Raw genomic sequence first — 113,150 nt, forward strand, 5'->3', positions numbered from 1 at the left:
TTCTTCCCTGCCCTTACATTATTTCTGCAAATAGATTTCCTCTGCTCTCCGTGGACGGGGAGGCTCTGCACCCTGTGACTGGGAATTCTGTGACTGCGCGACAGGGCATGGGGTGTAGCTTGGTCTCCGGGCAATCACTGTGCCTGGCATCAGAGTTCTCTGACTGCCTGAGATGCATCATTGCAGAAGGTTCCCTGCTCACACTGAGAACCACACAGATCCTCTGGTTCATACACCTACATGGGTGGGGTAGTGCCCACTGTGGGCTAATCCCAGGCATTGATCACCTTGGAAAAGAGGTGAGGTGATCCCCCAACAGGGATGACACCCTCCCCCCCGATGACAATACAGGAGATCTGCCATGCCCAACTTGGGTGTCATCCTGGAGTCTCACCCCACCGTTGAGCACTGACCAGAGCTCCCTGGTCCCACCCAGCACACAATTCTGGATATTCACCAAAAGAGCAGACACTCCATTGAACCACAGAGGCACAGCCCCAAAGACAAAACTCATCAGAGAAAACCAACAGGTGTTTCCACAAGTGCCTAAAAATACATACACAAATATGAGAAACAAGAGTGAGTAAGACAACGTGACTCCCAAAAAGGAATACAAAGCTTCAATATTAGAATGTGAAGATGAGGGGCTGGTGCTGTGGCTTAGAGGGTTAAGCCTGTGGTGCCAGCATCCCATATGGGTGCTGGTTTGAGTCCCAGGTGCTCTAATCTGGCTCTCTGCTAATGGCCTGGGGAAGCCATGGAACATTGCACAAGTACTTGGGCCCCTGCACCTGTGCAAGAGACCTGGCAGAAGCTCCTGGCCCCTGGCCCCTGGCTTTGGATTGAGCTCAGCTCTGGCCATTGTGTCCATTTGGGGAGTGAACCAATGGATAGAAGACCTTTCTCTATGTCTCTCCCTCTCCTCTTTAACTGTGCCTCTCAAATAAATAAAATCTTAACAAGTGAAGATGGACTAAAGCCTGAAAAGGAATTCAAAAGAATGACCATAATATTACTCAGAAACACAGAGAAACAAATTCATGAGATAAGAAATCCATACACAATATGGATAAAAACTTTGCCAAGAAATTGAGATAGTGAAGAGAAATCAAGCTAGAATATTAGAAATGAAGAACTCACTATGTCAACTACAAAATACAATGGAAAGCCTCAACAAAAAGCTTGGTGAGGCAGAAGAGAATATCTGAGCTAGAAGACAAATCCTTGGAAATAGGAAAAAAATTAGAAAAACTGAAAATAGTGTTCAAGATTTATGGGATACTATTATACAATCAAACATATGTGTTTTAGGAGTTCCTAAAAGCATGGAAAGAGATAAGGCCTATTCAGCAAAGTAACAGCAGAAAAATTCTCTAATTTGGAGAAAGAAAGGGACATCCAAGAACAGGAAGCACATTGAACTCCTCATAGACACAATTAGAAAGATCTTCATCATGACACATTATAGTCAAACTCTAAATAATAAAACAAAGTGTAAAATGGGCATGAGAGAAATGCCAGATTACCTTCAGAGGATCCCAAATTAGGCTAATAGCTGATTTTTCATCAGAAACCCTACAGGCTATGAGAGAATGGAAAGATAGGGTGCAAGTCCTAAAAGAAAGAAACTCAACCCAGAATACTGTATGCAGCAAAGCTCTCATTTATAAATGAAGGTGAAATAAAGACCCACCAAACAAATTCAAAGAATTTATCACCATTTACCCAGCCTTACAAATGATTCTTTTTTTTTTAAGATTTATTTTATTTATTTGAAGAATTACAGAGAGAGGTAGAGACAGAGAGAGAGGGCTTCCCATCCACTGATTCACTCTCCAGATGGCTGCAACGGCTGGAGCTGCACCGATCCACAGCCAGGAGCCGGGAGCCTCCCCCAGGTCTCCCATGTGGGTGCAGGGGCCCAAGGACTTGGGCCACCTTCTAATGCTATCCCAGGTCATAGCAGAGAGCTGGATTGGAAGAGGAGCAGCTGGGACTAGAACCGGCACCCATATGGGATGCCGGTGCTTCAGGCCAGGGCTTTAACCTGCTGCACCACAGCGCTGGCCTTTTTTTTTTTTTTTTTTAACAACTTGAAGCCAAGTTTTACTGTTAATTCTCATAGTACAACTCATTAACGACAGAGGTCCAACATGGAGAGTAAGGGAACAGTGACTCCTGTTGTTGATTTAACAATTAACACTCTTATTTTTGATGTTAGTGACCACCCAAGGGCCTTGACATGAGCTGCCAAGGTTATGGAAGCCTTTTGAGTCCACAAACTACATCAGTAACGAATGATTCTTAAGGATGTGCTATACACAGAAACCAAGAATGATGGTCTTCATTATGAAAGAATGTGAAGGCAGAAAATCTTCTAGCAAAAGCACAAAGGAAATCCAAAGCAAACAACAGGGATACGTATGGGGAAATGGCAGGATCAAATCGTTACTTATCAGTAATAACCTTGAATGTAAATGGCCTAAATTTTCCACTTAAAAGATACACACTAGCTGAACGGATTAAAAAATAAGACCCTACAAGAAACTTCACCAACAAAGATACAGGCATACTGACAGTAAAAGGATGTAAAAAGACATTCAAAATGAGCAGGTGTGGCCCTCCTAATCTCAGACAAAACAGATTTTAACATAAAAGCTGTTAAAAGAGACAAAGGCATTATATATTGATTAAGGGATCAACGCAACAGGAAGATGTATCATAAATGTGTATGTACCCAAATGCCAGGGTACCTAAGACAAATGTTAATGAGTCTAAAGGGAGATACAGATTCAATACAATAGTAATGGGGGACTTCAATACGCCACTTTAATCAACAGAAAGATCAACTAGACAGAAAATCAACAGAGTTAAGCCATATTATGGACCAAAGGCACTTAACTATCTAGAGAGCATGGGGAGGAATATACACTCTTCATCAGTGCATGGAACTTTCTCTAGGCTATACTATATACCATATACTGTATACTATACACTATATACTATATACCATATACCATACACTATATACCATATACTATATACTAGGCTATACCATATACCATATACTATATACCATGCACTATATACCACATACTCTATACCATATACTACATACCACATATCATATACTATATACTATATACCATATACCATATACTATATACTATATACTAGGCTATAAAGCAAGTCTCAGTAAATTAAAAATAAATCATACCATGTATGGTTTCTGTCCACAATGAAGTGAAGCTGGAAATTAACAACTTAAGAATCCCTAGAAAATATGCAAACACAGAGACTGAACAACACACTCCTGAATGAACAGTGGGTCATAGAAGAAATCAAAAGAGAGATCAAATTTCTGGAGACAAAGATGATAATACAGCTTATTAAAACTTATGGGATATAGCAAAAGCAGTGTTTTGGAGGGAAGTTTATAGCAATTGTTGCCTACATCAAGAAACTAGAAAGGCACCAAATAAGTGAGCTATCAGTACATAAGGGAAAACCATTTAAAACAAGGAAACAATTTAGAAAGAACAGAAATTGGTGAATGAAGATTAGGGAAGAGAGTTTCAACAAAGCCATCACGAATTTTTTGAGAAGACTGTTAAAACAGAGAAACTTCGAGTAAAAGCAATCAAGCAAAAAACATGCAAATTACGAGTACTATTTTTCACTATAATGTAGACAATAAAAGCTAAGAGGATATTTATGAATACTTTTAGGCCAGTATAAAATTTTAAATGAAATAGGACATTCTGTAAAGAATAACTTGCCCATAAGTAGGAGACAGCACTAGTCCTGTGAGATGAAGTTGTCCATTTACAAACCTCACAAACTAGCAACAGGCCCAGCTGACCACACTGGTGAGTGCCACCACAAGTTTAAACAGGAGACAGTTGCAATGTTACCACATTGTGCCAGTTAATCAGAAAGTGTACATTCCAACTTGTTCCATGAGGTTAACATAACTTTCATACCAAAACTGTAAATGACAATACAAAAAAGGGAAAGTTACACATCGTTCTCACGCTGAAATGAGCCTCGTAATATTTAAAAGGATAATCATCTGAGCTGAACTTGCACCAGGAGTGCCAGGTTTTCACAGCACTGGGCGGTGGTCAGTGTAACTCACCATAGTAGCAAACACAAGGAAGAACAATCATTTCAATATAGAGGCTTCAGAAAGCCCATGGAAAACACGTCTTAAGAAAACTGCATGATTTCAAAATTGTTTCCCATCAAAATACTGTTAATTCAATTTTTCTACAAACTTGGAAGTACCCTTGTACATGCAGAGTATCTTTGATAACATTTAGTAATCATTCATGAAAAGGATAAACTTACTAAGCCAGAAAAGGGACTTCCTTCATCCAAACAAGGATACCTAAAAGAAAAAAACCTGTCATACTTAATGGAAACAATATAACAACGGCCACTCTCACCATGCTAAATGAGCCGTCATCCGCTGCCTCCTCCCGTGCATTAGCAGGAAACTGAATGGGAAGCGGAGGTGCTGGGACTCCGACCAGGCGCTCCCCTATGAGACATGGGTGTCTCAAGCGACAGCTTAAGCTGCCGTGCCACAGCGCCCACTCCACTAAGACACACTTTAAAATATTCTCAAGAACAATGCTTTATAAATTATGTATCTTAAAATTGATGGCATATTAGGTGTATTAAAATACAACTGTTAGAAGCCGGCGCCGTGGCTCAATAGGCTAATCCTCCACCTTGCGGCGCCGGCACACGGGGTTCTAGTCCCGGTTGGGGCGCTGGATTCTGTCCCGGTTGCCCCTCTTCCAGGCCAGCTCTCTGCTATGGCCAGGGAGTGCAGTGGAGGATGGCCCAGGTGCTTGGGCCCTGCACCCCATGGGAGACCAGGAAAAAGCACCTGGCTCCTGGCTCCTGCCAGGATCAGCGCGGTGCGCCGGCTGCAGCGGCGGCCATTGGAGGGTGAACCAACGGCAAAGGAAGACCTTTCTCTCTGTCTCTCTCTCTCACTGTCCACTCTGCCTGTCAAAAAAAAAAAAAAAAAAAAAAAAAAACAACTGTTAGGATTTTATAAGATTATGTAGTCAATATACAAGAAGCTTCTGTAAGTAAGTATGCTAGTAGAAAGCAGATGAATTTTAAATAAGAATTATTGTTACAGATAACTACATTAAGGTTATGAAGGAAAATGTTCCTTAGAGATACATACTGAAAGTATGAGTCAAATGTATCAAAACTTGAAAACATTTCAGTAAAGAAATGAAGCAAATATAACAAAATATTAATACAGGTGATATATATATATAAATATGAGGGTGATGATGCTTGATTTTTTTTTTTTGACAGGCAGAGTGGACAGTGAGAGAGAGAGACAGAGAGAAAGGTCTTCCTTTACCGTTGGTTCACCCTCCAGTGGCCGCTGCGGCTGGTGCACCGCGCTGATCCGAAGCCAGGAGCCAGGTGCTTCTCCTGGTCTCCCATGGGGTGCAGGGCCCAAGCACCTGGGCCATCCTCCACTGCACTCCCTGGCCACAGCAGAGAGCTGGCCTGGAAGAGGGGCAACCGGGACAGAATCCGGCACCCCGACCAGGACTAGAAGCCGGGGTGCCGGCGCCGCAAGGCGGAGGATTAGCCCAGTGAGCCGCGGCGCCGGCCGCTTGATGATTTTTATAGCAAGTCAGAGACTTAAAATATTAATGAAAACCTTAAATGGAGAAATAGACAATGTTCTTGGATTGAAGACTCAGTATTGGAAAGCTGTATCCGCTATTCCATGCAGTCCCCCATCGGAAATCCCAGGGGGCTTTTTCTTCAGTGGAACTTAACATGTTGGTTCTAAAATTTATGTGGAAATGCAAAATCAAGAATTGTCAAGGTCGTCTTTAAAAAGAATAGTGGGAGGGCTTGTTTTATGAGATGTCCAAGTTAAATAAGATAGTGTTGTACTGGCACAGAAGGTGGCCAAGGACACAGAGAATTCTGTAATAACTGCATGAGGAGCCCAGGATACCTCTTTCCCAAGAAAGTTACTGAACTACTCAAAATCAGCAAAGGCAGTCACTAAGCATCCTAGCGACAAGCTTCCGAAAAGCACAGTGTATCAGAATCAGCCCACAAAGGTAGAAAGAGCCACGGGACCACAAAGACAAATCCACATCACAGAGTAATCAGCGTAATTGGTGACTTGTAGACAGAAATGTATCTTAGGGGGCTGGCGTTTTGGTGCAATGGGTTAAGCTGTTGCCTAAGATGCTGGTATCCCATATGAGCACCAGTTTGAGTCCCGGCTGCTCCACTTCCAATCCAGCTCCCTGCTAAAGTGCCTGGGAAAGCAAGGGAAGATGACCCAAGTACTTGGGCTCCTGCCACCCACATAGGAGACCCAGGTGGAGTTCCAGGTTGCTAACTTCAGCCTGGCCCAGATCTCACTATTGCAGCCATTTGGGAAGTGAAATAGCAGATAGAAGTGCATATCTCTCTGTCTCAAATAAATCAGTCTTTTAAACAATGTGTCTTGGGTGGCAGCAAGATGTGAAGATCCCCATACCACAAGGCAGGAGGAAAGGGGTTTTCCGTGCTAAGCTAGACACAGGGTGGTCTGTGGCCAACTGGAACATCCCTGGACTTTATCCAGAAACATTTGCATTGATGTAGGAGACATCACAGGCCTCAGAGAAGAGCAGCAGCCTATCTTAAAGACTTTGTTCATCCCAAAAGATTTGGGATGAGCTCTCGGGTGACCTAGAGCCTAGATAGCTGAAGTTATGCAAGCAGGAGCTCTTACAAGTTAGTCCAAAGCCTTAGGCCAAGTGAGAAGCATTTATTCAGAATCTCAGGAGCCTTGGCGAGAATAGGGGGCGGCCCGGAGGCACTGGAGCCAGAGCTGGAGCCGCAGTCCTGCTCCCTGCACAGGCTCTGCCTGTCCCAGTCGGATGTGCAGGAACTGAACCTCGGACCCTCTCCTTCCCTCACACACCCACACAGTTTTTTACCCTATAACTTAAAAAAAATAAATTACTTTGTATTGGTGAAATCACTTAAGAAAATCAATCCTGCATGTGGCCACAAAGCAAACCTTAATAAAAATTTCAAAACTAGGTGTTTGCCTAGGTCATACTCTCAGATCAAAGTCTTGTAAAATTGAAAACAAATTTAAAATAACGAAGAACAAAGTCCCTGAACTATTTGGAAATTATACAGTACCCTAAATATAACTCTTGGCTGGAAGCAAAGTACATTACAATCCAGCAATCAATGACAAGGAGACCATGTCACACCAAAATGGGTAGGGGCAGTTAAAACCATAATCTGAGGAAATGTGTATCTTTATCAAGTTTGTAAAATGAACAAAAAGTAGAAAAGGAACACAAACTGAAGTTAATCAAAAATGTTTTCAAACAAAAACATTCAAAATACAAAGTATAAATAAATCCCAATGTTATTTAAAATGTCAATAAACTTAAATAACCCCTCAGGAAAGCTAACTGAAGGGTAACTGTTTGTTGTGTAGTATGTGGTACTTACATAACTCCCTTGGGAAGGCACTGGATCCCTACCTCACCCCGTTTATAAACTATATTCCATAAGCTTTGAAGAGTGACTGTTGGCCCAGGGAATGCCTATAACCAACCACTCCTCCTACATAATTATGTCATAGTCCTACTACCCACTGCTTCTGTTATCTACAAACCAAACTCCTAAATGTCATTTAAGATCTCTTGCAATTATCTTTTCTATCAGCTAACATTCTTCCCATATTCATAAATTAACTTGTTTACTATTCACATTCATCCTCTGTTCCACAGAAAACAATGTAAGAGAATAAGCCACAGAGGGTGAGAAACTATTTGCAAAAGACACATCCAATAAGGGACTATTACCCAAAATATACAAACAGCTCTTAACAATAACATGCAAAACCCAATTTAAAAATGGGCCAAAGAGCTGACCAGGTGCTTCATCAGAGCAGGCCTAGAGATGGCAAAGCATTTCCAGCATCGGGTCATTACGGGTTAGAGGATTACAACGATATCACTACGTACCTATCAGAACGGCCAAAGTCCAGAAACACGGACGCCACCAAAGGCCGGGGAGGAGACGGAGCACCGGCGGGACTCACCTTCACTGTTGATGGACATGCAAAATGGCACAGCCGCCCTGGAAGCCAGGGCGGTTTCTGACAAAAGGAACACACTCCCGTCCTGTGACCCAACAGTCGAGCTCCCTGGTTTGTACGCGAATGCACTGAGCACCCCCCCACAGAAGCCTGCACTCTCCTGTTTGTAGCAGCTCTACGCGTAGCTGCCAAGACGTGGAAGCAACCAGGATGTCCCTTAGTAACTTCAGACACTGGGACATTCACTGAAGAGAAACTCGCTGTCAGTCCGTGAAGACCGGAAGGAGCCTGGACTGCTCCTACCGGGTGGGGCGATGCCAACGTGACGGCGTCCTGGCAGGGGCAGAGGCAGGGAGACAGGAAGCAGAAGAGCAGGTGGCCGGGGTTGGGGACAGCGAGGCACAGGGGACGTTGCTGCCAACGACACGGTGGCTGGATTCAGTCGTTATACAGCTCTCCACCCCTGCAGGACGGGCAGCGCCAGGAGAGCTGGTGGCATCATCGTGGGCTGATTGTAACTGCCCTTCCTCCCGTGCTGGGGACACGGACGCTGGAGGGGGCGGGTGTGTGGGAGCAGAGGGCCGACAAGAACTCCCTGCTTTCTGCAGTGTCCCGAAATTGTAATTAATGTAACATTAATAATCTTTTCTCAAATCTTCCTTAACTGCCTGTCCACAACTGCTCTCTCCTCTGTACCCTCGCTGAGATACAGGCAGGTGGCCGGGCATGAGGTCGAGTTTTAACCCCACTGCCTTAGAAAGCAAAATTCTGCCGCCACCTGGTTCCTCGTGGCCCGGTGCCGGGTGCCTGGATGAGGTGAACCAGGGACGTCCTCCCCACGGGCCACGTTCACTGCTGTGAGATTACCGGTACAGTTTGCTTCCTGAGCACCTCAGAGAACAGGCTGTGTGCTCGCTGGCTCGGAGCAGACCTAGATGAGCCAAGAGTACACACTCCCATCCCTGCCTCTGCGCAGCGCTCAGCCCACTCCACCAGGCCCCGCTAGGTGGCTGTGAGATCCTACAAGCCGCGCTGTCTCCCAGATCCTGTGGCACAACGCTGTGATCCAGGTTACGGCTGTGGGCCCTGCTAGAACATTCCAGTCGTCAGTTCTTCCCTCTAGTGTGACTTTTCTACTTTTTCAACTTGGTGATTTAAAAAATGAACCCCAAACAGAAACTCAGGCAGCGGAAGAACTAGCAATGGCATGTGACCCAGAAAACAAGGCTACACAAAGCAGGGATTTCAAGTCTCTTTATAGCTGAAGTCAGTCTGATTTTAACAAAAGATAAAAACATTTCACAGGTATCACATACAACTTCAGTACAAGTGATCCAACAGTATTAACGGAGTTTCCATTAATCACCGGTCTTTGCAGTTTTCCTCCCCAGCGAATGCTAACCTACTCATCAGCTGGTCAGCACCGTTCCGTGCTAGTCCTCATGGGAGCCTCTTCACGGATGCGTGTGTGCTGAGCGCTGAGCATCTAAACGGAAATTCTGCCCTTGATGCCACGATTTGCTATTTGCTCCCTAGAACGAAGGAGAAACTGAGACACCCAGCCTGTTTCCAGCACCGCCGGCTACTTTCGAGGAGCTTACCTGTCCCCTCCTTTCCAGCCGGGCTGTTCCACGCTCGCCTCCTTTTTGGTGGGGGAAAAAGCAGCTATAGGAAAACAGGCATTTGAATGAAGAAATCTTGAATTCCATTCCTGATCAGCAGAGGTGTGCATCTTGGCAAATCATTTCACTTCTCCGAGAAGCCCATTTTTGCTTTCTCATCCTCTGTTAAAGATGACAATGTCCATCACCCCCCAAAATCACAGAAAGTGCACAGAAGGCGCCCTGGTCCCCCGATGCCCTCTCTCATGACTGGCCAGCTACCAGTGTCATCTGGGCATCTCTCAGAGCCACTTGTTTTTATCAGTTTTCAGATGAAATGAGATACATGCAGTTTCGTTTTTGCTTTGAGTGCTGAATTTCAGTAATCTGCAATATAAGTTGACAATGATAGCCCATGCTAAATCCCAGAGGTCCGATTGCTAATGAAGGCAGTTTAGTCCAGGCAGCAGGATCGTTGCCATCCTGTTAGCATTAGGAGAGGAATCCCCCAGATTCATGTTAGCACGGAGAACAGCCATTGGGATCAGCTGAGCTGCAGGCCTCCTGGGATTTGGTAGGTGGCACCATAAGATTTTGCCCAGGAAATGCCACGTTAGTAAAAACATGTATGCTCCAGGGGCTGGCACTGTGGCTCACTTGGTTAATCCTCCACCTGCAGCGCTGGCATCCCATATGGGCACCGGGTTCTAGTCCCGGTTGCTCCTCTTCCAGGCCAGCTCTCTGCTGTGGCCCGGGAAGGCAGTGGAGGATGGCCCAAGTGCTTGGGCCCTGCACCCCATGGGAGACCAGGAGAAGCACCTGGCTCCTGCCTTCGGATCGGCGCAGCGCACCGGCTGTAGCGCCCATTTCGGGGGTGATCCAACAGAAGGAAGACCTTTCTCTCTGTGTCTCTCAATGTCTAACTCTGGCAAATTAAAAAAAAATGTATGCTCCAAATAGATTCTAGGCCTTATGCCACTATCATTATTTCTTTTTAAATTTATATGAAAGGCAGACACACACAGAAGGAGACAGACAGAGATCTCTCCTGCTGGCTCATGGCCCGAACACCCACAATGACCAGAACTGGGCCAAGCTGAAGCCAGGAGCTAGGAACTCTGGGTCTCCCGTGTGGGTGGCAAGAACCCAAGTACTTGAGCCGTCGCCTGCCGCCTCCCAGCTTGCACGTTAGTTGGAATCTGAAAAGGAGCTGGGGCTCAGACCCAGGCACTCCACGCTGCAGGCGTCTGTCCCAGGCTGGTGCCTGCTGCTGCACCGAACACGCCCCACCCTGGTTTTTATGTGAAACAGGATGGGGGTATCTTTTTCAATGGCTGAACAGGTGAGAAGTGGTTTTGGAAATGTGAAGAAAACGTCTAAGAATAAAAACCTAATGAACGCATAGCTGAACAAACCCAAAAATACTGCCCTGAGGATTTCTGCGTAGAGGGTCAGGTGCTCCTTCCCGAAGCTCGAGCCAGGCGGATGGGGCTAACCGTTCTCCATCCCACAGCAGTGAGCATCCGTGTTATGTGGCAGTGTGAGTTTACCCAGGCTACACTTTTACAGGGTACAGAACGTTAGGGGAATGAATCCTGGAGGTTTCATTTAAGGAGGACAAGATAGGGGGTAAGAGTCACAGAAGCAGTGCCCCGCAGCTTGGACAGTTACAGTGTGTGGGCCACCCAGGTCTAAGATGCAGGACAGGAACCCCCAGCCGGCTGAAGCTCAAGGCATGTCCTCTGGAACCAGACAGTGTGGGACACCGGCTCCTGTGGGACACACACACACACGCTCGCGTGGATGCATGGTCCTGTCACTTGGATGCCTTGTCTGCCACTTCTAACTCTGGGCTTTTTGCAAGCTGGCTTCCGCGGGCCAGACATCGCTGTCCGTGGTCCCAAGCAACCTTTCGCGTAATCCGCACTTTACGCATCAACCTTCAGGGAGGCCATCGCAAAGCTGTTCCAAATCCAGAACACACTAACGGGACACAAACCAAAGCCCCACCTCAGACGCTCACAGAGAGAGAGAACGGGCGAGAGAATGCCGTGGGCCTCGCCAGCCTGACTTCCTGCCATAGAATCCGCGCGCTGAACCTAACGGCAGGTCCCATCCCCCCGAGGGCAAACATTTTATGTACACACTTGGAGTCGATCGTATTTCGGTGGCTGAATAATCATCTTATTGGAGGAGACACACAACTTTTGTCAGCTACACGAGAGTGACACACACACACACGTGTTGTTTTCAGCGTGTCTCTAAACAGCCCTCTTCTGACCTGGGGAAGTGCTGCCTACAGGGGCCAAGGGAGCCCGTCCCACACGGGCCGCCTGCGGAGCTCCCGGGTCAGGTCTCTGCCAGCGGGTCAAACGCCTGCAGCGTCGTCCTCTTGTCTCTGTCACTGATGGCCACCCAGTGACTGGAGGCGTTCTGGTCCTGGTGTGGCAGCAGCTCCGGGCTGGGGTCAGCTCTTTCGGGGCTCCTGGCCTCTGAGTTCCAGGGGCCGGAGCTCTTGGAAATCCAGGCATTATTCAGCAGCTTAGGATGGTGCAGAAGGTTCCAGAAGGGGTCCTGATACTCACCCAGAAGGGAGGCTGCCTCCGGCTTCGTGACTTCGGAACCGTCCGTTTCGGGGCTTGTGGCAGAGGAAAGGCCAAGGAAATGCACTTGGGGAAAGAGAGCGTCGGCCTCAGGCTGGCGACCCGGCGGACGGTCACGGTCATGGTCATGGCCGCTGGCGTCACTGGTGAGGCCCTGGAGGAGCTGGCTGCTGCTCTGCAGGACCTGCAGGTGGAAGGCCGCCGGCGCGGACTTCTTCCTCCTTGGGGGCACCTTGGGCACGAGAGACGGGACCTCGGGCGGTGACAGCAAGGTGGCACCTGCCACAGGACCGCCTGTGCCCGGTGCCGGCTTTCCACCGCTGGGCGGCCTCTCTGCGGCTCTGCCAGGCTGAAATGTCCTTGGTCTGGGAACAGGGGGGACTCGAGGGGCAGTCCCCGGAGGAGGGGCTTCCAGGCTTGTCTCCGGGGGCCCGACTGTGAAGCGGACTGCTTCTTGATCAAGCTGTTCTTCGGGCGACAGGGGCTGAGAAAAGCAAGACACGACATGTGACTGGGAAGCCGCCACGTGCAAGTCGAGGATCGGAGAACGCATAGCTGTCAGCGGGGGGGAGGGACGAGCCTGAGGTGACATTCCAGCAAATTCGAGATTTGAGAATGTCTGGACGCTGGCAGTGTGGCCAGAGCGGGGAACACACAGGAGAAAACACACAAGGGCACGTCAAACCAGCACACGCAAGGGAGAGGCCAGGGAGGATTTTAAAAGCAGAGCCATAGTGCAACATTCCAGAGTTTTCTTAGCGAACGGGGCTGTGCTCTTCTGTGACTCAAAGCGAACCTCTGGGCGAAGGTGCTCCTCCGAGGCCGCGGCTTGGCTGGTGGTTCACACAGCACGCGCCCCTTCAGGTGAAGCCACTCCCATGATAGTGCTAAGCTCCCTGAAGGGCTGGCTAGGGGCCTACGCTGTGGCGTAGCGGGTAAAGCTGCCACCTGCAGTGCCAGCATCCCATAGGGGCCCTGGTTCAAGTCCCGGCTAATGAAGCTACCCCTCAAGAGTTCATGGGAAATGAATTAAAAGGTAAGCTTATTCTGGTACAGAAACCCAGAAGTGCACATTTTCCATGCACTTTTAGAAAACCCCATATAAATCTCAATACAAGGAGAAGAATGGACTTGACCTGCCCAGGGACTTGCCCTGCTCGGGAAGGAGACGAGTGTGCGGTGCAGTACTCCCATACGGAGGGGCTGTCTGGGTTAAGCACCGGCATCTCAGAATTTCCCCTGTTGGGGCCAGTGCTGTGGCACAGTAGGCTAAGCCTCCACCTGCAGTGCCAGCTTCCCATATGGGGTCCTGGCTGCTCCTCTTCCTATCCAGCTCCCTGCTTATGCCCTGGGAAAGCAGTGGAGGATGGCCCAAGTGCGTGGGCCCCTGCACCATTGTGGGGGATCCAGAGGAAGCTCCTGGCTCCAGATCGGCCCAGCTCTGGCCACTGTGGCCATCTGGGGAGCAACCCAGCAGATGGAAGACCTTTCTCTCTGTCTCTTCCTCTCAGATAGACAGCAACTCTACCTCTCATATAAATAAATAAAATCTTTAAAAAACAGCAAACAATCCCTTCTCACGGTGAAGACACCACGGCCCACATTGGAATTCCTGGGTTGGAAACCCGGCCTCAGCTTCTGACTCCAGCTTCCCGCTAATGCGGACCCTGGGAGGCAGCAGGGATTGGGTCCCTGCCACACCCCTCCCGCCCCTCCCCGCCCCCCGCCGCCCCGGACGGACCTGGACTGAGTTCCAGCTCCCGGCTTTGGCTCAGCTCGGCCCTGGCTGTTGTGGGCGTTTGGGGAATGAATTAATAAATGGGAGATTTTGATCTCCCCTGCACCCCTCACTACCTCTCAAATTAAAGCAAAATAAATAAGAAAGAAGAAAGAAAGCCCTCCTCCACCAGGCTTTTGCTGTAGCACCTACACATCGGGTTGGGAAATGAATGCATTTCTGCTCCCGGCTTTTAAAAGCAAAGGCACAGCGAGTGCCTGGGAAAGGAGGGGCCAGGGCCACGTCGTGAGAAGGCACGGCAGACACACGTGGCAGCAAACCAAAGCCGGCAGCAGAGCAACCCCGAAAGTTGACAGCGAGCTTAGCGGAGCGCGGAGCAGCAGGGCAGCGTGCCACTGTCCACAGCGGGGACCGCGGCGGTCACTCTGCCATGATAGGCAAGGATTACCCGGCGTCCGGGGACCAGGACGCCAAGATCAAGCGGAAGATCCAGACGTGTCTACAGGCGCCAGTCTTTGGGCGGCCACTGTCCTTACAAACTCATGTCTTTGAAGCAGCAAGCAAGGCTGAGAAGCTTGGGAGCGAGAGCAAAACACAATCTGCAAGAGAAGTGGCGAGGACAGCCGTGGGGGTCGGGCGGCGGGGGCCGGGTGGCATGAGGACAGCACTGGGGGCCGGGCTGCAGGGGCCAGGCGGCGTGAGGACAGCCATGGGGGCCGGGCGGCGTGAGGACAGCCATGGGGTTCGGGCGGCAGGGGCCGGGTGGTGTGAGGACAGCCGTGGGGGTCGGGCAGCGTGAGGACAGCCGTGGGGGCCGGGCGGCGGGGGCCAGGCGGCGTGAGGACAGCCATGGGGGCCGGGCGGCGTGAGGACAGCCATGGGGGCCGGGTGGTGTGAGGACAGCCGTGGGGGCCGGGCTGCGTGAGGACAGCCATGGGGGCCAGGCGGCGGGGGCCAGGCGGTGTGAGGACAGCCGTGGGGGCCAGGCGGCGTGAGGACAGCCACGGGGGCCGGGCGGCGGGGGCCGGGTGGTGTGAGGACAGCCGTGGGGGCCGGGCTGCGTGAGGACAGCCGTGGGGGCCAGGCGGCAGGGGCTGGGCAGTGTGAGGACAGCCGTGGGGGCCGGGCGGCAGGGGCTGGGCAGTGTGAGGACAGCCGTGGGGGCTGGGCGGCGGGGGCTGGGCGGTGTGAGGACAGCCGTGGGGGCCGGGCGGCGGGGGCCAGGTGGTGTGAGGACATCCGTGGGGGCCAGGCGGTGTGAGGACAGCCGTGGGGGCCGGGTGGTGTGAGGACAGCCGTGGGGCCGGGTGGTGTGAGGACAGCCATGGGGGCCGGGTGGTGTGAGGACAGCCGTGGGGGTCGGGCAGCGTGAGGACAGCCATGGGGGCCGGGCGGTGTGAGGACAGCCCTGGGGGCCGGGCGGCAGGGGCCAGGCAGTGTGAGGACAACCGTGCGGGCTGGGCGGGGCCTCTTAGGGCACTTGGAGCGTTCAGGAAGCAGAAGCCTCCAGTGCTGCCCTGTCCCTGAGGATCTGCAGGAAACAGCCGTGCTCTGTCGGCCAGCACCGGGCTGCAGAGGGGGGGCGAGGGAGCCAGCAGCCGTACCGGCTCCTCCCCAGAGGTGACGCTGGGGCTGGAATCGCGAGTGGGGCTGGGGAGACCATGTCCGGCCCAGCTCTCTGGCCGCGTGACGTCATTCTGATCTAAGCCGACATCAGAGCAACCCTGGGGCGTGGGTTCCCTACCTTTCCCGTCCTCCGCAAGGTCGGCTTCTTGATGGCAGGAACTCTTGGCGGGGACCGACGGGGCAGCAGCGGGGGCGCCTGGGAGGTGTCCGGCTTGGCTGGCGCAGGTGTGGGCTCTGGTCTGGAGGATCCCTGGTCCCTCACGGCCACGGCAGTCAGGGCTGCCTCTGGGGCACCTGAAACACAAAATCAGCTGGCTGAGGGGTGAAGCACAAGGCAACCGACAGCCTGATTCAATCTTCTTGTTTTAAAAAGGATTTAGCTGTTTATTTCACAGGCAGAGAGAGAGCTTCCACCCACTGGTTTGTTCCCCAAATGGACACTACAGCCAGGTCTGGGCCAGGCGGAAGCCAGGAGCCAGGAACTCCACCCCACTCTCCCACGTGAGTCCAAGTATTTGGTCTGTCACCTGCTGCCTTCTCAGGAGCGTTAGCAAGGGAGTGGATTGGAAGCGGAGTAGCCGGGACTTGAACTGGTGCTGACATGGGATTCCAGCGTTGCAAGCTTCGGCTTAACCCACCGTGCCACTGCACCTGGCCCCGATTTAATCTTTACGCAGTGTACATTCTAAGGATAATTTACCAATTCAAAACATTTCCAGGGCCGGCACTGTGGTGTAACAGTTAAAACTGCTGCCTGCAGTGCTGGCATCCCATATGGGCATCGGTTCAAGTCCTGGCTGCTCCACTCCTGATCCAGCTCTTTGCTGTGGCCTAGGAAAGCAGTAGAAGATGGCCCAAGTCCTTGGGCCCCTGCATCTGCTTGGGAGACTTGGAAGAAGCTCCTGGCTTCGATAGGCACAGCTCTGGCCATTGCAGCCATTTGGGGAGTGAACCAGTGGATAGAAGACCTCTCTCTCTCTCTGCCTCTCTGTAAATCTGCCTTTCAAATAAATAAATAAATCTTTTTTAAAAAAACATTTCCTTTATTCTTAAAAAAAAAATCTTGAAGATTGCCAGGACCAACGAGCGAGGTTCAGCCCCAGCTCCTCACCCCAGGGTGCTGACCAGGGTGCTGTCGGGGCTCCCTCAGGACAAGCACTGTGTTAGTGCATCATCCTTATTCTGTTATCATCATCATCACAGCAGAACGATATTCCATAGCAGGAATGGTCCACATTTGTTATACCCATCATCATCTTCCTGCTTGTGGGCCTAACGAGGCTTTGATCCTGTCCCCGAGAAACACCACGTGGACAAGCACTCCTCAAACCTGGTGTGTGGTGCCAGGGCCTCTGTGACTTCCCATCCAGACCAAGTTGAGGCCCTGGCCACCACCCCGGGGTGAGGAGTCGGGGCGGAGCCTAGCTTGTTGGGTCATTGTTTCAAAAATTTTTTTTTTTTTAATAAAAAAAGAAAACATTTGTGATGGTATTCTCTTCTATGTTTCTCAACTTCTTAACCCACGCTCCCTTAAATGTCATTTGAGAAGTTAAATATGCTGAATAAGAGCAAATTAAGAGCAAAATAAAAGCAACTGTACGTGTGTTTTCAAAGGACATCGCTTGCCCTCTCTGAAAGAGATTCTAGAGCGAAGCCCAAAGGCCCACACACGCGAGTTCCCGTGCCTTCTGAATGCATGGGGAGAAAGTTACATGTGACCTTCGTGGGCTCAGTGAAGTAGCAGCAACGAGAAATTAACAGGGCGCAGTAGACAGAGTCCCTGCTGGACAGGGAGTAGTTTCTGTCCACTTGCTGGCATACCTCAGCCACTAGGCCCGTAACTGTTGTACCCAAGATACTGTGCCTAAGACGCACACCATCACTGTTCTCTTACAGAACTGGCGGGCTGAGCTGGCACCTGCAGCACTGTTTTAAAAACGCTTTGCCGTTGTCATTTTTTTTTTAACAGGCAGAGTGGACAGTGAGAGAGAGAGAGAGAGAGAGAGAGAGAGAGAGAAAGGTCTTCCTTTTGCTGTTGGTTCTCCCTCCAATGGCCACCGCGGCTGTCACGCTGCGGCCGGCGCATCGCGCTGATCCGATGGCAGGAGCCAGGTGCTTATCCTGGTCTCTCATGGGGTGCAAGGTCCAAGCACTTGGGCCATCCTCCACTGCCCTCCTGGGCCACAGCAGAGAGCTGGCCTGGAAGAGGGGCAACCGGGACAGAATCCGGCGCCCCGACTGGGACTAGAACCCGGTGTGCCGGCGCTGCAAGGTGGAGGATTAGCCTAGTGAGCCGCAGCGCCGGCTCTGTTGGCTCTGTCGTTGTCATTCTTATCGTAGTCTCCTCCTTACACGCTGCTCAGTAACCCTGGGACTGTTTTCACAGGCATCCTGAATTGTGAATTTATAATCTCGCGTGGACAACAGATCTCAGTGATAGAACAATCAAGAGCGGTGCTAATGGGTGCTTGCAGGTGACGCTGCCCCCAGAAACAGAGCACGTGGCATCGCCCCTCCTAGGCCACTTTCAGACCAAAGGAGCAGGGGCGAGGGTGGCACACCTACCTCCTCTGGCTTCCAGGAGACAGCGGATCGCCGCTTCTGCCTCCTGGGCGTTGGTGGTCTTGATCTGCTTGACGTTGTAGGGCTTACTGATCCCCGTCCGCGCGCTGGGCTGGAGGACCGAACCAGGACAGGAAGCGCATTAAGGTGGGCAGAAGCGCCTCCCGCCACCCCTCTCGCCCACTGCTGTGCCTGGGGCAAGACTCACAGAGCTCAAGTCGCACCTGCTCCCTGCAGCCCCTGCCCCAGGGCTACCGACTCTAGGGCCACTGCCCTCCCCTCCCAAGTCGGTAATGAAGGGTTTTCCGACGTGGGTCAGCCACTTTGCGTCTTTGTTACAGTAAGAATGGAAAGGCGGGAGCAGGGTCACAGCCTCTGCTTCCAAGGCTGGCTGCTGCTGAGACACCCTCCAGACAGGCTTCCTGAATGGCGCTTTTTCTGCCTCTCCACCCAGCGGCTGGGTGGTCGCCAATGACCCCTCACCCTTCTGGAAGCTGCTGGCATCACCACCCCAGCCCCACAGCTGCTGGGCTGCTGTCCAGACCATCACGTGGCATCCTGGGCACGGCTTCCCCTCCCCAACCTGCACGCTCCGGACCCCCCTACTGCATGAGCTCATGTAGCCACTCCCTGACTTCCTAACTGGGGCACACAGGTCCCCCCTGTGCCTCGACTCTGACCACACCAGGATGGTCACTGTCAGGATGACCGGCGTCTCTCTGCTACCTTCTCTTCTGTCAGCCAACGCTCTGCACGCCAAGGCCAAGGCCAAGACCCAAGTGTGGGACCCAGCAGCCCGCCGTGCTGGGACACGCAGGACCATCCATGCTCAGTGAGTTTCTCCAGTGCACAAGCCATACGGAGGCCAGCTACTAAGAGATGCGGGCACGGCCCCCCGCTGGCAGGTCAGAGACACACCCAGGCCATCACTGAAAAGAGCCAACCCGGTGGGTTTGAGAAGCCGACGCTGCACGCGGCGCTGGAGGGAGAGGCACTCACTGGCTGCTGAGGGGCTCCGGGCAGGAGCTTTGCTGATTGCAACACGGAATACTGTCCGTGGGTGCCGGACGAGATGGACACATCCGACGCCGACTTCTTCACCATCAAACCAGCTGTGAAAACCAAGGGCAGAGTCTCAACGGTGACGTCCCAGCCGCGGTGGCAGCCACCGGGCGGACGCAGCCGCGGCTGGGGCGCTGGGAGCTCGCGGGGCAGGGCCTGGCCCGTGTCTCCGGGGCGTTCCTCTTGGTTCTTTAGCAGCTCCTCCCCATTCCTGCAGACTCTCCGGAGAAACATTATTGCAACATCAACTTCCCTCTAACATCCTGGGGAACTCAAATCCCATGTAAAAGTCAACTGATTTCAAGTGTATGTGTCTGAGAGGCAGAGACAGATACCGAGGGCTCTCACCCACTGATTCACTCCACAAATGCCTCCGAGGGCCAAAGCCAGAGCCAGGAACTCCGGCCAGGTCTCCCACGTGCTGGCCGGAACCAGCTACTCCAGTTATCACTGCTGCCTCCACGGTAGCAGGGAGCTGGAGTCAGGAATCGAACCCAGGCTCTCAGATGTGGCAGGCGGGGGTCTTAACCAGCATTATAACAGACACCTGCCCCGAGCCTATCAAATTTTTTAAGCCCACTGAGTTTTTATTATTATTTTCATTTACAACATCTCAAATGAATTTTTCTCCTTTCCAAAGGAAAAAAAAACCCAAAAATCTATTACTATATTATGTCAGCAATTCTTCATATGATTTTATTGTATGTTCCCAGCTAATACTATATTATCATATATTTTAGATGCAGATTATTTATATGGTTTACAGTTCTTCAATTTTAGAAATAAGTCATTCTACCTATTTTTTGCAAGATAAAATGATTCAAAACATGTTTAAGAAACAAGATGCAAGCCGGCGCCGCGGCTCACTAGGCTAATCCTCCGCCTTGCGGCGCTGGCACACCGGGTTCTAGTCCCGGTCGGGGCGCCGGATTCTGTCCCGGTTGCCCCTCTTCCAGGCCAGGTCTCTGCTGTGGCCCAGGAGAGCAGTGGAAGATGGCCCAAGTGCTTGGGCCCTGCACCCCATGGGAGACCAGGAGAAGCACCTGGCTCCTGCCATCGGATCAGCACGGTGTGCCGGCCGCGGCGGCCATTGGAGGGTGAACCAACGGCAAAGGAAGACCTTTCTCTCTGTCTCTCTCACTGTCCACTCCGCCTGTCAAAAAAAAAAAAAAAAAAAAGAAAAGAAAAGAAAAGAAACAAGATGCCTCTAAATTAAAACCTCGATTGTTTTTTTATTGCTAAACGCTGCAGTACTCTCTGAATAGTCAGATATCTCAGTCAGCTGGTACAAAACATTCCCCGGGATACAGGAGACTGGATGAGAATGGAATAACGTTCTCAATGAAGCAAGCTACGGGAGCTCCGCTTGTTGATGTAGCTCATGGCTGCTGCACTCGAAGGGGGTCAGACCTGAGAACCATCTGAAGAGGACTTTCCAGAAAAGACCAAAGAATTTGCGTGGGCCTGTGTGTGCCTGTACATAAAACTTCTCCCCCACAGTTAAACTGTGGTCGTACAGTGCTGGCTGGGGCAGCACGCCTCCCGTGTACAGCTCCAACTACTTCTCAGACTCCTCAATCCGCCAGCCCCTCATGCAGCCCACCTCCACAGGCTGTGGAAGCAGTGCTGGCGGAACAGGGAAGAGCAGGCGAAGTCTAGCTTCAAGGAGCCCCGAGATTTCCCTCGCCAGGTGGCCTTTCGGTGGTTTGAAACACACTACTATTCTGAAGGTCAATATCCTGCGGCAGGAAAACTTGAAGAAATTCCAACTCTGGGAATAAACTTGCTAAGTTACACTTGCGTCCATTCACGAATCACGGGTTAGAGCTTTTAATGACATGGAAATGGGGCAGGCACATTAAATGGAAGGCTAGTGACCAAACAAGGTGGATACCAATTTTGTGAAATAATAGTGTAGAGATATAGATTATATATATATATATATATATATATATATATATAATTGGAAACAGGCTGGAAGTCTTTTAGCCAGCTGTTATCTATAGGTTAAGTAAATTTTAGACTCTTCTTTATAGTTCTCTATTCTTGTAAAATTTCCACAATAATATATGGCTTATCAATTTTGCATCGTTTTTATTGTATAATTCGTTTTCTGGGTGTAATATGGCTCACATTCATGCTTTGGGACCAGCACTGTGGCACGACACGCAAAGGCACTGCTTGCAATGCCAGCATCCCATTTGGGTGCTGGTTTGAGTCCAGGCTGCTCCGTTCCCTATCCAGCTCCCTGCTCTGTGCCTGGGAAAGCAGCAGCAGATGGCCTGGTACCTGGGCCCCTGCACCCCTGTGGGAGACGTGGGTGAAGTTCTGGACTCCTGGCTTCAGCCTGGCCCAGCTCCAGTCATCGCAGCCATGCGGGAGTGGACCAGCAGATGGGAGGTTGATTTCTCACCCTCTTTCCCTCCCTATTGCTCTGCCTCTCCAATCCATCAGTCACTCCTGTTTTAAAAAGCTACATGCCTGCCACAGATCACTATGACAGAAGTGTCGTCAGCCCAGATCTGAAAGCGATGTCAGGAGAATCCGGCCGTCCCCCTGTGGCAGGGGAGGGGTAACCACAGCAGTGACGCAGCAGCGAGGCTGAAGCACTCCCGGCTTCACCTCTAGCTGGCTGAGAGAGGTGTGCTGACCAGGGCACCGAGGAACCGGGAGAAAACCGCCACCCTCCGAGACTCGGGCCCCAGAGGTCAAGGAGGGGCCGGCAGCGGGGCCTGGGGTCACAGCAGGGGTGAGCGGGGCAGGGGGCGAGCTGGTGGTCGCTGCCATGTTAGAGGCCCGGGCCCCCGGATTCCTGAAATGCAGAGGGTGGTCTGACTCTGCTATGCTGGCAGGGTCCCTGCAGGGTCACACTCCCAATGCTCCACTCCATGGGCGTCAGATCGCGGCAGCCTAGAGCTACAGGGGACAGCTGTGAAGAGGAGGAGTTGCCTCGCGGCCGTGGGAGACACGGCTACTTGTGATCTCGCATGTGTCCTGGACGCAAGACGGGAAGGGGAAGGGAGGCAGGGCGGCACCGCGGGGACGCGGCCGTGGGCGAGGCAGGAGCTGATGGGGAGCCACTCGGTGGCAGCGGCAGCAGCAGGCGCGCGCCTATTCCCAGCAGGCATCGTGGTAAGCGGAAAGCAAGCAAAATCTTACTTGGAGGGGGGGGTCTCTGCGGTGGGTGAGGTGGCCGAGGCCTATTGGGGACCGACAGGGACCTGCTCGGAGAACGGTGGCGGAAGTCCCCAACAGCTTCCAGCTCCTGCTGTAACCGCGCCAGGTCAGCGTCATCTGGAGGATATGGCGGGTGGTGAGTAGGTCTGCACGGGCAGCCGGCGGGGGGCTCTGCTCAGGACGGGGGGCACGGGGCACCCAAGGCCCGCGTGGGGCAGCCAGGGAGCCACGGGCGACTTCTGCTTCTCAGGCTTGGGAGACGCCGAAATCGTTTATCGTGACGGCCTGCTTCCTTCTGAAATAATCAGACCTCCAGGGACAGCAGAGGGGACAGCTGGGGGCCGGAGTCCCCCAAGAGCCACCCGGCCAGGGGACAGATTTCAAATCCTCACCCAGAAACACCACCCCTGATTTGGGAGTGGAGAACGTCCTCCCTTCTTGGCCTACACGCAGCCTGGTGTCCCGGGGCGAGCGCCGTGTGGAGGCCACGGCCAGGCACCTGACAGCGGCTCGCCCCGCGCACACCTTGTGAGGAGTCGAGGGGGCGGAACTTCTGTTTTCCTGTGGACACGCTTGTCGTGCGGACGCATGGCCACTTTGTGGCCTTCTCTGCACTCCACAGCACACCCTTGTTCACCTCAGCTCAGACCCTGCTCCTAAGACCCACAGTCCCGCCCCCTCTGCTGCTGGGGCTGGGGAGAGGCAGGGCTTCTCCTCCTCCTGGGAGTGGCTGACCACCCCAAGGCTCCCGCAATGGCCACAGGCCCAAGCTGCCCTCAGGGTCCTACACTGCTCTGATTCCTGCACCTGCCCTGGCCCCCAGAGCCCGCGTCTCCTCTGCAGGGACCGCGGCCTCGGCTGTATCCGTGTGGGAGCAGGAGGGCCTGTCCCTGAGCAGCGTGCATGGCCACCGCGACGCTCTGACGAAGGCTGCTGCTTGGGCCCAACCTGGCTGCCGCTGTGCCGGACCAGACGCTTCGGCAAACACCACATTCCCACGGGCCCAGCCCCGCAGCCCAGCTCCAGATCTTTGGCGGGGCTGGGCAAAAGCCACTGATCCGCAGAGTCAAAGAGGGGCGGGGGCGGGGTCCAGGCCCTGCCCCTGGGAAGCAGCTCCACTCCCTCTCAGCCCTGCTCTCCATTGCAGCCCCGGCTCCAGCGTCCGGATGCGGGGTGAGACTCCCGCACCTGCCGGCCAGAGCTGCCCTCCTCGGGGGACTTGGTGGCCAAGAGCTGGAAGCATCTCAGGCCGAGGGCAGGACAGCGTCACCGAGGTCTGAGGCTGAAATAGCAACCGGCTTCCTCGCCTGTCATGTGACTCATTCAAAAGCATTCCCACCAGTTCCTCTAGGGGAGTGCGGGCCAATCCATGTGACCCATCAGCCCCCGCTCCCCAGCCCAAAATGACATGCTAACGTCACCACACTCCATGGCCATCTTGTCATGTGACATCACATGAACGCACCAGTAGGGCAGCACCTTGGGACAGAGGTACTGAACCTGTCTCTAATGGGACTGACAGGCTTTCTGCGGAAAAAAGAAAAACCTCAGGTGTGGAACCAGTTCAGAACCGTGGCCGTGTGGGTACGCAGAGGAAGCAGGGGCTGGGACGAACGCTCTAGGGATGGAAGTTGCAGAAACTAAGTAACTGGCACGGGTGAGCGTGCGGTTACCGGACACCGCCCAGCCCGGGCCAGCACTCCCTGCGCCTCCCTGCTCTGGGCCTCTCCTGGCAGAGCCCGGCTGCCCGCGTGTCCTGGGCGACCTCCATGCAGGAGGCTGCTGAGAGACGGCCGAGCTACCTTTGTACGTGGGATGCTGCTTCTGCTTGGTCAGTGCTGGCGACTTGCTGGGAGGGGCCGCTGCTGTGGGGCTGGGGGCCTCGGCCGGGCCGTCTCCCCCCTGCTCGCCGTCTGAGACCACAGGCTGCCCGAGCTCTTCTACCAAGTACTCCTCATCATCTTCAAGGACGTCCCCTTGGGAAAGGCATCGACGGAGTGAGGTGACAGCAGTTCAGGGGACCAGCATGCTCTGCCGCCGGCAGCTCTGGCTGGGGCCCCTGCAGCCCCCGGGGCCCTGCCCCCATCATGCCCACAGCCCCACCAGCCTGCAAACCACCTGGCAAATGCAAATGAGCCACGACTGGCTCCATCTCTGGCTTCCCGCATCACCCCACACTTCCCGTGGCCTCCCCCACTTTGCAAGGCGGGGCTTCAGCGCCACCTTTGCAGTCTCCCACCTGCCGTGGGGGCCACCGACCTTCGGACTCGTAGTCCAGACTGGTGAAGTCGAAGTTCTCCTCCAGCAGACAGGAATTGGCGGTGGGGGACACGGGGGCCAGGCTGTCGCGTTTTCGAGCGAGCTCCTCTCGCAGGCCTTTCAGCCAGTCCTTGGTCTTTGGTCGAATCTTCACGGCTCTGCCTTTCACCTGTCGGGCAGAGGGGCACCTGGGAATTACATGGAGGTCGCGGGCACCCCCTGGGATCTCTGGGAGTGAGGCCAGTCTTCCAGTTCCACCAGAGGAACCAGACTCCGGCAGGCGGCGCGTGACTCTCAGCACCTGTCTACATCACCGTGGAGCCACCGTCTCTGGGTCTCCACTCCACGTGCATCTAAAACTGGGGCATTACAGCTGTCCACGAGCCGCGTGCCCTCAGCACCCGCTCTGCAGGTGGCCAGGGCCGTCCTCAAGCAAGTCAGCCACGCAGAAGCGGGGATCCCACGGCGTGACCTAGCGCCACTCACCTTCACGCCGTCCACGTCCAGCACGCTGAGAGCCGAGTGACTGTCGGCAAAAGTCACCAGCATCTGGCCCTGGTTGATCCTGGGACGTGGGAGAGGCGGAGTCAATGCTGAGAAGGAGGCGGCGGCAGCCCCCCAGGCCCCGCCCCTGCGCTCGGAGCCCCGCCCACCTGACCAGGACGATCGTCCCATAGTTCCCCAGGGTCTGCATGAGCTCAGTGCGCAGGTCCTCGGGAAACTCGTTCTGCTCTTCCAGGGTGGGCGACTGCAGGTCCACGACGACGGTGGCGTCCAGGGGGCCCTGGAAAGAGGACACTTCCTGGAAAACCCTCTCCCGAGCACCCACGTCGACTTCTTGCACTTCCACCTCCACGACCGCCAGCACGGGTCTGCGTGGACACGAAGGGGAGATGGGGAGGGTGGTTAGCCGGGGGCCCGCGTCCACACCACGCTCGCCCAGCCTCCCGGGGCCCGCCCTTGTCATTCCTCAACCCTAGTGCTATTTTTTAAAGATTGACTTATTTATGCATTTGAAAGGCACAGTAACAGAGAGGGAGAAGGAGAGACGTCTCTGCCTGCTGGTTCATTCCCCAGTGGCTGCAACAGCCAAGGCTGGGCCAGGCTGAAGCCAGGAGTCTGGCGTTCCATCCAGGTCTCCCACGTGGGTGGCAGGGGGCACCACTGCAGCCTCCCAGGTACACTAGCAGGGAGCTGCATCAGAAGTGGAGCAGCCGGGACTTGAACTGGCGTCCATACAGGATGCCAGTGTCGCAGGCAGCAGCTTAGCCCACTGTGCCACAACGCCGCCTCCCCAGTCTTCATGTTGCTTTGGCATTGATATCTAAGGATGATTTGAGAGGGGAAAAAACAACCACCACAGGGCCGGAACACATCCTCTAGCAGGTGGAGAGTAAGGAGTCCTGGCGAAGACGGCCACGTGGCAATCCCTGTCCGGCCACGCCTGTGGCTCCGCGCTTCACATGGCTGCCTGGGCCTCCGCCCTGTCTCAGAAGTGTCCCCCTGCTGGCTTGGGACTCTCCTTCCAGGCCTTCATCCTCAGGCAGTGCCCAGACAGGGCTGGCGCACCATGACAGGAAGGGAAGGGCGGGCGGGCCGTGGGGAACGGCCATGACGCATCCGTCCACGGATGGCAGTCACTGAGTCTGCCAAGGGCGAGCCCTGCCCCGCGCACGGGAACTCGGGCAGCTGGTGGCGGGGAGGCCACCGTGGGGACCCCTCTGGACGGATGGCTGTGACACTGTAAATCTGAGAGAATCCCTCATTATGGAGGGCAAGCGAGCTCACTGGAGACTCACCACGGCATACGACGTGGAAACAAGGCGTGGTGAGAACAGCACGTGACAGGCGCTACCTTTAGACTCGGAGAACCCCGCAGACACAGCGACTCCGGGGCTCCTCCCAAACCCGTGTGGCTGTCGGACTTCTCTTCCTTTTTCTAGAAGAGCCTCAGCAAACGTACACAGGGATGTGTACTGAGCGAGTGACTCTTAAACTGATCAGGGACTGCTGCTGTGGTGTAGTGCGCTAAGCCTCTGCCTACAGTGCTGGCATCCCATATGGGCGTCGGTTCAAATCCCAGCTGCTCCTCTTCCAATCCTGCTCTCTGCTACAGCCTGGGGAAGCAGTGGAAGATGGCCCAAGTCCCTGGGCCCCTGTACCCGCGTGGGAGACCTGGAAGAAGCACCTGGCTCCTGGCTTCAGATTGGCCCAGCTCCGGCCATTGCGGCCGTCTGGGGAGTGACCAGCAGATGGAAGACCTCTCTCTGTCTCTCCCTCTCTCGAGTGCAGCCTCAGGGGCAGCTCCCTTCACTCAGCGAGGCTGCACACCTGCTGCACCCAGCGACCGCAGGCTCCCCTAAGAGCCCCTCTGCTTCTGGGCACCAGGACCCACGGCCTCCTCAGTCCAAAGCCACCGCGTGTTCTCCCTGATCGCTGTGACGGCCGCCTCTCCAGCTCCCTGCTCCCACCCTCACCCATGGGGGGGCCCTGCTGAAGCCCACGGCTGACGATACAGCCCCCCAGCTCAGGGCACAGCCCCCTGTCCTCACAGGGTCGCCTGGGGTCTGGTGTCTCACCTGCTCAGCCCTGCCCTCGCTCTCCCTCCAGCCTCTCTAACCCGCTGGGCTCACAGGTGTTCACGGATGTGCCCCCCACTGTGGAACCCCCCCCAGCCCCCACATCCACGGTTCAATCCTCATTTCCTTCAGTGCTCTGCTCAGGGTCGCCCGACCAGCAAGCAGGGCCGGCCCAGACACCAACCTCGGCCTGACACCTGCCACTCGTATTTGTTCGCTGCCCCTCTGTCTTCTCTACAAAATTCCATGACAGCATGGCCTCTTCTGTTTTGTTCCAGTGCCAGGAAGGGGGCCTGGCCGTGAGGCCCCTCAGTAAATGCTGGTTGGATGAAGGTTTCTAAACACTCTCATGGAACTAGCACACCTGAAGGCCGCCCGCCTGGAGAGCTCCTGGGATTCACGTGTAGGTCTGTGTTGGCGACACAGGTGTCTAGAGTTTACCAGTGCCTAAAGGTCTAGTGTCCCTGAGTGACCGTCCCTTTCCTAACTTCCTTCCTTGTAGAAGTTGAAATCGACATCAGAGTTTTGGTAGCAGCCGCGGGAAGACTGTACCCTCACGTGGGCCCCTGGGCCGTGTGCTTCGAGATGGCCTATGGCATGGTTCTCCCTGGCACCCACTGTGAGCTGAGGGGCCATGCCCCTCCCTTGGCCTGCTGCTTCCTGTCCACCCCCAGTGTGTGATGGCCACAGCCAGGCCAACGGCTCAGGGCACTACAAGGCCCTGAAATCAAGGTTTAAAAAACCCTATGGTGCTTACAGTAACAAAATGTGCACCAGTAGGTGAACGGGTAAATTCTGTGACCATATCTGGTGGAACCAGATCCATATCAACACAACTGCGTCTGAAAGTGTTAAGTAACAGAGGCCAATTGTGCAATGACGCCGTGTAAGCAAACGTAAAAGCCACAAAACTCCGTAGGTTGTTTGTGTGGAATGCTCACAAATGATGCCACTTACGACAGACAGCTCACAGCCATTCCTCCTTGGTGCTGGGCACACGGATATCGGCTTTCTATGTTCCAGTGTGTATTTTACACACACACACACACACACACACGAGGACGGGGACAGCACATGGCTTCCCCAGGACCCTACCTGTGGTCAGACGCTTGCAGCTCCGCGCGGCCGTAGTACCTGAGGACGCCGGGGGACCAGGTGTGCCTGACCTTGGTGCTGCCGTCCAGGTCACTGTCCAGGAGGTTCAGTTCTCCAGCTACCCCCAGGAGCCCGTTGGAGAGACGCACACACAACAAAATCTCATCAGCAACACAGCGCGATGGGAGCCGGTCACGGCCGAGATCCACACCCAGACCACCGCACGGCTCAGCCGCGCCCACGTGGCCACCTGGAGCTGGGAACCTGGCCTGGCCGCTTTGGAGCCTGGAGCCCTCACACGCAGCTAATTCAGGGCCACGGCCATCCTCCCCAGGGGCCTGGCTGTGGGCCTGGGCCACACGTGGCCGCTGCCCGGCTCCTACCTCCAGGGACCCCAGGCGTGACGGGGCAGCCCTGCGTCTCAGTGCCCTGGGCCGTCTTTTCTCTGCACAGACGTGGCCTGGCTTTGGATCTCAGCAGACCTCTGTCCTAAGTGTACTCTTTAGCGGATTACCTTCTAGGTCCTGAACCTATAAAACACTCGGCTCCCTACACCACGCCCACTTCTGCGGCTTGCTCAGTTTCCCAGTCAGTGTGCAAGAGCTTTAGGGGGTGAGAGCTGGGCTGAGCACGGTGGACCCCGGGGGCGCAGGGCAGGCAGGAGCAGCCCTGTGACAGGTCCCTCCTCTTCCCCACCAGGACACAGGGCAGGGGTGGGGACCTGGACAGGCCCCTTTGTGGGGCACGGTCTCCAGGGAGAGGCCATGGCGGGGCTCCCCCAGAGCACAGCGCCAACGCGAGGAGCCCCCGTCGCAGATGGCTGTCTTCTGGGGGCAGCAGGAAGAGGGCGTTTCTTACATCGTTAGAGCTCTGGGCTGCAGGGAAGAGAGGCGAGAGTCCCCCTCCCACCCGCGGCTGCCTGGCGCACACGCACCCCACCTGTTTTATCCGTAGGGTGCTTCTTCCTCCACCACAGCACCCTGTCCGTCCAGGCCGGGGTGCGGCACTTGTCACTCGTGTCGTACGCGGCGGAGCCCACGTCGTACTTGTAGGTGGGGCCAAAAGTGATGGCTCCTTCGTGGAAGTCTTTGAAGATCTGGGGGGAGTGCAGGTTCTTAACCCCTCGTTTGACAGCAGCGTAAGACAGTTTTACAGAACAAGACTTAGCGAAACGGGGACCCAGGGACGTTTCTGTCTTGTTTGTCTTTTAAATTTTAGCTCCCACATAGAAGGGACAATATGCGGTATTTGTCTTTCTGAGTCTGGCTTATTTCACTGTAGTTTTAATCATATGTGATTATTTTAAAATTTACTGTATATGGCTGAAAAAAAGTTGTTGACTAATATTGTGAATTAAAAACATGTTATTTTAAAAAATAGTAAGTAAAATACGAAGTTAAAAAAAATCTAGTGGGAGGGAAAGAGGCTACAGAGCCACATGTGGAACCAAGAAATACAAATCCACAGGCACATTCCAAAGCCCCCTCGGCCGAACGAGCACCAGCGTCTGTGTTACAGCTGCAACTACGTGGGCAATGGGAGGGATGCGTTCCTCCGATGAGCCAGAGCGGGGCCTCTGCTCACCCCGCGCTGGCACGCCCCCCCCCCCGCCCAGCCCCAGCTCTGCGCAGCGGCACTCAGCGAGAGGTGCAGGCGCAGGCCTGGCCCCCACCTGCCAAGGCCTAACTCCTCGCCCTGCCCTGACACACCGAGTGCGCAGAAGGAAAGCTGTGCTCCTGTGTTTAGTCTGGGTCAGCCTCGGTGCCGGGAGCCCCGGAACACCTGTGCCCACGTGCTCGGGGTGCGGCAGCAGCAGGCCAGGGGGAAGGCAGGCCTGTGCAGGGCCGTGTGGCGGGGGCCCTTGTCCGTCCTGTCCATCGGCCAGCCCTCACGACCCCAGGCCTGGCAGCGGCTGCCGTGGGAAGGCAGAGAAAACCTCGGAAAACACCCAGTCCTGCTTCTGGAGACACCGTAGCTTCCTGCCCCACACGTTTACCCGGCCCCATTCTAGAAGGCCTCAGAACTTAGACGTGGTCCCCTCACCCCAGGCCGGCCAGCCAGGAAGCCGAGGCACCAGCGGGAGCCAGCAGGACAGGGTAATGAAGGTGCTGGCAGGACCTGGGGGAACCGAGGCCAGATCCTGTAGGTGATGTTTCCTGCTCGTGTCAGGCCTGGACAGAGAACACCACACCTCAGCCACACACGGGAAACACGATCTCTGAACGAAAAGCCTGGACGGAATCATGGCCCTGTGTACTGGTTGTGTGGCCTTGACTTCATCCTCAGTTTCTTGGTCTATAAAATGGGTGCATTACTAATTTGTAGGGCAGTCCTGAGGACTGTGTGTACAAGCTGGGTGGTAAAGTACACCAGAACTTGTTCTAACTGGAGTTTTGAGTGACAAGAGAGAGCAAGAGAGAGAGAGACAGACAGAGAGATTGGCAAGATAAAGGATTTCATGCAGACTCCAAAGAGCCCCGAAGCGGTTCTCTGTATCTGAAGCCCAGGCGTCTCCGCAGAGCCTGGCACACGGGGATGGGCAGCTGGGTCTGGTGCACGTGGCCGTGTGCACAGCCAGTGACTGCAGGGAGGTCACCCTGACTCAGACGGAACGCAGCTGCTCACTCGCTGAGCCGGAGGGACCGAGGGTGCACCTGTCTGCAGCCCCCTCCGATCACCGGAGCCACGCCCGGGGCTGTCAGGCAGGCGGCTGCTGGGGGCTCCTACCCCGTGCACTCCCACACGGACCCTGACCCTGAAAGGGGAGGCAGCGCAGGCGTGGGCAGACGCCCCCGAGCCTCTCACTTCCCGTGCCACACACGTCCTCTGCGTGGCAGCCACTCGGGAACCGAGCCTGCCGAACGTGACGCCCACTTACTTTCCCACTTGATTTCTGCAGCTGCAGCTGATCAAACTCCAGAAGCTTCTTCCAGTCTTGGCGCTTCACGAAATAGAAGACTTCCTCGTACGTGAGATCGATGCGGTAGTTGAAGTCGCCACACCAGAACACGTAGTCGTGAGAAAACACGCTCCTGCCCTAGGGTGCCGGGAGAACCATATGTCACCGCGGTCCGCCGTGTGGGGCGGGCGGGGGAGGGCAGGGGACGAGGACGCAGCCCGCCGCCGCCCGGGCCTGCGAGCTCACGCGTTGTTTTCAGAAGCAGCTCGGAAACGAGGGAACTCACGCAGGCCGCACAGCGTGCACTCGGCCGCCACGAGCTCGGAACCCGGATCTGCCTGCCTCTGCCTCTGTGGCGAGGCCAGCCGAGGCCCGTCCTCCCTTCAGGGGACAGCCGGGGCCCATGCCCACCAGGCTCAAGGGGAGTGGGGCTGCAGACAGAGGACATCCAAGTCCAGGTTTGGGAAGAAAATCTGCCTGCCGCAGCAGGACAACCTCTGGCTCGCCACTAGAGGGCAGCACGAAGCGCACGACTGGCGCTGCCCTCTGGACAGGGGTTTTCCCAGCCACAAGGGCGCGTGTGTGCGTGTGCATGTGCCTGTGCATACGTGTGTGCGTGCGTGTGCGTGTGTGCGGTGAGCAGGGTGTTCTTATCGCTAGGGCAACCTGGGCTTCTCTCCCATCCCCTCCGTTTGAATTAGAAAATGGGGAAACGCACCTAAGACGTCGAGGGAGGTAAGGACGCCCAGGAGGAGGACAGCGGGGAGGGGCTGAGAGGGTGCAGGGCGGGGTCCCCGGGCACCCTCCTCCCTTGGCACTGTGCCTCCGCGGCTGGCCCCTCCACGCCCGGCCACAGCCGCAGCTCCCACGGAGGCTCTGGCGCCCACGCGGGGTGCTCACCGTGGGGAAGCAGAGCTTCTGGGTGATCTCCCTGTAGTCCTCGTTCCGCTCCTTCACCTGCGACTGCCCGGCCGTCAGGTGGCTGCAGACGAAGCAGAAGCTGGTGCTGTGGAACTGCAAGCGGATGCCCACGGCGCCTTTGTTGCCCGCCTTGCCCCCCATGCCGGTCTTCACCGTGTCGATGGCCACATCCCTGCAACACAGGAACCCCACTTCCCTGTGGCCGTGCGCAGACCGAGGCCATGCCGAGCTCACCCAGAACCGCTGGTCCGGTGTCTGCTCCCTCGCTCCTCGGCCACACGGTCAGGAGGCCACCCCCTCGCGCTGCGGGAGCCACCCTCTGGGGTCTACAGCACCTGCCCACGTGCTCACAGGGGCACCCCACGAGGCTGAAGAGATATCCCTGCACCTGTCACCTGTGTTCACACCAGCAGCGGCAGGATGAATGTCATGGTCCCTCCCCGCCCCCACCCCCACCCCCTCAGTGCACAGGAGGGACCATCCAGCAATGAGCCCATTTCAAGCACTCGGGACTGTGCTGGGCCCGGCAGGGGGTCAGGCTGGCTTTCACACGATGCAGACCCCTGCCACGTTAAAGCGCAGCTTAGGACACGCACTTACGACGCGGGGGTGCAGGTCCCCGCACAACCAGGCTACAAGTCGCCGTTGCAACAACACTTCCAGACTGTGCCACGCAACAAGGCCTATAGCTGCACCTGCTCCCTGGTAGGCGAGGTCGAGGCCGAGAGCTTGCCAGGGGGGTGCGAGTGAGACAAGGCTGTGGGTGGGGGAAGCTGAGGACATGGCTCCCGGGACCGCAGGTTGGGCCTGGAGATCCCAGAACTCTCCCTATCGCTCCTGTCCTGCAGCTCAGCCCAACCCTTCACCCCAGTCCTGACCCCTCCTGGCCATGGGCATGGCCTCGATACTCTCCCAAAGTCACAGAAGAGGGTGACACACACAGCACAGTCCTGCTCCTCCCACTACGCTGAGGGCTCGGCCACGTCTGATCCCACCTGACTCCGGGCGAAGCTTGGCCCAGCCTGGGATCAGCAACGACAAAGTCTGGAGACCAGACAGGAGCGGCGTGTGCTCTTGCAGCACCTCCCTCTCTCTCTCTCCCCCTCTCTCTCCCTCTTTCCCTCCCTCTCTCTCCCTCCTTCCCTCTCCCTCTTTCCCTCTCTCCCTCCTTCCCTCTCCCTCTTTCCCTCTCTCCCTCCTTCCCTCTCCCTCTCTCTCCCTCTCTCCCCCTCTCTCTTCCTCCCTCCTTCCCTCTCCCTCTCTCTCCCTCTCCCTCCTTCTCCCTCCCTCTCTCTCTCCCTCTTTCCCTCCCTCTCTCTCCCTCTTTCCCTCTCTCTTTCCCTCCCTCCCTCCTTCCCTCTCCCTCTTTCCTCCTCTCTCCCTTCCTCCTTCCTTCCCTCTCCCTCTCCCTTTCTCTCTCCCTCTCCCTCCCTCTCTCTCTCCCTCTCCCTCCTTCTCTCTCTCTCCCTCTCCCTCCCTCTCTCTCTCTCTCTCTCTCTCTCCCTGTCCCTGTCCCTCTCCCTCTCCCAGCTCCAAAAGGAAACCCACTGCCTGCAGGTTCCCAGTTCAGACACTCACAAAGCTGACACTTGGGAGAGACAGTAAGCAATGACATAATTTCTACTTAGAATTCTTCCAGCAACAAAAGAAGTCGCCTTTTCCAGTGAGTTACTCAGCTCGTAGTCAGAGATTTCCTGCCAGTACAATTCCAGCGAGAAGCCAGCCCCCTCCCTTGCCCAGGACTGAGCTCGGCTGATGGTGACCTGGTGACACTCTTGCTAAGAGTGCAGCTTCCTGAGCCAAGAGATGCCCATTGTGGCTTTCTAATTCCCAGACAATGCTCTATTCAGCCTAGTTCTTCCTGGGGTTTTTTGCTCCATTTATTCAAATAATGGCAGGTCCTGGTTCCTGCTTGGGGGAGGAGGAAGTCAGAACAAGAACACAAAGACCAACGACCCCTCAGGTCCCCAGATGTTCGTGAAGGAAATGCACTTACCTGATGAACGGGACATGGTATGGACGCACAAAGATGTACAGACAGACGCCCACCAGCTGTGCCGAGGTCAGGAGAATGTACCTATGAGCGCGCGAGATGGCTTTCTGAAGCTGCTCACCCCACATCTTCCTGTTGGTGGTACTAGAAGTGGAGACAGGAGCAGGTGCCATGGGTGTGCCAGCCCCCACCTGCCAGCCCCTCCAACCCCCGCGTCATTCCCTGCTTGCACCCCAGTGTGCATGATGAGTCTTCATGCTGCCACCAAATGATCTAGGTATTTCTGGTTGTGTCTTGCACATCCCAGGAGTCCCCTCCTCAACCCATGAACCCTACACGGGTCCTTCGCATAAAAGCTCTACAGGGTCAGCTTTACTTATTTGCATCGATGGCTCTCTGAACTACAGCTGGGCCAGTTTGGGGGGGATATCTGGTGATGTCATCCCAAGTTAATGCTACTCCACTGGCTTTGAGTCTTTCCTCTGCTTTGTCATCATCTTTGCCCCAGCACCTGCCTGGGGCACCCCCTCCCCCACTGCTCCCAGCCCAGCACCTGCCTGGGGCACCCCCTCCCCCACTGCTCCCAGCCCAGCACCTGCCTGGGGCACCCCCTCCCCCACTGCTCCCAGCCCAGCACCTAGCTCCCAGCACCCAGCTCCCAGCACCCCCACTGCTTCCACCCAGGACCTAGCTCGAGCACTCCCACTGCTCCCACCCAGCACCTAGCTCCCAGCACCCCCACTGCTCCCACCCAGCACCTAGCTCACAGCACCCCCACTGCTCCCACCCAGCACCTAGCTCCCAGCACCCCCACTGCTCCCACCCAGCACCTAGCTCACAGCACCCACACTCACCTGGCATTGACGATGTTGCCAGCACTGAGCTCCACCATCTCTTCAAAGCCCACAGCATAGATATCGGCTGGGCTGCTGTCGTCTGGGGAACGGGGCAGGGCATAGGAGAGATCAGAAGAGCCCTGTCCTGCAGTCCTGGGTCACGAGGACCGCCTCTCCCTCCTCTGAGCCATGCTGTCCACTGCCTGAGTCCACTCAACCTGGCCACTTGTGGGCAACAGCCACTTGGGCCTCCCTCCCCCCGTCAGCACCACTGTGCCTGTTGCCCACGCTGTGTCTGTCCTGAGGCACAGCACAGCGCTCTGTGTCCATCCTGGGGCATGTCATGGCCCTCTCTGAACCCATTCTTTCCTCAGCAAAAGGGATGGCCAGCACCACTCACAGACACCGTGGCTGAGACGCCCACCCCACCACACAATCACAGGGCAACTCCTCACTCCCGCGTCTCCAGGGACCCATGTCCCCAGCCAGGCCCTCAGCGGCCTGGGGCTGTGCCTGCTCATGCTTAGCTGGCGCCTCCCGAGTGCTCACAGGGCCGGGCAAGGACGTGGTTGCATCGAGGGGCCCGACGTGGGGTCGGAGTGGAGAAAAGCCCAGCCCACGGGGGCTGCCACTGCTTCTTGGAGCCACTTCACCAGGATCTGCTCCCCAGACGTTGGATGTAAGCAAAGCACGGGGACCCTGCAGCTGCTTCCCTCCAGGCTGTCTGTGTTCCCGCGAACAGGGAGGTAGGGGGTACACAGGATCCCTACAGCCACTTCCTGAGCATCCCCTGCCACGTCCTGTGGCGCTCGGGCACCTGAGCCTCGAGCCCGGACGTGAGGCTGCTGCTGCAGAAGCGAGACACCTCCCGCCCAGGGCCGGGCAGGCCCTCTGCCTCCCCACCCCCCGCAGGTGCACAGGGCACCCTGGAACTCATAGCTGAACTTGCTTCCAAGGAGCAGCGGCCGGCCTCCTGTCCATGGTCTGTGAGGGCATCTCCTTCCTCCCCTCGCCTGTGGGTTCCCAGAGCCCCTAAGGCCCATCCCAAGGGAGTCCCCAGCAGCAAGAAGCACAGCCAGCTCGCTTTGGCCATCACCCTTCCCTGCAGGCAGCACAGTGGAGTCACGGTGCCCGGCCACAGAGCCACAGCAGCCAGCTGCACCACAGGCCGCTCCGGGGCCGCTCCAGCAGGCCCTGGTCGCACCACGCACGTGGTCAGTGCAGGCCACCCCGACACAAGAATCCCAGGGGCTCTCAAGCGTGGACTCTGCCACCCGGGGCTCTGGGCACTGCCTGGGCAGCCGAGCAGGATGTTCCAGAGCGGGGCCTCTGCAGGTGGGGACCACAGGCCCTCACCCCCAGGCACAGACCCTGTCACGAGCCTGTGCCTGTGCCTGAGCCCACAGACGGGACACGGCTTGGCCCTGAGCAAACGCTGACCGGGAAACACCACTCACTGTTTACCCTGAGCTCCCGGGCCCCTGCACAGGGCCTTGCCCGGTGCTTCTGTAAGACAAGTTGAGGCGTCCCATTAGAAATGGTCCTATCCCTAAGAGGCACACCTGTTCTTCGCTGGTGACTTACAGCAGATGACTTAATGGAGATTGAGCAACCCTAAACCTGAAGTGTTCGGGGCCAAAGCGTTTTGGGTTTCTGTTTTGATTTTGCAATTTTTGCACAATATCCTGCAATACCTTGTGGGGGGCGGGGGGGGGGGCCCAAGGCTAAACGGGAAATTCTTCTGGGGTCTCAGGGACAGCTTAACCACATGGCCTGAGGTGGTTATTACAGTGTTTAGCGCGCTTGCGTCTTCCCTGGGGCCCAGCACGCGAGGCCAGGCATGGAATTTCCCGCTTGCGGCCCCGTCGGCACCGGGGGAGCTTTGGATGTGGGAGCGTCTCTGACTGTGCGTGTTCAGATTGGGGATGCCCAGCCTGCTGCCGTGGTCAGCACTCACGTCCCTCATGGGCCTGCAGTGACATGACTTCCGCCTGGCACACCAAGGCCCTCCCCACCCCACCCCCCTGCCCCCCAAGCAAAGGCCACACGAGCTCTGTGCACGGGGAGGAAAGAGCAGCTCGCCCTCCCAACACGGTGGGAGACAAAATCCCGGCCCAGCTGCCCGTGAACGTGAGCGTGAGCCCTGGATAGCAGCAGTCACGGCTCAAGCTCTTGGGTCCCCGCCACCTACATGGAGACCTGCACGGAGTTCTGGGCTCCTGGCTTTCGTCTGGACCGGCCCTGGCTCGTACAGGCATTTGGGGCGTGAACCATGGGTGTCAGTTTCTCCCTCTGCCTCTCACATAAAATGAAAACGAAATGAACCACAAACGCGAGCCCAGGCTGATGCTTCAGGCTCGGTGGAACCTGCACTCCATCCTCACCGGGGGCCTCGGCCGCTCCCAGGAGCCCGGGCGAGTCAAGTAGCCAGGCTGCCAGCTCCGCGGTGCCCAGCAGGTTGCTCCGGAACTGCTTCCCTCCGTTCACGTTCCAGGTCCCCACGGCGACCTGGACCCGTTTGAAGTTTGTGAATTCCGACTGCCGCTCTGTCATGGCTTTCAGAATCCTGGGTGTCACTGTGAAGAGGCAGAAAGAGGCATGAGGTGTTGGGGGGGAGGCCTGCCGGCCAGAGACAGCGATTCAGACCCCCATGATGGCCTCAAATGCACTCCCGGGGAGAGGACAAAGGCCAAGCACCCCAACCAGCGCCCTTCCCCACGCCACGTCTGCAACCAGAGCCTGAGAACACACGGCCCGAGACGCCCCCGGCTGAGCCGCATGGAGGCCCCACGGGAGAAGGCGGCACAGGGGGCCCTGCAAGGGGCCGCATCAGAAACACCAGACACCAGACACGAGGGTCACTTCTTACCACCCACCCCTGCCCCCTTGCCGGAAGGGTTGTTTGCTTCGGCAAACTGAAGGCTTGAGAAACACATGGCCGTGTGCTGTCTCCCTGGCACTGAGAGAGACTACGCCCTGCTCACTCAGAGCCGACACCATTCCCGGCATCCCCCTGGCCAGGAGAGCCCCAGCAGGAGCTCCCGGGGAGGGAACAATGCGAGGACAGAGGGCTAGGAAGCTGTTCTAAACAGGAGCCCACTCAGTCTTCAAAAACACCCGGAATTCCCAAAACCAGATGTCTAGGCTCTTAGAAGGAAAATGCCGGTCTCCCTCATTTTCCATCAGACCTTTAACATTTGCAGGCTCCAGGGTGCCAGGCGTCACTCAGTACCTCCCTGGCAAGCCCCTGGCTGGAGGCGCCCTCGTCCCTGGGGAGGTGATCGTGACAGTGCTCCTGCCTCCTCCTCTGTCTGCAGGACCTCGGGAGCCAGAGCAGAGAGGCAGGAGGCCCACCCCGCGGGAAACACCACTGACCCGTGCCCGTCCAGGGATGAAGCTTCCGGGCGGCAGGGCGCCACTCTGCGGAGTGAGGTGGCTTCGGGAGACAGGGACCCTGTTGGTCAGCACGGGCTCTCACGGAGACGGCCCCATCCCCGCCCTCCTTCAGTGTGGACAGCGCAAGGCAGGAAGGCAGGAGTGAGCTGCTGCTCTGGGCTGAGCGTTCCTGCTCCCAGCCCTCTGCGTCCACGGCTTCCACGCTCATGCATCCAAGCAGCCAGCCGTGGGCGGAAAACACAAGAGAAGCCTGCACCTGTCCCGAGCGTGCAGACGTGTGCGGGCCGTTACTCCCTCAACAACACCGAATTCAACTATCTACACAGCTACGTAACGCCAGGTGTTACAGGTAGCCCAGAGACGACGCAGGGAACAGCAGAGCACGCGCTTGTACACGAGGGACCGGCGCGGTCTCCATGATGGGGTGCAGGGGATGCTGTCCTGGAACCATCCCCCGCGGGGACTGAGGGCTAACTGAGAGCTGTCAGGTCACCCGGCTGGACCACAAGGCCACAGGCCAGAGGCCCGGAACCCCTGGGGGCACCTGCCCCGGCTGTGCCGGGTGACACGGGGCGAGTGGGGCTGGCGGGCGAGCAGAACAGGGCCCCTTACTGAGGAGGGCCGTGTTGTCCAGGAGCATTCTCCCCTTGTCCGCCGACTCCTCGCCGCAGGCGTCCCCGACCAGCAGCAGCCGGATGGCCTCCTGCCTCACCCCGTCGAAGAAGCTGGACTGGATGGTGCGTGACATGGACCGGGCCCCGTCCTTGAACTTCCCCACCTGCGTGAGCCCCAGCGCGGGCGTGAGAGGAGTTCCGTGCTCCCGTCCCCGCCCCTGCCCCCGCCCCTGCCCCCACCCCTGCCCCTACCTTGGCCTTGCCCTCCAGGGCCCTGCTGCCAGTGAACACCTTGCTCAGGCTGTGCCCGTTCAGAGACCACATGGCTTTGAAAGCCTCTGCGAAGCGGTCAACGATGGGTTTGGAGTTCAGCCCCAGACTCTTGAGCTGCAGGTGGAGGACCTGGGCGGGAGGAGGGGCCGGTCTCATCACCTCTGCCCCGCAGGCTGCACTGTAGCCGCAGCCTCCCGTGAGCTCCCTGCCGGCTGACTGCGGTGCTTGGCCGGCGGCTGCTGTGGCGGCAGGCACGGCCGCTCCTGCAGCGGGGCAAGCGGCTCCCCCACCTTCACCCACACCTTCCACCCAGCCCTCCTCGCATCCACAGCTGAGCCCCACCGGCGGGCCCACAGGGCTGGACGGCCGCCTGGGAGGTCAGCAGGACACGTGCAGATCTCCCCCAGCGGCGTCAAACCCAGCCTCGCGGTGCCCATCGGCAGAGCAGCCTTGGTGACCACCACACAGAACCATGGCTTCGCAGGGCCCCACGCCTGGATGCTGTCCAAACAGCGAGTGAGAAGGTGCGCCCGTGCCAGGGGGGGCCCGGGGCCCGCGCTCTCTCCCGACGCCCGCGCTCTCTCCCGACGCCCCAGCGCCTCCCCGCCTGCAGGCCCAGGCCCAGCACAGGTGGCCCGGGAGGCCGCGGCGGGGACAGACCTCCAGCGCGATGAAGCTCTGCACGATGTTGGTTCGGTCCAGGCAGTCCAGACAGTTCATCCGCAAAGTACCTTTCTGGAAACTTCAGACAAGAACAAGTGCACACAGTTATGGGCCGTGCTCAGAGGGGTAGTGCCTGCCCATTCCCAGAGACACCTGTTCTGGCCGAAAACCCTCCCCACCTGCAGCCAGGCAGGACCCCGGCCCACAGCCCGAGGGGTCACCGGCACGGCTGGAGTGGCAGGTGAACCTCAGACGCCGCTCTTGGGAGCAGCTCACCCCCCAAACCCCTGCACACACAGCCGGTCACTGTGCATTGATCAAGTTGCACAAACACCAAATTAGCAAGTGTTGGACCACAGCTCCTAGAGGAAACAGGGGTTTAGGTTCCTGTGGGTCTCTGCTCACAACATGACTGACCACGGCCTATTTAACATGTGTTTCTGTTAAAGACACCATATCAAGGGGCCAGTACTATGGCGAAGAGGATTAAGCCACCATGTCGGAGGGCCTGTTTTAGTTCTGGCAGCTCTGCTCCCGATCCAGCTCCCTGCCAACACCCCTGGGAAAGCAGTGGAAGGAGGCCCGAGTACGTGGGCCCCTGCCACCATGTGGGAGACCCGGATGTAGTCCTGGCTCTTGACTTCAGCGTGGCCCAGCCCCAGTCATCACAGCCATGTGGGGGTGAACCAGCAGATGGGAGATCTCTCTCTCCCTCTGCCATTCAAATAAATACATTTAAAAAAAAAGACACCTTGTTGAAGACACTCAGACCCATTCTGACTTTGAAAGGGGCTGCCTGGGATGGAACTTGTGGTTGGTCATGGACTCCCAGAGGTATGATTTCCCCTTCTTGTGCGTGGAAATGCTAGCCGGTAACTCGGCACCCGCGTGGCGAGTGATCTACAGGAGACACAGAACCCTGACAACGCGGCGCAAGTAAGGGAAAGCCCTCCCGTTGACAGTGTGAGCGCTCGGCGAGGGGCCAGACCCTGCCTGGGGACGAGAGCCTCGGGCGACTCAGACTTCTCACACTCTGCACGCGTCTGTGAATGACCCGGAACGTGCTGCCCTGAGCGTCTGTGAATGACCTGGTACGTGCTGCTCTGAGTACTGGTTTGAGGGGGAGCAATCCAGTTTAGCGAGGAGGTGAATTCACACAGATGGAATAATGAGGCTCGACTGTATGTGGCAGGAGGAACCTGGACTCCACTCCCCAACTCTGCACAGCACGCCCACAGCCCCAATTGCTCGGCAGCCCGGGTCTATACAGCCATGCTCGCCACAGTGCGGGTACAGTGCTGTTACAGGGTCTTTGGGCTCCACATTTCAGCACAGTCCCTTATTACTGCATTTCTTTTTAAAGGTTTATTTATTTGAAAGGCAGAGTTTCAAAGCGAGAGAGAGAGAGGTCTTCCATCTGCTGGTTCACTCCCCAAATGGTCCCGAAGACTGGGGCTGGGCTAGGCTGAAGCCAGGAGCCAGGAGCTTCTTCAGGGTCTTCCACATAGATACAGGGGCCCAAGGACTTAGGCCATCCTCCGCTGCTTTCCCAGGTGCATTAGCAGGGAGCTGGATTGGAGGTGGAACAGCTGGGACTCAAACTGGTGGCCATATGGGATGCCAGCGCTGTAGACGGTGACTTAACCCACTAAGCCACACCACCAGTTTTCTCTATTTTCAAAAAAATTATTTATTTGAAAGGCAGAGCTACTGAGAGAGAGAGAGAGAGAGAGAGAATCTTCCATCTGCTGATTCACCACCACCCAAATGGCCAGAATGTCCAGGACTGGGCTGGGCCAGGCTAAAGCCAGGAGCCTGGAACTCCATCCAGGTCTCCCACGTGGGTGTGGGAGACGCCCTTAAAAACCCGGAGCCAAACAAAGACTGGGCTCTCTCAGCTCTCAGCCGCCTGCCTGGCCTGCCAGGTGTGCTCTCTCCATTTAACCACGTCACCTCCCTTTCTCCCAGTCTGAGTGACTGGGCACTCTCTCTCTGTCCCTTCCACCCTGACGGATGCCCTGTCCCCAGTAAAACCTTGCTACCTTGCTCTCTGTCTCACGCCTGAATTCTTCCTTGGGTGAAGACAAGAACCCCCGACTTGGCATCACAGGCAGCAGCTCAACCTGCTGCAACAACACTGGCCCCCAGTACACTGCTTTAACAGAGTCCCTTTATTTGTACATTCCTTTTACCAGAAAGCCATGCTCTACCGTCTGTTGGGACCATTCAAAAGCACACTCTGCAGATTCGGGAGGGCAGAAGGCTGGGCCCCAGGACACTGATAACTCCGAGCCTACATCTCACGAAGCTGCGAACGCGGCAGGGCTGCCACAGCCCACTGCTCGCCGGGCCGGAGGCGAGACTCACCGTGGACTCGCACACTTGCCCTTGGTGAACACGTCCAAGTCCTCCCAGTGCAGCTGCAGCTGCGGCCGCAGCAGGGTCTCCAACTTCTCTAGCTTCCCGCCTTTGGCAAACTGATGCAAGTCAAAATTGATCATAGGCGTGTCGCTGGCGTGGCAGGAAGCCCAGAGCAACTTCTGGAAACGGAAAGGGAACGGGCGTGAGGGGCTCAAAGGTCAATCCCCATCCATGGTGCACACTGGGGCTCGGCGGGCACGCTCTCGGGGGAGCAGGCAGGAAGGACCCTGACCCAGGAAGGTCCTGGGGGGGGGGGCGCAAAAGCCACAGAGAGCATCTTGCCTGTAGATGGCCCCCTGTGGGCAACAGAGGCCGGGGCAGGGGTGGCTCCCTGGGGACATCGCACTTCTGCACGGCTCTCAGTGGGCACAGGCGAGGGAGGGGCCCAGTGCCCCAGCCCTCAGGGACAGCGGCCCACAGCTACAGAGCTCATAATCCAGCTGCTGTTGCCCTGGTGACCACCACAGCTTCAGGTGTCCGAGCGTCCAGTGCCCAATGGGACGGGCAGCCCAGTGAAACTTCGGGATGGGGGGGCCGGGGGTCAGCCTGGTTCTGGTCCCTCCCAGGAGCGGGGTGAAGGTGGGGACGCACTGGGGCGCTCAGCCGGGACAGCTCCCGCTCGTGCCAGGCTTTCCCGGCCCAGAACCTCCTTGCTGTGCTCACCAAAGCAGCCCAGCCAAGGCCAGGGTGGCACCTCCCCAGGCCGCCTGGCCCAGGGCCTTGGATCAGCCTGGGCCAGCATCTGTCCAGCAGAGGGTGACGGACTCTGGAGGACTGGAAGGAAGGGCCAGGAGGCCACCGGGCTGGGGAGGCTCTGAGTGCCTGTCTCTGATGAGCCAAGGGCAAATCAACGCAGAAGCCTTGCTGTGCTGAACCAAGTGTTGTTCTTGGCAGCCATGGCCGATGGCCTGGGGCCAGCACCCCGCTCAGCTGTGAGTGACCTGCCGGGTCCCAGGCTGGGCAGCACTAATGCCATGGGGACCCCTGGTCAGGACCATGACTCAGGTCTCCAGGTGGAGTGGCCACCTGGTGTCCCCACCAGGCCACCTCCTGCCCCTCCGGGAACAGAGGAGCTGGGGCACCTGGGGGGTGAGGGGGTCCAGACTTTCCCCATAACTCCAGGCATAAAAGGCACAGATTTTGGTGGTGATGTTTTTTTTTTCTTCCTACTTAAAATAAGCAGCCAGCACCACTGCCAAGCCCTGTGGGACAGGCAACACTGCTGAAGTTTGCTGCCAATGGCAACAAACCAAACAGGAAAAGCAGGTCTGGCAACCAGAGCGTCCATGCTCCTAGCCTGGGGCTTTCTAAGCAGAGTGAGCGCCCAAGCTGGGCTTGCCTTATGCCAGCTGGGGGTCAAGGGCCAGGGACCAGGCGCCAGCGGCTGGCTGAAGGGAGGCCAGACTGCAGGCTCTCTCCACAAAGGGCTTCTGTGAGCTCCCAGCAGGCTCTGGCTTGGTCTCCATGAAGCAAGGCCACGAGAGAGCAGGCAGGACGGGGGCAGACGGCGCATCCTGGAGCCTCTTCCCTAGGAGACTGTGTGCACCGGGAGAGAGCCCAGGGGAGACACCTGCTCCCCATGCCGATCCCTGGGCGTGGGAGGAAGTTCCCTGGGGGCAGGCACAGCAGCTCCCACTGGCAGCCTACAGAGGGGTGAAGCAGGAGAAGCTGCCCACGCTGGACCCAGACCAAGGCACGTGTGCCCTGCAGCACTGGCAGGCGTGTGCAGAGTAGCCACACCCAGGGAGGAAGCCACACCACGTGGGAGGACATGGGCAGGCTCCACCTCTTCCCTCTCAGGACTGGAAGGCAGCTCTCCATGGGAGAGTGGGGAAGGCCTGGCCCCCGGGGCCTCACTGCCCCCAGGGTAGGGGAATGCAGCTGGGGATGGAGACGCTTGGCTTTATTTTGGATGTGAGCAAATTCTCCCAACACTCAGCTCATGAAAGCGGCGTGCAGTGCGCCAGGCACCTGTGCAGGGACGCCAGCTGCCCACGCTGCTCTGTGCGGCCCCACGGGCGCCTCCGTGTGACAGGGGCTCAGGTGTGGAGGAGCCGGGGGAGGGGCGCTCCTCACCTTGAAGGCTCTGTTGAGCACCTCCTCTCCGCCTCTGCTGCCCAGCAAGTTCACGACCACCTGCTTCCCGTACTGCTCCTTCAGAAGCACCATGTGCCTGCAACGACAGGTGGGCAGGCAGCCGGTGAGGCCGCAGCGTCCAGGCTCGGACCAGGGGTCCGCCCACCCCTCCAGGGAAGAGGTGGAGAAGGGACCAGAGGATGAGCCACGGCCATGACTCCCCCAAGCGTGGAACACGAGCCCGAGGGTGCAGAAAACCCGTCTCTCCAGCCACCATCGCCACTCCCTAGAATTCCCACTGGCAGGAACAGGTAGGCAATGGCCAGTTAGCATGGAAGGCACAGGCCAGGAAGGGCATGGTGCAGGCCAGGTGTCCACTGTGCCTGCAGATCACGGCCACTTGGTCTACACCAGCTAGCCTGACCTCGCATGAGCACAGTGGGGTCAACATCATGCTGCATAGGCCTGGAATTGACCTCTCTTTCCACTGGCTCCCGGTCCCTCCCAGAAACAGAAAACCTCATGGAGAGCCAACAACCTCAGCACCCGCTCTCCTGTCCAAGTGCTGCGTTGCAGGATGTGGAGCCCAGGCAGGGCGGTGGAACCAGTTTTGTGGGCTTCACACACGGTCCTGCACCGGACGGAGGGTGTTTAAAGACGCCTGGCAGAATACGAGGGAGCGTCTCCACCACGGGCCCTGTGCTTCCAGATTGGTGAAAGTAACTGTCGTCTTGAAGTTGGGAATGTCTAAATGTTTAGAAGGGAGGAGGAGCAGGTGTTGGGCACAACAGTGGGGTTGCTGTTTGGGATACCTGCACGCCTGGGTTCAAGCACCACTCTGCTCCCCAGCCCAGCTTCCTGCTAATGCATACCCTGGGAGGCAGCGGGTGATGGCTCAAGGCCGACAGGTCCCTGCCACCCGTATGGGAGACCTGCAGTGAGCTCCCTGTTCCTGGGAACCAGAGATGGAAGATCTAGTGCTAGGCTCATCCTCTCTCCCCCCATACATACGTAAAAAAATTATTTATCCAAAGGGTAGAGTTAGAGAAAGAGAGGGAGAGATCTTCCCATTCACTGGTTCACTCCCCAAATACAAACAACAGCCAGGGCTGGGCCAGGCTGAAGCCAGGAGCCAGGAGCTTCTGGGTTTCCCGTGTGGGTGCTGCGGCCCAACCATTTGGGACATCCTCCACTGATTTTCCAGGTGCATTAGCAGGGAGCTGGATCAGAAGTGGAGCAGCCGGGACTCAACCAGCACCCATATGGGATGCTGGCAGTGGCTTTACCTGCTATGCCACAGCACTTGTCCCATCTACCTTTCAAATAAATAAAATAAGTGAAAACAAACAAAAATATACAAATAAGAAAAAGACATAATGCAAGCCAATGTAAAATTGTAACTTAAGAGTGTGATTTTTTTATGCCTAAATCTAGAAAAAGGATTAGAAAGAAACACATCAAGATATTAAAAGTGGTAAAATTCTGGCTGGTGCCGTGGCTCACTAGGCTAATCCTTCGCCTGCAGCGCCGGCACATTCTAGTCCCAGTTGGGGCGCCGGATTCTGTCCTGGTTGCTCCTCTTCCAGTCCAGCTCTCTGCTGTGGCCCAGGGGTGCAGTGGAGGATGGCCCAGGTGCTTGGGCCCTGCACCCCATGGGAGACCAGGAAGAAGCACCTGGCTCCTGGCTTCAGATGGGCGTGGCATGCCAACTGTAACGGCTACTTGGGGGGTGAACCAATGGAAAAAGAAAGACCTTTCTCTCTGTCTCTTTCTCTCACTGTCTAACTCTGCCTGTCAAAAAAAAAAAAAAAGTGGTAAAATTCTTATATAATTAAATGTTTCCTTCTTTAAACATTTTCCCTCTTTTCTAAATCTCTACAATGACGTGTTTGTTTGAAAAACTCACAAAAGCAGCTTTGATAGCCCAACAACAGAAAACAACATTGTCTCACTCTGAGGGACGGCATTGTGTCGTGGAAAGAATGCGGACTTTGAAGCGGGCGGTGTGAGTTTAGGGCCACGGCTGACACGCTGACCTCGGGCAGGGTGAGCCTCTCCCGGCCTCCTGCCCCGGGAACAAGGGCTTTGCCAAGCCAGGGCCCTGGGAGCCTGTGACAGGGCAGAACCTGTGTGGCTCTGCCCTGAGAGGGCGAACCCCAGGCCGAGGCCCACCCAGAGGGCTCTGTCTCCGAGCAGGCAGCCGAGGCGCCTGGGCAGTCACTTAGACTTGAGGGTGACCTGGGAAGCCTGCTGTGCCCACCCACCCAGGCCACAGCCTGATGGCGGCTTATCAGAAACAGGGTGCGACTGCTGCACCTGCTTCTCACCCGCAGGTGCCAGGGTGGGAAGTGCAACACCTCCACCCAAACACCCAGGATCCATGGCCCACCCACTCTGGGCCAGCCCCTTCATGTGCAATAAGCCACACCCTCCTGCAGAGGGCAGCACTGAGGACAAAAACAGGGAAAGGGACCAGGACAGAGCCGGGTGCTCTCGGCTTCCCTTGAACCTGAAAGGAAGACAAACACACTTGCTGCTGAATTCAAAGACACTGCTCGCTGGGTCGGGAGGCGAGTCACCAGGGCAAGTTCTGGTGCCTGCATCAGCTCCCCGCCTTGGTGGCTTGGTGCCCCGAGCCCGTGTCTCACTCTCTCTGCCCATCTGCTATGGGAAACAGGAGCGTTTGTCAGGACATCGGGGACTCAGAGGGGTGGGAACACCCCTCATCTTCAGGGAGCACCCGACAGATGCCCCCGAGGTCCATGCTAGGATGCCAGGCACAGCAGCTCCACGTGTGCAAAGCCAGGGGGCCAGAGGAGAGCCGTGCCATTCTGAGTGTAAGGGTCATGACCCATGGACACCCGCCAGCAAGCCCAAATGGCTGGTCCCATTCCCACACCCTCCCTCAACACCTGGCAGCCTCAGATGGCCCATACAGACGACGCCAGCACTGCCTGGCAGGCAGAGAATCTACTGGCAGTTTCCCGGAGAGGCACGGGTGGGGAAAGAGGGGATTTAGTCTGCTCCGAATCCGTGGAAGAGCTCACAGAGGGAGCCGCTGTTGTGGTGCAGTGGGCTAAGTCGCTGCCTGCGACACCAGCGTCCCATGTAAGAGTGCAGGTTAGAGCCTGGCTGCCCTGCTTCGGATCCAGCTCCCTGCTGATGTGCCTGGGAGGCAGCAGGTGATGCCCAAGTGCTTGGGCCCCTGCCACCCAAGTGGGAAACCAGGATGGAGTTCCAGGCTCCTGGCTTCAGCCTGGACCAACCCTGCCTGTCACAGACATTCGGGGAATGGATAGGCAAATGCAAATTCAGTCTCTCTCTCATCTGCCTTTTAAGTAAATAAATATTTGAAAACATTTAAATAACAGAACCCACGGACTGGAAGCAGTGATGTCCCAGGGAGGAAGCCGGAGGGTGCCTGGCATCCTGGGGTCTCTGCTCTCGAGGTGGCGTTACGGTGCCCCGCCACAGTCAGTAGACAGGTGCGTCATCTCATTTCCAAATGCTACCCTCAAACAAGAGGGAAATGTTTAGAATTCACGCGACACTGGCAGCTCCTTCCAAGGGGATGGGCGAGCACACGATCCCGGTCCAACATCACGGTTAAACCAGTACAGAGGCCGCTCGCTGCAGCCAAAGCTGCACACGGCCGCTGCCTGGGGAGGGCCTGGGGGTCCACAGAGTTGTTTCTGACTTGCAGAAGAGACCTGGGGAAGCTCCCCCGGGGCAGGGCAAGCAGGAAAGAGCGGTGGGGCTCCCCCGGGCGGCCAGCCACCTGCACGTGTGTTCTCTGGGTTCTGGAAGGTTCCGGCTGCACATGAATGTGCGTGCTCTCGGGAACGGCCCGTGAACACCAGGGCTGGGGCACTCCCAGCAGGACGCCGTCCTCTCCGCTGTGCATCTGCCTCAGGGAGAATTTCAGTCTCTGTTCCTCCATGAACACGGAACATAGATTAACATCCAGCAACAAACTCCATGCTGGTTCAGTGCTCAGAGCATCAGAGGTGTCCTTGACACAAGGTCAGGTGTTTCTGTGACGGGACTGCAAAGATGCTCACTGCACCTAACAGCCGAGCAGTGGCCGCAGCTGGGCTCCCGCTGCCAGCGTCGTGCCCCACACGCGCATGCAAGCTTCCGGTGGGGTGACGGAAACCCTCAGCCTTTACTGTTAAGAACTTCTAATTTAGGACAGATTCAGCTTCCTGATGGCTTTTCTTGAGCAAGCTGCTGAACTCAGAGTGTTATACCCCAATTTGTGTTTTCTTCCATTTTTATTTATTTATTTGCATCTTATTTGAAAGGCAGAGAGACACAGAGAGATCTTCCGTCTGCTGGTTCACTCCCCAAATGCCCGCAGCAGCCAGGGCTGGGCCAGGCCAAAGGCAGCAGCCTGGAACTCAGTCTGTGTCTCCCTCATGGGTGGCAGGTACCTACTACCTCCTGGGATGTGCACTGGCGGGAAGCTGGATCGGAAGCAGAGGAGCTGGAACTCGAACGGGCAAGCAGAAATGGGACGCGGGTGTCCCAGGAAGCATCTTCACTTCTGGGCCAAATGCCCACCCGTGCTAGATTTAGCGGATCCCTAATTAGCCAGAATAAATAGACGGAGCCTCACTGCAAGAAGGAACTAATAACATAAATAATCGCCAAGTGTTGCCTGAATACTAATCAACTTCAGGGAAAGCGGAGAGCAAGTGAAGATCCCATTTGCGAACTCCCTTTTTGCATCAAGGTCCAAAGTCAAAGGCAGGTTTGGACCCAGGATTGGGGCCTGCCTGCCTCTCTCCGTCCCCGGTGCCCCTGTCCAACGGCAGGGGAAGGCGCCAGACAACTCCTACCTGTCGAAAGCAGGGGCGTTGGCTTCCAGGCCTCGGTGGAGTCTCAGATGGTGAGAGCCCACCTACAGTAGCAAAGAGAAAGAACAACAGTGATTCTCGTGCACCGTGAGCGACGAAGCCGGGCTTCCCCGTCCCCTTCCCGTGGCCAGCCAGGCTTATGCAGCAGCCGCGCGGTCCCCTCCGCCGCTCAGTCCCAGCTCAGCAGGGCAGGGCTCCTGGGACTCGGCTAACGGCGCTGCAGCCTTGGGCCCTGCGGCCTGGAGTCTGACTTCGCGGCTGCCTGGCCACCTGCAGCCTGAACCGCGCCGGCTAGCATCCTTGCAGAGACGGAAGAGAAAGCCCAGGTGAGACCGCGAGGCAGATGTCGGATGTCCAGAACCCGGGCTAGCACGGAGGTCGGCAGGTCCACGAGGCAGGCAGAAACTGCTCCCCGGGAACCCCATTCCCCTCAAAGTGAGTTATGCGAATTATCTAACTTCATTGCTATCTAGAGCTACCTATGGAACATTCAACTCAGCTTGAAAAACAAATTTAAAAATACATGTCATTGAAGCTGGCTCAAAGGGGCCCTCACTGGTCCAGTCTGGGGTAACGTGAGCATCAGATTATATAAGGGAAGGAACGGATTACAACCTGATAAATAAAACAGGAATGGGGATCTGTGGATCTGTACTGCTGCCAGGTGGGCAGACAGGTGGATTTAGTTGTTTGAAAGGCAGAAGAGTTGGGGGGGGGAGAGAGGGAGGGAGGGAGGGAGAGGGAGAGAGAGAGAGAGAGAGAGAGAGAGGGAGGAAGGGGAGGGGAGAGAGGGAGAGGGAGAGACAGAGAGGGAGGGAGGAAGGGAGGAAGGGGAGGGGAGAGAGAGGGAGGGAGAGAGAGAGAGAGAGGGAGGAAGGGAGGAAGAGAGGGAGGGGGGTCTTCCATGTGCTGGTTCATTCACAGGTGGCTGCAACAGACAGGGCTGGGCCAGTCCTATGCCAAGAGCTTCATCTGGGTCTCCCTCGTGGGTAGCAAGGGCCCAAACACTTGGGCCAACCACTGCTGCTCTTCCCAGGTCACCAGCTGGGAACTGGATCAGAAGTGGAGCAGCTGGGACACAAACCAGTACCTACATGGTTTACTGGTGCTGCAGGCAGTGGCTTTACCACTATGACACAATGTCGACCCCAACTTTTTTCCCCCAAAGATCTATCATTCATTCAAAAGCCAGAACCACAGAAAGACAGGGGAGGTGGAGGGAGAGAGCTTTCATCTGCTGGTTCACTCCCCAGATGGCCTCAACAGCCAGGGCTGGACCAGGCCAAAGCCAGGAGCCATTTTCTGGTCTCCCATATGGGTAGCAAGGGCCCAAGAACCTAGGCCATCTTTCACGGCTTTACTCAGGCCATTACTAGGGAGCCGGATTGGACATGGAGCAGCTGGGACTCGAACCAATGCCCATGTGGGACGCCTGTGCAGCAGGCGGCTGCTTCACCTGCTTCACCTGCTACACAACAATGCCGGTCCCCAACTCGTTTTTCTAAATGTACTGCTCAGTTGAGGTTTCCTCTGCAAGTTGTGAAAGTGGTGTCGCTGCAGCCACCAGAACTGACTCTCCGGCTTGATCTGGGCGGCTCAGGGTGACCACGGCCAGCTGCTGAAAGCCACCCTCCTGGTTCCCCCCGCGATGACCTGGCCTCTCCCGCATGACGCAGTATTTATGGGCTAAACGTGGGTATCAGGCTCAAAGGCCAGCAAATCCCCAGAGAGAGTCACAGACAGCACAGCTCCTGAGCGGGAGCCCGCAGACGCAAGGGCTGTGGCGCGGCACAAGGGTCCGGAAGCTCAAAGCACGGCCCCAGCCCCAACGCCGAGCCTGGCGTGCGTCAGACCAAGGCCCAGTCACCCACGGCGGGGTCAGGCTGCACCCGGGGTGTCGCCAAGGTCAAGCTGGAGACCGGAAATAAAGCAAAGCGGGGAGCGACATAGGAGGCGTGCTTGCTTCCTTAGAGGAGGGAACATGGAAAGTTCCAGAAACAGGACAGAAAGTGGCCAAAGGAGACGGACGGACTGGAGAAAGGAGGAGGCAGGAAGTCCCTCCTCTGAGGGCTGAGCGGGACTCACGTTGCGGGGGAGGGGATCCAGGCAGCTCCCATACAGCTGGATACCTTGGAGGGAGAGAGGACAGCCACCTAGGGCATGGAGGGGCTCATGGCAGGGCCCTGGGTGGGGGGGTCCCTGGATTCAGTGGGGGGCAAAAGCCATGAATTTTTTTTTTATTTTTTTTTTGACAGGCAGAGTAGACAGTGAGAGAGAGAGACAGAGAGAAAGGTCTGTCTTCGCCGTTGCTTCACCCTCCAATGGCCGCCGCGGCCGGCGCGCTGCGGCCGGCACACCGCGCTGATCCGATGGCAGGAGCCAGGTGCTTCTCCTGGTCTCCCATGGGGTGCAGGGCCCAAGCACTTGGGCCATCCTCCACTGCACTCCCTGGCCACAGCAGAGAGCTGGCCTGGAAGAGGGGCAACCGGGACAGAATCCGGCGCCCCGACCGGTACTAGAACCCGGTGTGCCGGCGCCGCTAGGCGGAGGATTAGCCTAGTGAGCTGCGGCGCCGGCCAAAAGCCATGAATTTCAAAGGCTCTTTGGCAAGTCATAAGACTAGTACGACCACACCCCCGATTTCTGAACTTTGCCCAAGTTTCATGCGAAATCCAACAGGTCTCCCTGCTTCCTTTCAGACCTAAACTCATCTGGACAATTTCCTAAATACACAGCTCAAGAAGCTTCCAAAGGAAAACTCCGAGTCATTCAAAAAACAAAACAAAGTTACGCAGTTTTGGAATGCCCAGGTCAGGAAATCTACGGGGACAAAAGGCTGCACAGTGGCCGAGGTGACAGAATGGGGGTGACCGCTCCCGGGCCAGGCATGACACGACCTAAAATTAGACTCGGCGAAAGTCACACAACTAACTCTGTGAGTGCACTGCGACCACTGAGCTGTCGCCTTCAGAGGGTCAAGTCTGTGGCACTTAGATCTCAGTGCGGCTGTTTTTCAAAGCCCTGTACTAAGCAGGGCGCCAGAGGAATGCCTACGCCAGGGTCGCACCCTGTGTCCCCTCTGAACGCCCCCAGCCATCCTTGCATGGCTTGGCTGTCCCTTGATAACATCTCTTCTCCCCCCAAAAACCTCAGAGCCCAGATGAGACACTCAACCCACCCAGCTCACCCTGGGAGCCACACGGCAGGTTTCCAATGCCGTCAACACCACACGCTGACGGCTGCGGGGGCTCGGGTCAGGTCCATGCTGGGCTGAGAAGCTGAACCCAAGGCCAGGGACTCTGAGCCCTGCTGTGTCAGGCACCCCTAAGAAGCCGGCAGAGTGTCCCTGAGTGGCGGCCCAGGTGCGGTCACGTGGAGAGTCCAGGGTAAGAAGAGCCTACAGTGACAATGGCCCCAGCGGGCTGGTTTCCTGGACAGGTCCGCATTCCCTCCACACAGGGAAGAGGGGGTTCGCGGGGCGCAGTCTCGGGTGCTCCCCGCCAGGGAGCCCACTGCTGTCATCCAGTGATGACTGCCGTGCCCTGGCAGCACGCCCGCCCCACGCCTGGGCTCTTTCCAGAGACAGAAGCCAAACACCGTGCACCTGCCACGGCCCCGTGTTCAGAAATTCCAGGAACGTTCTGCACGAGCCTCACGTGGCTGCACCCAGCCCCGCCCCCCAAGGCCGGCCCTGCCACAGCCCCAAGGGGTCCCACAAACCCCCTGAAGCCCCCCATGAGAGTCCTGGCTCTCAGCAACGTTCCCAAGCCACGAACTTCAGGTCACCCTCCAGTCATCCCACCCAGGGAGACGCCGCGGCTCACTTCCTCAGAGCCCGGGCACTACATCCGGGCCAGCACCCACACGCTGCCCAGCCACGGACTAGAACCAGCGGGGCTGCTCTCCACAGGCGTGCACACACACACACACACACACACACACACACAGGTGCCCCGTGCACCCTCCCGCAGCTCAGCTCCATACATGAAGCTCATAGGACAAGACAGGACACTGCAGCGTGAGTACAGTGTGAACTGGGACGCGCGGGCTGTTTGGGAGAGGGGCGGGTGTGCCATCTCACAAGCAGGTGGCATTTTGGGGACCTACCTGAAGGCCTGGCTGCTCCCAAAACAGCGGGACGGAGCCTCTGACCTGGACGAAGGAGGACACGCCATCATCCATGTAGATCGTCTGCGGCACAGGGACACAAAGGAGAGGCGTCTTCAATGAAACTGAATGTCCCAGCCCCGTAACAGGATCCCGCGCCTGTGACCTGACACCAGCCAGAATGAAGGGCAGGCGGTGGCTTCGGTGCCCTCTGCTCCGTGCCCAGCTCGGCTGGCACAGCTCGCTGACCGCAGGCCGGGCAGCAGGGCCTGCTGGCTGCAGACAGCGCCCCAGGAGGGCGAGAACTCTCAGGGCGGGGCTCGATCTTCCCCACCTCCCTTCAAAGCCTGGGACCCCGCTCTCCCCACCCACTCCCCCGTCACTCTGGGCATAGAAGCCACCGCACTCTGGGATTTAACAAGGATGTCCTTGGAGTGCTCTATTTTTACCTTGTCGGGCAGCTGGGCAGCAGAGAGCTATGGGAAGAGGACTGAATGAAATCAAATAAAGGCGCCGCGGCTGGAGGACCTCGCCGACTACGCGAGTCAGGCCTGCACTTGACAAAGTCAAGACGCAACTTGGACGCACGCTTGCTGCTGGCCCCGTGCCACGGTGTCGGCCACACACACAACACCATGTCCACATCTCCCAGGGCACACAGCCCCCCGTGGAAACAAATGACACTTACAGGTTAAAACTCCATCTCCTCCCCCCACCCATGCAGCTATGCAGGCCACTGATGACGAAAGAGAGCAAGGAAGCTTAAAAAAAAAAAAAGGTGGCGCACCTGCAGAGAAAGGCCACAGCAGTTATCAGATGCCGGCCCTTTATCTGTGCAACCGTACCCTGGCCTGGCAGGACCAGGTCGGGTGCTGCTGCAAGGCCTTTCCACGCCGTGGCAGCCTGCTCCCTTACAGGGTAGCTTTCCACGCAGGCTGGCTCCCGCTCAGATCACACATGCATTAGTAATTCTGCAGGGAGGGGAGGACTTGACCCTCAGCACCCTGCCTCCCGGGACCCCAGGAGCCTGGCATCTCCTGCTGTTGACCTGAAATTCCATCCTTTCGGCTCCAGGGGAAAAACAGCCCTGGATGAGAGCTTGCTGCGTCCAGATACTGACCAGCAGCACGTGTGGCGCCCTCGGTTACTCTAACACAGCCAGGACGGAGCAGTGGGCGTGGCGATGTCGGCAGGTGCGGTGGCTACAGCTGCCCAGCACCGTGACCTGGACGGCCCGGACTCCCGGGGAGGAAGCCCCCTCAGCCAAGGCTTTTGTGTTAAGCAACTCTCGATGCCTCCAGGGCCTGCTCTCCTCCTGCGCTCTGACCAACACATGCCCGGCGCTGCTTCCGGCATTGTGGCAGGGCCTCGAGCCCGGGCTCGCCCAGCCCCTCCTGGCTACCGGTGCTCCAGGCTCTGCAGGAGCAGGACAGGAAGCGCAAAGCACCACTCCCTCCTCCTCGTGGAATCTTCCAGTCTGGCCCCGCCCCGTGATCAGGGCCCCCTCCTTTGCTCCCAGGTAAGTGGTCTCCCTTCTGTGCGAGAAAGAAGCGCATCCCAAGGACACCACCTTCGCAGAGGTCACGGGCATCCCTGTGGGAGGTAGATGGAGAGGGAGAGCCCAGGAGATGAGATCGCTGGGAGGAGCCTGGCCAAGGCCAAGTCCACTGCCCACCCCCCCCCCCAGCCTGTGCCTCTGACGTCACCTGGGGCACAGGGAGCAGAGGCGAGCGTGAGCCCAGCCCGAGAGGCACTCGGAAGGCACAGCTGCTTCCTCTCTGCGCAGAGACCATGCCGGCCCTGTGCATGTGGGAGGGGCCCCTGGAGGTGTACGAGGTGGGGACGGAATGCTGGACACAGCAGGCAGAGCAACAGGGCCCGAGACAGGAGCCTTCAGGGAGGAGGGCGCCCTGGTGCCAGCGCCAACACTCAGCGAGGCCGGGCCACGCAGGCACCCCCGGACTTGCGGCCATGACGGCCGCCCTGAGCGGCTCCTTTCATGTGGTGGTGACAGCAGAAACTCGATGCCACGGAAAAAAGGGACAGGGCAGGAAAAGCCACGGCCGGGTATGCACGCTTCCACCTTGGGGGCCTTCCGTGGGGCTCTTTCCCTCTGCGCGGTCTACACAGCAAGCTGCCCAAGTCTGCACTCTCCGGGGCCAAGCACAGGTGCCCTAACCTCCACGCTGTTGATGGCCTCATCCTCCACAGCCAAATGCCAGCCTGGCCTCCTGTCCTTGTGACCCACGGAGGGACTTTTGGGTTTTGTTTTCCTTCGGTGAGTCACCTGCAGAGTGCACCCGCCTGGTCTGACTCAGAGCCGAGAAGACCCCTGGTTTCCTCCCAGGATCCTGAGACACCACGTGCATGCATACACGCTACACAACACACGCATGCCTGGGCAACACGCAAACGCACAGACCGCACGCATACCTACTGAGAGAAACACACAATCCCACATGACCACACAACGCACGCGCACGGATGTGATACAACACAGCCGATGCACACCTACAGCTGCCCCTAGGACAAAAGTGGTGGGCGACACAGGCTCCGCCCTTCCCCGGCTGGGAGAATGAATTCATGAAAAGCCAAGGTGCCTGCCCAGAGTCCCTGCCCCGGCGACCCCATCTGTCCTGTGTGTAGTTTCTGCACTGGACAGAGGACGCCTGCATGGACGGCTGACCAGGGCCTCCATTGGAGATGCTCCCTTCCCTGGCAGTGCCCGGGCAGTGGTGGCTGCCGGGCCACACCCCGGGGGGTGCACCACCTCCCCCTAGCATGCCCCAGCGGGCCCCAGGGGCTGTCACCTCCAATGCCAGGCCAGGAGAGGGCAGCCCACACTACCTGCTCTGTCCACTGGGATCCCAAGGTCTCAGGGAGCCACGCACAAGTAGACGTGTGTGTGAGAGCACAGTCGGCCCCATGCACCATCCTGACCCAGGGCATCCACAATCACAGCTCTGCAAACTCAAGGAAGAGGCCGGGCCGGGCCCCAGCAGCCCCAGCAGGGCAGGCCCGCCCCTTGCTCCCAGGGCAGGCAGGCGTCGCCCGGCTCAGCACAGGCTGCAGGCTGCGCACGGCTTCCTCCCACCGCCTCCAGCCCCTGGCCCAGCAGCACGAGCGCCTTCAGCAGCAGGTGGCCAGGGAGCAGGGCTACGCAGCAAGCAGAGCCCGCTGGAAGTTTCCATCTTCAAAAAATCAAACCAAAGACCTGGAACCAGCGGTGCACCCCCGTCACAGCAGGGCGCCCGTTGTGGGGGTGCAGAGACAGAGAGCGTGAGGTCCCCGGGGCTGCATCCCCGGGGAGCCACAGGAGCACCTGTTCTCCTGGGGACGGTCGCCTCCCTTCACCTCTCCCTGCTGCTCCTGCCTGACGCTTTAGAAGAGGGCACGTGGCACCTACGTTCGGAAGCACCTGGAGCGAGCTCCGGGCACGGCAGATGTCCCCTGGCGCCCCTGCTTCCCTTCCTCCCGCTGGGTCTCCCTTGGCGGGCAGCCAGCCACTGAGGCCTGGCCTGGAGAGCAGTGAGGGCTGCACTCTGTGTCCCGCTCGCCCCAGGGCGGAGCCTGGCAGCAGCCGTCACAGTCAGACCCTGCTTCCCGGTCCCCGGCAGTGCGAGCTGGGACTCAGGCCCGGGGGTGCCGCCCTCCTGCCCCCGGCTGGGGGTCACCTTCTCCCCCCGCATCCTGGTGGTCAGCAGGCTGCGGCTGTCAGACAGCACGAGTGGCCTGGGCTCTACTCCCCAGCAAGCGTGTCAAGGCGGCCTGAAACCCACACGCCCCACACAGACAGCCTCGGGAGCGAGGCCGTGAGCCTGTGTCCAGCCACGCGTCTGCTGGAAACAGGCTTCCGTCTCACTCCTGAGCGCCCACAGCTGCCTGCTCCCCGGGGGGGGGGGGTGGACAGCAGATGGTGGTGTTGGGCTGCCTGTCAACAGCTGTGGCTCCAGGGACAGGGCAGGGGGGGAACCAGACAGAAAGCAACACTGTCCGGCCCAGAGCCCAGAGGCAGAAAAGGGGCAAAAACCAGGAGGACGACCACGAAGGCTTGCAGGAGCCGAGAAATCCCTACCCCGCCCCCTGCCCCAGATGAGGAAGGGCAGTGGGGGCCGCTCGGCGGCAGGGGCTGCTGGGTCTGAACAAGATGTGCCCTCGGGAATCCACGCTGAAACGAGTCCCCACTTTGAGACGCTAAGAGGTGGGGCCGGCCCTGAAGCCACCCGTGCAATCAGCGGCTTGCTGAGCTCTCTCTCGAGTGGCCTGGCCCCCGAGCACCCCTCTCTCTCACCACGTGCTCTCATGCCACCCGGGGTCTCTGTCAGCACGAAGAGCCTCGGTGTCAGTACCAAGATCTGTTGTCACTCACCCAGGCTGGGCACTGGGTCATCAGCAACAGGAAACAGACCAGGACACGGCTGAACCCCCAGGGCCAGGGCCAAGGCCTCGCTGGGTGGCCCTGGGGTGGGAGGAAGGCTCAGCAGATGTGGGGGCAAGGTCCCGGCCTCTGAGCCCTAAGGGGCCCATCAGGAACATAGGAGACAGACACGCATCACCCAGCACGCAAGCTGAAGCACCCAGAGCAGAGGCCCAGCCCTACTCCACGGGAACGCTGGTGTGTGTGCAGAAAATGAGAGCGCAGCCGGCAGGGGCGTGTCCATGGGGCTCACCGCACTGCATGGGCAGCACCGGGCGGCGGCAGCAGGCCGGGCCCTCTTGAGGGGCGGAGCGAGATGCGGTGTGGGCCTGCGGGATGGGGCCTCCCTTGGAAGCAGGTCACATGGCGCAGGGCAGCCGAAGAAAGAGCGGGTGGACACACACACACACACACACACACAGAAGAGCGGGCGGACACCCCCCACACACACACACCCACACACATAGAAGAGTGGGCGGACACACACACACAGAAGAGCAGGCGGACACACACACATACACACACACACACAGAAGAGTGGGCGGACACACACACACACCCACACACACAAAGAGCTGGCGGACACACACACACCCACACACACAGAGAAGAGTGGGTGGACACACACATACCCACACACACCCACACCCACACAGAAGAGCGGGCGGACACCCACACACACACAGAAAAGCGGGCGGACACACACACACCCACACACACACAGAAGATTGGGTGGACACACACACACCCACACACACACAGAAGAGCAGGCGGACACACACACCCACACACACACCCACACAGAAGAGCGGGCGGACACACACACACACACACACACACAAAGAGCGGGTGGACACACACACACCCACACACACAGAGAAGAGCAGGCGGACACACACACACACACACAGAAGAGCGGGCGGACACACACACACACACACACACACAGAGAGAAGAGCAGGCGGACACACACACACACACACACACACGGACAGGCCGTGTGAAGACGGGGGCAGAGACTGGGCTGAGGCTGCCGCGAGCCTGGTGACACCTGGGCCACCGAGCCGGAAGAGGCACCCTGATTTCAAACGTCCGGCCTCCAGGGCTGAGAGAGAACAGACGCCTGTTGTTTCCAGCCGCTGGGTTGTGGGTTCATGACGACAGCCCCAGGAAACTCGCACGCTCGGCGGTCACTCACTCAGCACTGAGACACCCTGGCTTTTCAGAAAGGACAGTGGGAGCAGAGCGCTTACTCTAACAACTGGTTGAGGTCCCAAATCCACCAACACCAGGACCACGTAAGGGCTTCTCTGCCCGGTGACTGGCCGAGGCTGGACGCAGAGCGAGGCAGGGGCCCTCCGGGGCTGCCCAGGGCCCCTAGGCTCCCGGTGCCTCACAAGTTCACGGTCTCTGGCACCGTCAGCCCCTGTTCCCGGAGCAGCACCCAGGCCGCGGCAGGTGGCAGACAACAAGCACTTTTTTTCCAGGAAGGGAATGGTAGGAAGGCTTATACTCAAGGCGAAAATGATGACAGAAATGGGGCCAGGAGGGGGGTGCCTGGGAGCAAAGTGAAGTGGCTGTCAGCAAGCAGGCCTGAGCAAGGAAAACGAAACAGCCTCTGCTTGGGGGCTACAAGCCCCCCCACCCATCCTGTTCCACCCTGAACAGCCTCATCCACGCCCAGGGGAGCAGCCCCAGAGCAGCCTCGAGCAGGCAAGTGCACCTGCGGCTCCCGTTCCAATGCCTCTCCTGGGAGCGCCCGACCCCAGAGCAGGTGCTCAGATCTGGGCTGAAGGGAACTGGCGAAGTCCTCACAGGTACACCCGTGACAGCAGCAGAGAGGCTGTGAGCTGCCCTCCATAAACACACGCAGGGGTGAAGCTCGCCACCCCCGGAAAGGCCACACGTGGGCCTTCCCTCTCTCGGAATTCACTCCGCCTGCTGTCCCACCGAGGCGCAGAGTCCTGGGGGTCGCAAGTTAGAGGACAAAACTCAGAGCTGTGAGGCAGCATCTCTGGGAACGAGGGAGGAAGCGGCTGGCTCTCCGTGGAAGTGCTGACAGCCACGGCAGCTCAGCAGGCAGTCCCCTCCCAGGCGCTCACCCTCGCTTCCTGGATAAAGCGTTGGTTGGTTTAAGAGTTAAAAATGTCGGTTTCTTTTCTGGTCCTCCTGTTGCAATGGTCCGCCTATTTCTGGACCCAGAAGATGTTCCAAACCCTACTGGTTCGTCTGTCAGCTGTGGCTCCATGGGTGGGGCTCTCACCCATACATGGTAAAATCTCTCCATTCCTTTCAGCTAAAAATATGCCGGGGAGCAACACGGCCCGGCGTGAGATGTGAACCCAGCAAGGTGCGCTGCCAAAACCAGGGACTGTTTTCCGGCAAGTGCACCTGCTGCCCCCCCGTGCCCATCCCGGGGGCAGCCATGCTCGGGAACCGCGTGGGCAGACGGCAAACACGTCTGCTGGAGCTGCACCCACTCTGAACCAGTCGGTGCCACACTCGAGCCTGGGTACCCACCTGCTCTGTCTCCACGAAGTTGGACACGTGGCCATCGTCGTTCACGCCGCGGATATGGAAGCGGGCGCCGGCACACTCGCAGCCAATGCGGGAGATGAGGCAGGCCTTGGCTTGCTTGTGCGACGCGTACACGGTGCGGATGGTCACCACCCCACAGATGACCTTCAGCAGCCAGTCACAGCAGCTCACCTGGTGCTGCCGCAGGGGCACGTGCAGCCGCTGGTTCCTGCGGGACAGCACCACAGACGCCCGTCACCGGCTGGCTGCCAGGAAACGCGACCCCAAGTGAGTACAGATGAGGCACCCGAGGGTGTGGGCCCCAACGGCCAGTTCAGCACGAGGTAAGTGCGTGTGCGGCCCAGGGGGCCACACCTACTGGGGGACCCCAAACATCAGGGCCACCGGGGCGCGGGGAGGAGGGGGACAAGGAGTCCGCTCTCAGGGTCCCCAGCAGATCGGCAGGGTCGGCAGACGGGAGCAGAGGACCGACTTTGTGCCTTCCCGGGGTTTCAAAGGCGTCTCTGCTTAGACCGTGAGCTCCACGTTTTAAAGTCCCAAACCTGCTGATCAAAGCATGTTATGGATTGTGAGTAAATAATATCACGGTAAATGATAAAGTGGCAAATTACATAACTAAGCACATTAAATACATGAATACTTATTTAAATTATATACGAGGGGTCTACAGAAAGTTCACAGAAGGGCTGGCATTGTGGTGTAGTGGGATAAGGTGCTGCCTGTGATACCGGCACTCCATATGGGCCTTGGTTAGTGTCCTGGCTGCTCCACTTCTTTTTTTTAAGATTTATTTATTTATTTGAAAGGCAGAGTTAGAGAGAGGCAGAGGCAGAGAGAGAGAGAGAGAGAGAGAGGTCTTCCATCTGCTGGTTCACTCCCCAGATGGCTGTAATGGCTGGAACTCTGCCGATCCGAAGCCAGGAGCCAGGAGCTTCCTCCAGGTCTCCCACATGGGTGCTGGGGCCCAAGGCCTTGGGCCATCTTCTACTGCTTTCCCAGGCCACAGCAGAGAGCTGGATGGGAAGTACAGCAGCTGGGACTTGAACTGGTGTGTGGGGAGCAATTCGGACTGGACTAAGTTACTGGAATTAAGACTTATTCTATGCATTGTGGCTCTCCCACAATATGGCGCTGGGAGAGAAGAAAACAGCTTCTACACAGCTGCCTCCAGTTCAACCAATAAACTGTAGGACTTGCTCCTGATTGGAGGAGAGCAGCGTGCTCGGCGTGTGGGCAGCCGAGTTGGGATTGGCAGAGGAGGACTATAAAGGAGGAGAGAGACGGCATGCACCAGGAACATCTAAGGGGAACATCTAAGGGGAACACCTGTGCAGCCCCCGAGAGAGCCGGCCGGCGGTGTGCCGCTCCCCTGCGGAAGTGGGGAATGTGGCCAGGGGGAACTGCCCTTCCACGGAGGTGGAAGGGATAGTAGCCAACCCGGGAAGAACCAGCAGCAAACCCGGGGAGGGCCGAGCAGACGAAAGAACGACACCTGTGTCGTTCCTCCACGAAGAGGGGGAGCGACACTGGTGCTCTTATGGGATGCCAGTACTGCAGGTAGTGGCTTTACCTGCTATGCCACAGCGGCGGCCCCAGCTGTTCCACTTCTGATCCAGCTCCCTGCTAATCCTTCTGGGAAAGCAGCAGAAGATGGCCCAAGCCCTTGGGCCCCTGCACCCATGCGGAGACCTGGCTGGAGCTCCAGGCTCCCGGCTCTGGCCTGGCCCAGCCCTGGCTGTTGTACCCCTTGACGGGGTGAACCAGTGGACGGAAGATCTCTGTCTCTCCTTCTCTGTTACTCTGCCTTTCAAATAAATAATCTTTTTTTAAAAAGTTCATGGAAATATGCAGTATGAAAAACCTGCAGATTTCAAAATTCTTTGCACCCAACTTTTCCTTAAATTCTGTTCTCCATGAAAAGTCTGAAGTGCCTTCGTACACATGCCCCGAAGTGAATATAGTGAGAGCATTATGAAACAGTCCAGAACCAAGTTAGGAGAATGAAATGGAGGGGCTGGCACTGTGGCATAATGGGTAAAGCTGCCACCTGCAGTGCCGGCATCCCATGTGGGCACCAGTTCTAGTCCCAGCTGCTCCACTTCCAGTCCAGCTCTCTGCTATGGCCTGGAAAGCAGTGGAGGATGGCCCAAGTGCTTGGGCCCCTGCACCCACGTGGGAGACCCGGAAGAAGCTCCTGGCTTTGGATCAGCACAGCTCCAGCCGTTGTGGCCAATTGGGGAGTGAACCAGTGGATGGAAGACCTCTCTCTCTCTCTCTCTCTCTGCCTCTCCTTCTCTCTATGTAACTCTGCCTTTCAAATAAATAAATAAATATTTTTTAAAAATGAAATGGAAATAAAACTTAGGGGCAGGCACTTGGCGCAGTGGCTAAGATGCTGTTTGGGATGCCCACGTCCCCTGTCAGAGTGTTCGGGGTTGAGTCCGGGCTGTTTCCTAGTCCAGCTTTCTGCTAATGCACTCCCTGGGGACAGCAGGTGCTGGCTCAAGTCCTTGGGTCCCTGCCACGCAGACTGCGTTCCCAGCCCCTGGCTTTGGCCTGGCCCAGCCCTCAGCTTTGCAGGCCTTTGGGGCGTGAAGTAGCAGATGGAACATATCTGCCTTCCAAATAAAATGAAAATAACTTTTTTTTTTTTAAATAAGAGCTGGTTTTTAAGAAATAAAATTAGTTAAAAAAGGGAAAACTATACAAAAGTTCCGGTACTTCCTCCCCCTGCTCAGGGAGCTGGTCTGCGCCCTGGATTCCAGGGTCGGGAGGGAGGGCACCCCAACATTGGTCAGGGCGCTGAGTACCAGTCCATTGCCTGGGGATGGGTGAGCCCCTGCACCCCTAGAACGAGCCCACATGCAAGGTCCTATGGGAAATCCCACTTTACAGGTGAGGAAACTGAGGCACGCAGACGTGAGAGGCTTGCCCAAGGTCACGGAGCCGGCGCTCTGCACCTTGCACCTGTCCTGTGGAAGCCCTACTTTCACAGCGACGCCTCCCTGCACCCAGGGGACTAGAGCGGTGCACTGTGAGGCCTGTCACCAGGAGAGACATCCAGGGAGGCGGCGAATCTGGGTCACGGTGCCCTACTTGTTTAAAAAAGGCCCCTGGACCCCCCGCCCTTCAGCCTCCCTCAGACAGCAGCAATTCCTCACTGCTGGAGACCCCTGCTGTGAGCGCCCAGTGCAGGTGGATCTGGGCAGGGGGAGGGGAGAGACTTCTGCAGGCTCCCAGCTCCCTCTGCGGCCAGCTGCCCCCAGCCGTGACCACGTGACCACGGCCACTTTCGCCCCACAGGGAGCCCCACTGCTGCTCTGCTTAAGACGTGGGTCTCTGGCCGGCGCCGTGGCTTACTAGGCTAATCTTCCACCTAGCGGCGCCGGCACACCGGGTTCTAGTCCCGGTTGGGGCACCGGAGTCTGTCCTGGTTGCCCCTCTTCCAGGCCAGCTCTCTGCTGTGGCCCGGGAGTGCAGTGGAGGATGGCCCAGGTGCTTGGGCCCTGCACCCCATGGGAGACCAGGAAAAGCACCTGGCTCCTGGTTCCTGCCATCGGATCAGCGCGGTGCGCCGGCCACAGCGGCCATTGGAGGGTGAACCAACGGCAAAAGGAAGACCTTTCTCTCTGTCTCTCTCTCTCACTGTCCACTCTGCCTGTCAAAAAAAAAAAGAAAAAAAGAAAATAAAGAAAATAAATTAAAAAAAACAGTAACTTATGAAAAAAAAAAAAAGACGTGGGTCTCTGAGCATCACTGTAGAAGCCACGCCCTCACTTCTGAATCGCTCAGCAAATCTTGGATACTGAAAACTGCATGTGACAAGGGCAGGCCTCCAAAGATTCTGGAGTGTGCCAGACACACAGCCACGCCTGCTGTCACCAGGAGGAAGCGGAAGAAGCCTCTGCCCAAAGGACAACCTGCGGTGAGCCCTGTTGCTGGTGACGCCTGCCTGACCCCGCGGGAGGACAGCTCACGCCCAGCAGGAAGAGACCGACTGTGTTCAAGAGCTCCGTGTCACTTGCTGCACTGGGAAGCAGTTCTCAGCGCGCCTGATCAGACCCCAAAGACAACAACCAGGTCACCTGAGCAGCCCGGGCAGTGCTGACCCCTGCTGACTCCAGACCTGCGCCCTGCCTGACTGGGCTGTGGCTGGTTCTGTGGGCTCCACCCCAGCCCAAACGCCACGCCCCAAGAACGGATTACCTCCTGGCAGCCCAGCCAACCGCCTTCCTGCTCCCCAACTCGGATCCGGTCTGCAGCTTATTCCCTCTCCACCTCCAGCTCTGAGTGCCCCCGGGTCTCACTGTGCACCTTGCACCTGTGGACGCAGAGCTGGCATGCAGGAGGGACGCCGGAGCCACCTCCCACGCTTTCCCAGGGACCTCACCCCCGCTGAGGGCACGCGCCTCTGTTCACCAGAGTCCCCGTTTAAAATGGCTTCAGGATCTCAGCCCCTCCGCCCCGAAGTTCCAGCTGCCCTGGGAGGAGGGGTCGGGTCGGTCCCGCAGTGGTGCCAGAGTCGCACTGGTCCCTGGGACAAGGGACGGGCAACCACAGCAAGGCTCAGCTGTGGTCTGCAGGCCGCAGCCCGCGTACCTGGTTAGGAAGGGAAATGGGGAGGAATCTTGGGCCCAGCGAGAGCTGCTGGAGCAGAAACGGAATCTCATGAGGGCACCAGGAGACGGCTCTGAGCACCTGCGCCCCCAGCCTCAGCAACAGCAGAGAACCGAGTTGGAGGGAGGGCACTGCAGGAGCCAGGGAGAGTCTCCCTGCCCAGCAAAAGTCGGGAACTGATGGGTGAGCGGGCCCGAGGCTCCCCGGAAAGAATCTGCGCCCCAAGATGGATTCCAAGACAGCCCTGGGCGGGCCAAGGGAGGCAGGTGCCCGGGAGAGGTGCAAATCGGCTTTGTGCCAATTGGCCCTGTGCCAGGGCTGGGGGAATTCGCATGGCTTCTTTTAAAATGCAGAACTTGGGGCGTGGCAGGCTAAGGTGCTGACCGAGACCTGCACCCCACCCACATCAGAGAGCCTGGGGTGAGGTCCATCCTCTGCTCTGATCCAGCCCCCCCCCCCCCCCCCCCCCCCCGCTAATGGGAAAGAAGATGGCGCTCCTGGCTCCTGGTTCCAGCCGGGCCCAGTCTGCCACTGCAGCCATTTGGGGAATGGACCAGCAGACAGAAGAGCTCTCTCTCTCTCTCCCTGTCACTTTGTCAGAGCTTCACTCCTCTTTCAAATACATAAAACTGGTTTTCTACGCAGAACGCGGAAGCCCAGTGTTACGGAGCGTTTGTACTTCCATCACTTTTACCCCTGCCGGGCTGTCACACACCAGGTGCGCACGTGGGAAAGCAGCGTGATTGACAAGCAGCCCGGGCACCGTCCCGCACCCCCAGTGCCCCGCCCTCGCCTGGGACCGGCAGGCGGTGGGCACGGGACCCCGGAGTCAGCTCTCTCTTCCTCGTCGTGCACAGTGAGCCGGGATGACTGAAAGCGCAGGCCCCCGAAGGGTGGGGACCCGGGGCTCTCACCAGAAGAAGGAGTCGCCGCAGTCGGCGCTGTCCTCGCCCTGCCTCTGCGCCCGCACCGTCAGGTCGAAGCGCGACCCCTCATTGGGCCAGGCGAAGTAGAAGATCCCTGAGCTGAGGATCTTCCGCAGGGCGCTCAGCCGCTCCTCCTCCTTGGCCTCCTCCTGCAGCGGGTAGAAGTCGATGGCGGTGATTTTGTAGATTTCGGCATCTGGAATCCTGCCCACGGACGTGCAGCCGGTCACCAGCACCAGGAAGCTCAGGCAGGTGCCACCTGCAAGAAGTCAGATGGGGGAGCTCCAGCAGCCCACCTCCCACCCAGGGGGTCAGTCCTGCCCCAGCCTGGCTCACGGAGGGGCCCCTGCAGGCGGCTGGCACGCCTGGCAGCACCTTGGAAGGGCAGGTTCGCAGCCCAGGGGACAGGACAGCAATCTAGGGGACAGCCTGCGGGGGTCTGCGAGCCCCTCCCCCGTGTGCGCCCTCCCCACTAACTCGGCCACCCCGGCCCCAGGACGCCAGCGGGCACAGCCCTCCCCAGCTGTCACACAGACCCCACTCCACATGGACCTCCCCTGCTCAGATCCCTCCGTGGCTCCCTCCCACCCAGAGAGCTGAACCGGAAACTCCACCGGCTCCCTGCCACCCCCTGTCCCCGCCCACGTGGGGATGGATACCCTCTGGCCAGCTGTGCAGATGCGCTGGTCACCCTCACACCCTTGCCCGAGACTGTCCCCAGCCTGGGACGGCCAGCAAGGCCTCGGGGACCTTCCTGCCCCCCTCCCAGCCCGTCTTCGTGGTCCCAGATTCCGTCTTCTACGACAGCACGAGGCTTTCCCACACGTTCTGTTAGAACAGCCCCGTCTCCCCCACTTTACCTCCCCACCCCTTGGGAGCAGTTGAGCAACACCTCCTCCAAGAAGCCTTCCTTTCTCTCATGAGACACAGGCAGGTGCCCCCTCCTTGCGCCTCATCATCAGCATCTGTCACACACAAGCTCATGACCCCCCCCCATCGCGTCCCCATGGATGGAGCTCCTCAGGGTGGGGGCTGTCTCATGACCATCTCCCCAAAGGAGGACACTCCCCAAATCAGTGCCTGAGAAAAATGACCCCAACCTCTGCTGACCCTGCGGCCAGGGGACACAGGTGCCTGTCTCCAGAGACCCGGCCATGCTGCTGTTCAACCACTCATTTCCTGTTCTGTACCCCTCCCCCATCACACACAAAGGTGATGGGTGGCTGGGGCAGGGTACGCCGAGGACACGGCCCAGGAGATAATCTGGGCAGGTACGTGGCCTTGGGGAGGCAGTCTGGCCACAGAGTTTTGAGGGATCGTCTCCCAGTGAGATCTGCCCGAGGGGCTGGCACTGCGGCCTGTGACACTGGCATCCCATAGCACAGCACCTGCTTGAGCCCAGGCAGCTCCATTTCCAATCCAGCTTCCTGATAATGTGCCTGGGAAAGCAGCGGAAGATGGCCCAAGTCCTTGGGCCCCTGGCACCCACATGGGAGACCCGGATGGAGTTCCATCCTGCCTTCAGCCTGGCCCAGCCCCGAACATCGTCTGGGGAGTGAATCAGTGGGTGGATGATGGATCTCTGTCTCCTTCTTTGCCTTCCAAAAATAAACAAAAACAACTGGTCACCCCGAGCGATATGGGTGGTTGTTCTGTAGAGCGATGGTTTGTGAGGTTCCTGGAGGCCTGGGCACTGATGCCAGGTCCCAAACACAGCCTGTCCCTGCTCACCTCCTCCCCAGATTCCCTCCTCACCCTTGCCAGTGTGCAGCCAGGTAATGCCAGGCTTTCATTAGTAAGAGGGCCACTGCTCACAGGGGCCCACAGGTGCACCACGGGGGTGGAGAGTGCAGGCAGGGCCAGGGTCTCGGCTACATCAGACATCCTGGCCACATCAAGAAACATAAACCACGTAAGAGAAGGGCAGTCACACTGGGGACAGCGACAGGGCGGGGCTGAGTTCCCCAGGGAGGACAGGTGAGCTGGCGCAGGCGCTCAAGTTCCCCAGCCCCCAGTGCTAGCATCGGCAAAAGCAGAGCCCCACGAAGTCCCCTGGAGGGGCCAAGGGAGGTCCCCACGAAGTCCCCAAGGGCCCTGAGGGCTGGGCTGGGTGGGCTCGGGAGAGGCAGGCCCATCAGGAGCGGATCTCCAGCGCTGCACCCTCCCCAGGCCCTGTGGCGGGGGGGGGGGGGGAGGCCCCTGGCAGGCATCCCTGCTGCTTGGAAGACAGCTGGCATTTCCGGGGCGGGCAGCAGGGAAGGGTTGGGGGCGTGCCACGCAGGGCTCTCCCAGCAAGGGGAAGAGGGGGGCGGACGGTGCCACCTGGGGTGTTTGGGCTCCTGAGACCCAGGACAGGGGAACGAGAGGTGCAGGTGGCTAAGCAGGCACCCCCACAGCAGCCAGTACTGAGGGAGGCACTCACTCACACCAGGCCCTGCCCACCTGCATCGAGGGCGCTGACTTAACCCTTCCTGCAACCCCAGAGGAGGTGCCGCCACTCTCCCATCTTCCTGGGAGAAGGGTTGAGGAGCCTGCCCCAGGTCACAGGTCCGGGGCTGGGAGCCACACCCACTTTCTGGCTGCACCGGTGGGGCAGGTTCTCCGGCCGGCGGTGGCATCTGGCTTTGGAGCTGGTATCCCCAGGCTGTTAGCAACACGGCTCCTGCAAGGCTGCTGTGGCCATCCCCACCCCTCATCCGTGACTGTCCCCGCAGGGGCACGCGCCCATTTGTGACGCAGGTGCCGGGGTTCGCCCGGGGCCCACACTCTGCCTGGCCTGAAGGCTTTAGGTCAGGCTGGCTCAGTGCCCCCTTAACAGAGCGTCAGTCAGCTTCTCACTGCTTCTGTGCTCCCTATGGATCCAGCTGTAGGGGTTCTCACAGGCTGATTGGGGCGGCCGGGGAGATCCCACCGATGAGGGCGGAGGGTCGGCCCCATGAACAACCAGAGAGACACAGGGGGCCCTCTCTTCCTCCGATTCAGTAACAGGGCGCCACCCTGGCGATGCCACCCAACCCAGGGGGCTCCTGGAGGCTCCGCCTTCCGACACTGGGATTGGATCAGGCCTCCGTCCTTAACACACCACCCACGGCCACCAGACCACGCGCAGAATCACGAGACTTTGGGGCTTGAGCCGCTGAGCTGGGGAGCCAAAGCCTGTTGGAACCACAAGGAAATCCTAAGCCCTGAGGTGACGGGAGGCACCAGCAGGGGGGGCTTTGGGAGGTGGCCGGGCCACACACAGCACGGTGTCTCTGTGACTCAATGTCCCCGTCAGAAGTTTCCATCGTTTAAGTGGCTGCACATCTCTTTTTCAGCGTATGCAGTCTTGACAGGGAAGCATGAAAGTGCTGGCCACCGGAGCCCAGCAGGGCCTCCACGGCGACTTGGCGCATATTTTCACCCCCCACCCCCCGAGTCTGTCCCCATGTGACACAGTCCCAGGTCGGCACTGGGCTCTCCCAGTGCTTAGATGAGATTCTGAGCTATCACGCAATTATTCTTAGCAGACAATTGGCCCAACAAGGTACACAATATAATGCAAACAGAGCAGTCCACAAACAACCGTTTGACATCAAAAGCAGATGTGGGCGGGACAGGCATGGCTGAATGCTGTGTGCAGGCCACAGGCCCCTCCTGCTGTCACTTCATCCACGTGGTCACCACGCACGCCTCGTTCACATCGAGGGGACCGGAAAGAGCTTTGTTACAGGAACGGTACTGCGTTCTCCAAAGCCCTCCTGAGTTAGAGCTAAACAAACCCCAGCCACTCTGCCCCAGAACTGTGGTTGGTGCCGTCGGCCGGCACCCGGCTGAGCTGCTCAGTTTTGTGGAAAGCAAACAACTGGATGTCCCGTGACCTGCACGTGACATGAGGGACGGTGACAACGGAGACCGGAGACCCGCCCCCTCAGTCACAGGGGCTCGAGGATGGGAGAGAGCTGAGGCTCTGCTAAGCATCTGCCCAGAACTCCCGGGTCTGCCTGAGGCCGCAGCGGGATGTGGGCCTGAGCCCCAGGCCCCCCAGTGCTGGCCATGGCCTCTCCCCCTCCTCCAGCCCCACCCTGCACTGGGCTTCCTCTCCCTTCAACGCTGGCGTGACTCCATCCTCACCAACTTGTGCACCAGCCCTTTGGGGCACCCCGACTCCTGCAGGTTGAGCCTAGCCCCACACTGCTGGGGGGTCATTGTCGCGGCCCCCTGCATCTACACGGCCCAGTCCCGAGTCTCCCTGTGGGCGGGGCATACAGCCTACTGCACTGGCTCACCCAGCTGCCGGGAGCCCCTTGCGCTCAGCTTCCCCGGCTCCACGGGGCACCCCGAGGTCAACCACTTCAGCGTGCTCCCAGCAGAGCTCCCCTGGTCCCCAGAGAGCCGGTGGGGTCCGCCAGCTCCCCTTTGGGTCCGGGGACTAAAAACCTAAGTCCACTTGGAGGCTGCCTGAGGGCACCGCCCGCCAGGACCTGAGCTGCCCTCCAGAGACCTCCCTCTGAGGCCACTGCCAGCCCGGGGGAAGCCACCAGGAGTCAGTGACCCAAAGCCAGCCTTCGCGGGCAGGTGGGGGGGGGGGTGCTCTGCAGGCCACGCCCTCCCCCAGCCACTGAGGAAGGAACGGCAGAGCTGCGTGGGGTACAGGCGGGGAGTGCAAGCTCCTCCTAGCAGCTCCACACGGCCACCATCCCAGGCCACACCTGACTCAACTCAACCAGGGCTGCCTGGTACTGGTGGAGCACCCCACACTCATTGAGGCCACCACTCCCAGTCCCTCGTGTGGATCTCTTAAGTAGGACGTAACATGGAGAGAAGCAGTTTTCCCAGTATTGCAGGTGGGAAGACAGCCTGAGAGATGACACGACCGTGGAAGGTTATTTGTGAAGTTGCAACTAGGATCCAGGAAGTCTGGCTGGTGGAGAATGGACAGGGCTCTCGTGTACAGCTTCACAGGCTGTGCACTGCACAAGTCCCGGAAATGCCATTCGCTACAGCCTGTGGTTCCAATAGAGTCCCTCGAGGCTGTGAAACAGGTAGGGCTTGTGAGCTCAGGTTGGAGAGAAGCTAAAGTCCTATCATCACGGGGATAAACGCTTCGTCTGCTCCCCGCTCACTGTCTGTGTTTGCACTGGGCACACAGTGGGAAGCTTGTCACCCCAGCTAACCACGAGGGCCCAAGCCCTTCCGGCTGGCATTTCAGGGAAGGAGAGGCCCCGCGGGGCAGAGGCCTGCTCCTGGATCCTGCTCGTGCTGCCGCTTCGGCGGGTGGGACGCCACAGACAGAAAGGGACTGGGGCTCAGCGAGGGGACGTGGACAGGGCACGAGACCGAGGGAAAGCACACACCCAGTGTGGCAAAGGATTTGCAAAACTCGACCTGCAGCCAATCCAGCCGTGCTGCAGCAGCCCAGGGCTCCGTGCCGGCCGTGCGGCGGTCAGGCCTGGCTCTCGCGCTCCAGACCTCCAGCCGGTCCTGGGGCCCCGGTGGCCTTGTCAGTGCTTCAGCCTTTAGCCAGGCACGCCGGCCATCCTGGGGGCTTCAGACAAAGGCCCATGGGGGCCCTGGTTGAGGAAGGGCGGAGGGCCTTGCCCAGGCATCTCTAGGGAAGCCCCCACACCGGGAAGACCCCACTGAGGTGCAGCACGGCCCCTGGCCTGCTCCTCCCAGATTTCTTTGGGGCTGCCCAGGACAAAACTGGGGATAAGGGAAGGCCTTGTCCTTGGTGGGCAAGCTGCCTGCCCCTCACAGAAAAGCAGAGAAGCTAGTAGAAGGCACCCTCCACGCCTCAAGGCACAAGTTTAAAACCCAGGTTGTCTGAGCCGAGTTGTTTTATTCTAAAGGCAGAATGAGGCCGGCGCCGCGGCTCACTAGGCTAATCCTCCGCCTTGTGGTGCCGGCACACTGGGTTCTAGTCCCAGTCGGGGCGCCGGATTCTGTCCCGGTTGCCCCTCTTCCAGGCCAGCTCTCTGCTGTGGCCAGGGAGTGCAGTGGAAGATGGCCCAAGTGCTTGGGCCCTGCACCCCATGGGAGACCAGGATAAGTACCTGGCTCCTGCCATTGGATCAGCGCAGTGCGCCGGCCACAGCGCGCTGGCCATGGCAGCCATTGGAGGGTGAACCAACGGCAAAAGGAAGACCTTTCTCTCTGTCTCTCTCTCTCACTGTGCACTCTGCCTGTCAAAAAAAAAAAAAAAAAAAAAAAGGCAGAATGAGAGAGCAAGGGAGAGACAGAGCGATCATCCATCTGCTGGTTCATTCCCAATGGCCATGATGGCTGGAGCTGGGCTGGTCTGAAGTCAGGAGGCTGGAGCTTCATCCCATGTGGGTGCAGAGACCCAAGCACTTGGGCCATCCTCTGCTGCTTTCCCAGGTGCTAAGCAGGGAGCTGGATTGGAAGAGGAGCAGCCGGGACTGGAACCAGCGCCCATGTGAGGCGCCTGCGTCACAGGTGGTGGCTTTACCTGCTCCACCACAGCGCCGGCCCCCAGCTCTCTCCAGCTTCCTGCTAATGCAGACTGGGAGGCAGCAGGTGAGGACCCAAGTACCTGGGGCCCTGCCACTCGTGTGGGAGACCCAGAGTGGACTCCTGCTTCGGCCTGGCTCAGCCTGGGCTGGGGCAAGCATCTGGGGAGTAGGCCCGCAGATGCAACATTTCTGTCTCTCTGCCCTTCAAATCTATTTAAAAAAAAAAAAAAGGCAGAATTCACCACGTGTGTATCAAAGCTGCCAGCACTCAGATGGCAAGGACTGAAAGACATCCGGGCGCCCAATCCATAAGGTGAAGCAAGGTGACTCGGGGGGCGGGGGGGACCCAGGACCTAAGCCTCAGGGCTTCCCTCTGTGTCTGCAAACGCAGTAACAGCAGCCACTCCACGGGCCACCAGGAGGGCCGAGGACGCCATAATGGCAGCCACTCCATGGGTCACCAGGAGGGCCGAGGCGACAATATACTCAGAGCACAGTGGCCGCTCGGTGCCGTGGCCGAGCTGCCGGCTGGCACCCCGGCTTCCCACACCAACCACAGTGCTGGGTTTGAGTCCTGGCTGTGTCTCTGACTCCAGCGTTCCTGCTAACGCACACCCTGGGGGGCAGGAGGTGATGGCTCAGGCAGCTGAGTCCCCGCCCCCACCACGGGGTGGGGGGCCCTGGACAGAGACCCCAACTTCAGCAGGTGCTGCAGGTGTTTAGGGAGAGAAGCAGCAGGTGGGAGCTCTGCCTGCCTCCACCCTTCTCTTCCTGCCTCACTAAATAAAACTAAAAGCTTAGAGAGAAAGCCCCAGTGAGCATTAGAGCCACTGCATGTCATCGCCTTGGGGTGCAAGGGCCACGCGGATTTTTTGGTCACCTTGGAAAGACTTCCAGGGAGGGAAAAGTCCTACAGCACATAACCCGGCAGGCAGCATGTTTGCGCGGGAAAAGCAAGTATGGGGAGGAGGTGAGACCCGAGTTTGAATCCCACCCGAGCTCCTTGCTTTGCATAACAGGGGCACAGACACAGGAGAACACTGAAGTCCACGTGATTTTTAAGAGGAAATACGTTAACCTACGTGTGGCCCCAGGCACGGACACCTAACAACTGCATCTTTGTCACCCGAGCACTGATGCTTTTCCCCAAAATTTCCTGTCTGGAAGCGATCAGTTCAGGAAAAGCCCACCCACGGCAGAGAAGAGCCAGACGGACCAACGCAACAGCCTGCTCCGTGGGTTCCCCCAGCCTCGGGCTCTGTACCGGCTGCCGCGTGGGCCACGCAGCGTGGGAAAACCACACTGCCCAGATGGAGACAACTCACGGCCACCGCCGTTTCCCCACACAGGACCGAGAATCAGAACGGGACCGCGCTCACGTCTTGGCCTTAGAGTCACCGCTGACACGGGATGGGGTTGCGTCAATTAAGTGAGCCTGGGGGAGGAGGGAAGGGAGGGGGACGCAGAACCAGAGGACCCCAGAGCAGGGGACAACAGAGGCAACACAGGTGTGGCCGCAGCCGCCCACGGCAACCGGCCACCGGCTCATCCCCGGAGTCTCATGGCCGGGGGCCAGAGATGCCCACGTCTTCCTCTAAGTTCTCCCCCTCACGGAGCCAGAGCTCACAGCGGTGTTGGGATGGGGTCTCCTTGCCTGCCCCTCGCAGCGTGCACCGAGCACGAGACATTGGAGGTCTTACTCTCCTGGCCAACAACTGCCAGCCCAACCCCTCCACCTGCCAGCTGGACCAGAGGGATCCCAGAAGTCTCCCACCTCCGCACATCTCGTAAAGCAGAGATTCCCTTGCAAATGAAAAAAAACACCTTGGGGCAGGAGCCCCAGCCCAGACTTTGGAACAACTTGGGTCCTGCTGGGACCCAGCGCCAGAAGCCACGCCCCCCCCACCTGCACAGACAGGTTCACAGCAGGTGCCAGGCACCCCGATCTCCCTTGGGAGGCAGTGGAACTGAACATGCATCTCCTTCCACAGTGTCGGGCATGGGAGAGGCCGCCCAGGCCACACGTGCTGGGCAGCTGCCCCGGCCAGCCAGTACTCACCGGATCTTAACCTGAGCTCGCCCAAGCAGCCGTAAGCGTCCGTGAGCTTGCCATAGTCTCCTCTGATGACTTCCTTCTCTTCCGGAGCTGGTGGGGGAAGCAGAGCAAGGCATCAGCGGCACTGCGGCTCACCCCGCTCCTCCACGCCGCCCCGTCCCAGCTGGCTCCCCACCCACACCGACCAAGCGCCAAGACAATAGCTCCCCCGCGCACGGAGGTTTGCGACTCTCAGATCGCAGAGCTGCAAGCCCATACAAGGTCTGCTGCCTCCTGGGGACTGGCAAAGGTGGGGTGAGCTTCAGGGTGCTCCACGGGGCTGAGGCTCTGGTGCCCAGCTGGGAACAGGGCTGCGGGCCCCGCCCCCCACTGTGCATGCTTGAACATGGGAGGGAGGCAGCATTAACCTCCTTCCCATCAGTCCATCCACCCCAGGGGACCTGCTTCTAACCAGGAGACCCTGAGAAGAGGGGCCTGGGCGTCCCGGGCTGTGCCTGATGAATGCCAAGGCCAGCCGCATGCCCAGGGTTGCCAGCAGTCGGGTCAGCTGTGTGCCCTGTCCCCACGTGCGTGAGCAGTCGCTGTCCAATGCCCCAGCCACACCCAGCAACCGACCACCAGAGGCAGGGGCCCCAACCTTCCCCAGGGGGCACAGCTCCCTGGGCTGTCCCAGGGCCGGGGGCAGGCCTGCGGACCCCTCCCCAGAACAATGTGTTAGGCACACAGGGACATGGGTGAAGCCAGAGAACATTACTCCTACGAAGCCAGCACAGACAACCTCAGAAATATCCCACCGACCTGAGTGGTCCACAGCAGGAAAACAGAGAAAGGCGAGTGCCGGGGGCTGCGCACAGAGGGAAAGGCAGGGCCACTGCCTGTGAGCACGAGGTCTCTTTTAAGAGGGACGAAAATGTTCTAACATTAGATGGTGGTGATGGAAAATATACTAAAAATCGGGTGTGTTGTGCTCTAAGGGCTATGTGGTGCACGAATTCTATCTCAGTAAAGTCAACAACCACCAAATAAGTCAGGCCACAGAGGATACCACCCTTCCTGAAAGCTGGGAGAGATTTTGTAGGGGTCGGCACCGTGGCATGACTGGTTAAGCTGCCACCTGCAATACCGGCATCCCATATGAGCATCGGTTTGAGTCCCGGCTGCTCCACTTCCAATCCACCTCCCTCCTAATGCATCTGGGAAGGCAGCAGAAGTTGTCCCGAGTGCTTGGCCCCGCCCCCACGTGGGCCCCCGGCTGGAGGACAGCGACACCACCCTGAGATGGCTGCAAGCTGAAAGGCGGTGGGGCAGTGGTTACATAGGCGGCAAACGCACGTTTTTGCTGCCTACCTGCCTGATGGGAGGACTTGCCAAACTGATCCTCCGATTCTATGAACAACAGTCCCTGAGGAGCCCCCCCCCCCCCAGAAGCCTGGGCTGCTTCCACCACCGTGGAGGTGAGCAAACGCCTTGCTCTACTGCCTCCACACCCAGAGTTAGGGAATTTCAACCAGGAATCAAGATTCCAAGGGCAATGTTGGACAGATGAGTGACAGAGCAGCCCCTCGAGCCAGCCTGTGATTGGCAGCTGCCCCGCCTCCTCCACCTGCCCCGCCTCTGTCGATGTGTGCTCAAGAGAGGCAGGTGCAGGACTGGGCGAGGTGCAGAACTGGGTGATTCCGGGGGAAGCCTGGTTTAAGCTGTTAGCCACCCTGACACCTCATTTTTAAAAACATTGGTTTTGGGGCCGGTGTTCTGGCATAGTAGGTAAAGCCGCTGTCTGCAGTACCGGCATCCCATGCGGGTGCCAGTTCAAGTCCCAGCTGCTCCACTTCTGATCCAGCTCTCTGCTATGACCTGGGATGGCAGGAGAAGATGGCCCAAGTGTTTGGGTCCCTGCACCCACACTGGAGAACCAGAAGCAGCTCCTGGCTCCGGATCTGCTCAGCTCTGGCCGTTGCGGCCATCTGGGGAGTGAACCAGCGGATGGAAGACTTCTCTCTCTCTGCCTCTCCTTCTCTCTCTGTGTAACTCTGCCTTTCAAATAATTTTTTTTTTTTTAAAAAAGACTTTTTTATTTACTCGAAAGGCAGAATGACAGAAAGAGAGAGAAGAGAGAGAGAGAGTGAGCCTCTCTCTGCTTGTTCACTCCCCACACAGCCATGACGGCCAGGGCTGGGCCAGAAGCCAGAAACTCCGCCTGGTCTCCCACATGAGTGCCGGGACCCAAGCACTTGTGCCATCTTCCGCTGCTCTCTCAGGCGCATCAGCAGGAAGCTGGATCGGAAGCAGAGCAGCCAGGACTCAAGCTGATGCTCCTATGGGGGTGCAGCATCGCAGCCGGGGCCTGCTGCTCCCAAATCATTCTCCTCCAGGGGCCCGGAAGGGCAGGGCATGGTCAGGGTCACCCTGAGAGACGGGACAGACCAGAGGCTCGGCTCCCCTCTGCTGCAGGCAGTGCCCAGACCCCCAGCATGCAGGCACCCTCGGGTCCTGTCCCTGGGGGCAGTGCCGGCCTATGCAGGCATTAGCAAATGCCAGCCCCGCTGTTCCCAGGGCGCGTACAGGGTTAGGTTCCTGGTAGCCTCTGGCCAACATTTCCGGTAACCAATCAATACATAACCATGTTTTATGGGTTTCTGTCTGAAGACACTTCATTGCATAAACACTGCTGGTTTATGAGCTCACTGCCAGCAGGCATGAGGTTTACGGAGCACCCGGAAGTGGTGTGTAAGGCCTGTGCCTGTCTTCCTGTGCCACGGGTGACCACAAAAGGGCCGTGCGGGCCATCTGGGGGTCACCAACACATTTCCGAGCACAGGAGAATTTATGAATCTGTAACGAGTGAGGACCCACAGCACAGGGTGGAGGGGCCGCCCGAACCACCCAGGACAAGGGCTTCTCACTCACCCGGGGGACACAGGAAGTCCCAGCTGCCTCTGGAGCCACCCAGGACCACTGGTGGAGGAATGTGGGGGCACCTTCAAAATCGCATGCAAATCTGTACATGTATTTCTTTTTTTTTAAATTGATCTGAGGCAGAGAGAGCGAGAACTGGCTCCCACCTGCTGGTTCATCCCCAGTGGTCAGGGCTGGGCCAGGCCGAAACCAGAAACTTAATCCAGGTCTCCCGCATGGATGGCAGGGACTCAAATACTTGGGCCACCACTGTGCCTCCCAGGTGAGCATCCCCAGTGGGCAGGAGTCAGTGTTGAACCCAGGCGCCTAAGGGATGCAGGCTTTTCCCCCGCCCCCGACACGCCTTCTTATGGGGCTCGGAGCCGTAGTTTCTCACAGGCCCTCAAAAAGGGGTTAGTGACTCCAAAAAGGTAAAGAACCTGTTCAATAGTTTCATTTTTTCCAATGCGTGCCTGAATTTGACTGATTGGGCATGTTGTGGGGGAGGGGAAAGGCATGCTCCCTAAAGGAAGTGAATGAAGTCATAAACCTCATGGGGAGCCAGAAGCCTCCCGCCCTGACACTGGCAGGCTTTGCTGGCGGGTGGGGGGGTGGGTGGGGGTGGGGTGGGGGGGGTGGGGGTGGAGGGTGGGGGGGGTGGGGGAGGGTTCCCGGCCGGCAGGGTCCCTGGGGAAAGGACTGAGACGCCACAGTCGCACCTTGCCATCAGCCTGCCTGGGAAGCAGGGCAGCGGGGAAAGAGAGCCCGCAGGTCTCCGGAGCTGTAGCCACAGACACCACGAAGGAGGGGCTCTGTCGGCAGGCCGCAGTGGGTCCCCGGGCTGAGCCAGGGCCTGCCTGCGGGACTGTGCAGCTCCTGGAGGCTGCAAGAGGGAGCAAATCCTTCTCCCAGCTTCTGCAGCTCCCGGGGGAGCTGTCTCTGCCCCCCCCTCTCCCCGCCCCTTCTTCCTCCTCTGTCTCACCTCTGCCTCGCCTCCCTCCTCCAAGTTTTAGGAAGTGCACTGCCCACCTCACACCCCTCCCAGCTGAGCAGGGCTCTTAACCCAGCACCAGGTCCTGGGGATTAGGACCCAGGGCCCCACCCACTTCCTGTAGCCCCCAGGCCTCCTGCCCTCGGCCTCCCTTGAAATCTGATACCCAGAGAGAGCCATCTGGTGCAGGTCCCAGATGCAGGAGTCCCAGAGAGCCACCTGGCATGAAATCCCCTTCCTTGGGGACACGTCCGCCCCGGTTAGCACTTTCCTCTCCTTGGAGATAACAGAACAGTGCTATTTCCTTGAAGGCGCACCAGTTCTGCACAGGGAAGGACCCCCGAAGGGCAGTCCCCTCCAACCCCGACTGAAGACCGCCTGCATCCAGACCAGGACACGGTTCAAAGGCGCTGTGCCTGCGCTGTGGCATGGGAGCCGGCTCCACAGCCACCAAAGCCACTGATGCCAGGACAGCCGTAACCAACCAGGGTCTTCTGTAGCGAGGACAGAGAACTCTGGGGGCCAGGTGTTCACATCTGAATCTGTCCCCAGGAGCCCCTGGCTTTGCCTGAGAAGCTTTGTGACTTACTCCAAAGAAAAAACCTGACCAAGGCCAAAACTTCAAGGGGTGGGGGGCGGCACCGTGGCTCACTTAGTTAATCCTCCACCTGCGGAGCCAGCATCCCATATGAGTGCCGGGTTCTAGTCCCGGCTGCCCCTCTTCCAGGCCAGCTCTCTGCTGTGACCAGGGAGTGCAGTGGAGGATGGCCCAGGTGCTTGGACCCTGCACCCCATGGGAGACCAGGAGGAAGCACCTGGCTGCTGGCTTCGGATCGGCGCAACGCCGGCCATAGCAGCCATTTGGGGAGTGAACCAACGGAAGGAAGACCTTTCTCTCTGTCTCACTGTCTATGACTCTACCTGTCAAAAAAATAAAAAGGTGAGGCAGGGTCGGTGCTGTGGCACAGCAGGTTAAGCAGCCGCCTGCAGAGCCAGCTTCTCATATGAGCACTGGTTTGAGTCCCGGCTGCTCCACTTCTGGTCCAGCTCCCTGCTAATGCAGCCAGGGAAGCAGCAGAAGATGGCCCAAGTGCTTGAGCCCTGCCACCCACATGGGAGACCCAGACGTTGTTCCAGGCTCCCGGTTTCACTTTGGGCCAGCCCCAATCATTGTGGCCATTTGGGGAGTGAATCAGTGGGTGGAAAATCTCTAACTTTGCCTTTCAAATAAATAAATAAATCTTTAAAATATTTCAAAAATAACAAAAGGTGAGAAGGAGGAAGAGGCACCTTCCCGCCCCTGCACCTGCTCCCAGGCCCCGGAGGAAGAACTCTGCGTGCAGTCCTCCTGGGAGATGGGCCTGCTCCCTGCCTCACAGGTGGAAGGCCGGCCCTGTGTCTGCCGGTGCGAGCAGGGGCAGGCCCGGGGCAGACCAACAGCAGCTCTCACTGAGAAACCGGCACAGTAATTCTGACACCCACAGCCCCGCGAGTCCTGGTACCCGCTTCTCTGTGAACCACAGAACAAGGAGGCCTTGTGCATTCAGTCAACCATGCAAATAAACCTGCACAAATAAGACCCAGATAGGAACCTGCAGAACAAAGGGATGAGCTCCAATCCACCCTCCGGGGGTGGCAGTGTGACCCCGAGAAGCTGTGGACACAAAGCTGCCCGGCCCCGTGCCTTCACAGAGCACCGTGTGGACAGCTCGCCCCCTGCTCTTGGGAAAACTAAACAAACACAAGTGGGGGAAAAAAAAGGACTTCTCATGCTTGTATTTTAAAAACAATACCCGACAGGGCCACCTTCTCCCAGTGGCCCTGTGACTTATTGACCCCGAATGAAAACAGCTTTACCCCTCACTCCTACAACCATCACGGCCATGGCTGCTCACGCAGCTTCTACCACGAACAGACTCACGCAACAATGGGGGACGGCTTATGACGGTAAAACGAGCTCTCGCACAGGCTCTGGGGCCCGCGGCCGGAGGCAGGTGTGGGCAGTGCCCCACTGCCCACGCCCGGTGCTGGACAGCCAGCCTTGGCGGTCCCCGACGCACAGCTGTCACTCCAGCCTGCCGGTCCATCGCGTGACCACGGTCTCACAGGGACGGCAGGCACGCTGGATGAGGGGCACACCTCAGTGTTACAGCTGAGCCATCCCCGCCTCTAAGCGAGGGCCCAGGGCTGGCGCTGTAAGCCACCCCCTGGGACTCCCGGCACCCCACGATTCCAGCTCCTGGCCCAGGCACTTGGAACCCTGCCACCCACGTGGGAAAGCCAGGTGAAGCCTTCTGGCTCCTGGCTTCGGCCTGGCCCAGCCCTGGCTGTCGCGGCCATCTGGGGAGTGAACAAATGGATGAAAGGTCTCTGTCCCTCCCTCGCTCTCTGTAACTGCTCCTTTCAAATAATCTTTTTTTTTTTTTTTTTTTTGACAGGTAGAGTTATAGAGAGAGAGACAGAGACAGAGAGAAAGGTCTTCCTTCCGTTGGTTCACCCCCCCAAATGGCTGCTATGGCCGGCACCGCGCTGATCCGAAGCCAGGAGCCAGGAGCTTCTCCTGGTCTCCCATGGGGTGCAGGGCCCAAGCACTTGGGCCATCCTCCACTGCACTCCCGGGCCACAGCAGAGAGCTGGCCTGGAAGAGGAGCAACCAGGACTAGAACCCAGAGCCCATATGGGACGCTGGCACCGCAGGTGGAGGATTAGCCAAGTGAGCCATGGCGCCGGGCCATCAAATAAGTAAACCTTAAAATAAGCAAACAAGGATACATCCTGCAGGACTCAAGGTCAGGACTCCACCGTGTCTCTGGGGGACACCACTGAGCCCTTGCCACGCGGCCCCCTTTCCACGTGGGGGCATGCCCCTGGCTAGCAGATGGGCGCTCCCAGTTCTTCCCAGCTTCCTGCTGGCCACTCCCCGCAGCCACTCCCAGGACACAGAGTCCACGGCCACCCTCGCTGCCATTGGCCACCTCCAGGCCAGACCCACATCACCCCGCACCCTGCCCGCTCCGCTCTGCACTGCGTGTTATCTCCAGTAGGTCTGCAGGAAGAAGAAGCTATCTCCTGCTCTCCAAAACAGAGCTCACAGGTGCGACGTCAGCCAGCACCAGGCAGGGGAAAACTGAACACAGCCGTGGCAGGGGCTGGGGTGGCCCGAGGACACGGGCCTCCGGCAGAACGGGTTCCGTCACCACCAGGCGGGCGCCCGGCAGGCTGCGCTCTGGGAGAAGCGAGGCCCTCCCACCGTCGGGTGCTGGCAGCCAGCCCCAGGTTATTTTAAGCTCTGTGTAGGATGGATGCACACCTGTGCAGCCTGTACTCGGCCTGCCCAGTCGCAGCTTCCGGCCCCCCAGGCCCCCTCCCCCATTCCCCTATCTGCACTGTAACCCCTGGGTGCCCCCAGTCCGAGAATCACTGTCCCTCGATACTTCGATGAATCCCAGACTCACATCACACCTTTCATCTGTACACACTGCAGTAAGAATCCCTGTAAGACAGGGCTTCCTGTTTAAGATTTATTTATTTATCCGAGAGAGAGCTACAGAGAGAAGCGGAGAAAGAGGTCTTCCATCCGCTGATTCACTCCCCACATGGCTTCAACGGCCGGAACCGGGCTGACCTGAAGCCAGGAGCTTCTTCCGGGTCTTCCACTCGAGTGCAGGGACCGATGCACCTGGGCCATCTTCCACTGCTCTCCCACTCACATTAGCAGGGAGCTGGATCAGAAGTGGAGCAGCCAGGATTTGAACTGGCGCCTATACGGGATGTCGGCTTACTACGCCATGGGGCCAGGCCCAGCAAGGGTTGTTTTTAAAACTGTAACCTCTGGGGTCAGCACTGTGGCGTAGTGGGTAAAGCTGCCACCTGAAGCACCAGCATCCCGGCTGCTCCACTTCCAATCCAGCTCTCTGCTATGGCCTGGGAAAGCAGTGGAAGATGGCCCAAGTCCTTGGGCCCTTGCACCTGTGTGGGGAACCTGGAGGAAGCTCCTGGTTCCTGGCTTCGGATTGGCGCAGCTCCAGCCATTGTGGCCATTTAGAGAGTGAACCAGCAAATGGAAGACTTCTCTCTGTCTCTGCCTCTCCTTCTCGCTCTGTAACTCTGACTTTCAAATAAATACATCTTTAAAGCAAACAAACAAAACTGCAACCTCAGGGCTGTCCTTGTGGCACAGTGGGTGAAGTCACTGCTTGCGTCGCTGGCTTCCCCCACTGGGGTGCCAGCTAGAGTCCCCGCTGTGCTGCCTCCGATCCAGCTCCCTGCTAATGCGCCTGGGAAGGCATTGGCCCCTGCAGTCTATGCGGAGACCCAGATGGAGTTCCTGGCTCGTGGCTTTGGCCTGGCTCAGCTGTAGCTGCTGCAGCTTTGGGGAGTGAGTCAGTAGATGGAAGATTGATTTTCTCTCTTTCAAATAAAGAAAGAAAGAAGAAGCATTCAAAAAAGCCCACCACCACAATTGCTTCATGCACGTATTTTGAAGGCAGACTGAAAGAACTCAGGACGTGGCTGGATTGGGACACCCAGGAAGGAGGGTCAGAGATGACGTCACAGGTGCCACCTGGGCAGCATCAGCGTGATGGTGCCAGGGAGGGCAGGGCTGGGTGGAGACAGTCTGGGGGCAGCATGGCACGGATGCACATGCATGTTGGCCCTGCCCACGGCGCTGGCACAGAGCTGGGCACAGCCGAGTCTGGCAGAGTTGCCCAGCACACAGGAGGTCTTCAATCCTAGCATCTGGGTGGGGTGTTTCAAGGCCAGGGACACGGATGAGAGGGGACACAGACTAGGACATGCATTGGGGGAAGACGGACAAGAGGAGGCCCCTGTCAGAGGACCCAGGAACCTGGGGTGACTTTCCCGGACATGCAGTGGCCAGGAGGGCAGGTGAGGGCTTCAGTGAGAATCTGGCGACCCTGAGGGCAGTCCAGTCACGTGAAGAGTGGAACCTGGACCCAGCTGGGAGGGAGAAAACACGGACCACTCTCCAGGGAACTTGCACGTGTACATGCACACTCAGCACAGCCATGGACAGCACGTGTGCTGGGTGCCTGTGTGAGCTAATGCGGTGCATACATATTCACATGCATGTAGTGCCCACGTGTGTGGGTGCCTGTATGAGCGCACACGTGTTCTGTGCATGTGCTCACATGTATTCTCAATGTGTGGATGCATGTGCGTGCTCATGTGTGTTTACAATGTGCGTATGCATGTGTGCTCACCCGTGTTCCCAATGCATGCATGTGTGTGCTCACCCGTGTTCCCAACGCATGCATGTGTGTGCTCACCCGTGTTCCCAATGCATGCATGTGTGTGCTCACCCGTGTTCCCAATGCATGCTTGTGTGTGCTCACCCGTGTTCCCAATGCATGCTTGTGTGTGCTCACCCATGTTCTCACTGTGTGCATGCATGTGTGCTCATGTGAGGAGCAGGAAAACCAGGAGGCCCCTGGAGGGGCAAGCAGGGTCAAGATTTCCCTAAGATGGGGCAACACCAGCATTAAACGCACGTGCAGGCAGAAACAGCCGACAGCCGAGTTGGGATGGGAGGTAGTGGGGCCAGCCTTAATCACCGCAGCCCATCGTGGGGGGCGGGGCAGGAGCCGGCTCTGGTCCAGAGGTGGGGGTGGAAGAGGTAGTTCGGGGAGCTGGGGGATGTTCCCCCCTGCAGGCAGTGCCCCCAAGAAGCATCATCGGCCAGGAGGGAGGTCGGGGAGCCGGGCTGGGAGAACGAGGGCCAAGCCGGGGCTGAGGGTAGGGCATGAAATTCCCACTCAAGAAGTGGGGAGCACACATGGCACAGAAACACCAGTGGGCTTGGGGGTCCTGAGCTGCCCACCAGGCCCATCCCACGGCAACAGGACGCATCCAGAAACTTCTACCAGCTCAGAGGCAGGTCCGGGTGCAGAGAGTGGGAATGACCTGGGGCTAAGGCTTTGCCCAGTGGATGGGACCAGTAAGGGGGACAGGTGGACACAGACAGGGCTGGTCACTGGGGCAGATGGAGAGGACGCGGGCCAGGGATGGCACGTGAAGGCCACAGCCACGAGGTCACAAGCCCAGCAGGGCCCAAGATCCAGCGATGGGTGATGAGGAATGAGTGACCCGACAGGCTGGAGTGTCTGAGCAGGTCAGGGAGGGACAAGGGCGTGGCCGGGCCTGGGAGGGGGTCCCGTGTTGGAGGGAGGAGGCCAAGGGTACCAGGAATGATACAACAAAAGAAGGAAAAGCCATGCAGAATCTGACGGCAGAACAAGGAGGGAGGAGACGGAGGCCAGGCTCTCCTGACTTGGGCCCAGGGCCCTTCCTGCCCGGGAATGTGGCTGGGGGATGACTTTCCAGTCCTGTTTCCCTGGTAACCTGGGAAACCTCGTCTGCACTATCGACAGCACGGCGTGTGGCAAAGCCAGCGGTGAATGCAACAGCTGTCTGGGCTGACAAAGGGGGCCATGTGGGCACCTGCTGGTGGGCCTGAGCTTGGCAAGACCCCGGAAGCACCCCCTCTCCAGGTCCAGGGGAGGGCGGTCAGGGCCCACCAGGGGTTGGAGCCCCTTGACAAAGGGGCTGGTGGGGAGCTGCCACTCCCCTGGGCTGTGGCCAGGCCTGGCAGGGGAGCTCCAGGCCGGCAGGCCGCCAGCCCAGCTCAGCCATAGGGCAGGCGGCACGTTTTTCCCTTCGTCACACTTTCCATGGTCACTGCCCCGCAGAGCCCCGCCCACGGGTCCGACAAGCAAGGAGGTCCAGGGAGCCAGGACGGTGTGTGGGCACAGCACCAGACCGTCTCACATTTCAGGGTCTTGAGAGGACAGACCCAGGCCGACCAAGGTCAAAGCCTCCCTCCTGGGCACTCCTGCGCTCAGTTCAGGCCGGCTGCTGGCCACGCCTTCCTGAAGCAGCTCTTCAGAAAGAAGGTGGCTTTCCCGGGCAGAGAGAGGCTGTGCACGGTTGCTAAGCAAAGCAGAAATCAAAACATCTGTTTGGCGCCCAGAGCCAACTGTCCGGACGCGGCAGCAGGCTAAGGAACTTCCCCTGCCTTCCGGCTGCCTCGCTCCTTCACCAAAAGAAGCCAGGCCCCACCCAGGAGCTGCGGGGGAGGGAGACACCCAGGCAGCAAGACCGGAAGCAGAGGCCCTGCCTGCCGCCAGCCCCCTGCTGCCGTCACAGCCCAGCCGGGAAAAGCCCAGGAGGAGCTGGAAACCCCCGTGGGAGGGGTCTGCCCTGCACCTGCCGCCCCCCTGCCCAGTACTGAGCCAGGCACCAGGCCCACGGAAAGGCTGGGGCTGGAGGGCGGGACCGGCCACGGATCTTTGAAGCAGAGTCTTTTTTTTTCCTTAAAAAGGCGAAATCTAAGAAACCAATCTGTATCTAAAAAACAAAACAAACAACAAACTGGCACTCCGCAGACCAACCCGTGGGCCCTCTCTTTAGACCTGGAGGCAGTGAGTCACGGCCACACCCCCGACCCGGGTCTCACACTGGGGCTCCGTCTGCGCCCCACCTTGCCAGCGCTCACCCCTTTCCCACCCAGCAGACCCCTCTGTTTACTCCCAGCGCCAACGCAGGGGCACAGGTGGGGCCTGGCAGCTGGCGCCTTCCCAGATTCCTCACACTCCTCCACCAGCCCTGCTCCTGGGCTCCTCCCTGCACAGCTGGGTCTCCCTGCCTCTGTGCCTCCTCCCACTGCCCACCGATGCCGCCCAGCAGGACGCTGGAGGAGGGGTGGGTGCAGAAGGAGGGCAGAGCAGGGCAGAAGCCAGACGAGGGGAGGGCTCAGAAAGTGTCGGGGTGCTGTCACCGGAGTGGGGGAGTGGGAAGCCCTGGTGAACTTGAGAGAAGGCTTTGGAGGAGGGGGAAGGCAGAGGTGGCCCCGTGCAGCGGGGGAGCGGGGCAGGGACAGGAGCCTTCCTGCACGGGGGAGATGGCGACTGGCCTGTGCGGAGGTGGAGGGAAGGGGAGACTGAACAGGGTCTAAGGGGTGAGGCAGGGGGCCCACGGGCAGGGAAGAGCAGGGAGCCTGCCCACTGAGACACAGCGAGGGCAGCGCACACAGCGTGGACCCAGGCAGGCCGAGTGCCCCCCCCCCCCCACTGCTCCCCTTTGCTCCAAAGGCATCAGGCGGGACCGCCCTCCTGGAGACCACAGGAGCCGTGCGATCGGATCCCCAAACTGCACCAAGGACCCCTGATGAAACCCCAATGGGCAGGGACAGGAGCAGAGGGTCGGGGGCAGAGGATGCAGGAGAGAACAGGTGGAGAGAGAGTGTGCAGGCAGGGAGAGCCGTGCACAGGATCAGAGCCAGAGAGGAGCAAGACGGTGGTGGTGGTGCGACGGGCAGAAGTCAGGGCTGCAGACGGATCTGATGGAGCCAGGAGCACTGGGTGGGGGAGGAGGGGAAGGGGCAGGGGGCCTGGGGAGGAGCGACAGGCATCGCGCTCACTCCTTGGGGACAAAGTCCAGCATGCGAAGTCATGCTTGGCCGGGAGGAGTCAGGGTGAGAGGCCAGCAGTCTGGGTGGAGCAGCCTCTGGGTGGGACCTCACCCAGGATTGAGACCCAGGGGTGGGGAGACCCAGGGGTGGGGAGACCCAGTGAGCCAGAGCTCAGGTTTGCAATGAAGACAGGGGCGTGGCTGCGAGGAGGGTGGCAGCAACATGAAGGCAGGTGCCTAAGAGGAGCCCTAGGCTGACGTCATGGCAAGGGACAAGGACACTCGCCCCAGCTCCAGCCACCACTGCTGGGAAGGGCCCGGCTGGGGGGAGTGAGCGCGATGGTAGACGCACTCCAGGAGGAGGGGGCTCAGCTGGGACACAGCCCAGGAGGCTGGGGGAAGAGCGCATGGAGGGATGTATCCCACTCCGTATTTTAACCAAAATCCAGGAAACAGGCTATCACCCTTCTCTCAGGCCTCTCTGGTTTTATTTGCTGTTGCTTGGCAAGAAAACCAGCAAGAGCGAGGGACCTACGTGGATCTGTTTGCCCTGAGCTGCTTGTCACATGAGCCCCAGGACGATTCTGCCCCAAAGCCTCCTGTCTGACAAACACAGTGGCACCTGGGCCGGGAAGCCACCACGTTCAACCCCCCCCCTCCCCCACGCACGCAGGCAGGCCTGCTCTGTGACTTTTGGGGCCTCTTTCTCCTTTTTCCAGGAACTAAATGCACCTGCTTGCTTACAGAGAGCCTGAGTGGCATGGGGGAGGACATCCCCAGCCCCGCTACCCTTTACCAAAGGTCAGGGGCCACCTCCCAGATGACCCTCACTCCTGTAGCCCAGCCACAGGCCGCCTGTCCCTGACACCTGCTCCAGACTCCTTCCGGGGGCTCCAGCCCCTACCCCTGGCCTTTTCACACGGGGATGCCCCACCCTCTGTGCACCCCCTGCCACTCCCAAGCCTGCCCAGGCATGACTCTCGCCTGGAGCACCTGCACCCTGTCTTGATGGCCCCAGCCCTGAGTTTGCATCTCAAGGTGCCGGCTGGAAGCGAAGTGGGCGTGCTCCCCAGAGGGCGAGTCTGAGTCTGAACTGGGCTTGTCTGGCAGCCTGTGGGGCGGACCCAGAAGCCCAAACGTGAAGAACCCACGTCTCATGGGAAGGGGATGGGGCTGGGGGAGGGAGAAAGGCAGGAGGACACAGCTGCAGGGCCAGTCCGGGGTGGGGGGGAGCAAGCCGAGGGCACTGTCACCTGCACCCACGCTCTGTGTCTGCAGGAGGAGCGAGACTCAGCCTTTGCCCACCAGCACCCCTCACACAGACACAGAAGGCAGGGGTCCCGAGCAGTGTCTTACCCCTGCAGCAAACATCTGCCCCCAGGGGACGCTCTCACGGCAGGTCCTTGGGATTTAAGGTGGGGGAGAAGCTCGGATGCAGCCAGGACCACACACACTGCCCTGGACGCGGAACAGCTGGCACCGTCCTGTGGGCACGTGGGGCCTCTGGCCCAGCGCTCTCTGAAGATTCAGCTGAACAAAGCAAGAGCCCTGGCAGGGTCACCGATCAACGGCACCAGCAGCATCTGCTGCACCTGTACTGCTCTCTCCCCCACTGAGTTAAATGACTATGCGTCTGTCGCCAGGCCTTCACTCTGCCGATTTGGACAGACTGCCTACGCTGGCTTTGCACACACCTGCTACCTGCTAGATCAGCTCTGCCCTTGTGGCTCTTTCTGAAAAATCTCCCAGGAGAGGCTGGTATCAGGGCATAGTGGTTAAGCCACCAGGCATGCCATATCGGAGTGCTGGTTCGAGTCCCAGCTGCTCTGCTTCTGATCCAGCTCCCTGGTAATATACCTGGGAAGGCAACAGAAAATGACCCGAATGCTTGGGCCCCTGTAACCCACGTGGGAGATCTTGAGGGAGTCCCAGGGGGCTCCTGGCTTCAGTCTGGCCCAGCCGTGGCTGTTGTGGCCATCTGGGGAGTGAACCAGTGGATGGAAGACCTCTGTTTTTCTCCTTCTTCCTTTCCTTCTTCCTCTGTCACTCTGCCTTTCAAATCAATCAATCAATCTTCTAGAAACAGAAAACCAGGGCCAGAGTTGTGACATAGCTGGTAAAGCCATTGCCTGCGATGCTGGCCCCCATATGGGCACTGGTTCATGTCCTGGCTTCCCCACCTCTGATCCATCTCTCTGCTAATGGCCTTGGAAAAGCAGCAGAACATGGCCAAAGTGCTTGAGTTCCTGACACCCATGTGGGAGACCCAGATGAAGCACCTGGTTTAGCCTGGCCCAGCCTTGGCTGCTGTGGCCAGTGGATGGAAGATCTCTCTGTGTCTCTCTCTTGCTCTCTGTAACTCTTTCAGATAAATAATCTAAAAAAAAAAAACCAGAAAACCATCTGGATCGATCCTTCACACTGCGACAAAGCTCACTAAGCCTCCTTTGATGCCAGGTGGAGGTGGGAGGGGTACTGAGACACACACAAGCTCCTGGCTGAGTTTCCTGGTGCTGATGGAACGAAGTGGCCCTGGGGTCCCAGAGGCTGCAGCCCACCACGCAGGCGTCGGCAGGGCCGTCTTTCTTTGCCTCTTGTAGCTGGTGTCAGCCCCAGCTTTGCAGAATTCTAATCCCTGCCTCCACGTGACCTTCCCGTGTGTGTGTGTGTGTGTGTGTGTGTGTCCTTAGAAGGACTCCAGCATATCGCAGTAGGGGCCCACCTTGCTCCAACATGATCTCAACTCAATTTTTTTTTCTTTTTACTGGAGAGGTAGAGAGAGGGGAAGGGAAAGAGAGACACAGCCCATCTGCATCTGCTGGTTCACTCCCCAAACGTCCACAATGACCAGGGCTGGGAACGCCATGCACGACCCCCACATCGGAAAAGGAACCAATTACCCGGGCCATCACCTGCTTCCTACCAATGTCTGCGTCGGGAGGAAGTTGGGGTCAGGAGCCAGAGCTGGGAAGTGAACCCAGGCACGCTGATGGGGGTAGGGCTGTCCTGACCCCTAGGCTAAATGTCCAGCACCTTCCTGTACAAATTAACTACTTCCGCTCGAGCCCTATTTCCAAGTACAGGCTGAGGATTCCCCAAATACCTGCAGCCACAACTGTTTTGGATTTGTTTTTTGGATTTTGGAATATCTGTCTATACATAAGGAGCTATACTGAGTCTAAACACAAAATTAATCTGTATGTCATACACATCTTATTCAGCTAGCCTAATGGTATTTTAAAAAAATATTTATTTGAAAGGCAGAATGACACAGAGAGAGGAACACACACACACACAAACACACACAGAAATCTTCACCCACTGGTTCACTCCCTAAATGCCACAGCCAGGGGTCAAAAACCCCATTTGGTTCTCTCCCACGGGAGGCAGAGACTCAAGGACTCGAACCATCATCTGCTGCCTTCCGGGCGCATTAGCAAGAAGCCAGACCCGAGGCAGCGTGGCTGGGATGTGCACCAGGCACTCGGATATGGGATACCGGGGTCCCAAGTGGCAGCTCAGCCCACTGCTCCACAACGCCCACCCCAAGGGTGATTTTGCACAACATTTTTAGTGCACCTGTGTTCTGAGACCTCCCACGTGAGGTCAGGTGTGGACTATTCCATCTGTGCCACCATCCACAGATTTTAGAGTACCTTAGATTTGAGATTTTCAGACTGGGGAGGCTCAGGGGTTAGGAAGGAACATAATTCAACCCACACCCAGGCGGCTGCATTTGTGGGGTGGATAGCAGGAGACACACAGGTAAACGCAGACACAAGGAGCCCTCAGCGGTAAGCGACAGAGACAGCGGGTGCGTGCTCCAGCCACAGTGGTCAGCAGTGTCCCTTCCCTGGGATGAGCGCTGACTGAGGGAGCCAGACAGACACCTGGCAAAGAGCAGGAGGGCGGGGCAAGTGGGGGAGGGCATAGGAGAGGAGGCTGGAGGGACAGGCAGGGGCAGGGCACCAGCTGTGGGGGCTGCTTGGGGTGGGGCTGGCGGAATTCCCTTGCAGTGAGGGGGCGGGGCTTAGGGAAAGGCAACTCTGGCCTGGGAAGCAACTGAGGGTGGGTGAGGCTGCCAGGAGCCAGAGTGGGGGGACTAGGGCCAGGAGGAGCAGAGGCACGCGGGCTCCAGATGCCCATGAACTCACCCACTGCGCTTTCTATAAGGCTTGGGCTCTTGGCTGGACCAGAGAAGAACTGAAACTGGGTCCACGCTCCCACCCAGAGGCCTCTGTTGACCTCAATGGGCTGGGGGAGTGAATCTCTTACTAGTTACTGAGCCTCAGGGGAGTTACTGGTTTTGATCTGTTGACATTAAGCTCGGTTTATGAACTCACTCGATCCACTGAATCCAGTTCATCAGCTCCAGGGGTTAGCAACATTCCTCCCCCATCCCCTCCCCATTGTGTGTGGGCACACCCATGTGTCTGTCCATTTCATGCACACACACATACCTGTCCACCTCATGCACACAGTGTCCATCTGTCCATCTCATACACACACAGTGTCCATCTCATGCACACAGTGTCCATCTCATGCAGTGTCCATCTGTCCATCTCATGCACGCAGTGTCCATCTGTCCATCTCATGCAGTGTCCGTCTATCCATCTCATGCACACACACAGTGTCTATCTGTCCATCTGATGCACACAGACATATCCATCTGTCTACCTCATGCACACACATGTATCCATCTGTCCATCTGATGCACACACATGTATCCATCTACCTCATGCACACATACATGCCCACCTCATGCACACATATCTGTCTACCTCATGCACAGTGTCTGTCCACCTCATGCACACACACGTATCCGTCTGTCCATCTCATGCAGTGTCTGTCCATCTCATGTACAGTGTCTGTCCACCTCATGCACACACACGTATCCATCTGTCCATCTCATGCCCAGTGTCTGTCCATCTTATGCACACACACACACACACAGACACACGTGTCCGTCTATTCCTGTCCTGGACATGATCATGTCACTCGGGATCCCTCAAGCTCCTGGACTTCACCTGCATCCCCACTGCAAGGCCATTCAGGAGGGAGACGCTGAGGGCAGGAAGCAGGGGACCCCCGTGGGAAGGCCCAGGAGCAGTGAGCCCACCTCCGAAGACCACACCCCCTGGCATTGCCTGGCTAGTCTTTGCTCTTGGTCTATGCTGTCCTTGAAGGCAAGACTCTACACAGTCCTCAGTCACCGCATTTTCTGACAGCCATGAACCAGAAACCTAGAAGGCAGGGCGCCCCCGAGCCAGGCACACACTCACCTCCCTCCAAGGCTGCAGCCTCCCGGGGCGGGCGATGCCATCCCACTGCTCTCTCACATATGCTTTAGGGAACCTGCTCCATGGTTTAGGGGTAAGCACAAACACCCCTTCCACAGTGGGACGATAACCGTCACCCCCCCTCCCAGCTGAGGGGATCCCGGTGGGCCTGCCCCCCAGGGCAGCCAGCAGCCCGTGCGGAGACTCATGGGAACCAGCAAGGGCCTCAGGCAGCCTCAGACCCACGGACTCACAGCCGAGGTGGGTGCGGGGTGCTCCTGCCTGCCCAGGAGGCCCAGGCTTCTCCCGGGCTCCTGTCGCCAGCACTGTCACCACGTTTAACAGCCTAATGGCGATGGTCCCTCTTCCCCTGTCCATGAACAGCAAAACTAAACAGGAAAAGCCAAGGCCTGCTGCTTCTGGTTAAAAGCAGCTTCCACAGCAGACAGAACCCCTCGGTCCTCACCCCCAAACCCTCTCTCTAGGGTCTGCCTGGGTGGGGGGCGGCAGAGGGCTTTAGGAAGGAACAAGGAAGATCCTGGGAGTCTGTGCTGGAGACAAGCGTCACGTGCGGTTCCCTCCTTGCAGCTCCCCCGCTGCTCTGGTGTGGTCTGGCCCCGCCCCTCTGTGGGTCCCAGTGAAGAGAGGCAGACACACAGACCTCCTCACAGGGGTCTGGCTCAGACCTGGTCCAGGGCTGGGAGGGCAGGAAGTCATTTCCAACGCAGGTTCCCCAATACCCTCTTCTTTATCCACACCATTTAAACAAATGCAAACAATCCCCATTGTCGACTGGGACAGACAGGCAGAGCTGAGGACTGAGCCAAGGGTGACAGCATGCAGCTGACCCCCCCCCCAGTCCCAGGGCCCAGTGGGGCCCCCACCCCCAGCTTTGCCAAATCAGACAGCAGGAGCCGGGGAGAACTGGCTCCTCTTTGTAAAGACAATGTTTCCTACGTGGATAACCGCTGTGATGCATTGAAGCTCACAAGGCCCAGTCAGTCGGGACCCACCCAGTAGAAGAGCCCGTGCTCCTGGGACACACAAACTCCCTGCCACGTGAGCCACAGCATGATCACCAAAGGCTTGGTGTTAAGGATGTTCAGTGGTTGGCCGGTGCCACGGCTCACTTGGCTAATCCTCTACCTGTGGCGCCGGCACCCCGGGTTCTAGTCCCAGGTGGGGTGCCAGATTCTGTCCCGGTTGCCCCTCTTCCAGGCCAGCTCTCTGCTGTGGCCCAGAAAGGCAGTGGAGGATGGTCCAAGTGCTTGGGCCCTGTAACTGCATGGGAGACCAGGAGAAGCACCTGGCTCCTGGCTTCGGATTGGCGCAGCGTGCCGGCCCATGGCGGCAATTTGGGGGTTGAACCAACAGAAAAGGAAGACCTTTCTCTCTAACTCTGCCTGTACAAAAAAAAAAAAAAAAAAAAAAAAAAAAGTTCAGTGGCTTTAAGCAATGGCTACCAAGCAGCCACAGACTCAGCACAGGTGACCACGCCTGGATAAACACCTTACTCTGCTCCTTCTTGCAAGTTTTCTGTTGGTTCCGGGGAAGGGGCAGGGTCAGAGAGAGATGCCCTCGCCTATTTTCATTAATTCATAAGCACCTGATAAAAAACGTACAGCCCCAGAGTTCTAGGTTTGGCTTGGACCCCAAAGCCATCCTAGATTTTAGCTTGCCAGGTTCAGATTTCTGGGGAAAGTGAGTGAGGGTATCTAGGCTTAGGCCTTTCCCTGAACTTGAAGCTAAAGACCCAGGGAGTAGAAAGGGCAACACAGTGGCAACTTGTTTCCAGATTAAGATCCTGGGGCGTGGGGGAGGGGTGGGGGTGAGGAGCAGCTTCAGGAGCCAGGGCAGAAGGCAGAGCTCCTGTCCTGCTCTGGGAAGCGCAGCCTCCCAGCCCCAGCCCAGGCTGCGGGGGAGTGGGGGTGGGTGGGGGTGGGGGTGTGACAAGCTTCCCAGGTCGGGCGGGGAGCGTTTCCTGGGCACATCAGTTGTGCCCCCGCCCCACCACCAGCAGCCAGCCAAGGTCCCCGCCTTCACCTGCCAGGAGGAGGGAAGAAACATGACGCTGCCCCTGGAACATTCTAGAGTCAGGCCTGGGGAAAGGGAAGGAAGTCGTTTGCAGTTTGAGTCAAGATGACTTCCACCACTGGTAATGTTGAAAGGAAAATTCCTTGGGCCAATTACATTTAGCAGCATTTATCTGAGTCACAGGCCGGGCTGCTCCCAGGGCTGCAGCAGCCTCAGATCTCCAACTGCCCCTGGACAGCCTGCTTTTTGGCAGATTGGAGGCACCCAAAGCACCTGATACAGCCCAGGCACCCTGTTACGGCTTAGCCTCGGCACCAGCCGCCCGTCGCCCCATCAGCTCACTGGCTACGGGCCTTCCGCAACCAGCCACAGCCCGGTCACCGTGGCTACACTCCATGTTGCTTTGGTCTGTCGGGCCCAGTGCAGATGCCCGGTACAAACCTACGGCCACCAGCCTTGCACCACCAGGGAGGCGGATGGCAGAAGTGGTACAGGAGCCTGTGCAACCCTAAAACCCGGCCATTTTCCAGGCTCGGGACTGGACCAGCCCTGTCCTCGGCTGGGTCTGAGCATCAGCCATGAAGCACCTGCCTTCGTGCCCCCCCCCCCACTAAGCTCCGCATCCACACGGAAGCAAGGGGCGCCCCCACGCTGCCTCTCACCCCCGCTGCCCTGAGCCAGCTGCACACCTGCCAGGAAGCAGGTCCGTCCAGGGTGGGCATGGCTTCACAGCAACACACAGAGCGACCCGAGGGAGAGGCTGGATGCTGTGTCATGATGGTAATGAGTTCCAAGAGGCAGGGAGTGGCAGCCCCTTCTCCACCTCAGGGTTGGCCCGGCCACAGGCAGGCAGGGCAGGGAAGAGTGGGCACTCAGCGCAGACCCAAGGAGCGCCAGCTCCCGTGACATCCCAGCAGCCTAGCAGGAGAGTCCCGCATGCCCCTCAGAGACGAGATTAAGCCAGGATGAGACAGTCATGCTCACCGGTGGGCCTGGCCCCGCACCGGGGTTGGCTGCACCGAGGCTGGGCTGATATGCTCCTGCCTGGGGGCATTCTCAGAACTCAAGGGCCAGTACCACACACCAGCAACCACGGCCCACAGGACCCATCAGGTGCCCCCAGCCTTCCCACACGGAGCCCCGGCTGAGACAGGTGCAAAGCCCGGCTCCGTCCACACACCTGGCAGAGCCCCAGAATGAGCTCATGGGGCAGGTGGCTACGCTCCCCTAGGGCACCCCAGCACCCCCCAGGATGAGCCCACCTGACTCCTCACCTGTCTGGCCGGTCTCATGCTCAGACGCCTGTCCCCAGGGTACCTGGGCTGCCACTGGCATCGTGCAGGGGTGTGTGTGGGGGGACCAAGCACCCCAAGGCCACCCCAGCTGCCAGAGGTGCCGGGACACCCACACAGAGCAGCCCCCAGCAGGAGGCGTGTCCTGCCCTCGCCACCAGTGGCTGGAAGTGCACTCATTTTCCCAGAGATCCGAGGAGGCCCCAGCTGAGAACCTCCTCTCAGAGCAGTCCCAGCTGGGTCTCCAACTGCGCGTGTTACTCGCCTCTCCCCGCCCCAAGGAAGCCGCCCCCAGGAAGCCGCCCCCTCCCCGGCTGCAGGTGCCTCTGAAAACCCCAGATAAGCACAGACAGTGGGACGGGCGAGTCCTCATGTACACACACACACACACACACACACACACACACAGGGCTTCATTTCCCCCTCAGCATGAGGCCTTCCCGACCACGCCACACTCCAGGGCCATCTCCATCTCAAAAGCCCGGGCTCTGGAGGGCACAGCCATGCTCCTCCCCATCTCGGTGCCTCAGTTTCTCCTCCAGGTGCAAACGGAGCTCACGAACACCAGCTTCGTGGTGAGATTACAGCCGAGTACGTAAAGCATGCGGCACGGCACTGGGATGGGTAAGGGCTCCACTAAATGCTGCTGTTATTATCGAGTGGATCCTGAGTCTGCTGGAACCAGTTAAAAATCCCAAACAGCTTGCAACACCTGGAACCAAAATGAGCTCCCGCTTGGAGACCCTCCCAGAGAGACGCGTGCACAGCTGGAATCTGGGGTGGTGGACAGGCACACGTTTGAAGGTTTCTCCAAGAACGAACGGCTCACCCATGGGAACAGCGCCCCAGCCTGCCTTCCCAGCCCCACGTGGGTGCCGCCTGGCCGCGGGCCAGCCCCCCCCCATCAAGCCCTGCTCAGAGAAGCTGAGGGACCCCAGCCTCATTTCCAAGGTCTTTCCCAAGTCTGAACCTGGGTCAGTTCACTCAGGGCTTAGAGGGCCATTCAAGCAGAAAGAAAACAGAAAATTCTCCCTGTCCTCAGGTGGCAAGGCTGACAGGGCCCAGCCACGGGTCTTCAGCAGCCAAAAGTCACAAAGGGGAACCTGAGCCCAAAGAACACTCTAGAAGCAAGATCGTGGAGCAGGCCCTCCCCATCCTCACCCCTGCCCCATCCCCGTAGCTGGAGTGCCAATGGAGTTCTGTACCCGCTTTGTCAAACTATGTTTAAATTCCCAATCAAGCTAGCAACCTGCTAATAAGCTATGTCCAAGCCCCGACCTGAAGCGCACCTGCACGGCTCACTGGAGGGCCGGGTCCAGAACGTGACCAGCATGGAGCTAGCCCTGGCCCAGTGTCCTTTCCTCCACCACTGCCCCCGCCTCGGGCCCACCTGGCTTCCTATCACCTCTGCTCGGGGCGTTGGGCACCCACAAGTGCACCCCTCTAGTCTTACATCCATTCCCCCATCCCTGCCCCTGGCTCCCCCATACTCCAGCCTGGGTGGACATAGCACCACCTGGCAAGATGTAGAGCCAAGATCTTACAAGCGAGTTACAAACATAACAGGAAACACACACATTAGCCCAGCTGGTATTTGTGGAAATACCACAGCTAGAAAGGGGTCCAAGCCCAAGTCACGGAGGCCAGAGGGCCGGTAGAACCTGGTAGAACCTGGGTCACTGTCCAAGGGCCCCCAGGCCAGGAGTCTGGCACTGCCACCTGGCCCTACCTGGGCACCCACTTTGGTCAGGAGAACTCATATAACAACACTCCCAGGCTCTCTTCTATGCTGTCAATCAAATCAAACTTCAAACAGCTCCACCCACAAAGCCTGAGAAAGTGACCAAGGCAACAGACAGTTCAGGCCAAGCCCTGCTGGGCTCCAAGGCCACCTCGCCGACTCAAAGCAAACTCCAGGCAGACCCAGCAGCTGGGAGAACCCTTCCCGCCTGAAGCTCAAGGTAATTTGGGGGTCACTAATTAGCTTAATTAAATCTCAGTCCATCTTCCCCACCCACAACGCCCCACCCTGCTGCGGGTTCCCAGCAAACTGAAAGGTCCCCCCCCCCACACACACACCCAGGTGCACACACAGGGACACTCTGGCAGCCTGTCCCCAGGGTGTTTGGAGAGCGGTGAACTTTGGAGCACTGACACGCACTCTGTAAACAGACGGAATCCATTAGCTGTGGCCCAGGTCCTGCACCTGGGCCACCCCAGGTCCACAAGAGACAGGGAAAGACAGCAAGCAGGTCCAGTGCACGCGGGAGAAGACGCTGAATGCCACCTTCGGATCGTGGGCAAGGGGAGCCGCTCCGGCCACAGCTTTCCGCCGACGCCGCCGGAGAAGCCCGCGCCACCCATCGAGGGAGCTTTCCAAGAATTTCCACAAAGACCTTTGGAAGGGCTGCGGGGATGTTTGACTTTGCTGCCTCCACAATTCCTGCTCTTACTGAGCCACATAAAAGATTCTCCACTCAATTCTTTAAAAAGCCGGATTTTGGAATTGTTCCTTGCACCACTCCTGCTGGCAGGAGACCACGGGTGGAGGCCCCAGGAGGACAGGAGGGAACTGGTGAGAGTGGGCAGCCAGGGACTGTCCTTGGGGTGCAGCCAGCTAAGCTGCCGCTTGCCACGCTGGCATCCCATGTCAGAGTGCCAGCTCCAGTCCTGGCTACTCGGCTTCCAATCCAGCCTCCTGCTAATGCGCCTGCGAACACAGCGGATGATGGCCCAGGTACTTGGGCCCCTGGAACCCAGGTGGGAGACCAGTTCCTGGCCCAGCCACAGCCAGAGCCGTCATCCGGGAAGTGAACTAGCAGATGGAATCTCTCTCTCCTTCTCCCTTTCTGGCACTCTGCCTTTCAGATAAATAAGGATTTCAACATTCAATCGATCATGGATCACCAGTTTTTCCTAAAATCGCAAGCCGGCTCGGGACACGTGAAGGAGTAGCTGAGTGCCTCTGGGAGAGGCATGCTTCCAGCTTACGGCTGACCTCAATCTGCAGCAAGAGCCGCAGTGCGCAGCCGGGCAGAGGCTGCAACAGCCCACAGCCTGCCTTGGGCTCCCAGGCCAGCCACAGTGGAAAGGGTGAGAGGTGAGAGGTGAGAGGTGAGAGGTCACGGTCAGGCCTCCAGCTCTGCAGGCTGCCACAGTGTAAAGAGAGATTGCAACCTTCTAGACACAAAAGCATTCATTCCTAACCTTGTCAGGGAAAGGAAAGTAACAAAGTTAGCTTTTTGTAACACACATGGGAGCCTTAGGCTCAAAGCCATTCTATCCAATAATGTGAAATGTAGGACATTCTCTGATAGCAGAAGGCTTCCTGTGAGATTCCTTCTCTGGACCAGCAATGCCATCAAGTGTTATAGCTGCTTTTGAAAAGTAAGCTTCATGGAAGAGAAAAAAAAATTCGGCCTGAGTTCTACAGAAAGACAAACGCTGGGTTAGGCGCCAGCACTTGAGCCAAAGGCACGCCAGCTCCTCTCGCTGCGTCCTGTTCTGGGAGCCGGTGCCCAGCAACATCGCCGTGTCAGCGCAGGCTCCATTTCCTAATGGAACACAGGCATTATATTACTTTCATTAATCATTTCAGAATCTCCACTTCTGAACATCTACAGTCTTTTTTTTTTTTTTCCAAGGGACTTCCAATGTGCACGGAATGCTGCTGTAATCCCCAGGGCACTTGCACGTCTTGGGTGAAGCCCCAGTTTCGAGCCGTGAAATTCATCTCTGTTCTGATAAACGCGGTATGAAGCAGCGACGGCTAAACGGGAGTGGAAAGTTCTGTGGTTTCCCTGCAGGGCCACGCCAAATGCCCAAACTTGGACTTTCAAGAGGGAGCACGAATTGGAATAATCTGATAATAACTTAATCCACAGCTCTCCGCACACTTTTGAGGCTGGGAATACTGGAGACATTGTTTCCGTGGCCAAGTGGCTGAAAACCAGCCAGGTCCCCGTGCGTGCGCGCCCCCAAGGGTCCAGGAAGACGGGGGCCGGTCCTTCCAAGCGCCTTACCCTGGCTGGAGTCACCGCACAGAAGCGGGAAAATACCAGCCTGCCCCGTTCCCAGTGTCCCGGTCCAAAGCGCCAACAGTCGGCCCCGATGTCCTGTTCCCAGTGTCCCGGTCCAAAGCGCCAACAGTCGGCCCCGATGTCCTGGCTTTTCTCCCACCGGGGCCGTCCTCATGAGCGTCAGCCCCCAAACCAGGGAGGCGGGGACACGAGGGAGGCAGGCAGGCCGTGCCAGGCCGGGCCGGCACACGTCCGGTGGCCCCGCACATCTGCGACATGGGCACAGTAACAGCTCCTCCGTGGAACTACAAACTCGCGAGCGGGACGCACAGCGCTGCCCCAAGGCTTCCGCAGCCCGCAGGTGACCCGCACCGACGCCGCCTCCCCGCACGCCCCCGAAGCGGGACCTGGGCTGCCAGCCCCGCACGCAGCAGCGCCCGCGCCCCTCGCCCACGTTTCCACGCCAGGCAGCGGCCCCTCGGAGCGCATGGCTCCAATGATCGTCCCCGTCTCCTCGGGGCTGGCGCCCGCGCGCGAGCCCACCCCAGGCAGTGGCCACTCACAAGCGTACAGGAAACCGCGCCAGGCGCAGGGTCGCCGGCTCCCAAGTCCTCCCACCCGGGGCGCTCAGGGCAGCGCCTCGCGCCCCGGACCCCGGCGGGACACAGCCCCGCGCGAGCGCCGCCAGGGCTAGGGACGCGCCGGTGCCCTCGGGGCCCGCACTCACCCAGCGTGGCCACCGTGCCCGCCTCGAAGAGCAAGCCGTCATCGCGGCCGCGCGCCTCCAGCAGGACGCTGCTGTCCCCCGCCGCCGCCTCCAGCCGCCCGAGCAGCCGCAGCCCCTTGCTCAGGGCCATGGGCGCCGGGAGCCGGCGCGCCCGCCACTTCCAGGACTTTCACTCTGCGCCGCCGCCGCCGCCGCCGCCGCCCGCCCGGCTCCTCCCGCGCCGCCCGGGGCAGGTGAGGCCGCTCCCCAGGGCGCCGCGCTCCCCCCAGCGGCGAGGCAGCCGCGTGCGGCCCGGCGTGGGCTCCGCGCGCCCGGGCTCGCGGCGGAGTCGGGCCCGGCCCGGCGGGGAGGGTCCTCGGCGGCCGGCGGCGGGCGGGGGACGTGCCGCACATTCCTCGGCGCGGAGGAGGCCGCCTCGCGCGGGGCGTGCCCGGACGCCCGCGGCCTTATATGGGCAGCCCCGGGCCCGCGTCTGCTCCAGGGACCCCGACCCCGGGCGGCGCGCGGACGCGGGACGCCGGCCGTCTCTGCGCCGGAGGGGGTTGCGAGGGGACCTACCCCTCACCTGGCCGAGGCTGAGCGCGCGTGGCCTCGGGCTGTCCCCGGAGGTCCGGCCCGCAGGGAGGCGGGCTTACCCGGAACCACCCTTTGGCTCGCTTTGTGGATGGCCTCAGAGCCCCAGCATCCGGACTCCTCTCGCACCCACCGTGCTGCGCCCAGGAGAAAACTGTGGGCGAAGCCCAGGGGTGTGGGGTGCTTGTCGGAGAAGGGGTTGAGCCCCCAGCGCCAAGGGGACATGGTGATGTCCTTGCTGACCTCGGGGGCAGTGGCTGGCGAGGCGCATCTTCAGGGCACAGCGCCTCGGCTGCAATGGGAACAGCAAAGGCAGGGATTCCCGCCCCCCAAGTTCCTCTCTGATGTGGGGTGTCCACCGGGTGTGCGGCCCCGGGCTGACAGAGCAGCCTACCCCCCCCCCCCACAACAGTGCCCATTAATGGCGCAGATTGGCCTTTGACCCCATTTCCCTTTTCTGCCCAAAGCTCCCTTCCTCCAGGAAGCCTCCCTGGCTGGCATGCTGAAGGCCCACAGAACACTGCTGATGCAGTTTATACAAGTGCGCCCTGCCCTGCGCCTCACTGGCTTCTATGTTGTCCGAGAGCTGTGTGTGCATTTCTTTTCCGGTGGCCCCGTTTCACAAACGAGTAAGGTCTGGGGGAACGGACAGAGACTTGTATTTGTGTCCTCTCTCCGCGTCCCCTAGTGGAAGCCCTGCCCAGAGCACGCTGTCCCTTAGTTTTCCTGCCACCTCTTGAACTTTTCAATGCATTCTAAGACACTGTCACTTCTGCAATGAGCCATTGCTTTATGTAGCGTTCAGAAAAACCCACTTTCTTTTTAAAGATTTATTTATTTATTTGAAAGAGTTACACAGAGAAGGAGAGGCAGAAAAAGAGAGAGAGAGAGAGAGAGAGAGAGGTCTTCCACTACTGGTTCACTCCCCAACTGGCCACAACGGCCAGAGCTGCGCCGATCCGAAACCAGGAGCCAGGAGCTTCTCCCACGTGGGGCAGGGGCCCAGCGCCCCAACCCCGTGCCCACAGGCAAAGAAGGGCCTGGTGAGGACGCAGCAGAAGGCAGGCAGACACAGGCCAGGAAGAGCCCCTCCCAGGAGCCCTGTCAGTCAGCATTTTGGCCTTGGCCTTGGCCTTGGCCTTGCAGGCCGGTAAGGTAACCGGGAGAAACACGTTTCTGTGTTGAAGCCGCCCAGCCTATGGTATTTTGTCATGGCAGCCCTGGCAGGCAACGACAGGGGAACTTTGACAAAACAGAAGTCGGGTTGGGTGCACTGGGGGCGGAAAGGGCAGGAAGGGCCAGAGAAGCCCCAGTGTGTGACAAAGGGACGGCGGCCACGGAGGCAGGAGGAGCAGCTTCAGGTTGTGCAGGGTTGAAGGGGGGAGGGGTAGGCCAGACAGTGGGAGAGAACTGGGCGGGAGGGGCTGGAGGCGCCGCCGGCAGCTCCCTGGAGGGTGGGGGCACGGGTGGGGCTGGGGGCTGGCAAGAGGAAAAGAAGTCGTTGGGGGCGTGGGGTGCCGAGCTCCGGGCTGCCCCGAGTGGGCAGAGGTTTCAGACCCTCAGGATGCGGGCTCGGGAGGCAGCTCTGGTTTGCTGGGAAGGCAGCGGGGGACCTGTGAGTCACCAGCAGTTTTACTGCTGGGTTGGGCCAGAAAGCCAGCTCGAAAGGATAAGGAAGACAGGCAGGCAGGAAGTGCAGCGTGCTGGCCCAGACCTCAGAGCCGCAGAGAGAGCGAGCGAGAGAGCCAGTGTGCAGAGGAGAGAGCTCCAGGCGCCTGGGGGGGTTGGGGTGGAGGGCGGGGGCAGGAGGCAGAGGGACAAGGCCACACCATCCACCCAGGGCCTGGCCCTGGTGAGCCCCGAGTGTGCAGAGGGGAGAGCTCCAGGCCCGGGGGGGGGGGGGGGCAGGAAGGAGGCAGAGGGACAGGGGGACAAGGCCACACCATCCCCCCAGGGCCTGGCCCTGGTGAGCCCTGGTCAGCAAGGAAGGGTGGGGAGGGGGCCCGAGGAGTGCAGGGGGCCCAGAACCGCTGGCCATGAGCAGACAAAGGAATCCCAGCCTGCGCCTCTCCCGTATCCCAGGTCTGCCGATAGGTTCCCTGTGACCTGGATTCTGAGCTGGGATTGGCCTCCAGCAGGCGCCCCGGCTGAGGGAGGGGCAGGGAGGAGCCCAGAGAAGCTGGACTGGGGTGGCTCCCAGGGTGACCTGGGCACAGGGCCCAGTCACTGCCTGTTTGGAGGGTGTGGCCTGAGCCAACGCTCAGAGGTGGGGTCCGGCCAGAACCCAGCCCCCAGCCCCTCCCCCCACCATCATCCCCTGGTGTCTGTCGCCTCCGGTGGGGTGGGACCTAGTTGCTCTCTTGTCACCTGGTAGCCAGAGTGACACTGACACCGTCAGTCTGCTGAGCACCCCGCACAGCTCACTCAGTGCCAGTGCCGGTCGTGGCCACCTGCCTGTCACCCGGTGGGCCTTCCTCAGCACCCCTGCAGGTACCCGAGGGGCTGCCTCTCCCCCTCCTCCAGGGCCGTCTTCCTGGGGAGGCCACCCAGAAGGGGTTGAGCCCCCAATGCTCATGTAGCTAGGGGCCGCACGGTGTCTCCCCCAAATCCAGGGACCGAAGCCCTAACCCGCAGTGCTGCAGAGGGCGACTGTCCTTAGACATGGGGACTTGAAGGCGGTCACGAGACACGACAGTGTCCTCATGAGCCCGGGGGGCTCTGGAGACACAGGCAGGCCCCGGGACAGACCCACCTGCCCACGCCGGGACCCGACTTCAGCTTCCAGAAGTGCAAGGCCACAGTTCAGTTACTCCTGCCACCGTGTCCCCTGCTGATTTACCACCGTCCTTGGCACCTAGCTGCCTCTAACATAGTAAAGAGCAGGCGCCTTTGTCCTGCTTGTCACCCGTTTCTGGCTGTGAGAGCTGCTCCCGCGTGGGGCTTTAGCGTTCTGTGTTCTCTCGTTTGCTCCCCGTGGATCCTGGTGCCGAGGACAGCACCCACTACACAGTCAGCACACACAAGCCCACCTGCACCTGTGGGCGAAGGGAGACTTCACATTTATGGTTGTTACCACTCCAGGCATCTCACGCTGGTGATGAGCGGATAGACTCGGTGCTTACAGGGAGCACCTGCTATGATCCAGCTTTGCCCTGAATGACAGGGAAAGAGCAGGAAAGGAAGCAGCCCAAAGCCCCTGCCTCAGAGCAGAAGCCACACAGAGAAAATGCATGATGTGTAGGGGCGGGGCTGGGGCCAGGGACCAGCAGGGGAAGGGGCAGACAGAGGCTGTGGGGCAGTGACAGGGTTTTGTCTTGTATATTTTCACTGACTTGAAAGGCAGAGTGACAGAGAGAGAGAGAGAGAGAGAGAGAGAGAGAGAGAGAGATCTTTCATCTGCTGGTTCACTCCCCAAATGCCCTCCAAAGCTGGGGCTGGGCCAGGCTGAAGCAGGAGCCAGGAGCTCCATCCGGGTCTCCGACGTGGATGGCAGGGACCCAGGTATTTGAGCGATCATCCCCTGCTGCCTCCCAGGGTGCACATGAGCAGGAGGCTGGAATTGAAGGAATTGAATCTGTTTGGTGTGTGTGTGTTTTTTTTTTTGTTTTTTTTTTTTTTTTTTTTTTTTTTTTTGCAGAGTGGACAGTGAGAGAGAGACAGAGAGAAAGGTCTTCCTTCTGCCATTGGTTCACCCTCCAATGGCCGCCACGGCCAGTGCATCGTGCTGATCCGAAGGCAGGAGCCAGGTGCTTCTCCTGGTCTCCCATGGGGTGCAGGGCCCAAGCACTTGGGCCATCCTCCACTGCACTCCCGGGCCACAGCAGAGGGCTGGCCTGGAAGAGGGGTAACCAGGACAGAATCCGGCGCCCCGACCGGGACTAGAACCTGGTGTGCTGGTGCCACAGGCGGAGGATTAGCCTAGTGAGCCACGGCGCCGGCCTTGGAATTGACTCCGATACAGAATCGCCCACAGCCCCACTCGCTGTGCCACATGGCTCCTAGAGATGTCACGGTGGGAGACAGTGTCCTGGTTAGGGGCCAGGGCCTGTGAGGGTCTTCGGGAAGGGCAGTCCTGGTGCCTGCAGGGAACAGCCAGGACCAGGATCCACTGGGAGAGGGGCCGGAGGAGACAGGGGCCATGCCGTGGGAGCCGGGATGACTTTGCCACTAGGCTGAGTAACAGGAGCAGAGGGCAGCGTGCCCAGAGTCTCCTTTAAGTGGCTGCATTGAAACCTGGGCACTTGGGCAGAGGGAGGGAGAACAGGTAAGAGCAGGTAGCAGGTTGGCCCCAGGGCAGTGGGCGGAGTGGGTGACCGGTGTGTTCTGGATGGGTGTTTGAAGGGTGAGTCAACAGGACTGGCTGGCAGCGCAGATGTGGGGTGTGGGAGGGAGACAGGTGTTTGGTGACCCTGAGATTCTGGCCTGAGCTTGTCCAAAGCTTGTCACCGCCAACCACTGAGCTGCGCAGGTGGCTGGCGAGGGTGGAGGGTTGGCGCGTATCACAGGTGCTGAGCGGACCTGCGGTTATGCAGCCCGGAATGCAAGGACGAGGTGTGGGCAGAGGGGTGCACACGGAGGTCCTCGGTGTCCAGCATAAATGTGGGAGGTCATGACACGTGTGCAAGATCAACCTGCAAACAAGAGCGCCAGAAGCCCCGCTGGTGACAGTTCACACGGCCGTAACAGCAGAGCTCTGGGAGCTGATGCGTCCATTGCCGACGGGTTCAATTTTGCTGAGTCATGCTGACCAGGACACCAAGCTCACATTTTGTGTGTCATCGATGATGACCACCAGCGCTGCCGAGAAGTCAAGGTGAGTTAGGTTTTACTCACTCGACTATGAGTGGGTGCCTTGGGGTACACGTGTAGCTGCACTGTGTGTGTGTAGCTGCACATGTGTGTTTCTCTAATATCAGCACGGAGATGGGATTTAAAGGTCTGAGCCGGAGCGGGTCCCCAGGAGCCGACCTTAGGTCACCAGGGACGGGGCTGAGCCCAGCAGCCCGGGGGAGGCAGCGTGCACGCACAGGAGCTGTCAAGGACGGGCCGTGGTCACTGATGCTCCGCAGGGGACAAGGGCTGTGAACTGTCCTCAGGGTTTAGCCGCGTGGAGGTCACTGCTGCCCGTATGGGAGGAGGCTGGGTGTGGGTGCTGTGCCTTCCTGAGGGTCTGCTTCTGCCCTCGTGAGCCTCCACATACAAAGATCTGTCCCGACAATGAAAAGCATGTGGCCAACCTGACACGGGGGTCCTGAGCCGCCTGGGCATTGCTGGGCCAACGAGTGCAGCTTCCTTCCCAGCCCTGCCCCCGCCCGCGACGCTGCCCCCAGCGCCCTGGGTTTTCCAGCTTCCCCACTTCTGAGATGTGAGGACGGGTGGCAGGCTGCGCTCCCGGGGTGCAGCCTTAGGGAGATGAGACACAAGGCGCTCTGGGCTTCCCTTAAAGGGGACTCCTTCAGTACGACCAATGAGGACTCCGTTTCTATACCGCAGAAATACGCCTCCCTCGGGCCACACCCTCCCTCTGGGGCTCAGGCAGTCGGACCGCTGTGAGCCAACCCCTCATCAGCTTCAGCGGGAAAAGGTTTACCGGGTCTCTGTGCTTCATGACTGGTTTTTAATTTTTAAAAATTTTTAAAGATTCATTTAATTGATAGGCAGAGTTACAGAGAGAAAAGAAAAGGGCGGGGGGGAGAGTGAGAGAGAGGTCTACCCTTTACTGGTTCACCCCACCACAGCCGAATGGCCAGGGCTAGGCCAGGCAGAAAAGAACCAGGAACCCCATCCAGGTCTCCTAAGTGAGTGGCAGACGCCCCAGCATATGGGAGCTGGACTGGAAGGGCAGCAGCCAGGACTCGAACTGGTGCCCACATGGGATGCCAGCATTATGGGCAAGAGCTTAACCCACTGCACCACAATGCCAGCCCCTTATTATTATTATTATTTGACATGTATTTAATTATTTTTGTCTACTTGAAAGGCGTATGTACAGAGATAGACAGAGGTAGGGAGAGAGAAAGAGGGAGAGAGAAACTCTTTTGTTCACTGGTTCATTCTAAAATGCCCACAACAGCCAGGGCTGATCCAGGCTGAAGCCAGGAGCCCAGAACCCTGTCCGAGTCTCCCACAAAGGGGGCAAGAACCCAGTTACTGGGCCGTCATTTGTTGCCTCCAAGAGTCTCAGCAGGGAGACAGACCAGAAGCGGAGCAGCTGGGACCCGGATATGAGACAAGGCTCCCAAGCAGTGGCTTCACTGGTCTGCTGTAACAGCTGCCCCTCTGGCCCTCACTGAAAAATCATGGCTTTTCAAGGTTCTTTCCAGTAGAAATATTCCACTACTGGTAACATCACTGTGGGTATTAGTGTTTAAGGCAGACACCCCCAATGCTCTTATTAACTAACGCATTTGTTCACCCGAATTGCACCCTCCAACGGATTTTTTTTTTTTAGATTTATTTATTTATTTGAAAGAGTCACACACAGAGAGAAGGAGAGGCACAGAGAGAGAGAAAGAGAGAGAAAGGTCTCCCACCCACTGGTTCACTCCTCAGATGGCCGCAGTGGCTGGAGCTGAGCCGATCTGAAGCCAGGAGCCAGGAGCTTCTTCCGGGTCTCCTATGCGGGTGCAGGGGCCCAAGGACTCGGGCCATCTTCCATTGCTCTCCCAGGCCACAGCAGAGAGCTGGATCGGGAGTGGGGCAGCCAGGACTTGAACCTGCGCCCATATGGGATGCCAGCACTGCAGGTGGTGGCTTTACCTGCTACGCCACAGCGCCGGCCCCCAGTGGATGTTTAGTAGCCCCTCACCTCTGAATCCTTCGGGTTTCCAGGGCCTCTGAATAGCATAGCACACTGGCCTTGTTTTTATTGAATGGTCATTATTTAATAATAACAATATTATTAGTGTTTATGGCTGCCTTCCTGCAGTGTGGGAGGCATGCACTGTGCATGGACAGCAGGGCCGGAACCCTGGACCCATCTGCCCTGCCATGCCCGGTGGCCGAGCGGCCACTCGGCTCTTTCGAACCTCAGATTCTCACCGTCTCCAGGAGCTGCCCTGGGGCCGGGTGGGAGACCGAATCCCAAGTGGACACTGGGTACGTGGCCCTCAGCTGACCATGCTGTGGTCTCTCGGTGCTGAGCCCAAAATCCAATAGGGAGCCCACTGCACCGGAAGAACAGCGACGGCAGTCCTGGGCTGGGCTGGCGCCACCGTCGGACAAGCAGGAGGAGGCAGCAGGGGCTGCCCGTCCTGGGGCTGGGGCTGGCTGTCCCCGCCGGCGCCCCCGCCGGGGGGAGTGAAGCTGGGGCCGCCTGGCTGGCTGCCGGGGGCCAGCTGCTCGCAGGCACCTGCGGCTGTGTTTGAAGTCCTGCTGCCTGCCAGCATCCGTGCCCACCTGCAGGGCTGGCCCAGCGGCCCTGTGTTTACGCACAGGTTCACAGCTGCCAGGCCGGGGCACTCGGGGCTGAAATTGCTTGGAAGATGGCACCAGAGCCGGCCCTGGGCGCAAGTGACCGCCCTCGGAGCCTGGCGGCAGCCCAGGGATGTACTCAGCACCTGCGGGCCCTGGCCTCCCCCTGCCCTGGCGCCTGCTTGGCCTCTGGTCCAGTCCCCAAAGCTCACACACCTGGTGGTGGCGTGGGTGGACACAGAGCCTGTGGGATCTGGGGACGTTTTATTCCCTTTTAGGGCGAGACCAAGCTCCCACACAGGGGCGCCAGCCTGCCAGTCGGCCTCAGGCTGCAGCCCCACGCTGAGGCTGGAAAAACACACCTGTCCCAGGTGCATGGCTTTGGCTAGGAGGAACAGAAAGCAGAACAAAATCTTTTCAATGAACAAGACGTCTTGAGACAGGCTTCTGGAGCTGGGACAGCCGCTCAACCAAGCCATCCACAACCCAGGCACGTTCTCTTCCCCCTCATGGTCAGCAGGTTGGCTTGTTGTCTCGTGATCGCGAAATCGCTGCTTCAGCTCCAGGCATCATGCTGATATTTAAGGTGAAAAGAAGAGAGAAATTCGGCCGGCGCCGCGGCTCACTAGGCTAATCCTCCGCCTAGCGGCGCCGGCACACCGGGTTCTGGTCCCGGTTGGGGCGCCGGATTCTGTCCCGGTTGCCCCTCTTCCAGGCCAGCCCTCTGCTGTGGCCAGGGAGTGCAGTGGAGGATGGCCCAGGTGCTTGGGCCCTGCACCCCATGGGAGACCAGGAAAGGCACCTGGCTCCTGGCTCCTGCCATCGGATCAGCGCGGTGCGCCTGCCGCAGCGCGCCGGCCGCGGCGGCCATTGGAGGGTGAACCAACGGCAAGGGAAGACCTTTCTCTCTGTCTCTCTCTCTCACTGTCCACTCTGCCTGTCAAAAAAATAAAAAAAAAATAAAAAAATAAAAAAAAGAAGAGAGAAATTCAAGCCAGCTCCCAGCAAATTCCCACGTGTGGCTCCTGGTGCAAAACGGTGTCTCCCGGCCTCCGTTGGCTACAGGGCAGACTTTTCTAGTCTTTTCAGTGGAGATGGACAAGCAAGGAAGAGTCGGGTTAGGCATGAATGAGTTTTGGGGTCACATGACCAGCAGTGCTGCCCCGTCTCTTTTAGCGCGAAGCTTAACACTGCCCTAGGGGCTTGGTTAGAAACCCTCCTCCGAGCTGCTAACAGGCACTTTGGTTCTTCCGCTTGGCATTTCTTTCTTCCCAGTGCTGGTGACGTGGCCAGGACAGGGGTGTCCCCCGCCCCACTCAGGACGCGGACGCCGGCGCCCCCGCCTCTCTGACCTCGTCCTCGGAGAGCGGCCAGGGTGGTTTCCCAGGTTTGCTGAGTGAGCGCGGGCTGCAGGTGTGCTGTGGCCGTGGAGGGATTCCCGCAGGAAGTGGGCGAGCAGGCGGCCTGGGAACTACGCCAGCCCTGCCACGCGCTGAGCTACGTGGCTGTGTGAGCGCAGATCCCTGGAAGAGGTAGCGAAGCGGCAGCCAAAGTGGGCGGGCGGAGGGACAGAGGAAGCGAGGGGCTGGGCTCCTGTCCATCCCGAGTCCCGCCGTCCCGCCTCCTCCAGCTTCTTCCAGGAGCCCCTGTGCAAACAGGCGCTCAGTCTAGTTCTCAGCAAGCACACCGTTTCCATTAGCAGGGCTAGAGTGCCTGCTCCACTTCCGTCCAGCTTCCGGCTAGTGCACACCCTGGGGGTGCTTGGGTCCCTGATTTCCTGGCCCCTGGTTTCACCCTGGCCCAGCCCTGGCCCAGCCCTGGCCCAGCCCTGGCTGTTGGGGACATTTCGGGGAGTGAACCAGTGGATGCAGGATCTCTCTCTCTGCCTTTCAAATAAATAAAAATTCTAAGTACCTCCGAAGGTGATTGGAAAACAAAGACATGGCCAGTGACAGGAGGACTGCATAGCCAAGGTCACGCAGCCAAGCAGGACCAGCAGAACCAGTGTCCAGGCCTCCTCTCCAGGCGCACTGACCCCACCACGAGGGCGCCACCCCCACCTCTTAGCAGCATCACCTCGGGGTTGTGGTTGCAGCCCGTGGACCTACTGTGCGCATGCGTGTGGGACTCTTGCTCAGGACACAACCACCAAAGAGCAACAGACAGGCGGGCATCTAGTGGTCAAGGTGCTGCTACCCATTTCAGAGCGCTGGGTCAGCGTCTGCCTCCTGCTCCCGCAGTCCCTGGGAGGAGGCAGGGAGGGCTTGAGAAATTGGGTCCCTGAGCCCAGATGGGGGACTTGGATTGGCTCCTGGCTTTGACCGTGGCCCAGCCCCAGCCCCAGCCGTCGCAGGCAATTGTGGAGTGAACCTGTGCGTGGGAGCTCTCTGGGTCTCTGTCTCTCCAATAAATAATTGCACAAGTCACTAGGCAGGCCAGACAATTCCCAGGGAAGGAAGGCTGGAAATGGGCCACATAAATGGGTCAGCAGGCAGAGCGCAAAGACGTGTGGATGCAGGGTGTGTGGCAGGACCCACAGGAAGGGTGCGGGCAGTCCTGACGTTACACCGAGAGACCGCCCGGTCCACCCCAAATTGGAGGTACACTCCTAGCAAGCAGCTGTCTTCCTCGTCTCCCGTCTGTGACAGACCGATTGCACGAAGGCAGAGTCAGAAACCTCGGTCCTCCCGGTCCCAGGCCCATCACGCAGCTCTCCCAGGCTGTCTTCTGAGTTCCCGCAGTTTGAGCTCTTAGCTGACTACAGGGGTTCTGAACGCGCAATAGGAAGACAGTGGAGAGGTGCTAGGCTGGGGGGGAGGGGGAACCTGGGACTGACCCAGGTCCGGCTGGCGTGGACGCCACCCCTGGGCAGCCCGCTCAACTGTCACCTGCCTTCCTGGGAGCTGCGGCTGAGACCTGGATGCAGGCACCTCGTGTGCAGAGGTGGGGCTTTGGGAAAAGGCAGAATCGGGGCCAGCGCTGTGGTGCAGTAGGTTAATCCTCCGCCTGAAGCACCGGCATCCCATATGGGCGCCGGTTCTAGTCCCGGCTGCTCCTCTTCCAATCCAGCTCTCTGCTGTGGCCTGGGAAAGCAGATGACCCCAAGTCCTTGAGCCCCTGCACCCACATGGGAGACCGGGAAGAAGCTCCTGGCTCCTGGCTTTGGATCGGCGCAGCTCTGGCCATTGCAGCCAATTGGAGAGTGAATCATTGGATGGAAGATCTCTCTGTCTCTCCCTCTGTCTCTCTGTCACTGTCTGTAACTCTCTCAAATAAATAATCTTTTTTTAAAAAAAGAAAAGGCAGAATTGTGGGGGTTCTGGCCTTATCGATGGGGCTGGTGGCCAGAGGTCCCCTCTGCCTCGCGAGGACGCATCCATAAGGCACCATCCTTTTCTTGTTTTCTTTTTAAAGATTTACTTATTTGAAAGATGGAGAGACAGACACGTTCCATCCACTGGTTCACTCCCCAGATGGCTGCACTGGCCAAGGCTGGGCCAGGCTGAAGCCAGCGGCAGTGAACTCCATGAGGGACCTTGGGTTTGCACATTCCTGTACTTTTCCATTCTCGTTTTTTAAAAACTTATTTATTTGAAAGAGTTACAGAGAGAGAGGGAGAGGGAGAGAGAGAGCAGTCTTCCATCTGCTCATTCACTACCCGAGTGGCTGCAATGGCCAGAGCAGAGCTGATCTGAAGCCAGGAGCCAGGAGCTCCCTCCAGGTCTCCCACGTGGGTGCAGGGGCCCGAGGACTTGGGCCATCCTCCACTGCTTTCCCAGGCACATTAGCAGGGAGCTGGATCGAAAGTGGAGCAGCTGGAACATGAACCAGACTCAAACTGTGGGCTGGCAAACGTATGAAAACACATGGTGTAGTTATGCAGCCACTAGAGAGCAGGCTTAGGAACGGTTAGCTGGCAGTTGGGAGGCGAGAGCCACGGAAACCTGCGTGCAGAGCCGGAGTGACTGTTACAGCCCGGACAGGACCTGCAGTCGGCTGAGTGCGGCCAGCGTAAGGACTTCCAAACCCCAGCAGCTTCGCGGCCCGTCCTTTGGTGAAGGATCGGAGTTGCCCAAAGTTGGCTGCGCTCTGGGAGACCTGGGGCAGAGGGGCCATCACTCCCCGACCGTCTCCCCACTTGCGAGGACAGTGACAAGGATGACAGGGGAGTGGCGGGGACCTGGCCCTGGCCGCGCCCACTGTGGAGCAGTCAGCGGGTGCAGCCAGCAGGGTAAGGGGGCCACCTCGCCCCAGCTGTGCCTGCACCCGGGGCCATGGCAAAGGCCGGCTCCCACCTTTGAACAGGCAGGGTTGAGACGAGCTGGAGTCTGGGGACACACCCTGCCCTGCCCTCACCTGGACCGTCCCCCATCACTGACGCCAGGCGTGTTGGGCCTGAGCCGCGGCCTGCTCGTCCCTGAGGGTGCAGGGAGGAGGCCAGAGCCCTCGCAGCACCCTTTCCATTCTTGCACTCTGTAGGGGAGAGGCAGGGACTCCCGGGACCTGGTCAAGGTGTGTCTCGCGCCGGCTGTGGCTGCAGAACACCTGAGACTAGGTGATTGACTTTATTATTTATTTAAATCTTTATTTATTTGAAAGGCCAAGTTACACAGAGAGAGGGAGGTAAGAGACAGACAGATCTTCCACCTGCTGGTTCACTCCCCAAGTGGCCACAACAGCCAGAGCTGGGCCAGGCCGAAGCCAGGAGCCAGGAGCTTCATCCGGGTCCACCACATGAGCACAGGGGCCCAAGCACTTGGGCCATCTTCCACTGCTCTCCCAGGCTCATTAGCAGTGGAGCAGCCGGGACTCGAACCAGTGCCTGTATGGGATACTGGCGTTGCCGGTGGTGGCTTAACCCGCCGCGCCACAGCGCCGGCCCTGGGACTGGGTAATTCATAAGGAACGGAAGTTTACTAGGCTCGGTTCTGGAGGCTGGGACGTCCAAGCATGGCGCTGGCATCTGGTGAGGGCCTTCGCGCCGTGACGTCCAGAGCAGATGGCGGGAAGGGGAG

General features: G+C 58.5%; 1 protein-coding gene across 6 annotated transcripts; it reads right to left on the reverse strand.

Annotated features, from left to right (window-relative positions):
- Positions 1-9,352: 9,352 nt before the first annotated feature.
- Positions 9,353-100,484, reverse strand: SYNJ2 (synaptojanin 2). 6 transcript variants are annotated; one of them, XM_008263731.5, is made up of 27 exons: positions 100,150-100,484; positions 74,486-74,572; positions 65,960-66,230; positions 60,411-60,636; positions 53,474-53,557; positions 49,349-49,410; positions 44,508-44,604; positions 42,378-42,550; positions 40,008-40,089; positions 39,327-39,476; positions 39,073-39,238; positions 37,449-37,640; positions 35,083-35,164; positions 34,232-34,372; positions 32,215-32,407; positions 31,294-31,452; positions 29,355-29,511; positions 28,416-28,533; positions 25,395-25,613; positions 25,228-25,306; positions 24,742-24,910; positions 24,285-24,458; positions 22,465-22,599; positions 19,243-19,355; positions 18,247-18,355; positions 15,800-15,975; positions 9,353-12,801 (listed from the first exon to the last, which is right to left on the reverse strand). In XM_008263731.5, exons 1-27 carry the CDS (start codon positions 100,277-100,279, stop codon positions 12,064-12,066), a joined length of 4,482 nt encoding a protein of 1,493 aa, XP_008261953.3. In that variant the 5' UTR covers positions 100,280-100,484; the 3' UTR covers positions 9,353-12,063. The 6 variants fall into 6 exon arrangements, 5 of the variants coding, with proteins under 5 accessions (XP_008261953.3, XP_089189712.1, XP_051711171.3 ...); XM_089333586.1 differs by lacking the exon at positions 100,150-100,484 and adding an exon at positions 95,386-95,644; XM_070073331.2 differs by lacking the exon at positions 9,353-12,801 and adding an exon at positions 14,490-14,654.
- Between the last annotated feature and the right edge of the window lie 12,666 nt (positions 100,485-113,150).

The sequence above is a fragment of the Oryctolagus cuniculus genome, chromosome 5, assembly GCF_051225735.1.
Source record: "Oryctolagus cuniculus isolate XC-2025 breed Fujian yellow rabbit chromosome 5, ASM5122573v1, whole genome shotgun sequence".
Taxonomy (NCBI): domain Eukaryota; kingdom Metazoa; phylum Chordata; class Mammalia; order Lagomorpha; family Leporidae; genus Oryctolagus; species Oryctolagus cuniculus.

Excerpts from the sequence above, each read along its gene's own strand:
- SYNJ2 (XM_008263731.5), bottom strand. The coding sequence starts at position 100,279 with ATGGCCCTGAGCAAGGGGCTGCGGCTGCTCGGGCGGCTGGAGGCGGCG. Across the intron at positions 25,307-25,394 it reads GGGACGATCGTCCTGGTCAG|GATCAACCAGGGCCAGATGC; the intron begins GTGGGCGGGGCT and ends CCCACGTCCCAG. Across the intron at positions 24,911-25,227 it reads TGGACGTGGACGGCGTGAAG|GTGAAAGGCAGAGCCGTGAA; the intron begins GTGAGTGGCGCT and ends TCTGCCCGACAG.